The sequence below is a fragment of the Perca fluviatilis genome, chromosome 17, assembly GCF_010015445.1.
Source record: "Perca fluviatilis chromosome 17, GENO_Pfluv_1.0, whole genome shotgun sequence".
Lineage (NCBI taxonomy): Eukaryota > Metazoa > Chordata > Actinopteri > Perciformes > Percidae > Perca > Perca fluviatilis.
In genome coordinates, this window is record NC_053128.1 from 13324646 (window position 1) to 13468824 (window position 144179).

The window sequence follows — 144179 nt, forward strand, 5'->3', positions numbered from 1 at the left end:
AGAGCATGTTTTATCCCATCACGGATTGCTGTGTGGACTAGCCAGACCCTCCTCCACAGCAGGAGGTGTGGCAATGCGAGTCTAGTATTACGGTAAAATAAAAAAGGGTAGGGTTCCTACTGCGAACTGACTAACGGCAAAAAGTTTTTCATTCCTTTTTTTGATGGAATGGAACAGGAACTGTGGGGAGAGGAACAGGAATTGTGGGGAGAGAAATATTGATAAGATTGGTTGACGCTTCACCATGTCATGTCAAAAAATTATATAAAAAAAAGAAAAGAATGAAAAAATACAGTATAGTTATGATTTCTTCTTGTTTCACTTCATGGCATCTGTCTTCTTGACTTTAACCAGCCAGCCAAGTGAATCTCTCCTTGTATGATTGCTGAGATGTTTAGTCTATCTACAGAGGTGCAATGACATTCTAACTTTGTTAAGTGCCAACTTTATCAGAGATGTCAGTAGATGGCTGGAGTGTGATTGGATTTTATTGTAAAAGAGAAAATCTGACCCTTGGATGCAGTAAATGATGAGAGAGCTACACCAGTGCTTTGGAGAGGATTTATTTTCCCATCTCATTCTGCTCTTTGTCATGTATCAGTATTACACTGTGAGAGAATATTGCCAACAAGATTGGAGTGTTAGTCCCTGATCTGTGGACATCTTCTGCTGTGGAGCCCTCCCACCTCGTACCTGGCTAATAAATATCAGCATAATGAAACTGAAAGGCTAGAGTACTGTCTGCCCCCAACATGGGAAAAAAAGATATATTGTCAGCAGTGATGCCACGTAACGCGTTACTTGTAACGCGTTACTCTAATCTGACCACTTTTTTCAGTAACGGGTAATCTAACGCGTTACTATTTCCAAACCAGTAATCAGATTAAAGTTACTTATCCAAATCACTGTGCGTTACTATTTTTGTCATTTTCCTTAGTAAAAATATATATTTTTGCTTTCTTCTTGCGTCTCGGGGAGTGAAGTCACGTATGCGACAAGTCACGTTTTCAGCATGAGGACAGGTCACGTTTTCAGCATGTGGACAGTTCACGTGTACCACGCAGCGACACAAACGTAAACAACAATGGAGGGAGGAGAGATGCGGCTTTCTAGCTGGAAATACAGTCACTATTTTGAGTTTGTGTCAGCTAAAGACGGCAAAATTAAGGTTCGTTGTACACTCTGTGCTGGTGGCGACAAAGTGCTATCTAGCTACGAAAACACTACGTCAAATTTGAAGAAACATTTAGAGTCGCAGCACTGCAGTCAAACTTACAGAGCAAGTCCCAGCAGGTGGTGCGAGGCAGAGAAGGAGGTCCCCACCACCCAAACAACAAAAGCTGGACATCGTTTGCAAAACCAGTAAGTAAGGGGGAGAGTTGAAGAAGTTGGTCGGGCAGTAGGCCTATGTTGTAGCGGAAATGCTGCCCTTAAACACGGTTGACTCGCTCTCTTTCGTGCCATAATAAACCAGATCCCTACTACTGGTAACGCCGAGCTGCCTCACAGTAAACCGGTTGTCATTTTTATGTTGAGGCTGTAGGGGTGTTGTCGGCAGTTGCTGAATGTAACTAATAAAGTAACTTGTAATCTAACTTCGTTACTTTTAAAATCAAGTAATCTGTAAAGTAACTATGTTACTTTTTCAAAGTAAATGTGGCAACACTGATTGTCACTAGGGCTTTGACTCCGAACTTCGTTATTCGAATATCATTCGAATATTAAAAAAAATAATGATATTCGAACGAATATTAGCCAGCCCTTAATATTCGAACCTGTTATGGGCATTATTTTTATGCGTTTGCTTGTAAACGTTGTTTTCAGTTCAGATTCTGAGGCTTTTTCACGCATTTCAATGTAACTATACGTCGCGGCGACGCACGTCTCTCGGCCGTGGGTCGGTAGCGGTGCATTCCCCCTAATTCTCAAAGAAGGCAGGCTTGCCCAGGGCCAGGCCAGATCAGCGGCGTCTTTCTCCCGTCGCGTTCCGCTGTCTCTCCTACCTACACCGGGCGCACCCTGTCCCTTCTCCCCTTCCTACCTGCCTGCTTATGGCGTTATATATGTGTCACATTCCTGAGCGAGTAATTGTATGTTTTGAGTGCAGAGAACTATATTTTGCAAGCACATTACATTACATTTTGAACAGAAATTAACACTCGCAAAAAATAATTTAGTTTGAGTAAACAAAAACTATTTCGGGCACAATAAATGTATTTGCATGTCTTTCTCTGCTCGCGGGTAAAAGCTGCTGCGCTCCGGTCCTGTCTCCCTCGCTCTCAACCTCTTCTCTCTGCGCGCTCAACTCTAGACACGCTCGCTCAGATTTTCACAGCGTTACAAGTGTGCCACAAAACCAACCAATCGCAGAATCAAAAGGTCAATTCTGATTGGCTGTTCGTCTCCAATTAGATTGCAATATCAGGAAACAAAAATCTAGGAGGAACCGTCTTTTTCAGTCAACACTTGTTGGTACGGCAAATACCGTCTACAGTGGAGCTGTTCGACTAATGTTACAGGATTAAAACACATTTCGGTCAGTATTTTGTATTATTGACATAGCTATATCACAGAAATGTCTTAATATTTGTGTGTACTTTAATGCCGTTGTTTTGTTTGACTCATATCTCCTTATGTTTGACTCATCCTTCACAAGCAATCTAGCTAGCTAGCTCACACACAGCAGCCGACATGTCATCTGAACAGGCCTCGCAGCACTGTAACTAGCTAAGTTAGGTCTCGCAATGCGAGACTGAACAGCAGTAGGCCTGTCACACTATAGCCACATGTAAGTAGTTTTTAATACTTTGGTTACATTACCGTATTTTATTAACCTGAATTGTGTTGCTATATTAGCTTGCGAATGAGCTATCCGTTGCTAACGCTAATTTATCTCAAAAAGCAGAAACGTTAGCTCCTACTGCCAAGATATGATTTCACGAGAGACCAGAGAGGTGTTATAAGACTCGTCAAGTGTTGTCATCTGTCTTCAAATGAAATCATATCTTGGCAGTAACGTTCTTTAGCTACTGCTTTTTGATATGAATAAGCTAGCTAGCTAACGTTAGCAACGGATAGCTACTTTGCAAGTCAATTGAACCAACCTTAAAGAATTAAGGTTAATAAAACACCACATCGATGTAACCAGTATTACAAACTTCTTTTAAGTGGCTGTATTGTGACATTTTAGGTTTGTTCAGATGAATATGTTGGATGCATAGACTGTATCCATGCTGGGCTAGCTAATGTTAGATTTCTTGTGAAGGATGATGTTAGTCACACCGGAGATATGTAATTCAAAAACGGCGGTTGTGGTATTAACACAACTATTAAGGCATGTCTGTAATATACTGGTCGGTCAATAATATAAAATACTGTGGATCAGTGCTTTCCAACCCTTCTGGTCTGAGGTTCCCCACATCCCTGTCATATTAACTCACATACCCACCCCGTCAATTCCCAATGCGTTCACACTATCCTATTAAAGTGAATATTCTTACATTTTCATGCAATTGAACTATAGACATTTAGGTTGGTTTGGTCAGAAATTCTACTAGCTTGGCCTTTTACTTGAAGTGTGGTTAATGTTTCAAAAGTCATACATTACTTTTAACTAATCATTTAAACTGTTAGCTACGTCAGTAGGCCACTTTTAGCTTTTTATTTCTACCATTGATTACTTCGCTATATGTTTAAACATATGTGTTGAGCTGTTTCAGCTGATATATTGTTTTAAATCAATCATAATTAAATTATTTTGATTAGTTAAGCTGCTCCACAATCTTTCCAAGTACCCACTAGCTATAGCAGAGATACCCCTTGCTGGGGAATCACTGCAGGTGTTGTGTCAAAGACCGTTTCCCTGTAGATATGTCTTTCCTGCTACTTGCGATCTAATTGGAGGTGAACAGCCAATCAGAATTGACCTTTTGATTCTGCGATTGGTTGGTTTTGTGGCACACTTGTAACGCTGTGAAAATCTGAGCGAGCGTGTCTAGAGTTGAGCGCGCAGAAAGAAGAGGTTGAGAGCGAGGGAGACAGGACCGGAGCGCAGCAGCTTTTACCTGCGAGCAGAGAAAGACATGCAAATACATTTATTGTGCCCGAAATAGTTTTTTGTTTACTCAAACTAAATTATTTTTTGCGAGTGTTAATTTCTGTTCAAAATGTAATGTAATGTGCTTGCAAAATATAGTTCTCTGCGCTCAAAACATACAATTACTCGCTCAGGAGTGTGACACATATATAACGCCATACCTGCTCTGTGCTGCTGCACATGAGGAGAGAGCACAGAGGGGAGGGTGGGGCTGCTCCTCAGTCACACAACAGAAGAGAATGGTGACTGTTTCGGCGGCCACAGGAGAGAAATACATTGCGTGCTCGCTGGACAATACTCTTTTTTATTTTACAGAAAGTCGCTGTCTTTTCTACAGAAAGTCGCCAGATTTCTCGCTAGTCGCTTTTGTGAAAAAAAAGTCGCTAAGTTGGCAACACCGACCACACACACTAGCTCGATAGCTAGCTAATAAATATTCGAATATATTCGAATATTAATATACAAACGAACTTCGAATATGATTTTTGGGCAAAAGTCAAAGCCCTAATTGTCACACAATCAAAACATGCGGTCTGGTTGTATATGGTTCACAATTATGGAGAGTGAATTTATATTTATCTAAGATTTTGATAATTTTTTTAATCCGTCATTTGTTAAAATGTATTATGTACAGAAATCTTGCACACTGAGTCCTTTGCATTATATAATTCTAATCGTTGTGAAAAGTCGCAACATGAGACAAAATAGAGTCGCCAGTGGCAAGGGTTACATTCTATTAAAAGTCAAAGCATGTTAGCAACTACATTAATTAGGCATGCAATTGATAGTGCTAGTTCCAAATGAAGCTAATTAATGATTGACATTAGCAAGAAGCTATCGTTTAGCTGGTTCTGACTGGTCAAACAACTCTAAAGGCTTTTGATGGATGCGAAAAAATGCATAAAATGGAACCTGTTTCAAAAACTATGATGATGGTTGAACATTTCGTGAAATGTGATTGACACAACGTGAGACTGTATTTATTTTTAAACATGCGATGATTTCAGACAAGAATTACGGACTTGGTGTGAAAAGGCCTTAAGAGTCTACAGCCAAGCTACTTTGTGAGCCTGTAATGCTTTGTTTGTCAACACAAATGGACAATCCCCAGAAAACCATAACACAATGATTTAATGATTTAGTACAAAGATAAGACAACAAAACATCACCAACACCAAAGCATATGTCCTGTATATACAGTAGTTAAAAAATGAGATGTCATCCATAAACACAAATTATTAAATATATATTTGTCAGAATGCATGCATACTGTATTCAATGTTTAGACATTTTTATCCATACAATACACATTGAAAACATGTTCTCCTCTACCAAGCTGATGTGTGGTGAGCGTCTGGCGCCATAAGGCTGCCATGCACGTTGGTGGTGGTAGAGAGTTGTCGTCCCCCCTGAAGCGCTTTGAGAGTCCATGATAAAGCGCTATATAAATGTAGTGAATTATTATTATTATTTTTCAAGGTACACAAGTAAATGCCAGATGAATCCATATATCAAAGCTTATTCCATGAAGGGCTTTGAAGCCTAGATAAATTCTATTTGCAAAGTCTACTTGAATGGAGGGATAATTCAGTTACCATGTGTTGTCATTTTTTTGTTCTTTGCAAGATTTTTGTCACTAACTGATAGTCATAATAATCATTTTCTAAAACATAGCCTGTCAATAATGTGAGGTGCCACAGAGACATCAACATCAAAAACACTGTATAACTGTAAAACCAACACGAAGATATGATTAATAGATATTTTGCTACAAAGGATTAAAACTACCAGCTGTTATATGTCTCCATTACAATGATGTCAGCGTGTGTTTATTGTATTATTTGATTATTAAAAATGACCATTTTCACCTCCTCCTTGAAATTTTACATTATCTGTAGTAATAACATGGAACTTCACATCGGTATCACATATCAAAAGTCACATCTTTCCAAACGTGTCTATAAGTAAAACTATCTCTTTAACTGACAACACATTTCTTTATTAGTGCTTGTTATCCTTCAACATATCAGAGGACATGTGCCTAAAGAAGGATCCGGATGAAGATTCTTTCCACTTTCCTCACCTGGACAAACATGCTGCGACTCGCAGCACCTGACTGCTGTAGTGATTCACTTTTCCTCACCTCAGTCTTCGTCAGGTCGTCCTTGTGAACCTTCTGTGTTCCGTCTGGCTCCCTCTTGGCTTCCTGGCTGACAGATTGGTAGATGCCTGATGGTTCCTGGCTGGTTCAGTGTCTGGTCACCAGCTGCTGGCTGGCCAGGTGGCTGCTAACTGGCTGTTGGCTAGCGGTCTCAATAGTTATCAGCTGCTGGCTTTGTGGCCAGTTACCTGCAGCTCCCAGGCTGTGGGACAGAGACTGGCTGCTGGTACACTAATTGGCTTGTTCCCACCTTGAGGGATTAAATGGCTGGGTATAATGAAAGCAGAGCTTACGGCGCTGAAAAACAACCAAAAATGTTTATGGTTGCATGTGTGTTATGACCTGTCATCTAATTAAAAAACATATTTCAAACATGATGCGTATAAATCTGCGGTAACATGCTTTAAATTTACATTTATTATAGTTTAGAATTAAAGGGAAATTACAGAATCAGTTTCAGCAGGGGTCTTATTCTGATAGTGGCCATTCTCACCAATGAGTCACTACTTTGCACCCACCACCTCCGTTTTAGAGATTCATTAAACACAACTCCTCCAAGATTCATCAGATCGGGTCAATCAGGACAGCCATCCTTAAGCTTAAAGTGTAACGTAAGGTTTTGTCTCTTGAGTATGACTGAAAGTAGAAACAGAAATTAGCCACATTGATTAGCAATTGTAGCTGCATAGTGGTGTAGTTCTGGGACAGCATCCTGGCTAACCGTTAGCTAGTATGGTGTACATTTACTGACAGACCCGAAATTGGAATGAAAGAAAGAAAACATTGACCAAACGTATAGTCGCGCTGACTTGCGCACCCTACACGCGCAGGCTCCAGACAGCCAGAGCAAGCGCTGCTCAGAGCTCAGAGATGTTCGAGAATGCCCATATTTTCCAATGCTAAAATTACTGTTTATTTGCATGGAGTCTGGTGGGTTTAGCGAACGCAATTTCGCGGACTTTTTATGTTTATAAAGGATCTTACTCTTTGACAGATAGGTCGACCTCCTTAGAAATCCTTTCCATAATGTTGTCAGACACTTAGACTTACACTTAGAATATATTGTAGCTTGTTTTGCCGTTGCCGACTGCAGCGATCTCGTTTAATACTGGACCAATGTCATAGGAAAATATTTCCTCAATAGTTTTAATTGTATCTGATACTCAATGGGCTGTTGCAGAAACAAGCCCAGTGTGAAGCATTAAAGCAAAATCTGTCAGATAAATGTAGTTCAGTAAACATTACAACATTTCCCTCTGAGGTGTTAGTGGAGTAGGCTACAAGTATGAAGTAGCAGCATGGGCGATGCTAGGATCAGACCTTTAGGGGGCTCAGCCCCTAATGAGAATGTTACACATATATAGTGCATGCAAAAGTGTTAATCTGCACCATGAAATTACCAACTTCTTCACAACCACACTCCTGCTCTCCCTCTGACAGATAGAGACTCAGCCAAAGGCGTGAGTCTGGCACAACCACCTCAACCAGAATCTAAGCTTTCCAATGATATTAGCGCCAGTTGCTGTGACAAATGGTTTGCGAGAAAATTAACATTGAACTTACATGAAATGTTATCATATTTGCATTCTGCATAAATCTCTGCACACCCATTAGTCTCTGTTAAATATCTCACAAACTCTTCACTCAACACATGCATCGGTACAAGTGGTTCCCGGGTAATCCGGTTTTGAAATTGCAATAAAATGTCTACATGGTCTCCAACTTTGGGCCAAAAGTATAATGTATTCTCATGTAAACTATTTATGTCAGCACAGACATTTTTGTAAATTGCTTAGCCAGTGTATCCCACCATAATAGTTATTATATTGCCACATTCCAGACAATCCCACTTACTTATATATATCCCACTTAGAAATATGAATATATATTTCTACTGGTATGCTTCTTAGTGACGTAAATGCAAAAATATGAAGAAAAAACTATTCAACCTGTGTGTACATGGTTAAAATTCTGAAGTGCAAAATAGTTCAGGCTACAGCACAAATATTTCCATCCATAGATAAGAATAATCAAGTCTAACCTCTTTCTATTCAAAGTGCACCACATTGATGCATTTAAACGTTAAAATAGGCAACCTTTTCTTACAGGGGAGCATGCCCATGGACCCCCCCTAAGGGGCTTGTGCCCCAGTGCAGCTCTAGGTCTAGTGACGCCCCTGGGGCAGTGTCCCCATTTTAAGTTTTAGAAAGACCAAAACATTACCTGTTTTGGAGGTATTTACGCTTCTGAGCTGAAAATGTCCCCGGATTTTGTCTCAGAAATCTGGTCACCTTACATTTATCTCAACTTCCAAAACAAGCCAATGTAGCAGTAATGGCTTCAGAGTTTATATGAAACATGACCACTATAAGTACACTGTTATCTTACGTGAAACTGAATGAATGACAATTCAAAAACTGGACGTTTCAGCAGAAATACATAAAATGCATATAATTATCTGGCCATATTTTCAACAATGTCCTTTTCCAACTTTGTTTTTGGAGAAGACAGACATGTTTTTTTTTTTTTTATTCTATTTATGGCCAGTAGTTTTTTAACAATATCCATTCTGTAATTGCCTCTCTATGTGCTGGTTTTCATTGTTACTCTCTGTGTCCTGACAGGACGCATTGTATGCACAAACTGGACTGGATGTGGAAGACAACAACCGCCGGTGTGGGACAACATTGTTGAATTGTTGCTTTATTAAAACAACACAGTGCAATAAGTCCTCTCAGCCCACAGAATGTTTGGCACAGTTTGGTTGCTACACAAATACACAAGTTGCTCTACTTTTTTTTCTGACACAGTAACCTCTTAATGTGTGTTTGCTGCCCCCAGTGTTCAATACACATGCCATTTTGAACAGAACTTTGGGACCTGTAGCCATTATTAAAACACACTTGCCATTACTGCCAGTAACCACAAATCATCCAGAAATGGTAAAGATCGTAACTATAAGGTGTGTGGAGGATTTTTCCATCTGTGGTTTGTAGGTCATCTCTGTCTCTCTGTCAATACTGCCTTGTGTGGTTCTGTCCTTTGATAGCTTACATTGATTCAGTATAGACTGAGTGGCCATTACTCAGTCTATAAACTGACTAAGCACTAACTGACCTATGCCTTTGTGTATGTAAACGACATTATTGGACTTAAAGGAATATAGTAAGACATTTGTGTCTGCATGCAACCAGTATTGGCAGATTAGACAAGCCTACATATATTTAACTAATTAAAAATGAATTATATAGTATGTATTTAAGCTCAGCCTTTTCATTTGAAGTGGATAGATCCATAAGAACATAGGATAGCCATATATAAGTTTTGCTTCAGCCTAAGCCTTTTCAGTCACCAATTACTATTAGAGTTTACAATGTGATATGTGTATAATTACTGTTTTATGATGACTGACTGAATAAACAATCTACTACACTAAACTAAACTGAAATCAGTCTCCAAATAAAAACATGCAGTAGATTATGCCTCAAGACAGAAAAGAACGGCAACTGGTTCTGTTTATAGAGGGATTATTGTTACAACTGAGTTGCAGTAGATCCTGGGACAAAACGATGAAAAAAACAATGACATGGACATTGACGATGACAAAAGAAAACAAAACAAGATAGAGAAATGTGATGAGGCAGAGAGATGGTACTTGAGCCAGTTAAACCAGTGCCAGCATCCGCAGCAGTTAGAGCCGCGGCTGGATGGGTCACTTGAAGATGAGGCTTCAGTCTGCCAGGCTACTAACCTCGTGTTCTGTTAGATGAAATCATTGTGTGACTAAGCATAAACTGCACGCTCAGAGCAGTCTTACACATAAAGATATCCAGCAGTCAGTGATATGAAGCACGCAGGCCAAGAAACACATCTGGGTTCCCAACAGCAGTTTGGCCATGAATTCTTATTATTTAGATACAGATGTCCAATAGATGTATTATGCTTCTTTTAAAACCCAAATGTCAAAGTGCTGATTGTCTTTTCTATTGCTGACAAATTCTGTTTATTGGCATTTACCTGAATATGTCCCACCTACTGTATTTAGCAGTGTTTGAAATCATGATTGAGTTACCTACTCAGGCATTTTGTGTTCACATAAAGATAAGAACAAATTGGGGAGCCAGGTTGAGCATGCGTCCCATGTACAAAGGCTCAGTCCTTACTGCAGCGGCCGTGGGTTCGATTCTGACCTGCAGCCCTCTGCTGCATGTCGTTCCCCCTCTCTCTCCCCTTTCCTGTCTTAAGCTGTCCTGTTGAATAAAGGCCTAAAATGCCCAAAAAAGATATGAAGAAATGAACGTTAACCTTGAGTGAAGAATAAGTATGTAAGATTTAGAAATGGCTAAACAATAAGTTGTCTCTTAATATGACTAAAACAGAATGTATTTTATTGCATCACACCTAGGCTAAGAAAACTGTGTGACAAATATTGTCCTAGATGGTCAGAGTTGTCCTGCAAAGCCCTCTGTTAGTTACCTATTTTGTTTGTTAGACAGTAGTTAAGGTGGAGAGAGTGTAGCATGAGAGACTCTGGGCAAAGTGAACGATTGAACCAGGTGTTCTTTTAGAAAGCTAATCATTCTTTCATCCATTCATTCAACCTTTATTTATACTTGAGAGATCATTGAAGGGGAAACCCTCATTTACAACGACAAACGACAAAGACAAAACAGAACAAACAACACAATAATCAATAAAGAAGGTTTGAGAATTTTGAGCTGCTTTGACTACTTTTGTGGTTTCAAGGTCTAGGAAAAACACTCTAAAAACAAGTTTGTCAGAGTTGTGAGAGAACACAGATTGACAGACAGCAATTCCAACAGCTGGGGAATACATCTTAGTTGGGTTCATAACATCTATAACAACAGATCCTCTGAGTTTCTCAAAGAACACTCTTGCAGGGCTAAAGAGAACGCTAGTGTTCCTTTCCTCTGGTTCCCCTTTCTTATCCTGCTCTCCCTGTCTTTGAAATGACTGGAGCGATTGCTACAAAATGTATATATCCTTGTGTGTCTCATTAAACCTTTAGAACATTGTTGAACTGAACTCTGCTTTGTGTCACTTTGTTCTCTGAGATCTCATAACTGCTTTCAGAGTCAATTCACAGAGGTCAAGCCAATAGATGATAGGATATGAACCACAAAACAACCAGATAGTTTCATAACAGTTATCCTTGATTTGATATTTTGAATCAGGGGCTGGATGAAGGTAGACAGAATGGGGCCGATCTGTATAATTGAAGTTGCTGCAAGAATTTGGGCAAGTTAAATGTTTTTAATACCGCAGTTGTGTTCATAATAGCCAACTAGAATGAATATAGGATCTCTTTTAGCAGCTGTGTGCGAACTTGCTCTCACACGTACAAATATTATACACACTGAGTCTCCTGAGCCTGCAGGTCTCTGCCCTGTACTAATCACGAATGTCCAGTCACTGGTTTTGTTCTCGGTGTTACACCATAGTTCCCTTGCTCTCCGTCTTCTGTCCTTCACTTTGACACTCTGTCTGTCTCTATTGTGTTTTTTTGTTTTGTTTTATCTGGCCAGTCCTTCTTGGTCGACTTCCTTCTGTACTTGTCCTCTCTTTAGTTTTCTCAATTTAGCTTTTATTCCTTTGTTCCTCTGTCTATTTTACTTTCTGAAGCATATCAATAAACAAAGCTTTTATTTTCTAGACATGTAAAGCAGCTGTCCTGCTGTCACTCTCTTCCTATTTTTGCACTCTCTCCTCTTTTAATCTCTATAATGTTAAAAGCATGACATATGGAGTTTGACAGCCAGCATCAGTGTCATTTTTCAAAGGACCTCTTACGACACACTTACTATAGTAGGAACATAATTGTACATGTTTAATTAGCAAACATTTGACTGGTTATATCTGCTTCCTTATACTTGTGCAACACCTTTAGGACATTTTGTAATTGTAAATTGTTAGACACTGCAGTATTAACTATTTCTCAGAATACACATATATATATATATATATATATATATATATATATATATATATATATATATGTTGTTATTCCCTTTAGATTTACATTATTTTCCATTATTCTTTCATGCCCATCAGACATGCTATTAGACATTGCTTGAGGTTAAGATGTAATGACAAAGACATTAAGAAGCTATTTGATGTTCATCTACCATTGAGTCTACATAATAATTAAGATGGTATATGGAGTAAATAGTGATATAATACCATCTCTGTATAACTGTTTGGTAAAATGATTCAGAAAGGTTTAGTTCTGGGTTTAACCTTTGTCACATATCATCCCTCAATATTTCCCGTTTCTCTTGACTGTCACGTATATAAAAAGGCAAAATGCCATAAAATAATCTTTCAGATAACAGTATCTGTGCTTCATCTATGATACATTTCTCCCTGTATTATTGTTGAATGTTGGTGCAAAATAGTCAGTCTTGATAGAGGCAGGTCTTATTCTTAGTCTGGTGCAACCAAAACAACCTAGAGCTCAACGCTCTAAAGACAGTGGAGATGGTTGTGGACTTCAGGAAGAACCCAGCCTCACCTGCCCCCATCACCCTCTGTGGCTCCACAATTGACTCTGTGGAGTCTTTCCGCTTCCTGGGAACTATCATCTCCTATGACCTCAAGTGGGAGCTGAACATCAGCTCCCTCATCAAGAAAGCACAACAGAGGATGTACTTCCTGCGGCAGCTGAAGAAATTCAACATGCCAAAGACAATGATGGTGCACTTCTACACAGCCATCATTGAGTCCATCCTCACATCCTCCATCACCATCTAGTACGCTGCTGCCACTGCCAAGGACAAGGGCAGACTGCAGTGTGTCGTTCGGTCTGCAGAGAAGGCCATTGGCTGCAATCTGCCACCGCTCCAGGACCTGTACGCCACCAGGACTCTGAAGCGTGCTGCAAAGATTGTGGCTGACCCCTCCCACCCCGGGCACAAACTCTTTGAGCCACTCCCCTCTGGAAGGAGGCTGAGGTCCATCAGGACCAAAAGCACACGCCACATGAACAGTTTTTTCCCCTCTGCCACTAGCCTTACCAACAAGGCCCGGAACCCACCCTAACTCTCTCCACACCTCACCTTTGGCTCTACATGCCACTGTACCTACTCTGCTGTAGCGTTCCTTTTTATTACTGTTTACCTTATTTTATTTTACATTCTATTTTTATCTTTATTAATACATACTGTGTGTATATGTTTATACTTATATTGTTTATATTCTTTTTATCCTTCTTATATTTAGAGAATGTGTGACATGCATCAGCAACACCATGACAAATTCCTTGTATGTGTAAAAAACGTACTTGGCAAAAAAAAGCCCTTTCTGATTTCTGATTCTGATTATGATTATTCGATTGTGAGGGACTGACACCAAAACCTGACATTTAAAGCTGCTGTTGTGGTAAGCAGAAAATATGTCCTGCTATCAAAATGAAACGCTGCTTGACTGGAGACATAATGTCACCCTTTTTTTGCAGCAGGGATATGAAAATACCACCAATAGACAACTATGTTTTTAAGGCAAATCTTCCTCCTTGAAGACCTTACTCCTCAGTCCACAGAAGGAAGATATCTAAATCTTCCACATATTGATGAAGAAATGATGTGCACAGCAGAAATTGTAGCAGGATGAAGGTTATCTGATGCACAGGTGTGTTTGTCTCTGCACTATCTCGGACATCTGTGGATGTGTGAAGGATGCAGGAGAGAAAAACTCAAACTATGTTTGGAAGAGAGCATGACACAGACTTCAAGCAGAGAAGGATGAAAGGCTTCCAAAGGCTGGCCTCCTGATTGTAGCTGAATTAAGAATTTTTAATCAGTTTGCCTCCTATTTTACCTCTACAGGTTTATCACTTTGTTAACGACAGTAGAAACATGAGGACCATTATCATTCATTCAACAGGATGTTGACAGACTTATGAATAATTTTTCAACTATTAATTTAATTTCTGTGTGGCACTATTTAGCCGCATTACTGTAACGTGATCAGTTGCAAATTCCTCACACTGCGTAATAAGTCAAATGAAAAAGAGTTGTCAAAAAAGAAGTGTTATGCACATGCAAAGATAGACACAAAATATCAGATGAGGAGAAATGTCTGCTCAGTGTATCCTGACTGTAATTTTATTTATCACACACGATGAAGACCACAATGTTTGCATCATTGATAAATAAATCCGGGAGCAGCTCACAGCAAGTGGACATCCATCATTTATATGAGACAAAAAGCTCAAAGCCTTTCTCAAACATTCCACACCAGAAAGTGAAGATAGATTTACATTTGGGAATTAAAACTGTAATCAGATTGTGCCCAGGGGGTAAAATTGGGTTTCATCCACTCGCTTTGGAGAACAGCTATGATAAAACAAATACCACAAACCAATAAATGGCATGGTAAACAACACAGAGTGGCCAGGGAGATAACATCCACATAACAGCAGTAGACAGCACAGGTTAACAAGTGTTTGTTTAACGACGCTATGAGAAACAGCATAAAAGACTGTTTGTTGTTTTTTCATGTAGCCTTGAGACCTGGAGGCTGAATCCAGAAGTCCTATGGCGTTCAATCTTTCCAATCTTGATTTGACCAGCATTGAGGTTATCACTTGCAGCCTCTTTGTGTGTGTGTGTGTGTGTGTGTGTGTGTGTGTGTGTGTGTGTGTGTGTGTGTGTGTGTGTGTGTGTGTGTGTGTGTGTGTGTGTGTGTGTTTGCGCGTGCATGGGCGTGCATGCGTGACTGTGTGTTAGTTTATCTACTAAAGTAACATTTGTGTAATTTTTTTTCAATATCTGATGGTGGAAGAAGAAGTATTGCCTCCTTTCCAGATGTAACCATTTCTCTCCATATCCAGTAAGAGTCTGGAGATTTTGGGATATAGCTGCATGTTTATCTCGCAGACACTAATAGATATTATAATCCAACAGCCCCCTCTACGGTTTTATGAATTGGAGTTAAGGGAGTCTGGGTCTGTGCTGAGCTACAGCAGCTAACACTCAGCCTCTGAAATCCATCTGCTTGCTAATTCTCTATGAAAGTCCTACGTGGCCCTGTGGGGCTATCGATTGTATCTGTTTCTCTAATCAATGTATGAAAAAACATGATAACACCAACAGCTGCTTAGTCAGCCCTTATACTGATAAATGAACCTGGGGGTGGACTGAAGAATGAGGAGAGGACGAAGGAGAGAATAGAATAGAAGAGGAGATAAAAGACGGAGATGGTAGGAAAAGAAATAGGGGCTGTAGACAAAAGATGGAGATAAAGTGATAAAGATAAGATAAAGTATTAAAGAGGAGGAGGATACAAGAAGGGATGAAGAGGGAGACAAGAATGAAGATGGAGGGGGAAGAAGCACATAGGTGAAAGTGAGCAGGAGGAGACATGGAAACATGTTGTTTGATTGTTGACAACCCCCACAACGAGTTATTGTATGAACTAAAAATAGAAAATTATGCAATGTAATATTCAGAGTGTCCAGTCTAAAAAGTTTAAGCATTTTACCAAAAAGGCAATCCAGTACTTTACTATTCCTCTCCCCTAAAGTTAAGGGACTTGTGAGAAACAGATTGGAAAAATAATGTTTTCATCAATACCCTGACTTTAATCCTTTGTATGGGTCATGCTTTAAAAACTCGGAATCCTACACTTCCCATAATGCCACTCAATGTTGTCCTTCCTTATACTGTAATCATTCAGTATCGGTAAAATGGGAAGAACAGGAAAAACTTGCACTTAGCCTCCACTACTAGCCTTGTAGCCACGCCAGATAAATTCACCATATAAACAGTTTTTAATGTATCACATATTTGTCGAGGTGCCATTCACGGAAGCCAATCTTATACGACCTCATAGGTCCTTTATCCCTACCCTCTAATACGACCCGCAGGACCATTTCTTAAATTGGCGCCCCTAGTGGTGGCACGAGATCAACATGTCCTCATACCTAGACGTAACGGTCATAGTTTTAAACGCAGTATTTCTTTTCCTGGGATAATGAAGCTACGTATGACACGCCCTACTCTGCCTTAGATTGGCATACCTTGATATCTTACCCTAACCCTATCCAATCTCCCTCTTCATGCCTAAACCTAACCAATCCAACCAACGAAGGTAAGAAGCAGAGTGGGGCGAGTCATGCCATCCCCTTCCTAGGAAACCCAAATGTTTGTTTTAAATATGTGGTGAACAGGTAAGCTAATATTTAGGCATCACATCAACTTGGTTAAGTTCAGGAAAAGATTGTGGATTGCGTAAAATCAGACATAATAATACACGTGACATAGAACTTGAAGTAGCTACGCTTGTTGTGTTAAGTTAAAATAACTCAACGTTGACTTTTGTTTTCAACCCAGACACGGACAGCGGTCTCCTGGATCAAAGTCCTTTGCTTGTGTGACCAATCTGCCCTAAATTGACTTTCTTGGTCTTACAGTAATAGCACGTTACATAATTTCCTGCTTTGCTCCAGTCATAACTTATACAGCCTGACAATAAATGTAAATAATAAGCTGCTTGTACAAACAACCTATGGGGTCGGAGGAGGACAGTCTCACATTTTGACTTATCTTAGTAGAAAAGCACAGGGGAAACTAATTTCATTAATGATGGCCTAGTTCGATTAAGCCATGACAGTGAGCCAGCATGCACAATAGCAGCACCCTGAAAAGACCTCCTCTAAATGGAATGCAGTCATTTTTTATTTCATCAATTACACCTGTGCTTTTCCTACTATGACAAGCCAAGATGTCTGCTTTAAAAAAAGTCTATTTGACCCTTCCTGTCTGGTAAATGCCTACTTCTTACAAACAATAAACCCCTATTTGCAGAGACTTTCCTCCCAAATAGACCTCCCTCCAAAATATGACATTACACCCTCAATGAATATTCGTGCAAACATAACTTCTAGCTAATCAATATACATTTAAAGATACCTTTAATACTTCAAAATGTCTGTATTCCATTTTTAACAGAAGTTTACAATACGATACAATGTGTTTTTCTGTTGCACTGCAAAATCCTTCCATCCACTCTATTGCATATCACATAATGAAAAGGAAACAGGTCAATACCATTGCAATAAATATACAACACATTTTAATAAAAAACTCAAGAAGCAACATTGCAAACAAACAACCAAGTGTGGTCTATGAGCTAAATTTTTAATCATGGCTCCCACAGTGCATAGTGGTCAATCAGCAGTGTAATACAAAGGATAATAGGATAACGATGTTCACACTCATTTCCAAAGACGTGGTTCAAATGTTTCTGCATCCTGTTTACCCAAATAAGGTTTATTCAGAATGTCCTGCCTTCTCAATAACACTTTGGAGAATTTTACCAGATGCTCAAGTGCTAATGGAGGAATTCATTTTGCAGATTCCTTGCTATTAATGGTGCCTGTAATCTGTTTATGCATCACGATTGATATTTAAAAGTATCTTACTGCCCTCTGTTGTTCATTTACATATAGCTGCTCCACACCGACAGACACTGATAGGCCCACACCAGTTTTTCTATGGCTTTTGCACATTTTAAACACTACCACTGGGGTGTGTCTTGTTTTCAAAGTGTTTTCATTTTCTTTCTCACACTAGATAGTCTCTCTATGTCATGAAAACCATTGCTCTTTGTTCATTTTCCTAACACCAGCCATGCAAGAATCTGGGACCAAACTGTGAACGTTGTCAGCCTTGTTTGAAGTCTGATGCTGGTTTGATTTTAAATTGAGCTCTGCGGCAGAAAGTTATGGTTGACCTGAAACAATTTGCCAAAAGAGCATTATGCACGCAAGAAAGTTTATTTAAAAAAAGTAAGATAGCTAGTACACTGATTGGGTTTTCCTTGACTTTTCAGAACATTAAGGTGATAGCAGCGGTGCTGTTTTATTAATCATGTTTGGGTTGCATTTTAATCATAATTTTTGCTGACTGGAGAGCCCTTCCCCATGTCAAGAATAAACACTTTTCTGTTTATCTCCATGATACCATTGCTGCATGGTTGCAGGAGCCAACTGTGAAAGTTGTCAGCTTCATTTAAACCCTGCTGCTGATCTAATTTAAAATGGTCCTCCAAGGCAGAGATAACTTGTGGTTGGTCTAAGAATTAAAGAAGATGCACAAGTGGTGCACACAAGGGAAAGTTTGATTTCAAGTTCACGGCTGTTACGGTAAGTTGTCTTCTCAGATCAAAAGATAAATCCCTTGTACCCTCTCTTCAATTTGTCTTAGGCGTGGAGTAAGTTGATCTGTTTGGATGGCCTGATAGTTGAGGAGCTAACCCTTACTTGGCCTTATTTCTCTGAAAAGTTATCTGAAATTTCTCTTCAGAGTCTTAAGTCTCAGGGTTAGATATAGTGGAAGCAGACTACCTAGCTACTACATTGCTCTATTATAAGAGATCACCTTACACAGCAACGCCACTTTTAGACATGTTCCTAACATTGTATTTGGTCCAAAAGAAACTCCATCTCTTTCACTATGGGAAGGCTTCTTCACGAATACTCCCTGCCCTATTTCTGTCTCTTTCTCATTTTGGTTGGTTCTGAATCTTCTTTCTTATCTTCTCTCAAATGCAGAAAATTATACCAAAGCCTGCCGTGTATCTACTCTTACCGTTGTCCTGTTGATTCCAATGTATCAAACAAAAAATGTCCGAAAATGCATTGCTTCCTATGTGACATCTCTGTCATCATCATTTTAGCCTATTTTTCCATACAACTAAACTGCATTCTCAATTACTATTACAATTATCATGTCAAGGGAAATATAATTGTACCAGTGATAGATAGTGTGATACATCAAAAAACAAACGTAACCTGGGACAAAATATGTTCACCCTCAAAACATACTTGAGAATGCAGTTTAGTTGTATGGGAATATAATATTTAGTAGACAGGCCTGGTACAGCAGACAAATACAGTTAGCAACCAGCTGGTAAAGAAATCTACAGGTCCATGCAGTATACAGGAGTTGGTGGAGAGAAACCCAGAACACAGAAACACAACTCCAAATGAATGCTACTAGTGTGTTTGACTGGATGTGTAGGCAAATGTTTGCTAACACAAAAGCTACAGCCACGTTATAGGGTAATGATACTGTATGTCAGAGCTGTGGGTTGAAGTGGTGAGCTAAATTCAAAGGAAGCATGGTGGATCGAGTCATGGTGCATAGATGGAGTGGGAGGGTGCTGTGTCAGAGTCTCATAAAATAAAAAAGGCACTGAGGCTATAAACTGGAACAAATTGCAGGAACATCCTACAATATAAAGAAATCCAAAAACCCTAAGATGAACAACCTTTTATATCATTAAATTGTTTCTGAGATCGTGCCACAGAGGACATGATACGACTATGATAATTTCTGAGGCTGTAGCTTGTGGAAGGTGGATGTTGTAAATTAGTTTCTTTCAAATTCAAATGAAGTCACTCTGTGGTGTCCTGACATCCCGCTGCCACACCCTCCTCTGTCTTCTGTTTCTCCCCAAATCCCATGCTCTGTTGTCTCCCTCTTGCCCTCAAATCACTCTTTATCATTAGGATCCATAGCACCATAGCACCCAGTGAGGTAACAGATGAGCAGGGGAGAGGCTCGCTCACGCCTCCCTCTAATTGGAGTCTACTGAGCTGTTAGCTCTGTCTGCATCTCTCTCACTCTCTCTTCTCAGCCAGGAGAGAGGAGGAGAGAATTAAAGTACCACTTTAAGATTCTACAATAAATCCTTTTTACTCATATCAGCTTGACTGTCACAACCGCAGTTGACCGAAAAGGTCAGCATATCAGTGGTGCTAAATTGGACCAGTATGATTGACAGTAGAATGCCCGTGTGATAGAAAAGTTGGTGTTTTGTTCAACATCTGAAAATGTTTTTTTAACTTTATCCTTTTTTAGGTTGCTTTTTTTAGGTTGGGTTTAGTGAAATGTCTCAACAACTACTGAATGCATTGCCGTGCTCTTAGTTGGTTGTTGTTTTTTGGGTAGTTTGATTCACATCAGCATCATCTATACTTTGCATTGCACAGTGCTAATTAAATCATATACTCATGCTAGCATACTAAACTAAAATGGTGAACATGGTTTAGAAATACAGTTTCCATACAACTAATCTGCATTGTCAATTATGTTTTGAAGGAAACAAGTAATTATTACGTTTGATACATATCTTAAGTTAGATAAGTACGCCTATACTGAATTTTTGGTTTCACAAGGGACACAAACATCGGCCTCCAGGGTGAAAGTCCTATATTTGACCTATCAATACTCTCCAACCTCCTCCCTATGCGGACTTTGAACACAGACTTTGATTAGAAACATATTTGTAATATGTCCAACAAAAATGTAATCCGGGACAAAATACGTTCCCTTGAAACATAATTGAGAAGACAGATTACCTTTAAAATAACATTCCTTTTTACAATTAAGGCACTAAGATTTCATTAAACTTTTTTTTTCTTTTATCAAAATGAACCATAAAACTTCTTTAAATGATAATACAACCCAAGCCATATTCATCCTCTGTATTTGTTTTTCAAACAATAATTAACACTCCACAAGCTGCTGGATCTTTTGTGATGGACAAAGCACCATGAACACCATATACTGTAATATGCACAACCCAATGCAGCATCACCACAAACCACTGCCTCACATTTTGCCATAGCATTCAAAAGATGCCTCTCTGATAGTGTTAACTAAAATGTAACGTAATAAGCTCCATGTTTTGAATTGTACCTAAGGCATTCTTAGAGACTGTCCTCCCCTGTTAAACTCCCAGACGTTGTTTGTTAAAGCAGCATTCATACTATGTGATAATTTCTTGAATGTTAAAATAACTTCCCTTCTGTAACTTGTTTAAATTCCACAACATGTTGTTACAAGAAGGACATGCACATTTTTACTAATCAGATTTCATAAAGCAGATTTGGCATCATTAGCTGTATTGGGAGAACAATTCTCTACCAGAATAGTGCTGGAAAAGACAAGCAACAAGAATTTGGCAAAACTACCCTTCTTCCTCTGCCAGGGATGAGATACACAGGGGTTACACACAAACACAGACACAAACACACACTTCCTTGCTATCTGTGTAAAGACAGAAAATATATATCCTGTATACACACACGCACTTACACTGAGAGTCTCGAAGGAGTGATGAAATAGATGAGAAGAGGATCCACTCTGAGCCTGGAGGACTGGATAAATATTGACATGAATGAATGAGGTCTGTCACAGTACATAAAAAGGGCAATGCACTCACACACATACCCACCCAAACACATTCATACTGTCTCACCAATGTCCATGCCCTCGAAGAACCTCTCAGCCGGTAAACTATAGATGCACATCTTCACTGTTAAACCATATATTTTAACAAAACCTGCAATCAATATTAATATTTATGAAGAAACTGAAATTGCTTCACTGGAAGTAGTATAAATAATAAAAGTAGTGTGTGTGTGTGTGTGTGTGTGTGTGTGTGTGTGTGTGTTGTGTGTGTGTGTGTGTGGTGTGTGTGTGTGTGTGTGTGTGCGTGCGTGGCTAATACGTGTCACTGCACTTCTATCCACCTTTCTTTTCAGAAAAAGAAGTTTTTTAAAACTGCAAAAATCTTTTTATACTTGGCTGAGGGGGGATAGCTGATGTATCATTAAAAAAGATGTGGTAAAGGCTGATGGAAATAGATTTTCTTCTAAAAAAACAGTGACATTTGCCAGATCGGCCTCTGTTTTTTCTTCTGTAAATACAACAGTATAATGCTGCCAAACAACAATTAGTCTGTAGTCCACTAGAAAGCCAAAACATAAAGGATAAAAACAACCGCTGACAAAAACACAACATGTGTGGAAAAGGAGATACATGTGTTAATTAAAGTATTTGCCATTTTGGATGAAGTTTAAAAAAAGACTATTGACTGGTGCTCTTTTCATCATGTATTCATGTAATACCCTTTTCTGAATATTCAAGTAACAGTAGCTACAAAAATATTGCTCACATTTGAGTGATAGCAATACATGGTAGCATAACTACTTGCATAAAATAGTAGATGTAGGTTATATCACTGTTGATGAAAGTTACTGTCACTGCATGCAAAATGTTTAGTCCTTCAACAAGAAATTAAAATCAGTAGAGAAGTCAGATCAGACACGATGTGTGATTAAAGTTAAATCTATCTTTGTTTAATATGCTCTGAAATGGGACAAAAATAAGTCAGAAATAAAAAGGTGAGGTCAGCCTTAATGACGCAACTCAGAGAAACAAGAAGTCAGATAGTTTTATATTCATCTGTCAAGATGGAGCAAACAAAACCCAGTTAATGCAATGGTATTTTCAAAAACAACAAAAACTGTTTGTCCAGCACACACATTTAAACTCCAGTATTTTCTTTTAGTTTTTAAACATGAATTCTAATTTATTATTCCAATTAATCAGTCATGCTGTTTAAACAGCAGAGCACAGCCTTGTTTACGTTGTGTAATTTCATTTGTAAAGGTGTCAGTTGTGGTTGTTCTTTGGTGATGTGGGTGCAGTTCATTTAGTGAATAGTGAAAACAGGTGTGCATCATTAGGTTCACAAAGCAATAAGGGACTGGGCACAGTCAAGTGGGGAACGAAGGGTAAAATAGTTATCTAGTAGATTACATTATACCTAAGTTGGTGTAGTCACATATGTCTGTGTCTGTGTCCATAATTCCTTTTTTATGTAGGCTAAGCAGTTACCTAACTGAAAAATCTTAAATTATTTGTTGTTTTGGTGTTTTAATTGAATGCTTTATAGAGGTTTAGGCTAGCCCACACTGTGCTTACCTGAGTAGATGGTACATTCCAGTTAAAGTAGGCTTGTCATCCTGAAATCCACTTGGTAAATGTTCCTGGTATGGGCTGACCAAAAGCATGAGGGGAATAGTGTGGTTAGGATTTGAAAGCACTGGAGCTAGCATAGCTAGGCGGCTAAGAACAACAGCCCGCAAAGTTATATTAAACAGTGTTTCATTGAACATTTAATGTCCGTAACCTTTTTCGCTGTCCTTACACTCTTTTCTGCTGCTAGTATTATTTCGTATGTAGCTATAAAACAAGAATATAAACACACATTTTGTAAATGAGGTCAGTTCCATCCTCTCTCTCAAACTGACTGGACAATAGACAAACATCCCCTTCAGTTTTCTACTCCCCTTTTTTTTTTTAAGTGTTCTGGCAAAAGCCACCAATAATAATATCAATTTCCAAAACTGACATTTTTGTTCTTTTACTCAGTTCAACACTATCAAAATAAAAAAAAAAATGTATTGGGCCTAAGTAACTACAAGCTCAATTAATTGTATAGCCTACATGTGAATTTCTGTGAAGCAAAAACAATTATTTTACCGGTATTAAATAGGCCTAGGTTTTATTTACTTTTTAATAATTTTTTTTAGGTTAGGAATTTCTGAATTTCTAATCTGTGCTGGCAGGAACAAACAGCCATGAGGGAGTTATAAGCAGAGAGGGAAGTTGTAGCCTAATTGATCAGTCCTTCCAAAAAAATGCAGAGTTTTTTTGTGATTGTTGCAGGCAAAAATCCTTGATTATTCGGCATGTTTTCTTAAAAAATGCTATGGAATATGCGGGATATTTATGCAATTTTATGCAATGAAATTGCGGGAACTTGCAAAAACTGCAGTTTGATGAAAAAGAGAAAAACAAGTGATTCCCCCAACACCCTGCTTTTCGATGATGTTCACGTTGCGTAATTACGTTACTTCATAACGTTCCCATGGCAATAGGGGAAAATGGCTGCTCTTCAGTGGCGGATCTAGAAAATTTTACATGGGGGCAAAGGGGTAGCAAGAGATCTTGGTAGGGTGGCAGGGGAAGACGGTGGAAACCCTCATACATAAACTGATATGCCCTACTACGCCCATAGCGCCCTGCTATGCCCTAAACTGCTACGCCCTAAACTGCTACAACTATTATTTCTATTCATAGTTCCATTATCTTTTTGTTACTATAATTACCATTATTATGAATCATAATTCTCTAGATCTGTATCCATCTGTATGTAACCAGCGACCACCAAGACCCTGGATATGTCTGATGTTTCTGTTGCACCAAATGCTTGCTCTTGGGAGAATTGTTGGGTCATTGTAACTTAAAGAGTGTGGTCTAGACCTACTCTATCTGTAAAGTGTCTTGAGAAGAGTGAACTGTTGTTGTATATGTAAATATTTACATATCTAACCCTATAACATATACAACAGAATGGAAATAGGCCAAAACTGAAAACACATCATGTCACAGGACATGTTATGTTACTGTGCGCAATTTATATGTAAGGAGAATATAAACCAACCATATGGTCCAGGGGTTACTGCAGCCTCCTCTTCCTCTCTGTCATCTTCATCCTCCTGATCACTCTCTGCCTCTGTCCCTCTCTCTGAACCTGCAGCCTCCTCTTCATCCCTCACTGTCAATTCTTCCTTTCCCTCTTCTCTTTCACTCATTTCTGCATCTCCTTCTGTGGTCTTCTCCTGCTCTGACCTGCCTGGTCTCTCCAGTTTACTGTCTTCTCCTTCTTCATTTCCCTCCTCCTCTTCCTCCTGTGCTACTCAGGATTTTCTTGGCTGGCAATATCCCCACTTTTAGGCTTCAGCTAATATCTCCAGCTACTCTGGCCTGCAAAAGTCAAGATGTGAAAAGCTCTTGTTATTATTGTATTACATTACACTGTATGGCCCTGTAGCTAATAAGTAGCCTAAAAAACATAACATCAGACGAGATTTATTACATGCACACATCAGTTATGTTTAGACTAGCCTTCTTAATCCCGTTGTATTTGTTGTTTTCCCAGTTTGACAGTAAAGTATGTTGCCTGGTTTAATTTGTGCAGCCGTATTGCCGTGATATGTGAGAGGAAGTGGATTTTATAGTAGCCTACTCCTTAACTAATCATATACAAATGATCGGTCTCAGCGAGCACTGTGTAGTGTGTTGTAACGTAACGCCACCGAAACGGCGACCCTCTGTAAACGTTATGAATTCAAACATGCCAGTTTGTAATATTCTGTATTATGCTCTTCTTGTCTTTACTGAAATCAAACTAATCAAACAGCAGAATGCGCTTACAACCCACGAGGGAGCGATTTGACTTTTGGCTAACAGACGCGCTGTTGTTGATGCTGACTCGCCTTTAGCAGACATTATAATTATTACAAATTTAACTTTAGATGAAACGTGTGTTTTAACTTCACCTGGGAAACAGACTTCACTTTGAGAGGCTCGGGGGAGGGGGCAGCTCAGTCGCTCCAGTCTTTGCCGGGATGCAGGGCCCCACACCGCAGAGCACACTCGCTGTGTGCGAGCCTGAATGTGCGAACGGCGCTCTGCACGTTTGATGCAGGGACGTAGCTAAGTATTTGAGGGGCAGGGGGCTAAGATTACATCTACAATTATTATTTATTATGAATTAATATAAATTAATTGTTTGTTTCAATGTTTTAAGAAGCCTGTGCACATAGTGGCAGTTTGTTTTACAAGCAAAGTTTTTGAATGCCAAAGTTAGGGGGCAGCTGGGGGGCAAGGCCCTACAGTGGGGGCAGCTGCCCCCTTTGCCCCTATATCGGTCCGCCCTGCTGCTCTTGTGTGAAGTAAACGCAACATTTTTCAATTTTCTGCTAAAATATAGGTGACTTTTTTGCAACGAAAATGTGGAGATTATGAAATCATGCAAGCCCCGCATATTTTGCGCGGAAATCGGCAATTTATGCGGTGAAAGTGCGGCGTATTTGAAAAAATGCGGCCCCCGCATAAATATGCGGATTTTGGCTGATTATGCATTGAATTATGCAAACTCATAATCGCGTTTTTCTGGAGGGACTGATTGTTTTTTTTATGTGCCTGTTGATTTGCTTTAAAACAGTGTAGAATAATTTATCAGCAACATATTTTGATGTGCACATCAGCACAGAAGTTTCTGTGATTATTTTGCGACAGTCTGGTGCTCATTGCATGGAATGGAACCAGCGGATCTGCCATGTGAAATTGTGGCTTGACAGTGACAACATCACTCCAATTAGAGACTTCAGCTGGAACAGATCCCTGGGCTGTAAAGAGAGTCACCAGAGTAAATGAGATAACATCAGCAGGCTATAGGCTTCATACTAACTGTCGTGGATTGAAGAGCTGTACGAATCTTTCTTCTATTTGAACAAAATGTGAAAAAGTGTTTGTGTGTTTTCAGAAAGGTTAATAGGGCTGTGACTTAAAAAAAAATAAAGTGACCAACATATTTTTAAACAAAAGTGTGCTGAGCTGTATATTTGCTCTGAGCAGGGGGGCCGCGGACCACACATTCTTGACACCAAGAGCATCTGCAAGTTGATTTTCATATCATACTGAAATAAACTAAAACCAGTGGCTTCCTGGAAGGAAATAAAACGTAAAGTAGCCTAGTGCGTGCTTAGCAATCCTTACCATCTGACTCATTTGACAAGCAGTTGGGGCTCAAATTAGTATAATAAAAATATGAACACACACATAGGATTGTCCTTGCTTGCTCCTATGCTTGTGAAGACCCTCGTTGATAGTTTTCTATCCCCCAAACCTACCCGCAACTATCATGACTTGATAAAACTACTACTGACCCTAAATCTAAGTCTCAATCGTAATTGGTAAACTGTGTGTGTGTGTGTGTGTGTGTGTGTGTGTGTGTGTGTGTGTGTGTGTGTCAGACATGTATAAAGTACTAGAGACCCAGACTTGAGTAAAAGTACAAGTGCTCTATCAAAAAAGTGATTTGAGTAGAAGTTGAAGTGCTCTTTAAGCACCACACTTAAGTGTAAGTACTAAAGTACTCAAAAATGTTTGTACTTAAGTATTGCAAGTAGTTTATTTTAAAATGTACTACTCAAGTACTGAAAGTAAAAGTACAAGTGTTATGTACTTATTAAAGAAAGCAGTCAAAAGTTTGAATATCATATTGTTTATATTATTTCAAATGTTTAGCCTAAAGGACACTCACAATTCCTTTGGCTGTAGCAGCAGTACAAGGACAGGAATGTACAACACTGCAGCATGTCATGAACCGCAGGTAGCTAATTTAGTTAGCTAGCGCTTAATGATAGCTCAAGCTGGTGTGCCATTTGTGTATTATATGTGTAACTTACCTTGATATGTTTCTTCAAATTCAACGGTGAATTTTTGAAGGCCATTATTTCGCAATCTTTCAGGAGGCAGAGTAGGCACTTCATTCTATATGAATCGTCTTTCACTCCGACAAATGAAAACATGAACTCTAAGTAGGGCCAGGTGGTGGTCTCCTTCCTCACCTTCACCGCCACGATCACTCCAAGTTGAAGGTGTTGAAGGTGGTGCTTCTGGTTCTTCCATCTCGAAACAAACTAACAAAACTCAAGTGTTCTCAATGCAGGCAGGCAGCAGAGCGAAAGTAATATAAGACAGCTTGATCGCTTGATTCGCTCAATGATGAGCCAGCTTCATCAAACCTGGTGACAGAGCCATCTACTGCTCTGGCAGTGATAATGTGGGTTTGGAATGATTCATAACATTTGTATAATTGTGACGAGTAACGATGCAGCACATAAAAAAAATTATCGGAGTAAAAGTATTAAACTCATCGAAAATGTGTACTGAAGTAAAAGTGGAAGTAGGAGAAAAAAATAATACTCCAGTAGAGTACACATACAGCCTTTTAGTACTTAAGTGCATTAGTGAAGTAGTTCTACTTCGTTACTATACATCTCTGGTGTGTGTGTTTGGAATGTCAAAACTACTATCAAACTATTCAATTAAAACACAAAAAAGCTACACTTGAATTGTTGATAAAGTGAATTGATCCCTGGCTGAACTGATCCTTATTCTCTGTCGCTTTTGTAATATCACCCTGTCTCATCAACTGCTCCTGCTTCTAAGTCTACTGCCTGCTTACTTGTTTAGGCACAAACATACTTGCTTACAGCATCAGAATGGGAGACCACCAGCCTGCTCATGAAATTACAGTTTACGAACAGCATTGCATGTATCAATTTGAGTGTTTTAATGTATTAATTATCCATTATGTGGGCTGGCACAGCTGTTACACAGCAATGACCATTATCTCTATAAATAGGCAATGATTTACAGGAAGTAAAGAGGAGCAGGTCATGATTTGACATTATGTGTTTATGGACTGAACATCTACACTGAAAATTATTGGGTGCAGCAGAGTGGTGTTTAAAGATATGAAGCCCAACTGTACGCGCCAGGAAACACTTGCCACATCATGGCAAACAACCCGCTGAAGTGTCCTTGAGCAAAATACGGAGCACCTTTTTGCTCTAAGGGTACTATTCTGTAGCTGACCCTCCCTGCTGAAGGAGAGAAGAGAGATAGCATATTTAAAGGTATTGGTATAATCTAAAGCACAGTCAGATTCTCAGTCTAAATCCAGCTCGCCTGCTTCACTTTTTAAGCAACACTACCATCTGCTGTTGTCATGGTGAGAGCACACCTGATTTAACATGTCAAGAATTAACTTGGCATTTATAATTGCATAGCTTACAATCACCTGATACGTCCCGTTTTTACTTATTCACTTGTAGTGCTTAATGTAATATGGTTGGAGGATGCAAGTATCTCAATCCACATACATCTTCTAGCTCACTGGGTCTTTGCCTACCCCCTCTCCAGGGCTCGTAGTAATCCCTTTAGGGATTTCATTAGTTACAACTGAGTATTTATTTGATTTCCCCGCATAAACTATTCTAATACACAGCTGATATTAAGCTAATACATGTAATAGTAGTTAATTATAATGATGTAATTAGAATAAACCTTGCATGTACACACCCATGGAAGAAGTGTAAATTAAACATTCATACCACTCTGTTTAATACACTCCACAGCATGGTCTTCTGTGTCACACTAAAGTACTCAACGAGGTGTTGGACAGATCCAACACTTATTCTGAGACAGTATGTCTGGACTACTATCATTCTTTAGCCTCTGCTGTATGGTCAGTGTCGCAGCCTCCCACACGTGGAAACTAACTCTGCAGCTGGTTTCCAATCTTGTGACGTTGCCTTTCCGTGCATCCTTAGTTTGAACATTACATCATCGGTAGTGTGAGTCTACACACAGTCTCTGTCCATGGCGGTGAAAGATTCACCTCAGCTCTATCTCTGTTCTGAAACACTGAACTCAGGCTGTGTCTCTCTCCATGGTGCTGAAATATCATTCATGATGAAGCTATTCCCTACCCTTCTAAACACTTTTAATTCAGTTTCATTCCATGTCACCCATTGGAAGGTGTAGGTTGAATAAGTGCAATTAATACAGCTGTCAGTGCAGTAGTGTGAATACCACCTAAGTATACCAAACATTCTGTATATAATTCTAGACATGTTCCAACTTTATTAGCTATAGGTTTTACGTGTTTCAAACTCTGAATATGGTGTTGTTGATGTTCAAAAACACAATTGGAGCTGCCTAATAGGGATGCCATGAAGTAAACTTAATGTTAAAGGTGCAGTAGGTAAGACTTATAAAACTAAATTTATGTCATATTTGCTGAAACTGACCCTATGTTCCAGTAGAACTACATGAAGCAGGTAATTAAAAAAAAAAGAATCCGGCTCCTCTGGCACCACCTACAGCCTGTAGTGCGATTTGCAAAAATCCACAGCTTCCTGTTCAGATGCACCAATCACGGCCGGGGGGGGGGGGGTTCTAACTGCGTGTCAATCACTGCTCATGCACACTCATTCATTCTCCCTTGTGGGGGGAGGGGCTTAGGAGACCATTTTGGGCTTTAGCAGAAAGGGGGGGGGGACTGAGATGTTGTCAATGTTAAAAAATGTTGGCTAAGTCGCAATCCTACCTACGGCACCTTTAATTCAGGATAATACTGACTCTGTTAACGTAAGCAGGTAATATTAAATCTGTTAAATCATTTGTTTTATCTATACAATTAAGCATTAATTAGCAATTAAGCACATAAACTGTCACACCCTTTAAGGCTGAACGCTGTCACACCGTTAACTACTTAAATAATTATTTTCCATGTAAAAACATTCTCAAGAAACAAAGGTATTAATTTGAATCACAAATAACTCAGTGTTGGAAAAGAATAAGCTTGTTGTTGAAAGGCTTTCAACATAACAAAACAACAAACTGTTTAATTTCAACAGAAGGGACAGCGAGAAAAAAAAGAAAAATGTTCTCTCATTATCTCACTTAAACATGGATGAGGAGTTTCATAGCACATTTATTTTGAAGTCTATTTCGTAATTACAGTAAGAAGCCCAGTACCAGCATCTGTGGGAAGAAAAATTTATTGAAAATATATACATATACTGTGTATTGTGCAAGTAAGAATATCTTCAAGCCCTGTGTTCGCAAAGGCACTTTTAACATGTTGCACCACTTCAGAGAAGTTACATATAACAAATGTTTTTTTTTATAATAATTCCAAAACAAAAGCCATACATTATCATGGATATATATCCAAAATGTACAGTATATGGGGTTTAAATGAAGCTGGATTTGTCCCCTCTCTTCTAACCACACACACAGGTCATTTCACTTTTCTCCTTCTTTCTCTTTTCCTCCTCCTTTTTCCAGGTTCTCCCTGGTTTTATAGTGTTCCTCTGGTAGATTCTGTAGGTTCTCAGCAGCCTAAAAATACAAGGACACAGCAGTGCCAATCTTTTATACAGTTTTAAAGACAAATATATCAATAGTGAGCAAATCCACTGCAATTGTGATTTAGCATTATATTTAGTATGTTGGGAAAGATTCCGCTTTTGATGATGGGCCTGTGATGGCCTAGGGTAAAAACAAAGCCCCTGACATCACATCTCAAAATGTACTACTTTGAATCAGTGGAATTAACATATGAGAAACCTTGTATAAATTCACCTGTTCAGGGGTGAGGTCCCTTTGCTCCTGGGCAAGCATCTCATACCCCACCATAAACTTCTTAACTGTAGCTGAACGCAGCAGAGGAGGGTAGTAGTGAGCATGCAGCTGCCAATGAGAGTTGTCTTTGTTCAAATGGGGGCCAGTCGGGGCACCTGAATGAAGAGAGGGAGAAGTTAGACTGGAGACACAGAGCCAGCTTTACTCAGTCAATCAGAGTCTGTGTTCACACTGATGTCTGGTCGGCTATGATGATCCAGATGGGTTGAGGGTTTTACAGTCTTAAAAATTAAACCATATTTGTGACTGTCTAGTAAAATTGCACAACAGGACACCAGGCATATTTCCCGTCAGCTTAAACCTGTTAAGAAACGGCTGACATTCCACGCTTTTTGGTCTAAACAACAAACCCAAATTAAAAGGGGTACAGCTCCCACATACTTTGACACTCATGTGTGTGCTTGGTTTCATTGGAAAGGAAACACTCTTGAGTTCCTTTTACAAGGGTGATTCTAGGCCTTACTGAAATAGAGTTACAGAGGCTGGAATGGAGGTTTTTATTTCCGTCCAAGTCCTTCATCTGTAAAATCTGACTAAAATACACTGCTGTAAACACATCTGGTGAGATACAGACAACACAAGGCCATAGCCACATGTGTCAGCTTACTACTGAAAAGGATTTGAAGTCAAAAGACTCTGAAATCTGAAAAAAATTGATTTTATATGAATTTGTTTCTACAGATATGTCTGTGCGTTTTTGTTTCGTGCCATTTGGAGACTCCAAAAGGGACTTTGGTTACCAAGACTGCATACTGCGTTTCAAAGGCTTATAACTTGAGAACCCCTTTGCCTATAAACATAATCTTGGTATCTCATGAAAGCTAACACTCTGCGGTATCTTGCCATGCATTTGGATTTGATGTCAGTCTTTTAGGCACAGCATTACATAAGCACAACCACACATAACCTATATTTTCTTCTATTCCGCCTAAGAGATTTTGATAAAAAAGGGCAAACAAGGTTTTTATATAGAAATATTAGAAAATAGAAAAACTAAACTGTGCAAAATACAAAAACACACACACATGAATGATAAAATAAACTATTTACATAGTGGACCACAGATGCAAATTAGCTGTATAGGTAACACTGGTACGGGGTACAGTGTCACACAAACATCTTGAAATTAGAAACTGTTCAGGCTGTGCTCGGTTTATTGTGAAGCAGGGTCCCTTCCATCGAGAAAATCCTCCTCAGCTACAGAGTCCACAGAGACTTCGCTTTCGGAAGAGGACGCAATATCTTCATCTGGTCGTTCGACCAATATAGCAGCTGCCTCCTCCGCCGTAAACCACTTCTTTCCCCCGAACATGTTTACAAAACTTAGCAAAGGTTTGTAAAAGTCATCACATAACTCACCAAAGTCGCTCTCTGTAACTAACGTGTGCGTAATCCAACTCGAAAGATGTTTTCTGCAAGGGCGTACGTGTTACGCACAGGCTATAAAGGTTCTACGCACGGCTATACCAGGGCACAACCTAACTTGGCACATTATCATATATCGTTGGAATCGTCTCCTTATCGGCTAAAGAGGTAGGAGGGTCTCAAACCATGAAATTGTTACTGGTAGAGACAACTGTCGATCGAAACGAGGGTGGTCCAAATTGAATGCAGAGATATCTTTTGCTTCTCAGATGTCTGTCTCTGTCCTCCGGGAACATGTTGACTCATGAGAGGTGTTGTTTGATTCATAAGACTTTGCAGAAAAAATGTAACACCCAAATGTAGCATTCCAAGTCTCGCATGAGAAGTGAGAGTCGAAAAGATGTCCGGTAGTGAGCTATTGTTTACCGTTTTTATGTTGTAATTCGGTCAGAAACTTCAAGATTGTGAGTTGAACAGCTAGATTGGGATAAACTGGCTTGGATATTACATTTGCTTGGACTCTTGGGGATTTATGAAAAAAAAGAATTTTGAGAAAAGAATGTGCAGGTATGTAAGCACACTTGAATCAGTGCTGTCCTTTTCAGTGTTATTCCAACTAGATTACCGTTTTCTAACTGCTATAAATTATCTTATGCTTTGTGTGTGGGCTTAATGGAATCCTGAGAGTCTAAGCTTTCAACAGATATGCTGCATGGCCGTATATTTTGAAGATTTAATGCTTCAAAGTTGTAATGAAGTTTATGCAGCGTCCATTTTGAGCAGAAGTGTGCTGTCCACGGTACAGTGATCCCTGAGAGGCACTGTTTTATATCATTGTGCAAGGTATATTTAAGTATGGTTGACCATAGCAACAATGATTCTTCTTAATGCAATGTTACAAGTTAAGTCTCACTGGTGAAATGGACTAAACCACAAGTTAAACCGACTGAAAAACAAACTTCGAAAAAAAAGATGATTGTGGTAAATGGCAATGGTATAAGCTCAGGAAAACACTCTGAGTTGTGCAGGTATCGAAAATAAAGGACTTGGTAGAGAACTCGCTAATGCCTTGTTCAGAACATCTTGTGTATTATCTGCTACTGTACATAGGGTTCAACACTAACACTTTCAAAGTGCCAAATGGCTGTGAGATTTACACAAATATGTACACAATATACTGTACACATTTACTCAATGTTTCTGCAAAAGTGGAGGACATGTAAACACACACACACACACACTGACAGCACAATGACAGCACGATCAAACACTTGGCTAATTAAGGGTATGCATAGCCAGGACATAACAAGCTAATTTATCTATCTGCCATCCACACCACATGAACAAGGCCCTCTGCTTATTAACGCCTTTAAACTGTAGACCAGACAGCTCCCTATCAGGGAGCTCACAAGGTAAATTAAAGAAGCAGCCAGAGTTGACTATGTGGGCAATAGAGCAATAATCTTAAAATTAAAGAATTAAAATAAATTAAAATTAAAATCAAGTGTAATAAAAAAAAAAAAAGATCCATTCTTTCAGAGATTGTATGTTTTATATCACGGCCACTGAAACATATCCACTCTGATTAGCTGGCAGGGGTCTACTAAAAATGTTTAACTAGACAGTATAACCAGACACACACACATTCTAAATAAATACAGTATTAAACTGTAGGCAATCAGCAACAAGTGTAGGCTTCAGTGGTTTGGCTAAAGAACTTTCAGTTTGTGTTGTGTAGGTTGTGCAACCAATACAAAAGTAGATAAACAGCCAAATGAGAAATGTACAAATTCAATTTTAAACCTATTTTATATGTATTTAACATTTAAATATAGTCTTTGTTGCCTGTGCTGCTTTCTGAACTAAGTGGGAGGTAATGAGGTGATCAGAAATTAGACTTATCTCTCTATAAAAAACACAAAAGAAATCCAAGACCTATTCACAAGAAGAGCTTTTCCGTTGGTTTCCTGACAATGGGGGGCTGATCAGACACAGAGACAACGGGAAGTCGACATAAAGGAAACTAATGGACGTTAAAAGAAAAGGGAAGAACAAAGAAAAGACTGAAGAGACCAGATAAGAAATGAATAGAGACAGATGCTCCTATTAGTAGACAAGTACCTACTTTTAAACTGTTTTGGGGTGTGTTTGTTTTGCTGCAACTGTGTGAGCATATAAGAGAGCTAACTTACAAAATATCTTTGGATAGGGTACCAGCAATCGTAATATTTACTGGGGTACCTGTGTCACTGTCTCTCTGTCTCTCCTGTGTCCTTGTCCTCCATCCAGCCAGTTAATACGGTCTTTAATGTGTTGTGTGTTTTCTTACTGAAGGAATAAGCAGGTAGCTTGATCTAATCCTTGATTTCCCAGGTGACTCAAACTTCATCCAACTACTAATGAGCTTAGCCCAAAATAAAAGCTGGCTGCTTCGAAATGAGCAAAAAAAATAAAGCACAAACACAGATGGGGAGATAAGGCTACTCATTATGTGAGCCAGGTTTGTGTGTGCGCTTATGTGGATGAGAGTGTGCGTTACCAAATAAGGTGGTTAGTGTGTGCAGCATGTCTATGAGTGCATGTGTGACGGACAAACTGTGTGCTAACGCACTACAGCACATCAGTTAATACCTCAGCAGATTCCCTTAATCCACCTTTTATTAAGTTAAAATAACACCATTGTTTTGGGAGTTAAAAGAATTGTTCTGCCAATTAAAAGGATCATGGATGTATTATAAGAACTGATACAGCGTTAAAGGTGGGGCCCTATTCATTACTATGAAAGTTGCTCAGTGGCGCATGAAGCATGAATGTTGGTGGCATGAAGCCATTGTAAAGCCAAAAAATCTGTATATAATTACCAAAATGATTGGCAGTGCTTCCACACTGTGCGGCCTGTAGAGCAGGCGCATTAAAGACTTCTGCTGGCTCGAGCCAGCTACATCCGGTTTAGCGCTCTGCTAACTTGAATGGTGATTAAATGATTTAATTGTGCAGCTCTTCTAGACTTTCCAAATGTTATGGGACCGAATGGATAAAATTCTGATAGTGAAACTAGTCATTTCTTAGGGGCTCTGACAAAAAATTGTCTACTGTTACAAATGTCTCTTTCCCCATGTAAGTCAATGGGGAAAAAAGTCTTTTTGGGCCAGAGGGCATCACATGAATGACTCTGGAGTTGTAATTCCACTGTATAGCCACTATTTCTAATTTGCTTCAAGGCCCGGCCAGCACACTTCCTGGGGGCCTGATTTAGGATGGGTAACATGTTACATTTTCCATTGTCAGAGGATCATGAAACTGCTTCTGCCATCTTAAATTCCCCTCAAGGACACATTTGCGGTGTCTCATTCAGTTAACTTTATTGTCCACACTGTGGAAAGCTGTCTTTGGCTTTACCACGTTGAGCTAAAAACAATTGACGATTCAATTAGCACAAACAGCCGGGACACAGTATTAACAAGCAACATGCTTTACATTTTACCGAGGCCTGTCAAACATCTATGCCAAATACTGCTTTATCAATTACTTTATACATTGGATAGGTGACATTATCCTGATGGCGATACTATAAAGATCTAATTTTAACTGTATTGTTATTCATTTCAAAATGGTATTTAACACTTGTATTTACCCATTTGTTGGCAGATCTTTCTCCTCATTTCTCCCCTAGCCATGTCAAAGAAATCACTCTGTTTGCCACAGAAAATAAGGTGAACCAACTACCTGTGTATAACCTTTAACACATTGCTGTGTCATGGAGTTTATTCTCAAAAAATCTATCTAAAAAAACCGCACACAAGATTAAAACCAAAACCTAACACAAGATCTGTAGGCGGCTACAGCACAGGCAACTTTAGACTGAGATATGGCTTCAAAGATTGGATGTCTGATAAAATAAAAAGAAGAGTGAGTCAAAGGCTGTGTCCTCAAATGCCCTGTGTCCTTTAATCCACACTACAGTTTGAGTGTATCATCTCTCTTTTTATAATCTTTCATGTGGGCTGCCTTGCAAGAAATAAAAAAACGAGGTAGCAGCATCTCGGTGACCCAATGTTCACAAAGCTCTAGCGCTCCATTCTCTGAAATAATATATGTAACAATATAATCAATACAAATTGTCTTTCTTCAACCATCTTAAATTTGGATTAGTGTCTTTCTGACTTTGGAGCTGTAGACTAAATGAAACTAGTCAGACTGTGCACACCTTATTGGCCTAAGTCTGTTAATGAAAGAGATCACAAAAAGCCCATCATTTGGAATTGGAGGAGTAAAAAAACAAAAACAAAGGCAAAACAACACTTGTTGACAAGCACAACTGCAAAGATCTTAAAGTGATCAGCGCTTGGTGAGAAAGAGATATACAGCCTGATAAATTGATTCTATCAAAACTATTGAGTAGGTTGCCCCTGATCGTTTGTCTATGTTAAGTAGGTTGCCCCTGATCCTTTGTCTGTGTTGAAATGGTGCAGACGGACACCATTCATCTTAAAAGGTATTATTTATGATTTATGAAAGTTCTTTTAATTCAATATAGGCAATCTCTGATGCTATTACATTGTCTGAACTAAACTACAAGTCTACAGCTGCGCTTTGAGCTAACTTTAGCGTGCAAACATGCACCAAATGACAATGCTAACATGATGTTTAAAGAGTATAATGTTTACTATGTGCACCATCTTAATGTTTAGCTAATTAGCACTTGAGTATAGATATAGGCCTTATGTTTGACAGAGAAAACTGCCCTATATGTGTACAAGTTGTCTTGGTAGTGCATCTAAAACCAAGCTGCAGTGTTTATGTTCCCAGCCTGCACATCATTCTGAATAAGAATGCACTCAGTGAACAGTGAAGTTTCCTTTCTGTTAACAACTCACTGAGACACAACTGTTGCAGGGATTGAACCTGCAACCTTTAGCTTCTTACAAGGACTACTCTGACCACTCAGCCGTGATGACACTGCTCTCCTTTCTGTCACACATCACTCATTGCATCACTGCACTCTTCTAACCTTTTGTTCCAGTGTAAACCCGACGCACAGCTCACAATAGGTATTTTCCATCACTGTCTCAGTACAGGTAAATATCAGCCAGGGCCTGCGCTTAGTTTTAGATTCACGAGAGGAACGGCTTGTCTTGATGGCAAACACCTTTCCGTATAAAGCTTACAGTCTTTGTGTGTTTGTGCAAGCTGCTTCTTCACATCAGGCCAATTAAACACTTGCCTGGCCATGCGTGGTTAAAAGAAGATGACTACCCGCATCTTCACTGTTGTGAGGTGAGGTATTTCAAAATGGATTCACTTTGGATTTTATCATCTGAGATCTATGTAAATGTGTTTTTCACTCTGCATGTCCTGTCAAAATAAAAAGGTGATTTGGCCCTTATTGCAAAGGTGACATCTCCCAGCATTTTTTGTATGTTTGCTTGCTTATTCACTTGCTCTTTGTCTTGTTACTGGTTCTTTCATTTCCTCTGACTGTGGTGTTGTGCTGTGATGCAAAAGTAATGGGAACTACAGGAAAATGGGTGCAGGATCCAAAGACACAATGGTAAAAAGCAACCTAAACTCCTCTATAATGTAGTGTAGTGTAGTAGTTTAGTATTCTTACGTACAATGCTTAATGCACTATAATCTAAAGTTAAAAGGTCTGGTGAACAGACAAACATTGTCATAAATCCAAATTTTAAGTATTGAGATTAATATGAAGCTAGAGTTATTTCTCAAGCTTACATAACAGGGTTAGAAGTTTTCTCAGAACCAGAGGCTGAGCAAAGCAGCAGGCAAAAGCAAAACATTCTCGCATTCGGTCTAAAATTATTATGAATTTTTTTCTCTGAGGATATAAACCTGTAAGTCATCTCCAGAAAAAAATACAAACAAAACCTGGAAGGACAGGCAGGGAAAGACAAATTGATCTAACTCACATAACTCACATAAAAGTGGAAAACTTTTCCTTTGAGTGTTAAATATCCAGTAAAATTAAGAAAAAAAAAACACTGGGTTGGGTAAATTAACATTAAACTGCTCTTTCAATATTTTTACATCAGGAACGGTTCAAATGACTGTGTAATGTGAAAGGTGTCACTCATGGTGGCGAACCCACAGATAATTATCAACGTGCTCTGCAATTTCTCTCAGGTCTACAAAGCATTTTACAGTCTTTCAGCTCATTGTTTTGGTTTTACGGTACAAACTTTACTGTTTTCAATCGCAACGCTCTAATCAGCATATTTATTACAGCAGCAGCTAGGAGCAGTTTTCAGCCAAAGGAAGCTTTAAAAACCCAGTGTACAATGCCTTCCTAGCATCGAATGGTACACAGACAATGTTAGCAATTGGCTATTGAACATTTGGTAGAGACCAAAATAAAGCTAAAAGGAAAGTGAATACTCGATTGATATTCACCAGGTGGAAAGACACAGAACGCCAAATGAATGCTAATGTTCTATGTATCTGCTTAATGTGTAAATAAGCCATTAACTGCTAATAACAACTTGTTAACCCTGTCGTCATGCTGTTCAACAAAAAAGACCTTACAGTTTTCCTGTCTCCTCATATTACTTTAAGTGATAGTAGTAAATGCCTAGAATTACACCGTAAGTGCTCTTAACCTGTGAGAACTCCTTCTTTTCTTTGTGGTGATGTATGAGACAATACAAATATGCTGATGTGTCCCAGTGTGCACTGAAATGGTAATTAGTGGGTTACGCTGAAGCTGAAAGTTTCTCGTTTGTCAATTTATTACAGCGAAGATGATTGAAACGCAACAAGAGTTATTTAATGTGTAGGGAACGCACACTGCACCTTAATTTACATACATCTTTCCAGTGACATTGAACGGGCTAATAGATATTCAAACGTGATGTCAATGCCATGTTGGTGCAGGATGTGAGCTAATGTAAAATTATACTTGAAAAGAAAAACACCTGGTACAACACTGGAAGTCTTTTAAAATCCTGTCCGTGACTCAACTTCACTTATTCCACTGGGAGTGGAGCTCATTCACATATCAAACTGACTAAGTGAATTCAATTATAGCTGGCCCGATATGTGAACAGCCTCCACTTTGTAGCAGTGTTTGTGTTCCAATCCACCAACAGATTATTCATGTATTTAGATTCAAATTATCTTTAATCTCTCCCACCATCTGTCTCTCTCTGCTGCTCTCACTCTACAAAAGACTTTAAACAGGTTATCAAAACGTTTTGTTTTTAAAGGGCAACTATTATATAGCATTTTCAGGATTATATAGCATTTTGTGTTTGTACTAGAACATGTTTACATGCTTTAATGTTTAAAAAACACTTTATTGTTCTCATACTGCCCATATCTGCTGCACCTGTATTCACCCTCTGTATGAGACGCTCTGTAGGACCTTTAACACTCCCACTCTCCCACTCTTTTGTCTTACCGTGCCAGCCCATGGAGTAGGGGAAAGAGATTTCAAACAGATTGTCATACTTGGTCAGCAGTCGCTTCATAATGTCAGCCAGACCTGATAAAGACGGACAAAAAAGAGAAAGATGATGTGAGAAAACAGGAAGATGCTGGGTAGGAAGGAGAAAGAAGATATTTGCTAATGAGTATTGTTAATAATGAATGACATGAGGAAGGGGAGCTGAAGTGAAGGCATGTAAGAGTAAAGACTAAGAAAAACAAACTGAAAATTGAGAGAGGACTGCACGTAACTAGAACTAGAAAAGCTGTAAATTGAAAAGAAAAGCTTTTAATATATTCTTGTGGGAACATGACATATAAAACACAATGCCTGAATACATGATGCAATCAGACAGACCAGAGACAGAAAAATATAGTGCATAGTTACATAAACACCAAAATCTGAGTCAGACAAAAACATTCAAAGTTTCTGTCTGACTCAGATTTTCAAACCAACAGATAAAAAGCATTAGATTAGGGATTCAAATTTGAAGCAAGTTCCTTAATCCATTATCTGCAACAATAAATAATAGACTAGTAATTAAATGGTTATACATTATAAAATGTATTTTTGAAAGCATGAAAAGCATGAAATCTTTATTCAACAACTGCTATTTACATCTCAACCCAAATAAATTGGGTATTATGAATTGGGTAACACATTGGGTATTTGTATCATTATTTTAATAAAACACACTGTTTGTAAATTATTTCAGCCATGAATTAAAAATAATGAAATGATATAAAGCGACGAAAACAAAATCAAAATAATAGCTTTGTCATTTTCCAACAAATGGCCAAACACAATTTAAATTATACTAGAATAAACACAATTATTTGCATTTCCAGGCTTTATTGTAGAACAAGCAGCACACACAGCCCATCATTATCCAACAGTAACCCTGATCTGGATTTTATTCAACAATATAAGAATATCCATATACAAAAGGTATACATAAAGGCTTCTTTTGTGTTTGTTTTTTTATTGGTAGATTCCTTTTCCAGGGACCAATGGTAAAAGAAACAATACCAGTAGCGTGGTTGGATGCATTCAAACATCCAACAAGACACCTTTCACTTTATTAAAAAACTGTTAAAAATACTCCAGAGAACTTATGTCATAGTAGTACATAATAACTGTTGAGCCAACTTTGCCTATATTCAGTTAATACACTCTTTATTGAGCTATTTGTTAATGATGATTCATTGATTACTGCATTATTATTAATATTCCCACTTCAGAATCCAGCCTCAACAAATCCACCTGTCATTTCAAATGACTGCAGCCTGCTATTCTGTGTTGATCTCCTCCCATGTTTATTGTGAAACAGTGGTAATGGGCCGTGTCTACAGAAGACACTTATCCCACCGATCCGTCTTATCTATGTGCCTTGGGCTTCACGCCTTCACAACACATTGGCTCAATCAGCTAAACAGACTGTCAGCTGTCGACAGACATCTTTTAAACAAGTTGATTCACAGAAGCAATGGTGTTTGTCCTTGAGAGGTAATGGTAGATAATCTTACCAGATCTCTTCGATTTTAAGAGAAATTCATTATCTGCTACATCTGCTAAAGTCATTTAAACGCCATAATGTTAGGGAGAAAGGGAAGTGAACTGCAGTAAATAGCCAATTTGTTAATATTGGGAGGGTTGACAGGAAACAAATACATGGAACTGCCATAAACTTCAATGTACCACCTTTAATTAGCATGATGTTAAAGGATGGAGACCGGCTGGAAACTAGACATCATCCATTCGTAATTAGCATCCAATAATTTATTGAGACGTAATTCATTTTTAATTTCCATAGTTTTATCGAGCTGAATCGAAACCACCGTAAACACCACTCCATTAACTGCAAGTAAAAAGATGTTTCCTCCCCTTGCGATGCTTGAATGTGCTATGAATGACACACACACACACACACACACACAAACACAAACACACACACACACACACACACACACACACACACACACACACACACACACACACACACACACGCACCCTTGGCCTGGAACCAAATCTGCAGGTTCCCCACTGAGCCGCTGGGTCACCTTAAACTAGTCTTAATTGCCTTAGCGCTTTCTCAGTCACTCGCTCTGTCGGTATCTTCACACTCACCCTCCCTCTCCTCTGTTGTCAGGTCACTGATCCTGAGGACATGTCGTCGTGGCAACAACAGCGTCTGGTAGGGCCACGTTGCCCAATATGGAACCACTGCCAGCCAATCAGAAGTCTCCACCACCACACGCTCCTAGAGACAAGACAAAATGTAATTGTTTTTGAATGTGCAGGGAAGCAATAATATGTATGTGGTGTTTTATAGGTTTTATGCTTAACTGTGAGTTCTACTGGCAAAGTCACAAAAAAACAGGTTCTGTTCCAGAAGAACATAACTAAAAATCAAAAAGACATTTGTGATAATGCAAAATACTACTAAGTCCAACCTACAACCTGAAGCAACTGTACACTGTGCAGTTCACTCATTAAACAATAATGTAATATTGTTTTAACAAAGTAATGTTCAGTAAGAACAAAGCCAATGCTGGTTAAATATCAACAGCTTTGACAAACTGGAGCCAGTCGAGTGGCAAGCTTTTAGAATCGACAGGGAAGACAGTTTAGTTTCAGAGCCATCTTAGCAGTCAATGCATCAACTAAAAACCTAATACTCCACATTAGAGAGGACTGCTGGTCTTAAAACCATCTGTTTCTACTTTACTTGTTCTCTTATCTTTTCTTATCTCATGATTTTGCTTCTCCTGTTTTTTCTTGCATCCTTTTCTTTTATGCCGGCTCTTTTTCTAATAATCTTTTCAGGTAATTACTGTAAACTGTTTCAAAGCTGAATGTTGATGAAATAACCATAACCACATATGTTATAATGAATACACACATACAAATCAAGAAAGACAGTAATAACCACATGGACTGCTTTGGCCTATTAGGTCATTTTACAGCATCTATTCAGACCCATTACAGTCTATGTTTAGACCAGAAGACAAACAAAAACAGGGAATACTAAAAAAACTGAGTGAAGGTTGACTGAGCACGTTCTTACTTTACAACACACTGAGTTCCAAATTGTTACAAAAAGGTCAGTCAGGATTGGCTGTTTGCAGCAAGAAGCCCTATTATCATAAACTGTTTAAATGCAGAATGTGTCAGAAGCTGAGATTTAACAAGCTGATGAGTGGGCACAAACACGACCTGACCTTGGTATTATAATTTAATCAGAAATAGATTAACTGTGTGTGTGTGTGTGTGTGTGTGTGTGTGTGTGTGTGTGTGTGTGTGTGTGTGCTAAACAGCAGCATGAATATGAAGGAAGTCAGCTTCATACTAATTCTAAATACACCACAGACATCTTTCTCTTGTTGTTTTTTTCTTTGCATTGGATTTCCGGTAATGTTAACATGCATGTTAACGTATATTTTCAAACAAAACTCCCTGTTTGCCTCAGTCTCATTACGAACTGAAAGGGAAATGCTGATGTGTCAAGGCCTCGGAGAAAAAACAACAATTTCCGGGAGGGTTGATCGACCGTAGGGTGTAGTTCTCAAATCTGTAATGATTGACTGATTCTTTTTCGCCACCTGGGGCCAGAAGAACCGCATTGCAAGCTGAAAAACACAGCCCTGAGAGATAATCACCATATCATGTTGTTATGGCCAAGGTGTTAGCAAAAAACAGACTGCTTACACAGACAGCAGACGGAAAGCAACATTGGCATTCATATGCTTTTGGCCACCTGATGAATGCAAGCCAAATATGCATTTCCTTCAACCTCTGGTTTGGTCTTTACAAACTCCTGAGCCAAATGTCTGGCTCTTTAGCTGCTATGGTACACTATGTTCACTGGCTAGTCACTAACTTTGTCTGTCTGCTGTTTGATGCTGGGCAGGTAGCATACAGTAGATTCATCAGAGCTAGTTTGCTGAAAAGAGCTGCCGTCCTGCTGTTGGAAAAATAACAGCAATGAGACTGAACTATACAATAAATGTGCCATGGAACCAAAGCAATAGGCTAAACGAAGCTAGGTTATTGTCCGGTAGCTGGGTCTAAACCAACTGTATAGCCGCATATATGCATATAAACTACGCACAAAAAGTAAGGAAATTTGTGTTTGGTAGATTATTTCTTTGTTGTAACAATGTTTCTTGGCAATAAATCTTATACCAATGGTGCCACATTTGTAAGGAAGATGCATTTGTGGGATAAACAGCAGAGATGAGTATGTGGGTTGCGCCCATTAAAAAGAAATTGCCAAATCTTCTCTGACAATGCCAAACAGCTTTTCTTTGTTGATTCTTCAATAGTATCAAATTATAACAAGAGTTATCTCGAGACACTTTACAGATAGAGTAGGTCTAGATCACACTCTATAATTTACAAAGCCCCAAAAATTCTAATAATTCCCCCAAGAGCAAGCAGTGAGACAGTGGCGAGGAAAAACTTGGTAAGAAACTCTTGGTAGGCGGTGTCTGACGGTGCTGGTTGGGGATGTGATGAACAGTGGCAATAATAGTCACATTAAAGATAATGGAACAGTGACTTCAAATGGTAGTGTGGCACAGCATAGCATGGATGGACCTAGGAGGAAGTAGCACGGTTCAGCAGGACGCAGCATGACATGGCAGGGCACCGCAAAGCTTAGCAGGGAGTGCAGCGGGACAATGGTGACAGCTGCAACCAGGATCTTGGTGCCAACATACTCCAAGGAAATATGCTGGGTGAAAAAAGTCTAGAACTATAACAGCGTAACTAAGAGAGACAGGCTAAGGAGAGGAGCCTGATCTTGTTTGGTGGATTGGGTAATTGAAGTCTGAAGTAACAAGACATATTGGCAATTTCACAATTTATTCCTTTAACAAACAGGAGCGTCAGTAGCGTGTGGAAGAACCATACACAGCTACAACAGCCTGGCCCCTCCTCCTCATGCTGGTCACCAGCCTGGTCACACACTGCTGTGGGATGGCATCCCATTCTTCAACCAGCATTTGTCACAAGTTAACCAACGTGGTTGTGTTGGTCACTCTGGTACGAACAGCACGCCCAAGCTGATCCCGCAAGACTTCAATGGGGTTGAGGTCAGGACTGCTGGCAGGCCATTCCATCCGTTCCACTCCCAAATTCTGGAGGTAGTCTCTGCTAAACCCTTCTCTGTGGGGGCGAGCGTTGTCATCTTGGAGGATAGAGTTCGGTCCCAGACTGTGGAGATATAAGATTGCCACTGGTTGCAGAAGTAGGCACCTGACTGTCAGCACCTGGGGGTACCAGAAGCTCAAAACAAGAGTCAATAGCAACAGCAAGAAAAGCTGTTTGGCATTGTCGGAGACAATTTGGCAAATGTTTCATGGGCGCAACCCGAATACTCAGCTCTGCTGCTCATCCCACAAATGCATGTTCCTTACAAATGTGGCACCATCTAAAAGGGAAATACTCAGGCTTTCCAATGGTATAAGATGTATTGGCAAGAATCATTGTAACAACAAATAAATAATCTACCAAACACAAATGGTTCCTATCTAGGTATCCATTTTCATATTACTTCACTGTTTATATCATTTTTACTGTGTAATGTTGCCGAGACTCAAGACAAATCAGACCTTTATCATTCTTACTAGAACATGGAGTCCAGTTACCTCACGTAATTTCAGCATAACTCTGCCCAACTCAACCTGAGCAGAGGCACAATCAGCCAGAATAACTGAAAACAACTGCTGGGCCAGAGGTTTATAGACCGAACATGTTTTGGGCAATGTGGCGACTCAGTATTTACCACTGCCATCTCACAGGAGTTCAGTCCTGGGATCACAACTCAACCTTGTGGCAAACAAAGGGTTCTGTGTGGATTTTGAATGTGTAATCTAGGTTTCCTCCAGGCATTCCAGTCTTCCACCAACAGAAAGTATGAATTTGTCTCTAGCCTCTAACCTATTGTTATTGTTTAACTTGCACATAGTTTGGATATTAAAACAGTGTCTGTCTTCTTTACATAACCTTTTAGTTTCAGAAATATCGATTATGTCTAGGACTGTGGGTGGATGAATTGTATGTTTTCTATTTTTACTCATTGTTTCTTTTGCGTTTCCTGGTTTTATTACATTTTGTCTTATGTCTTATTGTGCATTTAAACAATATGACAGTCAATTGTTTTATGATATGCATATGGTGTTCTATGTGAACAGTATGGAAACTAATTAAAATTAAAATTAAAATTTTAGCAGTAACCAGACACCAAAGCAAAGAGAGTGTTAGGGCATCCTGGGCCATGAATCTCCCAGAGGTTTGAACAAACTTGTCCAGGCATTAGTGCATAATTAAGGCAACTACAGGGAATGCTGTGGTGTTTAATAACAGTGGAGGAAAACACAGAGTAATCTAACTAAATCCCAAAGTGTTCTCTTAATGAACTGCAGTATAAGATTCTACTTAGTGCCTGGTGCATTAACACTTTGGCTATAGCTTCAACAGATATTTTGAAATGGTCTAGATTTCAGCTTTCTCCTCCTCTTCAATGTCAATCTTCCTCACTCTTTTTTTTACAACCATATATACGTCCTCCACTGCCTTTAACAGGATTATAAAAGGATCAGAATGAAAAATAGAAAAATAAGACAGAACCAGGATGGAGAGGGATGATTGAAGAGGGGGGAGAGAGAGAGAGAGAGAGAGAGAGAGAGAGAGAGAGAGAGAGAGAGAGAGAGAGGAGGAAGTGGAGGATGTCCTAAAAGCAAAGCACCTCACAGACTTCAAATCCCAACGAGTTTTATTCAATTAGCTTAGAAAGTTTTTGTTTCAAAGTTAAGAGTGTCTCCAAGGAGCCGAACCCCAATTCAAACTCATCCAAATACTGCAGTGGGCCAATTTACTGTCCTAACCTTGGGTCAGAGAGACAGGAGCAAAAAGAGAGACACACACACACAAGCGGACAAGAACAAGTAGTTTAAGGCATTCTAAGGCAAACACACACACACACACTTGTGCTTCCACTCTGATTTTATAAAGATCAGTCCCCATGAGCAGATGTCTAGGAGATTCAAGTGTCTCCTCTGCTCTTCTCGAAACCTTAATTCTCTCCCCCTTCTCTCACTCTCTCACACACACACACACACACACACACACACACACACACACACACACACACACACACACACACACACACACACACACACACACACACACACACACACACACACAGTAGACCAGGTATATCAGCTCATTCCCTGAATGAATCAGTGGCTGTCTGACTTTTCCTTCTTACCTACATCTATCTGTGTGACTTTGTGTCTCTGTTCCTGTACTTACTCGTCTCCTTCCACTCCTTTGTGTCATTCTTTTGTTCCCTCTTATTCTCTGTTCATCGCCTTGCTTCCCGGCCTCCATCTTACTTTGTGCTCAACTCCATTGGCTCATTCTCAAGCCCATTCTCCCTCTCCAACTATTCTTGGAGAGGAATGAGATACTTTTCTTTGAGTCAATCAAAAGAATCAGCTTTAATTTGAGCGTAGAAAAAGAGTAGAAAGTCCCTCCTCTTGACATAGTCAAGTCCCAAGTGGACTTGTGCTTTGTGTGTGTGGCTAATCAACAAATAGTATTGGCTATTAAAGGAGTTGCAGGTCTAACTTTGTTGAGACGTTCTTTTGGTGTTAAAGGTCCCATGACATGGTGCTCTTTGGATGCTTTTATATAGACCTTAGCGGTCCCCTAATACTGTATCTGAAGTCTCTTTCCCGAAATTCAGCCTTGGTGCAGAATTAAAGCCACTAGAGCCAGTCCCACAATGAGCTTTCCTCAGAACATGCCATTTCTGTGTCTGTAGCTATTAAAAGGTCCCATGACAGGGTGCTCTTTGGATGCTTTTATATAGACCTTAGTGGTCCCCTAATACTGTATCTGAAGTCTCTTTCCCGAAATTCAGCTTTGGTGCAGAACTACAGCCACTAGAGCCAGTCCCACAATGAGCTGTCCTCAGGATGTGCCATTTCTGTGTCTGTAGCTATTGAGGAGGAGAGTGGGAGGGGCAAGGTGGAGGGTGGGGGTGTGGCCTTGACCAACTGCCACTTTTCTCGTTTGAAAGCCATGATGTCTCTCTCTCATGGGTGGGCCAAATTCTCTGGACGGGCAAAGCAGAGAAAGGGGAGGTAACCTTGCTTATTATGACCTCATAACAAGCAAGATTCCAGAACAGCTCATCTGAGCTTTCATTTTCTCAAAGGCAGAGCAGGATACCCAGGGCTCGGTTTACACCTATCACCATTTCAAGCCAATTGGGGACCATAGGCAGGCTGGGGGAACTCATATTAATGTGAAAAAACCTCAAAGTGAAATTTTCATGCCATGGGACCTTTTAAAATAATCATTCTGTCTTGGTTATATTGTCTAGCGTGAATGCTAAACTCGATAGTTGCATATACAGTATACTTGCGTATAATGAAGTTCAAGAGGTGTTTTTGTTTTTGTACAAAGAAGATATCATAAGTTGCTAAGTTTAGTTGGCGGCTGCTGGCTACGCACTGATGGTACAGACGTAAGAGTGGTATTGATCTTCTCATCAAACTCTCGGCAGATAGGCTAAGAACCATATTACCAAAAACATATATCCATTCCTTTAAGAAAAACATTTCAAATGAAAAATAAAAAAAGATAAAGTTTGTATTTTCTGGTCTCTTTAAAAGCTTAAAAAGTAATGTGGTAAAATTAAGATTTTTTTAAATGTATTCTGTTGAGACTTTATATTTCCTAGTAGGCGATATGAACAAAGACTAATAATCTGGATGAAATAAACAATGAGAAAATGGAGGTAAACTTCTGCTAGTTTGTGTGCTAGGCTTTAAAAGCATACAATTTGTTTATTACTAATTGAACTCAAAGGACAATTTAGAGGTGGTAGCCTCAAAGGTCAAGTAAAAAAGTGCTGCAAGTTAATCTCATTAGGACAAGATAAACTGGCAGTGCATTTGATTGGCATATCACTTGATAGACACAAGTGAACCCAGTTTCAAGAAAGGTTTTTAGCTGTGAATAAAACATGATATTAGGTGTATTAAATAATAAAGTAGCATAAGTAAGCCATCTTTTTCTAAAGCACCAGGTAGTGAAGCAAAAAAAGTCATAATTCTGTCAAGTTTAATTCTCTTGTAGAGATAATTACGGAATCCACCAAATGTCTGCTGACTAATTAGACATTTGCCAACCTGTTTAATGCCCTCAGGGCTCTGTTAGAACACGCGCACGCACACGCGCGCGCACACACACACACACACACACACACACACACACACACACACACACACACACACACACACACACACACACACACACACACACACACACACACACACAGTCTGTTTTCCTATTCTCCATGCAGGTTAAAGATGGCAGCATTATGCTAATGAGCATATCTGCTGTCCAATGACACGCTTCACTTACTGAACGACAGGCAGTATGGGGGGAAAAAGTGAAAGATGACGAGAAAGAGAGAGAGAGAGAACGATGATAGGAAAAGGTGGAAGTAGATGGATGAAGGGAGAGGCAATGAGGGTAGTCATGGTGAAAACAATATGATGTCACTGTTTTGCAGAAATTTAGAAAGCCTTTTTTAAAGCATCCCTCTGATGTTAATTATAAAGCATTATCACACAGTCAGCTAAAATGACTCTGTGCTCCCCATCACCATTTACAATGCTTATTGCTCATGGTCATCAAATCTAAATTTTAGTGAGCTAATCAATTGGGAAATTCACAATAAGCACTTCATTTAATCAAACATGCCTTTTAAGCAATGTATTATTGGTTGATTCACTGTGTCTGGCCTCTATAACCTGGGATGCCAGATTTGCAGCATATCTAAGCTCAAGTGGAACTAGTATAGACCAGAAAGCCAGTACATTACAAGTTTCCGACAGTAAAATTTAGCTTTTATTTCTTTTGTGTACAGCTGTACCTTTTTCTCAGCCTCTTGTTTGGCGTATTGCAGCAGCAGCGGTTCTCCATGTTTCTGATAGTAGGCTCTCTGACAGCGGTCAGACAGAGCAGGCTCATTAGGCAGGAAGTTGCTGGCCCACACCTACAGTGTTACAGGAAGCGGGACGAAGATGGAGGATGATGAGACATAACAGAAATATAGAAAACCTTAGAGTTATGTATGTATGTATGTGGGTGTACTATTTTTTTTGTTTAAAAAATGAAAGTGGTAACAAGCAATCTGCCCAATCCTTCTACCCCTGATTCCAAATGACCTCATTAGATCCGTGATTTAATAGGGCTATTCATCAATACTATTCACTCAGTGAATGGTTCACAGGTGCAGAGATTTCTGTTTTAAAACTCACTTTCATTTTTTCCATTCAGGCTTTTTAGATTGATAAATGGGTTTCCCTCTGCAGCCACTGCCTTTCATTTATTTCAATACAGTGTAAAAATCAACTTGCAGACGCTAAAACGTAATTGAGATAGGTACTTCATCACAGTGAACAGCATGGTTCCATGCACAGGAACAGGAAAACCTTTTTTCTCAATCAGCTTCTTACTGAAAGCATTAGGGTCCTGTGTTATTTCACATGAGATTTTATTTTTTATTTTGGTCCGTGCTTGTGTCACTGGTCTAAGATAGTAGGTTGGGCTCAGTTAGAAAAAAGCTAATGTCAAAATATGTTATGCTACAAACACTATAAATACTTCCATGCTTAATGTTAAAGTCAAACTGAATGACAGCTGCAGCAATTGGTATGAAACATTTATAAATATATATATTTATTCATTCATTCATTCATTCATAACATGCATGAATGAAAAAAAAAAAGAACAGGAAGAAGAAAAAATCTTATGGTACCTGTCACTTATTTGTTGCACATCCAAAAAAAAAAAAAAAAAAAAAAACAGCTGCTTCAAGAGTGGATCAACCCCAATCCTCACCCCAAACACCAAAAATTATCATTTGACTCTACCAACACAACAACTGTTAACATACTCTAAATTTCAGGAAGCTAATTTGGTCAGTGAGTCTGTTACTGTGTCTTTGGGCAAACATTGCTCTGATTGTGTTACATTACATCTCTAAAAAAATAAAATAAAAGAGATTTACAAGTTTAAAGTAGCTGTTTTGATATCAAACTGAGACAAACACTTTTTCTCTCATCAGCCACCAACTGGCATTCTGTGGCCTATAGTATTCACTCGAAATGAGAGGCTATAGTATTAATTGTGATTTTAAAAAGGAAACAATCGAGAATAGTTTCATGCTCTAAAACAGATGAGATGCTTGTCTGTCACTTCATTTGTGGAAAACATTCTTTCAGCGTTACAGCACTACAGTTCATTTTCAATCATGCTTTGGAGAAAATGCCTTCATAAGCTTTGCAATGTACTTCTACTGCATTCCAGAAGGCTCTTTATGGATCACAGTGAACATGACAACAGACATTTGGTTTATTGGTTTGCACTTTATGGCATTTTAATGGCTGTAAAAGCAGGGAAGGAGAGCCACATGACTCTAACATGTAACTACTGACTCATTGCTGCAAAATAAATGAATACCTGAGATAACAGTTGCTAGGGTTTTGAATAGGAGGTAATTACATAAGGGTTATAATTAGCATCCAAACTAATGTACACAAGTTTATGTAGGTATGCATAACTAAATTGTAATACAGTTTGCATAACATATTCATGCTCTGATGTGTGAGACCTTCACCAGAATATTGATTAGTTATTGCTGCACTGAGGAGCAAAGCAGTTTGTGTGTGTTTATAATGGACAGTGGTCTTTCGTTTGGCTTCTAGTTTGGTTTCTTTTCATTATTTGTGCATACTTTGCAGGCTATGCATTAATATAAACTGCTTTCAGGGTTTTTTGAGAGCTTTAAGGCCTATTAAAGTAGAGTTTTACTGAAAGTAACATTTGTGTCACCAGGAGTGTGGTTTTCCAATTATAATATTCCATCGCATGAACAGAGTAATAATCAGAGGCATTCTCTGCTGCTTTAAAGAGCACTGCTTCAGGCTGCATGGCAAATTCTTTCCTGATTAAATACTCCTCTACTTTTTCACCCAGAATGCAATGCAGGAACCCCACTGTCATTGACTCCTACTGTGTTTTTTTTCTCCTTTACAACAGGGGGGGAAAGCTGCATTAACTTCATGAGGGGAAATGTAAAAAGGGATCAAAGAGCTCCATCATATTTATAATTTGTGTCCTGCTGGCCTTGCCTTTAGAGGACATGTCAAATAGCTGTATCATTCTGGGTTTAGATTGATAAATAATACTTACATTATAATAAAGCAAATGCAATAAATAAATAAATAATATATTATAAAACCTGGGAATTATTAATATCTGTTGGCATTTTTGCCCTTGGTAAGATTCTGTACACAATTACTGCAGTGGGAGCAGAAACCAGCTTAGTGTGATGTTAATGGTAATGAATAGTGGCTAAAGGCTGCATCATGTTTATGAACATAATCCTAGAAATACAGAAAGAGAAGGCATGGTAAATGTATGAACTATATGTGTAAACTGTTCATCGGCATGCCTCCAGGCATGTAAAATAGTTTAGGTGCATAATATATTTGCACGCCTTCCAGCATCTGTAGCTGTGGCTCTATTTGTACACCTGTGATTTTGTATTCACAGATCTATCGTCTATCCAGCAGCAGACTGTTGATTTTCTCAGCGAACAGTAGAGAAAAGTAAAGTAAATACAGAAGAGAAAAGTAAAGTGCATACTTCCACAAGACAGAAATTAGAAAGAACATAGCAGGAATAACTCTTAAGAGCTATTATGACACCACTGGCTCTTTTAACTTTGGCTTGCAAGTGTTGCTCTTCAAGAGTGATATAAATTCTTAGGGAGTAAATATGAACTCAATAACTGTCTGCTCCTGAGAGTTAAATGTTTTCAAACACAACCTGAGTACTCCACAGAAGGAATACTGTGTATGTGAAAAAATAATGTTATTATTCCAAGGGCATCTGTTTTTCCTTACTCCACTTACATGAAAATACATACAGCTCTGTCCCGGTGAGACCAAAGTAGTCAGAAGCATCGCTGCCTGCAGAACATGATTAACATTTTCTGTTCATTATTAATTAAGTTTTAGATCTACAGTATGCTTCTTGTGTTCTGGCCTGGAGGGGTTGTCTGGCTGTAGTGTACACTATACTATTTTCTTGGACTTTGAAAGGGAAATCTGGACTGCAGGAAGAAACTAAATTTCTAGAACTTTTTAAAAAGCTGCATCAAAGCCAACAATCCAAGTTTGAGTTTGTTTCTGAAATTCTTTAATAGTGGACCACATAAAAAACAAACATAATTTACTGTAATAGTCAAATGAACACACATATTAAAGGGGATTTAAACCATCTTAATCAGAAAGCTTCTCTCTTTACAGTAAGTGTATTACTTTTTTTTATCAAAGCAACTTTCTGAAGTACCTAATGATACAGTGTGTTAAAACATGTTATTCTGAGGTCACATACTGCCCTCTGCTGTTACTTGTAGATAACAGCCTCAAAAAACATCACCGCACAGATTTAAGTACATAGGCCTTTGTTTCTGTACGGAGTCAAATAATTATTTAACTCCAAAAGCCGGAGGATTTGAAATGTCATTGATCAACCAGAGACCATGAATGCATCAATACAATCAGGACTGGTAACTTGTTTTTCTGTTGAAAATAGCTTTGTCTACTTATATATATATATATATATATATATATATATATATATATATATATATATATATATATATATATATATATATATATATATATATATATATATATATATATATATAATATAATATACACACACACACACACACACACACAGCAGTGAATAATTAACAAACTTCTTAAAGCAATAGTGTAACATTTTGGGGATTGGGGTATAACCTGTTAATTAGTGAGCTTTAGAGGTGTTGGTAGACGGTTTTCTATCTTTTTTTTATTCTGTCTTACTTTTCCAAAAATGTCAACCTATTTGTTTTTTTTTTTGTTTTTTTTTTATGTTTTGGAAATAAATACTAAATGAAAACTATCCTCAGAATTTGTCTGTGTGAATGTAATTCTCACTACACCTGACAGCTGATTTTCCTCTACTTACCATATTTTTCTGTCTTTATCTACATTTAAATGTGTGTAATATTCTCATCGTAGTTTATCATTTCCACCAATTCAGTTGAACTTAATGGTTCCACAAAGAGCAGCTTCTCCCGACCAATCAGCAAGCCATCTCACATTAGGCAGGGTGAAGACAAGTTCCTTATTGTGAGAGTGAATGAAGCCATAAAACAGACTTTCTCAGCACTACAGCCAAATACACGGACTTCCAGCAACTTGTATATTACTCTCAGGCTGAAAATCAATCAGGCTGGCATATTATTTGATCACATTGACAAGAACATTGCTGTTTGAAATTCAACACTATCTACACTAACCACTCTTCTGTTTCTGTCACTCTGTCCTTCTCCCTCCTAATTGTGCTCGTTCTCAACATCACTCTATGAAGTGACAGGAAATCTCTCTCTCTCTCTCTCTCTCTCTCTCTCTCTCCCTCTCTCTCTCCCTCTCTCTCTCCCTCTCTCTCTCTCTCTCTCTCTCCCTCCCTCTCTCTCTCTCTCCCTCTCTCTCTCCCTCTCCCTCTCCCTCCCCCCCTCATGGAATAGGCAACCATGAAAAGACAAAAAAAATGCCCAAACAGTAATATAGAAAAGAAATCAGAAAAGAAAGAAATTACAGACACACACTTACAAAAATGTGACAACGGCACACAGTCATTGGTGATTTCTGAATGAAGAGTCAATTAACAGCTTCTATGTTGAGACTTGTCTGGTTTAAAACTTTTAAGTGGGACTCACTTTTTAACACATTCAACTTCATTGTCAAATTGAATCTGAAAAGCCAGTGAGGTGCAAATTGAACCAATGACACACATCACATTGTGCCAATGTGATAAAAGCATTTGTTATTTCTAGTTAATGCTGCACCTTCAAAGAAAGATGTGGCGGGTGTATGTGTGTTAATGTATGCATGTATTCCTGAACTTCATATTCTCACTTCGAGGACATTTTATCTATTCAATCAATGTTTTCACATGTTTGCATATGTGCAAGTCAAATGAATGAATACCTTGTGTGTTTACGCATGTGTGCATTTCCTACCTGACAGTGAGGATGTGGATTTGAACAGCCCATCATAGCTCCTTTATTCTCAAAGATCTAAAAACAGAAAACAAGAGGAAGAGTTAATCCAGAGTTTAACCTTTTTTCAACCTTTTTGCTCGTACTGAGTAGTGTAGTGCGACAAAACTAAGGCAAAATTCATCAAAAATATAGAAGAAGAGAAGAGCCCTATATTGGATGTCAGCTATGGGATAAAGGGAATTCTGGTTTCCTCCATGAGTCAAAGGTCAAAGTGGACAATTCTCTCTCCAGACTCTTGAAAAAAGCAAATCCTCGCTGATTCAGACGACTGAAACAGGAGAGACTGGGAGAATGGTGCTGTCCTTGGTGCTGATATTTGGTAGTTAATACTGTTTCAATTCACCTGCAGCTATGAACTTTTAGGGATCCCAAGGTTCTTTCTTTCCATTTTGGATTGGTCTGTAAATATAATCTGAGAATGTCTATACTGTACAATGCACTAGTTGTATTTTTGTGCAGACTAGAGAAATGAAATATATTGGGAGGTCAGGTTTCAGGGTGAAAAAATCTAATTAATTGATCATCCTATACATGACTGGCCATTAGAGAAAATTGAAATGGACACAAAAACATCCAGTCTAATTATCCTACAAAAAGGTTTCAATGAAATAAAAACTAGAATGGCACTAGGAGAGTGCAGACCTCCACTAAGACCAATGGATGCATATATTGTATGTTAGTGCTCACTGCGTTTATCAACACGTTGATATCCGTTTCCAGTATTTGCGTATACTGTTCAGGTGAGGTTATTCCGATTATTCCAACACCACATGAATGCAGCACAAAATGCCTTATCTCGCAAAGTTAAAATTGAAAAAAAGAATTTGTGTATCAGACCCGTGATACGGAGCCGGTCCAAAATGAAATGGTTTCTTCCTTGGCCCATGCAACACCCTTCCACAAATCCTGCTAACAAACAAATAAACCAACAAACTAATGATATAATCTCCCTGGTGTAGGTAATTAAGACTGTGTAAACAAAAAAACATTGGAGAGAAGTCCTAAAGAGCATTTTAGCTGAAATCACCAATCACTTGCTGTGCTACGGAAGTTAGAAGCTGAGCTATGGAGGAACCAGATGGATATTTAGAGTAAAATGAATCAATTCAGCTTTCAATTCAACTATAATGCAGTGATTTGTTCATGATTATATGACTCTAGCTTGTGTCTTTTCCACAGTAATGGCTTATGGGAGTCATGCTGTAGTATGTGGTGTTATTCAACACACTGAACAAAAAAAGAAAAAAAAAGCTGTGATTTTTCCGGATTCAGTTAGACTATGAATCCATCTGTATACCTAATCATTTATCATAACCAGTAAAGATCAGCTTCTGATGACCTCTTATCTATCAACAAAAACACAGCATCTTTATTTCTTGTCATATTCTCAGCATTTGATATAGGAAGAATTACTTTTTAGTTGTTTTTCTCCCATCCTGGAATGCTGTGTGGACAAGCCAGACCCTCCTCCGCAGTGCTGTGGAGGAAGGTCTGGCGATGCGAGAATAACAGTGTGTGAATGTTAATGGGCGTGTGTGCGCGTGTATCCCATACTTGAACCCAGAGGTACGTGGTGCCTAGTTCTTCGACAAGCTCTGCCCACTTGTCAATCACCTTGACAACCTCTTGTTTTTTCATGAGCGAAAGGGTGACGTCAGACCAGGGATGGAAACACATGACCTTACTGAAAAAGAGATGAAGAAAGAGACAGAGAGGACAGCAGGATGGATGTTAGATAGTGGGGAGGTAATAACCGCCTGTCTGGCTATTTCTTCTTTGTGTGTTTATTATTTATTATGATGTGTGTTGTTGTTGTTCTATTTGTGGTTAATAAGTGATATATGTGCTGCTGCTGTCTTGCCTTGGTCTTCTATGAAATACATTTTAAAAAAGAGTGCTTGATCTACTCTATTTTGGTCTGGCCTGATTAAAAAAAGTAAAAGTGATATTCTGTAAAATTGATTTTCTATCTGGCGCGCAGTCCTGAATACTGTGAAACTACTGCTCTGCACTTCCCAGAGGCCACTTGTGAAAAACAGCTACACATCTTTGACATCTTTTTTACTTGGATATTCTGTTGAAGCTGTTGTTGCTGGTGCTGTTCCGATCAATTGAATAATGGTTGCACTTAGAAAATAGCAAGTCTGCAATATGCAGTTTATTTTGCTCTGAAATACAATTACAACCAAATGTGACCAAACTTCAGTATTAACACAGATTACATTTATGGGCTAAAAGTCATTGTGCTCCTTTGAAATGCATTTTCCAATTTGCCAGCCACAAAATGCCAGCCACAACTAAAGATAAATAATTCAATGATGTCATTGCCTTTCCTTATGTTATGAGAGGTACTTATCATGAGATAGTACTTTAGAATCACAAAGGGAGATGTAGTGGGCAGAAAAATTATATCTGATGCTTTTCACATTATTAATTGGAAAGCTGATGAGAGACAGGCATGACTGGGATTGACTGGTTGATTTGAGAACACGGAACAGGGGTCAGATTCAAAGCTAAAGCATCTGGTTTTTCTGGTCAGAGCTTTACACGAGATATCTAAACATATTGTGCTGAATGGTGTTCAAAACCAAACGTGAGCATGAGTATCATAGGAGCTAGGTGTGTGTGTGTGTGTGTGTGTGTGTGTGTGTGTGTGTGTGTGTGTGTGTGTGTGTGTGTGTGTGTGTGTGTGTGTGTGTGTGTGTGTGTGTGTGTGTGTGTGTGTGTGTGTGTGTGTGAGACACTGGAATTGGATTTATTTGATTTTAATTTATCGGTACAAACAGCATTCTTCAAAATTGCCTTTTTCTATGGTTTTGTGAGCCTGTTTAATTCATTTTAACAGTGTGGGTTGAATAAGGTCATTGTCTAATTTTGAAAATAAGTTTGTAGAAACTAAAAACTTTGTAATTTGGTATCACAATAACAACAATTGTGACAGTGTTTTAACTGTTCTGAGCAGTACACACAGTTGTTGATTTCCAGAAACATTTCCTTGAAAGAGATCTCTAGGGTAAAGATACAAAAAATGTAATCTGCAGACTGATGAGCACATATCTTTGATATGATATTAAATGTTAATGGCTTGTATATGTGCAATAAGCTTTACTTCGGGATCTACGGCACAGACAGAGCCATGTGAGGCCAAGCGTCAAGAGAAGGAACATTTTATTAGAAAAGGTATGTACAACATAGCTTTCTGTGGATGTCGTAATTGTGAGCACTAACAAAGGATTAGCTTTGACAGGGAATAAATCCAACAGATAGATCAAAAAGCTAACTGAATAAAACATATTCCCAGGAATAAGCCCTTATCCCCAGAGTGCCAACACACAGGGCCTGAGGTAAATATCACTGGACTGAAATCCATGCCATCATAACATTCAGTGGTGAGAAAACATGCCCATCTGGTGGTGCCAGAGAGGATTGCACACATGTTAATATACTGTATGGACGTGTGGATGTGGGGTTTTGCATAGTTCAAAATGTCCTGGAAACAAGTGGCATGCAGCATGTTGATTAAGTACCTTCTCCTAATAGCTGATTATGTTGATGCTGATCACAACAGCGAATGGAAGTTGCCTCAGCATGACTGCTTTGATTGCACTCATCAGTTCAGATTTAATTAGTCATACATTTGAATGTATCATCATTTTTTAAAAAGGAACACTGATTAAGATGCATCGTTGACTAAATTCTAACTACATTTGAATTAAGATTATGAATATGTTTAATCTTCATCTCATTGCAACATTGTATTTTTTTGTTGTTTATCGTTAAACGTCCGGGTACAATATAAAACATAAATGTTGCTATTTGATATACTGTTGCAGGTTTAGTTTAGAGTTACATTCCATATTCAGTTCTTTGGCATGTTTCATTAAATAACACATAGGGTATCATTCCAAAGTAGAATAACAGCATTTATACATACTTTACACAAATGCTAAAAGCTTCACACAGTATGATGGCAGACAATGATTATTTCTACAATGTGTGACATGAGGCTTTTTTCTTACCAGACGCCCCTGGCTGCTTTACACTGAAACAATGGATGTTGATCTGAATCTGAGGAACACAACAGCAAATGTAAGTTGTTTCAACAATTCATTTGAAATGTAATCTTAGACAGTGTATTGTATTGATCCACCTGTACCTATTAGCCCTGATAGAACAGTTAATTGTGGCATGAAGTTATCTCAAAAATTGATTTGTGTCTAAGATGTCCCATAGCAAACATTATATATGTCTATACTTTGCAATTTATTAAACAGCAAAATAATTATGTGAAAGTAAAACATGTTAAAACATTTAAAAATTGCAAGCAGCTGAACAAATCTGTGCTGTTATTGCAACCAGTTGCTTAAATATTTTCTATCATGCAAAACAATGACTTGTTACAGAATTTTCTCACCAGGATCAGGAGCATCAGGCTGAAGAGCAGGGAAATCATTTTCAAAAAGAAAAGTGCTGTCATAGTCTGAATTTACCTGGAGAGTAACACAGAGATATCAAAATACACAAAATATATTGTGCTGCCCAAAGCGAATACCATTTATAATGGGCATAGGTTGTTTGGTAGCTGCAGGTGTCCAGATATGTTATGGATAAATTATGCCTTTAATGTAATGGTTTATTACACATTCAATAATGATGATTAACTGCAGAGTACCCCCCTTGACTGCAGAGAAGAAACATCTGTGGCATCATCTATACAGGTTTCTCAAGAACAGTTTGAAGCCTGGAGATAGTGTTTACTGTTTGTAGGAGCCAAACATGTTGTTTCAAGTGTTCAGATTTGGGGTGTTTTACATTGGGTATCGCTGTGGTATTACCTGGGGCAAGGTTATAAAGGTAAGCTCCAAATTGTTGCCGGCAGGTGTTTGGCCTGGAAAGGGCAAATGGTTTTTGACCGCTAACGCTGTGACACCGAATGCTGTGATGCTGGAGTGCATTGGTATCAAAGCCTTTGTTCTAAAGTTGTCTAATTGTTTATGGATTTATCGCTTAAAATGTGAAATAATGGACAATTCATGCTGCACGGTTAACCAAATAAACATACTGTTATTCTGCAATGCAACATAGTCAGACGATTCTTGAACGCTACACAGCATGTTAACATCAGCGCGTCAGCCAGGTCACTCCGGGATAAAACCACCTCAGTAGTTATGGTATCAGACCGAACAACTTTACACTGTTTTTCGCCATCTTCTCAGATGAAAGGCTGAGAAACATGTTACCCAAACCATGAGCAAATAAGCTGTAATTTGCTGTGGGCCTATATATTGAAGGAATGTATCTACCTGTTCTTACCTCTCCATTTGCACGCGTGTTTCCGGGACAGAGTGGGTTGCGGGGGTCATATCTGGGTGTGTGTTCCTCAGGAGGTTTTTCTACCTGACCTGCCCAGGGTCTCTTCATGCGATGGGCCGACACCAGGACCCAGGTGTCCCGCAAAGGGTTATAACGCAGATGCTGGTGCTCTGAGGGGTTTGGGAGTCATAATGCAAAGCAATATAATTACAAACACATATTTACAGATAACGCTGGTTCTCTCGAAAGCCAAAAAGTGACAGTGGAATGTAGCCTAATCATGTGCATGTGCACAGAAGTCAACCTGATCAACTAGTCACTGGAAGTCCATTTTATTTGCTTAATCTGTAGAGGAAATTGCTGATACATGGCTGAAACTAATAACTTTTGTATCATCAATTATGTCTTCCTGTTTCGTAAGAATAATTAATTTAGTCAGTAAAATGTCAAAACAAATTTCATGTTCTAATTTAGTTACTAGGCTACACATAACCAACACGTCAAATAATGAAACACATCCAAAAGCATTAAGGCACAGATGATTAAGGTACAGTATAGCTGTGGTAGGGCTGGGCGATATGGAGAAAATCAGATATCGCGATATTCTTGTCCTAATACCTTGATGTCGATATTGTGGCGATATTATAGGGTTGACAATTGGTGCTTTAACAAAATATCTTCACAATGACATTTAAGATATGTAATCTTCAGTAATGTCTGGGTAAAAAAATAACAGAACAGCTAGATCAGTCTGGTAACACAGAAAATGACTTCACTTTATATGCAGCCTTTAAAACCAGGAAAAGACAACACTTAGGCCATTTACGATATTACGATATCCAAAATCTAAGACGATATCTAGTCTCATATCACAATATTGATATAATATCGATATATTGCCCAGCTCTAAGCTGTGGTTTGTAGGGATGATTGTCAGCTGGCAGGAGGAACTCAAGTCACGAGACTACACACAGCTGGCTGTGTGTACAGCAGTAAGCACTCTGTCAATGCAGGAAGACAGGCCTGACTAGACCAAGTGGTTTAACACCAACATGTATTGATTTCAGCAAACCTATACGTTCTCCTGTATGTGGTAATTCAATATGACCGGAGTCCAATGATAAATATGTTAATTGAATGGTTCTGTGTAGTATCGGGGATAGTGTTTCTAGGTAGAATATAACCTAAGACATTTTATGATTTAGTTGGACCTACCAGTACATTCACTTTCATACTATTAACTTTGGTTAGATAAATCAGTTGTAATAATAAGTGGTTCACATTGTTTGATTGAAGCAGTGATGTGTTAAAGAGAACGAGAAACGCTGACAATATCGATACAAGTGGTCTGTAGTGCAATGAAGCTATGCAAATTGAATAGTGTGTCCTACTTGTAAAAAAAACAAAGTCTGTTTGTGAGGATTTGGCGTTTAGCAAGGGAAGGTAAAACTAGCGGATTTTAAATGGAGCTTGGAATAACACGTCTGCACGGACGTAAAGTCTTGTTTTATGTCTATGCGTAAAGTAAACAAGACAGTTTATCTACCGATATCCTGGATGAATGGAACTGGCATTTACCTATCGTGGGTTCACAAAGCTCCCTACCTTTTGGATCAAAACGGACTTCTTTTTTGCCACTCATGTCGGGTGGTGCTGTTTCAGAACTGTCACCTCTCCGGTGCTAAATCCTTGAACCGTTAGCTAACTCCTCCTGAACTTTAGTTGACAGCTAGCTGCCTTATATATATGTCAATGCTAGCTACCAGTCCATAAAATTCCTCTGCCTACTTCCTGTTTTTTGACATGCAAAGAAACGTGCTCTTTGGGACAAATCAACGTGTGATGACAAACCTCTAAAATGCCAAAGAATAAGGGCGAAAATTACCAAATAATAACAACGTAGAAATGAAAAGTCTGCCTTTAATACAATGTCTAAAAATGTATCTTTGTGTATAACTCCTTTTTGTATAAGTATGTAAAATATTAAACAATTATCTAAAGGGGGTTTGACAGTATGCTGGCAACCCTAAAGTTGCCGTCGCCTAAGCGACAGACTCGTCCTCTGATTGGCTGAGAAGTCACTGCCCGCCCCCCACCTGACCAGGAAGAAGCTGTCAGTTGGACTCTTCCATAGGACTCTTCCCTCGATGGCGTGTTTGTATCAACCTGTCGGCCTCTGTGTACACGTGTAGTCGAACCTGCTGCTCTGTCTCTGTCTGTGTCGTTTTGTTTTAACCATGTCTGTAGTCAGAACGATTTTAAAACTCTTCCTGTTCGCCATAGTCACCGTCTTGGCCGTGCTGCTGCTGCGGTACTGGATGGCCACCAAGCAGTACGTTTTCAACAAAGAAGACGTCGCCAAATTGGCCAAACAGTACGCAGGTGAGTTTGGTAATGAGTTTTTTAGCTGCATCGAGTCAAGCCATGCTTTCAGTTTATTCAATACATGAATGTAAGTAGTTCTCTCCCCTGCCTTACATCTGTGTGTACTGTAAATGTATCTATTCTCAGGACAGGACCATGAACAGGCCTTCTCCAAAGTGGTGGTGGAGCTCAGAAAGAAGTAAACAATTGTTTTGCATCATTAATATATTCAGAAACTACATGTTGCAACTATACAAAAGTCATCACCTTCAATTTCTTGAAGCAGATACCAACATCGTGGTTGACCCATATTCAGTCAATGGACGTAAATTATTTCAACATTAGACTCTGTTATGTTGAATGTGTTTTAAAGCCATTGTGGGTTGCAGAGCTGAGCCTGTATTAATTCAGCAAAGTTAAGTTACCTACTTTGGCTACATTCTGATGTGAATACATGCTATTGAAGTCACAAGATGATAGTTTTAAATTGTGTTGAATTGTAAATGAACTAGGTATCCTGGCCACATCCTGCCAGACGAGGACCTGCAGTGGGTGTTTGTGAACGCCGGAGGTTGGATGGGCTCCATGTGTCTCCTCCACGCCTCGCTCACAGAGTACGTGCTGCTGTTTGGTACTGCAGTGGACACAGGAGGACACTCGGGTAAGGAATGAAGAGTATTGAAAGTCTGACTGTTTGTCGGGCAATGGGAAAGGAGCAGTTTCATCCGAGCAACAGTGATACTATATTTTTTTTATTTTTTAATGTTTAATGGAATTGCTGAATTAAAGTGTTTTTGAAAGAAAATAATCATTAATTCTATGAAAACTTTTTAATTATATTGAGAAGGACAAGAAGTGATGTTTTGTTTAAAAAAAAAAAAAAAAACTTAAAATGCAGTACTCTTTCAAAAAAAATAAATGCTTTGGTACTTGTGGTGTACACTGAATTGTTGCTCTTTTCTTAGGACTGTGTGATCAGTTAGTATGAGAAACGTTGGAAGTTTGACTCCATGTATGCTCTCTTCTTCCGTCAGGTCGTTACTGGGCTGAGATTTCTGACACCATCATATCCGGCACCTTCAGACAGTGGAAGGAGGGGACAACCAAGAGTGAAATGTACTACCCTGGTAATACCATAACACATTTTTATCTGCAATAATATGTTTTGATATGAATGGTTTTCTCTTTATACTAAATTATACCAATGTCTTCCTGAACTTCAAACTGTTTCACAGGTGACACCATCGTACACAGTGTAGGCGAGGCCACTTCAGTCCAGTGGAGCACCGGGACGTGGATGGTGGAGTATGGCCGAGGTTTCATCCCCTCCACGCTGGGATTTGCTATGGCAGACACCCTGTTCAGCACCCAGGACTTCCTCACAATGTTCTACACCGCCCGTGTCTATGTCAAGGGTCTGCTGCTTGAGGCTGGTACACTACTTACAGAGGCCGGAGTTTTCTGAGGCACTGTCGAAGCTTGGACACCCGCACAGGGACGGTAACATCAAAGGTTCGCCTTGTCATTACACCACTTTACCCCTCACCACGAACATCTAGCATGAGGAAAAATCTGTTGCTTGATTATTCAAGTATAAATATGTTTACCGGGAATTGAAGACAATCTAAATTTGCATCAGTACAGTACTACATTCAAGTTCTTGCCCCCTCGTTAAGGCTATCCAAAATAAAGTGGTTGAGTCCCTTTCCCCTGTGACATTTAACTTGCATCAACGATGACAACAGTGCAACATTTACCACTGCCTTGCATAAAGGCTGTTCCACTCAACGAGTCCCACAGTGATACTCAGCATCTTACTTTACACAATAAGCATTACTGAGAGCTCAAACTGCCTACATAGTCAGTGAGGTTGTCATTTTTTTTTTTTTTTTTTTTCTGGCTTAAAGACACCACTGATTGGGACTTAGCTTAGCTATTCATAGTAACCCCAGAGGGTTAGACGATACATACTCCTTCTCCTCTCTTCCGTTTGTATTGTAAGCCTGATTCGCCTCCCAGCTAGCTAAGCCTAGCGCAGATCCTGTAGGTAACCGGTTCCAACTAGCCTACTGCTCCGAATAAGTGACGAAATAACGGCAACATCTTCCTGTTTACATCCTGTTTTTTTATAGTCACAGGGTGTACAAATAACAAGATCACATGAGACACAGCTGTCTTCTAACCATATACAAACTAGGAACTATATTCTCAGAAAGACAAAGCACTGCTACTTGGATGGAGTGATTTGCTCGCAGCACCTGAAGCTCTGTGGTGAGGAGCAGAGAGTTTGCCTGGAGTTCGCTCAGAGTTGGAGTAATAGAGTCAACAATTACTAGATAGTAAAAGCATAGTGACCTTGTTATTTGTACACCTACATGTTGGCGTTATTTTGTCACTTATTCGGAGCAGTAGGCTAGTTGGAACCGGTTACCTCCAGGATCTGTGCTATAGGATTAGCTAGCGCTGGGGGTGTCAGACAGAGTTACAACACACAAGGAGATGAGAAGGGTATGTATTGACTTGTCTAACTCTGGGGGTTACTGTGAATAAGCTAAAGTCCCAATAAGTCGGCTTGTTCCTTTTTAAAGAATGGAGCCCCTTAAACCTTTTTATTCTGGGAATAATAAGATATTTGTAACCAGACGTTTGAGTAATAAGTCTTTTGCAACCAATCACTTTTAAAAATGATAAATGCTGATTTAGAAAATGCTAAAGCTGTGATTTAAAAAAAATAAAAATAAAATTGTTGACAGCAAATTTGGGGACCAAGGAATCACTTTTAAAACGATATGCAATGCTTAATTTGGTTTGTAAAACAAAAAAATATATAATGCCAAGCCAAAGTAAACTATTTTCTTAGTAAATACCCATTTCATATTTATATGCATGCAGATTCTCAGTAAATGAGGGTCTTTATGAAGCTCTAAATTCTTAAACCAATCACAGAAACCAACATCAAGAAGTCAAGAAGCATGTTTGCTCCAAAGATCAAGCCTCCCTTGAAATTTGGCTCCGTTTCCTCATTCACAATTGATCTGTTTATACTATACTATATTTTTTTGGAAAATGTTGAAAACCTGAGGTGGAATGGTGGAGAAAACTTCCTGTATGATTAGTGTGCAACGTTAAATTTTTTTGGCTCAGTAAGTCAGGTTCATACCAGCTCCGAGACAGCAGTGTTTTAATGATTATAGATACTCTGTCATGGTGTGTGCTGACTACTTTAGAGCTACTTTTCAGCAACAGATTGCAATGTTCACATTTTTCCCCAACCTTTTTACCCTTATTGAGTAAGGGTTCAATCCTTTCTTCTCTCAGAACTTTGGTATGGTTATCCGTTAAATCCAAACACAGTTGTAGCCGTATGTTTTATTTTTTTGTTTTCAAACTGTAAAGAAGAAAATGTACACAACATATTCTGCACAGTGTTTGTTGCTGTTAAACACCAATATATACTTATTTGGAGAAATTTGCCCTTTTAAAATGTTTGTGCTATTTCTGTTTGGCTTAGATTAGGGGGAAAACACTGCTGTTAAGACTTCTGCAGTGTTAAACTGAACCTCTACACATTTGAATTCATTAATTTTATGGGATGGATTGAACACATAACTTAATTCAAAAACGGTACCTGAAATGTTATAGAGTTCTACAAGCTTAATAGACATGGCACAATCATTTTGAAAATGTAATTGTTGAGATAAACTTGAATAATATTGTGCGCCGAGTCTGACCGAGTGAGACTACTTGTCTACATTGTACTCAGCCTCCGTTCATTGTCGAGAACTTTGCACTAGCCCAACAGGGCAAAAACAAAACGGTATCCACAGGCCTCGTCCTTTACAATCCCACGTTGCAATGTAATGCTGAGAAGAAATGGCAGAAATATTTGTTTATTTCACGGGGAATTGTACTGTACGGGCAAATCACTGCTGCTGAATCCACCACCTCCAAGTCCGTTCCCTTTTTTTTTTTTTTTTTTTTTAGATGAAACAGCCTTATTTTCAGACCGATGCCTATGGCCATCAAGGCACATATGGTGTTTCTGTGGGAGTGAAATTATACTGTATAACTACCCAAACTGAAGTTATTTGGTTTGTATAAAGCAGCATCAGTACTAGTGTGATCTCATGGCTGTATGGCAAAACAAAAAAAAAACACTATGCCTGTACCTTAAATGTTGATGAGCGGATGTGCAATTTACCGTAAGGTAAAAATTAAAACTGACAGTGCCAGAAGAAATAAATGTTTTTGAATTAAAAATGATACAAGCCTGGTTTATTACTTATTAATACATACACGTCAAAGATCAATCTCAAGAAAAAGTTCACCTTTCCGGAGTAATCTATCACAGGTGCTGTTATCCTGCAAAACAACAAAAATAAACATTTGGGTTTGGGTGGTAAACAAAAGCTGAGTAAAATCACAAAACTGACCTTATATACGGCCAGAGTTAATAAAAATAGAGATGAGGTTAGGGATTGTGGGTAGGTGGAGGAATGCTGCGTGATCACACGGTGTCATTCAATAAAACGGGCCAGCAGAACAGAGGATAGACACATCAGTCCTCATCTCCGTCTGTAAATGTCAAGACGATGCAGACAACCTGATTTGTTGTCATCATATCCATGAGAGAGGTCCAGGTGATAATGATAGAAGCGTGTGTATTTCATGTGTGTGGGTGTTGGCTTGTGTGTGTGCACAGAGGTGAGAGTGAGTGAATGTGCATGCTTGTGTACATGTTCTACCTGCCATAGCACATATGCAGTGTGTGTGTGTGTGTGTGTGTGTGTGTGTGTGTTTATGCTATATACTATATATCCACCCTTCCTCTCTATCCATCTGTGTGTGTGTTACCATATTATCCCAGATATAGATTTAATGTCAGCATAACAGACTAGCCTGACCCCGCTGCCCTCCTTCTCTTTAAGCCCTATAAATGAGATGTATTCAGAATCGAACTGGGCGGCCAGTGCTGAAATACCATGCTGCGGCCGAACCCTATGGGATAGATGAAGGCCTCTTTGACTAATCACTCGATGTCTTCCAGGCTAATGATATCCTCCCATCCTACGTTGTGGCTTTGCAAATAAATGTCCTTTAGGGGTGCACACACACACACACACAATGAATCGTCAGATAAAGGGAGATGACTCCTGGGCCTTCATTATTACATAGCTTTAATTTGCTCACAGCAAAGCTCTTCCCTGCTCTCTAGTGGACATATTCAGTATCACATCACTTGATATTTTTTTGAAATATTTTTTTGATTCATTCCCCCATTTCAAATTGCAACTCAAAACAAATCTGTTTAAAACTGCCTATTCCACTTGATGTCAATTGCTCTGCCTCTTTCTGTTGTTTCTTTTGTTTTATTTTTTATATTTATATTTTTTTGCTGCTTTTAAATGTCTTATGTATCCCTGTCCCTTTAAATAAAATGTGTTTTTTTTTTTGATAGAAATATTTTTATTATAGACTATACAGTCTATAAGTAGGAACAACATCTGACAATCAGGCTGAAGTTGAAATATCGCAACAACAAAGCAAAGTATCCCTTAATGTTAGCGTTCTGTAACATCATGCATGTGATTTGCTGGAAAAGTAGAATACAGTCAGTGAGTTATTATAATATAATTATATATATAGTAATTATATTATAAAGTTATTATTTAACTATAATTTATAAAGACTTACCAGTTTAAACTACTGGTCACAGAATGTGTTTTTCTTAGACACAAATAAAACAATCTTTAGATTGTTTTTTTTTCCACAATTCCTTTTCCAGAGCTTTTTGCTTTTTTATCCACATATCTTGATATATAATCATAGACTGTATATTAATATTAACAGTCTATGTATATAATACAAGACTACTATTAATTTGGGCAGTTCTGTTGCATTGTCATTGTTTAACAGTGTTTTGCTCCAGTGTTGTTTGTATTTACACGCACACACAGGGAGAGAGCATAGAGTATATGGAAGAGACAGACAACAACCTGTGTGTACGGTATCCCCGAGGGACAAAACATAGGATCTCACACAGAAACACGTTGAACGGACTTTCAAAACTAGCTACTGATGGACATTAGGAAACTGACTTAGCTAGCATAACCACTGTCTCAATAACCTTTAGGGATCATGATGGAGCTCTCGTATCAATCTATGAAAGTCGCCCACCAAGCCCGGGAAGCGGTGAGTGAACAAGGGGTTTTGTTTTTGCTGCAAGCTAACAACTTTTAGTTAACGTTAACTAGCAATGATACTTGGGAGAAGGGGGGGCATGTAAAGTAACGTTAGCTACCTCTGCTTATGGCCTAATTAGCTGTCTCAGATGACAAGCAACGTTATACTGATAATAACATGTATTCTGGGCCAGGTCGTTGCATTCTAGCTACACATATGTTATGCAGCAAACAACTGCTAGCTAAACTGTCACAATTAACTTGGCTAGCTAAACAATAAGCATTTTGCCGTTGAGCTAATCCGGCTAGCTAGTTTAGCACGCATCCTGTGACACAGCTAATCAGCGTCTACAGGTTGCCTAGATACCCAATCAGGTGGTTGTCATTTGTGGCAATGTGTCGCCCTCTACTGGGATTTTGTCTCTCCCCATCCTAGCCACTAAGCAACTCATAGGAATGAACAGGGCTCCGCTTCGAACGCTGTATCAAGTTTTTATTACACGTCCATGATCCCAATGCACTAGCTACCCTCTATGATGCTCCCACATGTGTCAACCATAGACTTATTTTAACAGTCTATGGTGTCCATCACAGGGGAGTACAGGGGTACAATAATATAATTCTCAAGTACTATTACTGGACTTTAGACCTTTTTAAAAGTAGACATTTTGACTTGACCTATCTTGTTATTAATTAATATCAATAATGACAACTGTGTTCTGTGTTGCTGTCCAACAGGATGAGCTGAGGACTGAGATGAGGAGGAAGAGCCTCCTCATCCTCATTTACCACCACCTGCTGGGGCAAGGGTCAGTATGAAGTTGTGTAAATAAATGTAAATGGACTGTATTTATATAGCACTTTTCTAGTCTTAACGACTACTCAAAGCGCTTTTACATAGTACAGGAACCATTCACCATTCAAACACAGTGGCCGAGGTTGCCGTACAAGGTGCCGCCTGCTCATCAAATAAACATTCACACCGATGTCACAGCATTGGGAGTGTGCATGCATGCGTGCGTGCCTACGTTTACAGAAAGTGTCTGACTTTATAGGCTACGTGCAACTCATCAACAAAACACATTAAAACTAAATCATGTTGGACTCCTCAGGCTCACCGCACAAGACAGCGGACATATTTGACCTTGTTTGTGTTACTTTTTTTCTTTCCAAGGATCATGTGTGCCTGTGTGTGAGATCTTGTGTGTGTCCATTCACCAGCTACGTGTCTGCAGCAGTGGCCTTGGACCAGGAGACTAATGGAGGTGTGAGGAGGTTCGAGGTCTGTGATAACATCGATCTGGAGATGGTGCTGATGGAATACGAGAGTTATCACTACGTCAAGTTCCAGAAATATCCCAAACTTATCAGAAGAACAGCAGAACCAGGTATATGACGTCCACTAAGACATGAAGCAACTTTGAAATCATACCTCATGCCCAATGCAATCAATTTGCTGCTAATTTCTGAATTATTGGGATGTAGTCATTGAATCTCAAATATACTCTATGAATATTTTCTGTTTTTTTTTTTTATGTCAATTATGTCAAGGTGAGAACAGGAAAGCAAGAAGTGGTAGTATAAAAAGGTGAGTCTCTCCATCTCTCGTACCTTTCTTTTCATTTCATGTTCAGGGTTTACACTGTCCATACATGCTAATCATATAAACAAAATGAGTAAAATACACAACAAAAACAACATTGTAATTCTTGATTTAAAGAAGCATTACACTGATTTGACAGCGATGTTGAATAAGTGCAGGTGTGCTTGGAAGTGCAAGTATGATAGATTAATTTGAGACAGAAAAATCTACCAATGATAGTTTGCTTCCTCCATTGATGGATATATTATCTGTCTTTGTCCATCAGGAGTCCCTGTTCAGCTGCAAAGCCTCTTCCCAAAATCAACCCGTCCCAGACCCCAAAGTCCGGAAACGGAGCCAAGAGGACCACTGCCAGTTCACATACAAATGTATAGCATTAACCACAGAAAAACCAAGATCAGAATATTAAAATAAAAGGTGGTTATTCTGACATCCAGACGACTGTGTTTCCAGGAGAATGGTTCTGCTGTTCCTCCAGAGTTGTCAGAGTTTGGTCTTAACGTGTCCTCCATCAGAAATGGACCAGCTGGGGAGGCAGCCAATAACCGAAAGGTACTGGGGAATAGATTTTATTTACGGATGAAGGTGATCACATTTACATTTCAGGCATTACTAACCCTCACTACTAGTGAGACTAGACTACAAATTAACTGCAAATCCTAATGAGAATTCCCTGTCATCTGTGATGATTTTACAGAAATGATCTTTAATATTTTCGAATGTTTTTTCTTTTTACTCAAGCATACACAAACTGATAAATATGTACACCGATATGTACACCCTTTCATAATAAAAATTTAACTGAATCACTGCTTTTGTTTTTTTTATGCCTTTGTTCACCTAAATGAGTTAAAATCTTGTGTTGGCCGTCTTAGGGCCAGATGACTGACGGCAAAGTTTCAATCCAAGGAGCTGGCAGTGACTCAGACTACATGGTAGTTATAGTGTGTAAAACGTGCAAAAATATATATTTAACATGCCATTTTTATTATATTAGAATGGCACAAATCAAACAATAGTAAAGCTACTATTAGTACTTCACTATCACCAATAATAGTGATTTTTATGCTGTGTTGCAGGAACGGCTGCTGAAGCCCCTCAGTGGCTTTTCTGGAATGAGCGGCGAGATGAGAGATCTTGCTGCAATCATCAGCAGGGTACTACACACACACACACACACACACAAATACTATATTGAAAACACTGACAAACAAGAAAACACATGCTCAAAACATACATGTAGAGAGGCTGATTTGATCTCAACTTGTGGGTTCCTACTTGTCAAAATATGCTTTAAGTGATACCAAATAAGTCCACTAGAGAGCATTAAAGAGCTTTGTTGGAAATGGATTGATCTGATGTATTAATGAAGGTTCATGTTCTATCTATTCCCCTTATGTGACGTTACACTCTAAAGGACACCTATTTACACAAGCCTAATCACACCTGTGTGTGTGTGTGTGTGTGTGTGTGTGTGTGTGTGTGTGTGTGTGTGTGTGTGTGTGTGTGTGTGTGTGTGTGTGTGTGTGTGTGTGTGTGTGTGTGTGTGTGTGTGTGTGTGTGTCAAGCTGATGTCTTCCACATGCATCCCTCACTCTGTGTGTTTGTGTTCACCCCTAAAGGACATCTATTTGCACAGCCCCAACGTGCGGTGGGAGGACATCATTGGCCTCGAGGATGCAAAGCGATTAGTCAAAGAGGCCGTCGTCTATCCCATTAAGGTGCGGCCGCTGCCTGGGCACGCTGGTATTTCAGCACCGGTCGTCTGTCTTCGATTCTGAATACATCTCCTTTAAAGGGCTTAAAGAGAAGGAGGGCGGCCGGGTCAGACTAGTCTGTTAGGCTGACATTAAATCTATATCTGGGATAATATGGTAACACACACATACACATATTGATAGATAGGCAAGGAGGCAGGAACACACACACACCTGCAAAGCCATGTAGACTTTATATACCCAGCCACATTCACACAATTTTGCAGCTGCATACAGATGTTGCACATACAAATAAAACATGGCACACACACACACACACACACACACACACAGACACACAGACACAAGCCAACATGCTTCTATCATCATCACCAAGACCTCTCTCATGGATATGATGACAACAAATCAGGTTGTCTGCATCCTCTTGGCATTTACAGACGGAGATGAGGACTGATGTGTCTATTCTCTATTCTGGCCTGTTTTATTGAATAACACCATACCTCCACCTTCCCACAATCCCCAACTTCTGTCTCCATTATTATTCATTCTCTAGGGTATAAGGTCAGTTTGGTGATTTGACTTAGCCTCTGTTTGCCACCTAAAATTTGATTAATATGTGGTATTTGCGGTACTGACTCAGCTGTACCTCAAGCAAATCAGTTGTCCTTGCACACCGTTCAGCTTCTGATTGGTCTGCAGGAGATATGTATGTAAATGTATGTTTTGTTGCTGGAAGATTATGTTTGCAGGTATAAAATATTTTATTTTATTTTAAATTATGTGATTTACTAAAGGTTTGTCTATGCTTTTTTCAAATTTTACTCCTCTCTCTTTTTTTATTTTTTGCAGTACCCCCAGCTATTTACAGGCATTCTGTCTCCATGGAAGGGCTTGCTGCTCTATGGCCCCCCAGGTACCATAGACCTTCGTCAGGATTGCTAATTAAAATCTAAACGTGTTTGTTTGCTCATTTCCAGTCCAAAAAGTCCAACAATTTATAATTCTTCCTGACATGTACTCTTGAAACAATTTGACTCACATACACACAGGTACGGGTAAGACGCTGCTGGCCAAGGCCGTGGCTACAGAGTGTAAGACGACCTTCTTCAACATTTCAGCCTCCAGCATCGTCAGCAAGTGGAGAGGAGACTCTGAGAAACTGGTCAGGGTAGGTTATTCTTCAACACACACAACAGGTCAAATGCATCGGTTAAAAAAAACATACATTGTCTCCTATACTTTGCATGTTTTACTGTGGATTTGTGTAAATGTACGTGTCTTGTCTGCAGGTTCTGTTTGAACTGGCCAGGTACCACGCCCCATCCACCATCTTCCTGGACGAGCTGGAGTCAGTGATGAGCCAGAGAGGAACAAGCATGGGGTAAGCTGAGCCAAGAAATGTGCTACATGATTTTTTTTTTCTTTCCAGTTCTGAAGTTTAGGGGAATAGAAAATGACCAATGATGTTTGTGAGCCCATGTCTCCTGTAAAATTGTCCTTGAGTAAAACATTTAACTCACTGTGAGACATCTGTAATTTGTGAACTATAATTGAGAAATGTCATGACCGAAAGAACGAGATCCAGGGTACAAGCGGCCGAAATGGGTTTCCTCAGGAGGGTGGCTGGCGTCTCCCTTAGAGATAGGGTGAGAAGCTCAGGCATCCGTGAGGAGCTCGGAGTAGAGCCACTGCTCCTTTGCGTCGAAAGGAGCCAGTTGAGGTGGTTCGGGCATCTGGTAAGGATGCCCCCTGGGCGCCTCCCTAGGGAGGTGTTCCAGGCACGTCCAGCTGGGAGGAGGCCTCGGGGAAGACCCAGGACTAGGTGGAGGGATTATATCTCCAACTTGGCCTGGGAACGCCTCGGGATCCCCCAGCCAGAGCTGGTTAATGTGGCTCGGGAAAGGGAAGTTTGGGGTCCCCTGCTGGAGCTGCTCCCCCCGCGACCCGACACCGGATAAGCAGAAGAAGATGGATGGATGGATAATTGAGAAATGGTTTTCTTACAGCCATATTACATCAGACATTTTATTTTATAAATAAATATATATATATATATATATATATATATATATATATATATATATATATATATATATATGATACATAATATTATAGTGAATTTATATTAAATATATATACCATTTAGCCATAATAAAGGTCTGAATGCAGATGCAGAGTATTCATGAATGTAAACCAAAAATATAGTCAAAACTGCACTAAAATAGTTCTAAATGATCATGTATAATAAACAGAATTAATAAAATATTACCCCCAAAAGATAATTAAAACCACTTTAGCTATAATTATGAAGTTCTTTATTAATGTAAGGAAACAATGGGCAGAACACTGTACAAAGACTGACAAGACTGATTCTATAGTTACTATATATTAATGTCACTATAAAGAGCATTAAAAGACTTGTGGTGGTGAATATAAATTTGATACATTTGACAGACTGATGTGTGTTTTCAGAGGAGAGCATGAGGGGAGTCGCAGGATGAAGACTGAGCTGCTGGTTCAAATGGACGGACTTGCCAAATCAGAGGACCTGGTGTTTGTACTAGCTGCCTCCAACCTGCCTTGGTAATACCTTAACATAGACAAACACCACACTATGTACAAACCTCAATGGCCATCAGTATTTTCTCCTGCGTAAAGATAATGACAACAAATCAGTGCATTTGTATTGCCAGAGCATCTACAAATAGAGATGACAGTTTTGAGAATGACAGATTCACACATGCATCATTTTCTTCTCTTTTCCTCCATGCTTTATTTCTTTTTATTTATCTTGCTCAACTTAATGCTTGTTTTTTTACCAAGTTATACCAAAACAAGGTGCATTTTCTTATGTAGATAATGAAATTGAATAATAAAAAATATTGTATTAATTATTCAGGATGTTTGGAGTAAAAGTTAACGAGAAATAAAATGCTGTCTATAGTTTGTCTGACTGTTCCTGCTCTTTGCTCAGGGAACTGGACCATGCCATGCTGAGGAGGTTAGAAAAGAGGATCATAGTTAGTCTTCCCTCCTCGCCAGCTCGCCAAGCCATGATCTCTCATTGGCTGCCTCCTCTCAGCTCCACAGGAGGGGTGGAGCTACGAACTGAGCTGGACTATGAAACTCTGGCGAAGGTGTGTTACAGTAAGACTTGTTAAAGCTATAGTGCGCAACTATTTTATATTAATGAACGTATGTTCATTAATTCACATTTCTTCCACTTTCAAGCCATTACCATAAGAGTTGATACAAAGATAATTAAGCCTATCATCTCCACAAAACTGTATGTATTTCTCAGTATGGCTATGTTTACAAAATGACATCGTCCGACGACTTTGCGCGTAGAAGCTCAAGTGATGTGTTTTACGTCACCGTTGAGAAAAAACAACAGCAGTGTTCAGCTTTGGAGACGAAGAGGACATAAAAACTACAAGATAATTACCTCTTCTGAAGAGTCCATCATATTTAGTTTTTTTAATCCGTGTCCTCCTTGATTTGACGGAATAAACGCTACTAGCAACTGCGTGGAGGAGGGGAAGGGTTGTTGCGGGATCACAGAAGGATTGCGTCATGTGGCTGCTCTGACAGTGTTGTTGTCATTACCTATAATTCCCCATGGGGGCGACAGAAACTACGCACTATAGCTTTGAGACAATTTAACACGTTTATCTATTTTGTTTTTTTTTCTGGAAAAAAATGTGTTCTCACTCATGTGTTGCCTTTCATTAATGTTCATCTTCATCTGACTGTGTGTCTGTGTGTGTCTGTTTCAGGGGATGGAGGGTTACTCTGGCTCTGATATACGACTGGTGTGTAAGGAGGCTGCCATGAGACCAGTCCGCAAGATCTTTGATGCTCTGGAGTCCCATCAGGATGGTAGGACAACACACACACACAAAATGTGTGCTGCTTTTAAATGTCTTATGTATCCCTGTACGGTGTCATTGAGTGCCGAGAAAGGCGCCTTTAAATAACATTATTTATTTATTATTCTTATTATTATTATTATTATTACCACATGAGAAGATCGACCCCAATAACAGCCATTTTTTCTGTCAAGTGCCCCTGAATAAAACGCTGTACAGGGTTAATACGTTTTGAAAAAACCTGGAAAAGTTATGGAATTTGAAAAATGGAAATTCCAGGCCTGGAAAGGTTTTGGAAACATAAAAAGACCCAGAAAGTTTTGGAAAAGTCATGGATTTATTTTTATTTTTTTTAACACAGCATCATAATATGTCATTAATAATAATAATAGTAGTAATAATAGCCTCACTGGGATTCTCCTTCACAGTAGACACTGACGTGCCTGCCATCCAGCTGGAAACTGTGACAACAGCTGACTTCCTGGAAGTCATCACGCACACAAAACCCTCGGCTCGAAACCTGATGGACAAATACACAGCCTGGGAGAGAGAGTACGAGTCTGTCTGACACACAGGCACATTTTAACATGAGAAAAAAAATTTTTTTTTTTAAAGAACGCTACTGCATATGTGACGGAGAAGGTTTTGTATAAAAACTGACCTAATGCTGTTACGCTTGGTGGAAGTCATGACAAGATTTCTCTTTATCAGGGCTTTCCTAAATAACTTATTTTAAGCTCACATACATTACACACCCTGATGTGTAAATTGTCATTACTTTAGTAAGTTTAACATAATTTAATTAACTCAATATGTCCCCATGATATAACGTCTGGTGAAATATTTGACGATTAAAGATCTTCTCACACCTCAACTTTCTTCAGCATTGTTTTTGTCTCTCAAATGAATTTTTCAGTATCAATCTTTTGACATGGGTGTGAAAACAAACCCTTGAACAAGAACCCGAAAAGTATATTCTGAGCCATTGGTACTATATTTTATGGAGTCTTTCTTAATTTAGTTTATCTGTACAATGAGCATGAGCACAATGAAATAATAACCAATACCAGGTAATTTAAACTTATATTTATACATTATGATATCATGACAAAACATGTTATTGTGACAACAAATGGCAGGTACTTCTGAAATGCATGATTTGCTTTTACTTTTTAACATTCTGGACTGGAGATTGTAGTCCAACATTTATATGTAAATGTATCTTTTTGATTTTGGCATGATCAATAAAGATTACAGGATGGATATTTTCCCTTAATCAATTCAATTCAATTTTATTTATAGTATCAAATCATAACATAAGTTATCTCGAGACACTTTACAGATAGAGTAGGTCTAGACCACACTCTATAATTTACAAAGCCCCAACAATTCAAACAATTCCAGTAATTCCCTCAAGAGCAAGCAGTGCGACAGTGGCGAGGAAAAACTCCCTCTTGGGAAGAAACCTCGGACAGACCCAGGCTCTTGGTAGCGGTGTCTGACGAAGCGGTTGGGGGTGTGATGAACAGTGGCGATAGTAGTCACATTAATAATGGAACAGTGACTGGATGTAGCGGGAAGCTGCAGGGTTCAGCAGGACGCAGCATGACATTGCAGGGCATCGCTGAGCTCAGCAGGGAGTGCAGCAGGACCACGGCGACAGCTGCAACCCGAGGTCTTGGTGCCAACGTTCTCCCAAGGAAATACGCTGGGGAAAAAAGCGTAAGGACTCCGGGAGGTAAACTCCCCAGAAGCTAGGATTAGTAACAAGCATTTCTGGGACGGGCTGCACACAAATAGTAATAGTAATAGTAACAGTAATAGAAACAGTAATAGAAAGGGAGAGAGAGAGCCGCTCAGTGTGTCAAAGGAAGGAAGTCCCCCGGCAGTCTAGGACTATAACAGCGTAACTATAACAGGTAACTAAGAGAGACAGGTCATAAGGAGAGGTAGCTTTTTCGGGCTTAGAACTCTCCCCTGCGGATCTGGCTTGGCGGCCTGCCTCCCTCTACTTTGTTATGTATTATTAATCTAACAATTATGAAGAGAAGCAGTTGGGCCAGTTAGGTGAACACTGCAACTCCTCACCTCCTAACTATAAGCTTTATCAAATAGGAGAGTTTTAAGTTCATTCTTGAATGAGGTGACAGTTTCTGCCCCCGAACCCAGATCGGAGCTGGTTCCATAGGAGAGGAGCCTGATAACTGAAGGCTCTAGCTCCCATTCTACTTTTAGAGACTCTAGGTACCACCAGTAACTCTGCATTCTGGGAGCGCAGTGTTCTAGTGGGACAATAGGGTATTAGGAGCTCTTCTAGATATGATGGTGCTAGACCATTTAGAGCTTTGTAAGTCAAGAGAAGGACTTTAAACTCAATCCTGGATTCAACAGGAAGCCAATGCAGAGAAGCTAATACAGGAGAAATATGATCTCTTTTCTTAGTTCTTGTGAGAACGCCGCTGCAGCATTCTGGATCAGCTGGAGAGTCTTAAGAGACTTATTTGAGCAACCTGACGAGAGGGGAATTACAATAGTCCAGCCTGGAAGTAACAAATGCATGGACTATTTTTTCAGCGTCGTTTTGAGACAGGATATTCCTAATTTTGGCAATGTTACGAAGATGAAAAAAGGCTGTTCTTGAGGTTTGTTTTAGATTGGCATTAAAGGATATATCCTGATCAAAGATAACTCCTAAATTTCTAACAGTGGTGCTGGAGGCCAGGGCAACACCATCCAGAGTAGCTATATCTCTAGATAATGAAGTTGGAGGTGTTTAGGGCCCAGCACAATAACTTCAGTTTTGTTAGGGTTTAACATCAGAAAATTATAGGTCATCCAGGATTTTATATCCTTAATGCACTCTTGAAATTTTTGCTAGCTGACTGGTTTCGTCTGGTTTGATTGACAAGTATAATTGGGTGTCATCCGCATAACAGTGAAAGTTAATTGAGTGTTTTCTAATAATATTGCCTAGAGGAAGCATATATAAGGAGAATAGAATTGGTCCAAGCACTGAGCCTTGAGGAACCCCATGGCTAACTTTAGCGTACTTGGAGGATTTATCATTAACATTCACAAATTGAGATCGATCAGAGAAATAGGACCTAAACCAACTCAGAGCAATTCCTTTAATGCCAACCAAGTGTTCCAATCTCTGTAACAGGATTGAATGGTCAATTGTGTCAAATGCAGCACTAAGATCTAGTAAAACAAGAATGGAGACAAGACCTTTGTCTGCAGCAGTTAAAAGGTCGTTAGTAATTTTCACCAGTGCCGTCTCTGTGCTATGATTCTTTCTAAATCCTGATTGAAAGTCATCAAATAAACTGTTGCTATGTAGAAAATCGCATAACTGATTAGCAACCACCTTCTCAAGCATCTTGGATAGAAAAGGAAGGTTAGATATAGGTCTATAGTTTGCTAAGACCTCAGGATCCAGGGTGGGTTTCGTGCTGCAGTAATCGTGCTGAGGGGATCATTTTAGGATGTCTAGGATGATGGAAATAATTCAATAACTTCCTTCCCTCCATTGTTAAAACACCAATTGGTTATAATATTGATAACTGGCGATTCTATTAGAAAATGAAACTGTAGACTTGTGTTGTCTTAAAGCAGGTTCTTTAGGATGTGTTTGAAAGCTTCTGGGAAACTGTCACATGTCAGGTGGGGAGGAGGGTTGATTTTATTATCATCTCCTTCTCTGTATTTACCTGACAGGAGAGAAAGTGAAATCCCATGTCCCATCCCAAGCATTAAAATGTAATGAATCATAACAACTGTTTTTTGGGGCCCTTAAAATTTAATTAAAAAGTCTTAAAAGTCATTTTCCAAGGTATAAAATGATGTACTTTTTCAATACGTGTATTTGTTGTATAGTAAAGTGTGCATGGTCACTATCACTATCATGATACTATTCAATCACTAAGTAGACTGTAAGAAATGCAATAGCATGCCATAACTCTCCGCTGCGTGACTTCATTCGGAGACTTGAAAGCGGAGGAAGTACACGGGCCTCTGTAAAAGGGGACTGTGTTATACCATTTAGACGCACCACTTTTGGACAAAATGTATTGTCAATAATAGGAGGTAAACTCTGGAATAGTTTGCCCCTCATAATAAGAGAGTGTCCCACATTCAACACTTTTAAAACTCGTTTAAAACAGTGGCTTCTAGAAAACCAGAGATGCACTCATTTTTAGCAATCACACATTTCTTTGATCATGTGCTTTCACTGGCGGATCGAATGCAGTGTAGAGGTGGAAGAATAATGTCTTTGTCATGTATCGTGCATCAAGCATTTTTGTTTTGTTTTGTTTGTTTGTTTTGTTTATGTCACTACAATGTTTACCTTTTAATGTAATGTAGTTAATGAGCGCTGTATGACTGCTGGTTGTCTTTGTTAGTCTTATGTTACCTGCCTAGGGACTGCAGATGGAAAGTAGTTACTTTAACTAATTCTGGCATATTTACATGGAGTTTTTTTACAACTATGTTCATAAATATGCATGGTCCCTGTCAAATAAATCAATAAATAAATAAATAAACTGTCATAGTATTGTTCATCATAAAAAAGTCATGGTATATGGTACAATGCCATTAAGTCATAGTATAGACAAGGCCAATGCATCACACTGCACGCCTGTGAGAGCCAGTGAATAAAGCAATTCCTAGGTCCGGTTGTTTCTCCTTGCTACAAATTTTAGGGAATATTTCAAAAATGGCCGACAAGATTATCAAACCACTTGACACACCACTTGGTACAGCGTGTCTTCATCTTTATGGCAGCGGGGACAGGTTTTTATGAAAAATCCAGGAAACATCTTTGCAACTCTACTTTTACTCAAGTGTAATCTATGTATCAACTTGAACTGTAATAAACAATGTTTAATGCAAATGGGTGTAGAATGAATTCTTGAAACTGTGGTCATTTCTTCAACAGGGAAAGAATTATTATTTGTCAAGAAAAATCATGAGTCATAGTATGTATAAAATATATCATAAAAAAGTCAGTATAGTATGTAGAGAAAAAGGTCATAGTATATCGAAATAAAATCATATAAAAGACTTTTTATAAAATAATTTTTTTTGGAAAAAAGTCAGTATCGGAAAAAAGTATACAATTTTTAAATTAAAGTAATGAAAAAGACATAGTATAGTATGTCCAAAAAAGACATAATAAATTAGAAAAAAAAAAAAAAAAAGTCATAGCATGTCGAAAAAAAAGTAATAAATAGTCATAGTCACGGGAGTGGCACAAAATTCTGGAACCTGTAGAAAGGCATTTTCTATGGGCCCCTTCCCGCATCCACAGCTATTCATTCTAGCATCTTTTTGGGCCCTCCTCACACGCATGTTGACAAAAGTCAGTATAGTATGTCAGAAAAAAGTCATAGTATAGCATGTCAAAAGTGATAAAAAAAAGTCATAGTATAGCATGTTGAAAAAAAGGCATGAAAAAGTTATAGTATAGTATGTTTAAAACGTCATAGTATAGCACATTGAAAAAAATCATGAAAAGTCATAGTAAGCCATTTTAAAATAAAAGTCATAAAAAAAGTAAATTATGTCGAGAAAGTCATTGTACAGCGTGTCAAAAAAAGTCATAGTATAGTATGTCAAAAATAAACATAAAAAGTCGTTGGAAAAAGTTATGAAAGAGTCATAGTATAGTACTATAGTATAGCATGTCGAAAAAAGTGATAAGAGTCATAGTATAGTATGTCGAAAAAAGTGATAGTATAGCATGTCAAACAGTCATATTATAGCATGTCCAAAAAAGTGATAAAAAAGTCATAGTATAGCATGTCAAAAAAAGTGATAAAAGAGTCATAGTATGTCGAAAAAAGTCATAGTACAGTGTGTCGAAAAAAGTCATAGTACAGTATGTCGAAAAAAGTGATGAAAAAAATTATAGTATAGCATGTTGAAAAAAATGATAAAAGAGTCATAGTTTAGCTTGTTGAAAAAGTTAATGGTGGCCTGGAGGTTAGAGAAGTGAGCTTGTGACTGGGAGGTTGTTGGTTCAATCACCAGACTGACAGGATAAAATTTTGGGTGGGGAAAGTGAAAGCGCAGCGCTTGTCCCTCCCTCATTACCACCACTGAGGTTCCCTTGAGCAAGGCCCTTAACCCCCAACCGCTCCAGTGGAGCTGCTCAGTGGCCAGCAGATCAGACTGTGGTTGTACTGGACATCTTCCAGGTATGAATGTGGAACTGTGGAATGAGATCAGGGCGTTCCTGCAAAAGGGAGGCTTCCTCTCAGTGAACCTTCCCTGAATAAAAGAAGTTTAAATAAAATAAAAATAATGTCGATAAAAGAGTCATAGTATAGTATGTCGAAAAAAGTCATAGTATAGCATGTCGAAAGAAGTGATAAAAAAGTCATAGTATAGCATGTCGAAAGAAGTTATAAAAAACTCATAGTATAGTATTTCGTTGAGCAAGGCCCTTAACCCCCAACCGCTCCAGTGGAGCTGCTCAGTGGCCAGCAGATCAGACTGTGGTTGTACTGGGCAGCTTCCAGGTATGAATGTGGAACTGTGCGAATGAGATCAGGGCGTTCCTGCAAAAGAGAGTCTTCCTCTCAGTGAACCTTCCCTGAATAGATGAAGTTTAAATGAAATAAAAAAAGTGATAAAAGAGTCATAGTATAGTATGTTGAAAAAAGACATAGTATAGCATGTCAAACAGTCATATTATAGCATGTCCAAAAAAGGGATAAAACAGTCATAGTATAGTATGTTGAAAACAGTCATAGTCATGTCGAAAAAATTTATAAAAAGTCATAGTATTGTATGACAAAACATTAATAGTATAGTCTGTCAAACAGTCATAGTATAGCATGTCGAAACAAGTGATAAAAGAGTCATAGTGTAACATATCTAAAACAGTCATAGTATAGTATGTCGAAAAAAGTCATAGTACAGTATGTCGAAGAAAGTGATAAAAGAGACATAGTATAGTATGTCGAAAAAGTGATAAGAGAGTCATAGTATTTAGTATAGCAAGTCGAAAAAAGTCATAGTATAGCATGTCGAAAAAAGTGATAAAAGAGTAATAGTATAGCGTGTCAAAAAAAGTGATAAAAGAGTCATAGTATAGTATGTCGAAAAATGTCATTGTATAGCATGTAGAAAAAAGTGAAAAAAGAGCCATAGTATAGCATGTCCAAAAAAGTGATAAAAAGTCATAGTATAGCATGTCGAAAAAAATGATAAAAGAGTCAGGATAGCGTGTAGAAAAAAGTCATAGTATAGTGTGTCGGAAAAAAGTGATAAAAGAGTCAGGTATAGCATGTTGAAAAAAGTGTAAAAGAGTCATAGTATAGTATGTCGAAAAAAAGTCATAGTATAGCATGTCGAAAAAAGTGATAAAAAGAGTCATAGTATAGCATGTTGAAAAAAGGTGATAAAAGAGTAATAATTATGGGTGTCAAAAAAGTGATAAAAGAGTCATAGTATAGTATGTCGAAAAATGTCATTGTATAGCATGTAGAAAAAAATGAAAAAAGAGCCATAGTATAGCATGTCCCAAAAAGTGATAAAAAAGTCATAGTATAGCATGTCAAAAAAATGATAAAAGAGGTCAGAGTATAGCATGTCGAAAAAAGTGATAAAAGAGTCATAGTATAGTATGTCGAAAAAAAAGTGATAAAAGAGTCAAGGTATAGCATGTCGAAAAAAAGTGTAAAAGAGTCATATTGTGTGTATGTAGGAAAACAGTCATTGTATAGCATGTCGAAAAAAGTCATAGTATAGCATGTCGAAAAAAAGTGATAAAAGAGTAATAGTATAGCGTGTCGAAAAAGTGATAAAAGAGACATAGTATAGTATGTCCAGACAAAGTCATAGTATAGCATGTCAAAAAGAGTGATACAAATTTATAGTATAGTATGTCAATAACAGTCATAGTATAGTATGTCGAAAAAAGTCATATTACAGTATGTCAAAAAAGTGATTAAAGAGTCATAGGTATATTTGCGAAATAAAGTGATAAAAAGAGTCATAGTATAGCATGTCAAAAAAGTGATTAAAGAGTCATAGTATAGTATGTCAAAAACAGTCATAGTATAGCATGTCGAAAAGAGTGATAAAATTTATAGTATAGTATGTCAATAACAGTCATAGTATAGTATGTGGAAAAAAGTCATAGTACAGTGTGCGAAGAAAGTGATAAAAGAGACATAGTATAGTATGTCGAAAAAAAGTGATAAAAGAGTCATAGTATAGTATGTCGAAAAAAGTCATATTACAGTATGTCAAAAAAAGTGATTAAAGAGTCATAGTATAGTATGTCGAAATAAGTGATAAAAGAGTCATAGTATAGCATGTCAAAAAAAGTGATTAAAGAGTCATAGTATAGTATGTCAAAAACAGTCATAGTATAGCATGTCGAAAAGAGTGATAAAAATTTATAGTATAGTATGTCAATAACAGTCATAGTATAGTATGTCGAAAAAAAAAGTCATTAAGTACAAGTATGCGAAGAAAGTGATAAAAGAGACATAGTATAGTATGTCGAAAAAAAAGTGATAAAAGAGTCATATTGTAGTATGTGGGAAAACAGTCATTGTATAGCATGTCGAAAAAAGTCATAGTATAGCATGTCGAAAAAAGTGATAAAAGAGTAATAATTATAAGCGTGTCGAAAAGAGTAATAAAGAGACATAGTATAATTGTCGAACAAAGTCATAGTATAGCATGTCAAAAAGAGTGATACAAATTTATAGTATAGTATGTCAATAACAGTCATAGTATAGTATGTCGAAAAAGTCATATTACAGTATGTCAAAAAAGTGATTAAAGAGTCATAGTATAGTATGTCGAAATAATTATAAAGAGTCATAGTATAGCATGTCAAAAAAAGTGATTAAAGAGTCATGGTATAGTATGTCAAAAACAGTCATATGTAGCGTGTAGCCGAAGAGTGATAAAATTTATAGTATAGTATGTCAATAACAGTCATAGTATAGTATGTCGAAAAAAGTCATAGTACAGTATGTCGAAGAAAGTGATAAAAGAGACATAGTATAGTATGTCGAAAAAAGTGATAAAAGAGTCATAGTATAGTATGTCGAAAAAAATGATTAAGGAGTCATAGTATAGTATGTCGAAAAAAGTGATTAAAGAGTCATAGTATAGTATGTCGAAATAAGTGATAAAAGAGTCATAGTATAGTATGTTGAAAAAAGTCATAGTATAGCATGTCAAACAGTCATATTATAGCATGTCCAAAAAAGTGATAAAAAAGTCATAGTATAGCATGTCGAAAGAAGTTATAAAAAACTCATAGTATAGTATTTCGTTGAGCAAGGCCCTTAACCCCCAACCGCTCCAGTGGAGCTGCTCAGTGGCCAGCAGATCAGACTGTGGTTGTACTGGGCAGCTTCCAGGTATGAATGTGGAACTGTCGCGATGAGATCAGAGGCGTTCCTGCAAAGAGAGAGTCTTCCTCTCAGTGAACCTTCCCTGAATAGATGAAGTTTAAAATGAAATAAAAAAAGTGATAAAAGAGTCATAGTATAGTATGTTGAAAAAAGACATAGTATAGCATGTCAAACAGTCATATTATAGCATGTCCAAAAAAGGGATAAAACAGTCATAGTATAGTATGTTGAAAACAGTCATAGTCATGTCGAAAAAATTTATAAAAAGTCATAGTATTGTATGACAAAACATTAATAGTATAGTCTGTCAAACAGTCATAGTATAGCATGTCGAAACAAGTGATAAAAGAGTCATAGTGTAACATATCTAAAACAGTCATAGTATAGTATGTCGAAAAAAGTCATAGTACAGTATGTCGAAGAAAGTGATAAAAGAGACATAGTATAGTATGTCGAAAAAGTGATAAGAGAGTCATAGTATTTAGTATAGCAAGTCGAAAAAAGTCATAGTATAGCATGTCGAAAAAAGTGATAAAAGAGTAATAGTATAGCGTGTCAAAAAAGTGATAAAAGAGTCATAGTATAGTATGTCGAAAAATGTCATTGTATAGCATGTAAAAAAAAGTGAAAAAACCGCGAGTATAGCATGTCCAAAAAAGTGATAAAAAGTCATAGTATAGCATGTCGAAAAAAATGATAAAAGAGTCAGAGTATAGCATGTCGAAAAAAGTGATAAGAGTCATAGTATAGTATGTCGAAAAAAGTGATAAAAGAGTCAGAGTATAGCATGTTGAAAAAAGTGATAAAAGAGTCATAGTATAGTATGTCGAAAAAAGTCATAGTATAGCATGTCGAAAAAAGTGATAAAAGAGTCATAGTATAGCATGTTGAAAAAAGTGATAAAAGAGTAATAGTATAGCGTGTCAAAAAAAGTGATAAAAGAGTCATAGTATAGTATGTCGAAAAATGTCATTGTATAGCATGTAGAAAAAAGTGAAAAAAGAGCCATAGTATAGCATGTCCAAAAAAGTGATAAAAAGTCATAGTATAGCATGTCGAAAAAAATGATAAAAGAGTCAGAGTATAGCATGTCGAAAAAAGTGATAAAAGAGTCATAGTATAGTATGTCGAAAAAAGTGATAAAAGAGTCAGAGTATAGCATGTCGAAAAAAGTGATAAAAGAGTCATATTGTAGTATGTAGGAAAACAGTCATTGTATAGCATGTCGAAAAAAGTCATAGTATAGCATGTCGAAAAAAGTGATAAAAGAGTAATAGTATAGCGTGTCGAAAAAAGTGATAAAAGAGACATAGTATAGTATGTCGAACAAAGTCATAGTATAGCATGTCAAAAAGAGTGATACAAATTTATAGTATAGTATGTCAATAACAGTCATAGTATAGTATGTCGAAAAAAGTCATATTACAGTATGTCAAAAAAAGTGATTAAAGAGTCATAGTATAGTATGTCGAAATAAGTGATAAAAGAGTCATAGTATAGCATGTCAAAAAAAGTGATTAAAGAGTCATAGTATAGTATGTCAAAAACAGTCATAGTATAGCATGTCGAAAAGAGTGATAAAAATTTATAGTATAGTATGTCAATAACAGTCATAGTATAGTATGTCGAAAAAAGTCATAGTACAGTATGTCGAAGAAAGTGATAAAAGAGACATAGTATAGTATGTCGAAAAAAGTGATAAAAGAGTCATAGTATAGTATGTCGAAAAAAGTCATATTACAGTATGTCAAAAAAAGTGATTAAAGAGTCATAGTATAGTATGTCGAAATAAGTGATAAAAGAGTCATAGTATAGCATGTCAAAAAAAGTGATTAAAGAGTCATAGTATAGTATGTCAAAAACAGTCATAGTATAGCATGTCGAAAAGAGTGATAAAAATTTATAGTATAGTATGTCAATAACAGTCATAGTATAGTATGTCGAAAAAAGTCATAGTACAGTATGTCGAAGAAAGTGATAAAAGAGACATAGTATAGTATGTCGAAAAAAGTGATAAAAGAGTCATATTGTAGTATGTAGGAAAACAGTCATTGTATAGCATGTCGAAAAAAGTCATAGTATAGCATGTCGAAAAAAGTGATAAAAGAGTAATAGTATAGCGTGTCGAAAAAAGTGATAAAAGAGACATAGTATAGTATGTCGAACAAAGTCATAGTATAGCATGTCAAAAAGAGTGATACAAATTTATAGTATAGTATGTCAATAACAGTCATAGTATAGTATGTCGAAAAAAGTCATATTACAGTATGTCAAAAAAAGTGATTAAAGAGTCATAGTATAGTATGTCGAAATAAGTGATAAAAGAGTCATAGTATAGCATGTCAAAAAAAGTGATTAAAGAGTCATAGTATAGTATGTCAAAAACAGTCATAGTATAGCATGTCGAAAAGAGTGATAAAAATTTATAGTATAGTATGTCAATAACAGTCATAGTATAGTATGTCGAAAAAAGTCATAGTACAGTATGTCGAAGAAAGTGATAAAAGAGACATAGTATAGTATGTCGAAAAAAGTGATAAAAGAGTCATAGTATAGTATGTCGAAAAAAATGATTAAGGAGTCATAGTATAGTATGTCGAAAAAAGTGATTAAAGAGTCATAGTATAGTATGTCGAAATAAGTGATAAAAGAGTCATAGTATAGTATGTTGAAAAAAGTCATAGTATAGCATGTCAAACAGTCATATTATAGCATGTCCAAAAAAGTGATAAAAAAGTCATAGTATAGCATGTCGAAAAAAGTGATAAAAGAGTCATAGTATGTCGAAAAAAGTCATAGTACAGTGTGTCGAAAAAAGTCATAGTACAGTATGTCGAAAAAAGTGATGAAAAAAGTTATAGTATAGCATGTTGAAAAAAATGATAAAACAGTCATAGTTTAGCTTGTTGAAAAGGTTAATGGTGGCCTAGAGGTTAGAGAAGTGAGCTTGTGACAGGGAGGTTGTTGGTTCAATCACCAGACTGACAGGATAAAATTTTGGGTGGGGAAAGTGAAAGCGCAGCGCTTGTCCCTCCCTCATTACCACCACTGAGGTTCCCTTGAGCAAGGCCCTTGACCCCCAACCGCTCCAGTGGAGCTGCTCAGTGGCCAGCAGATCAGACTGTGGTTGTACTGGGCAGCTTCCAGGTATGAATGTGGAACTGTGCGAATGAGATCAGGGCGTTCCTGCAAAAGAGAGTCTTCCTCTCAGTGAACCTTCCCTGAATAGATGAAGTTTAAATGAAATAAAAATAATGTTGAAAAAAGTGATAAAAGAGTCATAGTATAGTATGTTGAAAAAAGTCATAGTATAGCATGTCAAACAGTCATATTATAGCATGTCCAAAAAAGTGATAAAACAGTCATAGTATAGTATGTTGAAAACAGTCATAGTATAGCATGTCGAAAAAATTTATAAAAAGTCATAGTATTGTATGGCAAAACAGTAATAGTATAGTCTGTCAAACAGTCATAGTATAGCATGTCGAAATAAGTGATAAAAGAGTCATAGTATAACATGTCTAAAACAGTCATAGTATAGTATGTCGAAAAAAGTCATAGTACAGTATGTCGAAGAAAGTGATAAAAGAGACATAGTATAGTATGTCAAAAAAGTGATAAGAGAGTCATAGTATTTAGTATAGCATGTCGAAAAAAGTCATAGTATAGCATGTCGAAAAAAGTGATAAAAGAGTCATAGTATAGTATGTTAAAAAAAAGTGATAAAAGAGTCATACTATAGCATGTCGAAAAAAGTGATAAAACAGTCATAGTATAGCATGTTGAAAAAAGTGATAAAAGAGTAATAGTATAGCGTGTCAAAAAAAGTGATAAAAGAGTCATAGTATAGTATGTCAATAACAGTCATAGTATAGTATGTCAAAATAAGTGATAACAAGTCATAGTATAAGTATGTCAATAACAGTCATAGTATAGTATGTCGAAAAAAAGTCATAGTATAGCATGTCAAACAGTCATATTATAGCATGTCCGAAAAAGTGATAAACAGTCATAGTATAGTATGTTGAAAACAGTCATAGTATAGCATGTCGAAAAAATTGATAAAAAGTCATAGTATTGTATGGCAAAACAGTAATAGTATAGTCTGTCAAACAGTCATAGTATAGCATGTCGAAATAAGTGATAAAAGAGTCATAGTATAACATGTCTAAAACAGTCATAGTAGTATGTCGAAAAAAGTCATAGTACAGTATGTCGAAGAAAGTGATAAAAGAGACATAGTATAGTATGTCGAAAAAGTGATAAGAGAGTCATAGTATTTAGAATAGCATGTCGAAAAAAGTCATAGTATAGCATGTCGAAAAACGTGATAAAAGAGTAATAGCATAGCGTGTCGAAAAAAGTGATAAAAGAGTCATAGTATAGTATGTCAATAACAGTCATAGTATAGTATGTCGAAATAAGTGATAACAAGTCATAGTATAAGTATGTCAACAACAGTCATAGTATAGTATGTCGAAAAAAGTCATATTAAAGTATGTTGAATAAAGTGATAAAAGAGTCATAGTATAGTATGTCGAAAAGAGTGATAAAAAGTCATAATATAAGTATGTCAATAACAGTCAAGGCCCTTAACCCCCAACCGCTCCAGTGGAGCTGCTCAGTGGCCAGCAGATCAGACTGTGGTTGTACTGGGCAGCTTCCAGGTATGAATGTGGAACTGTGCGAATGAGATCAGGGCGTTCCTGCAAAAGAGAGTCTTCCTCTCAGTGAACCTTCCCTGAATAGATGAAGTTTAAATGAAATAAAAATAATGTTGAAAAAAGTGATAAAAGAGTCATAGTATAGTATGTTGAAAAAAGTCATAGTATAGCATGTCAAACAGTCATATTATAGCATGTCCAAAAAAGTGATAAAAAAGTCATAGTATAGTATGTCGAAAAAAGTCATTGTATAGCATGTCGAAAAAAGTGATTAAAGAGTCATAGTATAGCATGTCAAAAAAGTGATTAAAGAGTCATAGTATAGTATGTCAAAAACGGTCATAGTATAGTATATCGAAAAAAGTCATAGTACAGTATGTCGAAGAAAGTGACAAAAGAGACATAGTATAGTATGTCAAAAAAAGTGATAAAAGAGTCATAGTATAGTATGTCGAAAAAAGTGATTAAAGAGTCATAGTATAGTATGTCGAAATAAGTGATAAAAGAGTCATAGTATAACATGTCTAAAACAGTCATAGTATAGTATGTCGAAAAAAGTCATAGTACAGTATGTCGAAGAAAGTGATAAAAGAGACATATTATGGCATGTCCAAAAAAGTGATAAAACAGTCATAGTATAGTATGTCGAAAACAGTGATAAAAGAGTCATAGTATAGCATGTTGAAAAAAGTCATAGTATAGAATGTCGAAAAAAGTGATAAAAGAGTCATAGTATAGTATGTCGAAAAAAGTCATAGTATAGCATGTCGAAAAAAGTGATAAAAGAGTCATAGTATAGAGTGTAGAAAAAAGTGATAAAAGAGTCATAGTAAAGTATGTCAAAAACAGTAATAGTATAGTATGTCGAAAAAAGTCATATTACAGTATGTCAAAAAAAGTGATTAAAGAGTCATAGTATAGTATATCAAAAACAGTCATAGTATAGCATGTCGAAAAGAGTGATAAAAATTTATAGTATAGTATGTCAATAACAGTCATAGTATAGCATGTCGAAAAAAGTGATAAAACAGTCATAGTATAGTATGTCGAAAAAAGTCTTAGTATAGCATGTCGAAAAAAGTGATAAAAGAGTCATAGTATACTATGTCGAATAACGTGATAAAACAGTCATAGTATAGTATGTCGAAAAGATTGATAAGAAAGTCATAGTATAGTATGGCAAAAACATTCATAGTATAGTATGTCGAAAAAAGTGATAAAGAAGTCATAGTATAGTATGTCGAAAACAGTAATAGTATAGTATGTCAAACAGTCATATTATAGCATGTCCAAAAAAGTGATAAAACCGTCATAGTATAGTATGTTGAAAACAGTCATAGTATAGCATGTCCAAATAAGTGATAAAAGAGTCATAGTATAGTATGTCGAAAAAAGTCATAGTACAGTATGTCGAAGAAAGTGATAAAAGAGACATAGTATAGTATGTCGAAAAAGTGATAAGAGAGTCATAGTATTTAGTATAGCATGTCAAAAACAGTCATAGTATAGCATGTCGAAAAAAGTGATAATATAGTCATAGTATAGCATGTCGAAAAAAGTCATAGTATAGCATGTCGAAAAAAGTGATAAAAGAGTCGTAGTATAGTATGTTAAAAAAAGTGATAAAAGAGTCATACTATAGCATGTTGAAAAAAGTGATAAAAGAGTAATAGTATAGCGTGTCGAAAAAAGTGATAAAAGAGTCATAGTATAGTATGTCAATAACAGTCATAGTATAGTATGTCGAAATAAGTAATAAAAAGTCATAGTATAAGTATGTCAATAACAGTCATAGTATAGTATGTCAATAACAGTCATAGTATAGTATGTCGAAAAAAGTCATATTACAGTATGTTGAATAAAGTGATTAAAGAGTCATAGTATAGTATGTCGAAAAGAGTGATAAAAAGTCATAATATAAGTATGTCAATAACAGTCAAGGCCCTTAACCCCCAACCGCTCCAGTGGAGTTGCTCAGTGGCCCGCAGATCAGACTGTGGTTGTACTGGGCAGCTTCCAGGTATGAATGTGGAACTGTGCGAATGAGATCAGGGCGTTCCTGCAAAAGAGATTCTTCCTCTCAGTGAACCTTCCCTGAATAGATGAAGTTTAAATGAAATAAAAATAATGTCGAAAAAAGTGATAAAAGAGTCATAGTATAGTATGTTTAAAAAAGTCATAGTATAGAATGTCAAACAGTCATATTATAGCATGTCCAAAAAAGTGATAAAAAGTCATAGTATAGCATGTCGAAAAAAGTGATAAAAGAGTCAGAGTATAGCATGTCGATAAAAGTGATAAAAGAGTCATAGTATAGTATGTCGAAAAAAGTCATAGTATAGCATGTCGAAAAAAGTGATAAAAGAGTCATAGTATAGAGTGTAGAAAAAAGTGATAAAAGAGTCATAGTAAAGTGTGTCAAAAACAGTCATAGTATAATATGTCGAAAAAAGTCATATTACAGTATGTTCGAAAAAAGTGATAAAAGAGTCATAGTATAGTATGTTGAAAAACGTGATAAAACAGTCATAGTATAGTATGTTGAAAAAAGTGATAAAAAAGTCATAGTATAGTATGTCGAAAACAGTAATAGTATAGTATGTCGAAGAAGGTGATTACATAGTCATAGTATAGCATGTCGAAAAAAGTCATAGTATAGCATGTCAAAAAAAGTGATAAAAGAGTCATAGTATAGTATGTCGAAAAAAGTCATAGTATAGCATGTCAGAAAAAGTGATAAAAGAGTCATAGTATAGCATGTCGAAAAAAGTGATAAAAGAGTCATAGTATATTATGTTGAAAAAAGTCATAGTATAGCATGTCAAACAGTCATATTATAGCATGTCGAAAAAGTGATAAAAGAGTCATAGTATAGTATGTCGAAAAAAGTGATAAAAGAGTCATAGTATAGTATGTTGAAAACAGTCATAGTATAGCATGTCGAAATAAGTGATAAAAGAGTCATAGTATAGTATGTCGAAAAAAGTCATAGTACAGTATGTCGAAAAAAGTGATAAAAGAGTCATAGTATAGTATGTCGAAAACAGTCATAGTATAGCATGTCGAAAAAAGTGATAAAAGAGTCATAGTATAGTATGTTGAAAACAGTCATAGTATAGCATGTCGAAATAAGTGATAAAAGAGTCATAGTATAGTATGTCGAAAAAAGTCATAGTACAGTATGTCGAAAAAAGATAAAAGAGTCATAGTATAGTATGTCGAAAAAGTGATAAAGAGTCATAGTATTTAGTATAGCATGTCAAAAAACAGTCATAGTATAGCATGTCGAAAAAAGTGATAAAATAGTCATAGTATAGCATGTCGAAAAAAGTCATAGTATAGCATGTCAAAAAAAGTGATAAAAGAGTCATAGTATAGCATGTTGAAAAAAGTGATAAAAGAGTCATAGTATAGCATGTCGAAAAAAGTGATAAAAGAGTCATAGTATAGCATGTTGAAAAAAGTGATAAAAGAGTAATAGTATAGCGTGTCGAAAAAAGTGATAAAAGAGTCATAGTATAGTATGTCATAACAGTCATAGTATAGTATGTCGAAATAAGTGATAAAAAGTCATAGTATAAGTATGTCAATAACAGTCATAGTATAGTATGTCGAAAAAAGTCATATTACAGTATGTTGAAAAAAGTGATAAAAGAGTCATAGTATAGTATGTCGAAAAGAGTGATAAAAGTCATAATATAAGTATGTCGAATAAAGTCAAGCAATCTTAACAATCGGCCAGTGGAGCTGTTATGGCCAGCAGATCAGACTGTGGTTGTACTGGGCAGCTTCCAGGTATGAATGTGGAACTGTGCGAATGAGATCAGGGCGTTCCTGCAAAAGAGAGTCTTCCTCTCAGTGAACCTTCCCTGAATAGATGAAGTTTAAATGAAATAAAAATAATGTTGAAAAAAGTGATAAAAGAGTCATAGTATACTATTTTGAATAACGTGATAAAACAGTCATAGTATAGTATGTTGAAAACAGTCATAGTATAGCATGTCCAAATAAGTTATAAGAGAGTCATAGTATAGTATGTCGAAAAAAGTCATAGTACAGTATGTCGAAGAAAGTGATAAAAGAGTCATAGTATAGTATGTCGAAAACAGTCATAGTATAGCATGTCCAAAAAAGTGATAAAACAGTCATAGTATAGTATGTTGAAAACAGTCATAGTATAGCATGTCCAAATAAGTGATAAAAGAGTCATAGTATAGTATGTCGAAAAAAGTCATAGTACAGTATGTCGAAGAAAGTGATAAAAGAGACATAGTATAGTATGTCGAAAAAGTGATAAGAGAGTCATAGTATTTAGTATAGCATGTCAAAAACAGTCATAGTATAGCATGTCGAAAAAAGTGATAACATAGTCATAGTATAGCATGTCGAAAAAAGTCATAGTATAGCATGTTGAAAAAAGTGATAAAAGAGTCATAGTATAGTATGTTAAAAAAAGTGATAAAAGAGTCATACTATAGCATGTTGAAAAAAGTGATAAAAGAGTCATACTATAGCATGTCGAAAAAAGTGATAAAAGAGTCATAGTATAGCATGTTGAAAAAAGTGATAAAAGAGTAATAGTATAGCGTGTCGAAAAAAGTGATAAAAGAGTCATAGTATAGCATGTTGAATAAAGTGATAAAAGAGTCATAGTATAGTATGTCGAAAAGAGTGATAAAAAGTCATAATATAAGTATGTCAATAACAGTCAAGGCTTAACCCCCAACCGCTCCAGTGGAGCTGCTCAGTGGCCAGCAGATCAGACTGTGGTTGTACTGGCAGCTTCCAGGTATGAATGTGGAACTGTGCACGAGATAAGGGCTGTTCCTGCAAAAGAGAGTCTTCCTCTGCGTGAACCTTCCCTGAATAGGATGTGAAGTTTAAAAATGAAATAAAAAATAATGTCAAAAAAAGTGATAAAAGAGTCATAGTATAGTATGTTGAAAAAAGTCATAGTATAGAATGTCAAACAGTCATATTATAGCATGTCGAAAAAAGTGATAAAAAAGTCATAGTATAGCATGTCGAAAAAAGTGATAAAAGAGTCATAGTATAGCATGTCGAAAAAGTGATAAAAGAGTCATAGTATAGTATGTCGAAAAAAGTGATAAAAGAGTCACAGTATAGCATGTCGAAAAAAGTGATAAAAGAGTCATAGTATAGTATGTCGAAAAAGGTCATAGTATAGCATGTCGAAAAAAGTGATAAAAGAGTCATAGTATAGCATGTCGAAAAAGTGATAAAAGAGTCATAGTATAGCATGTCGAAAAAAGTGATATAAGAGTCATAGTATAGTATGTCGAAAAAAGTCATAGTACAGTATGTCGAAGAAAGTGATAAAAGAGTCATAGTATAGTATGTCGAAAAAACAGTCATAGTATAGCATGTCAAAAAGTGATAAAAGAGTCATAGTATAGTATGTTGAAAACAGTCATAGTATAGCATGTCGAAATAAGTGATAAAAGAGTCATAGTATAGTATGTCGAAAAAAGTCATAGTATAGTATGTCGAAAAAAGTGATAAAAGAGTCATAGTATAGTATGTCGAAAAAAGTGATAAAAAGTCATAATATAAGTATGTCAATAACAGTCAAGGCCCTTAACCCCCAACCGCTCCAGTGGAGCTGCTCAGTGGCCAGCAGATCAGACTGTGGTTGTACTGGGCAGCTTCCAGGTATGAATGTGGAACTGTGCGAATGAGATCAGGGCGTTCCTGCAAAAGAGAGTCTTCCTCTCAGTGAACCTTCCCTGAATAGATGAAGTTTAAATGAAATAAAAATAATGTCAAAAAAAGTGATAAAAGAGTCATAGTATAGTATGTTGAAAAAAGTCATAGTATAGAATGTCAAACAGTCATATTATAGCATGTCCAAAAAAGTGATAAAAAGTCATAGTATAGCATGTCGAAAAAAATGATAAAAGAGTCATAGTATAGCATGTCGAAAAAAGTGATAAAAGAGTCATAGTATAGTATGTCGAAAAAAGTGATAAAAGAGTCATAGTATAGCATGTCGAAAAAAGTGATAAAAGAGTCATAGTATAGTATGTCGAAAAATGTCATTGTATAGCATGTAGAAAAAAGTGAAAAAAGAGCCATAGTATAGCATGTCCAAAAAAGTGATAAAAAGTCATAGTATAGCATGTCCAAATAAGTTATAAGAGAGTCATAGTATAGTATGTCGAAAAAAGTCATAGTACAGTATGTCGAAAAAAGTGATAAAAGAGTCATAGTATAGTATGTCGAAAACAGTCATAGTATAGCATGTCAAAAAAGTGATAAAAGAGTCATAGTATAGCATGTCGAAAAAAATGATAAAAGAGTCATAGTATAGCATGTCGAAAAAAGTGATAAAAGAGTCATAGTATAGTATGTCGAAAAAAGTGATAAAAGAGTCAGAGTATAGCATGTCGAAAAAAGTGATAAAAGAGTCATAGTATAGTATGTCGAAAAACAGTCATTGTATAGCATGTCGAAAAAAGTCATAGTATAGCATGTCAAAAAGAGTGATACAAATTTATAGTATAGTATGTCAATAACAGTCATAGTATAGTATGTCGAAAAAAGTCATATTACAGTATGTCAAAAAAAGTGATTAAAGAGTCATAGTATAGTATGTCGAAAAAGTGATAAAAGAGTCATAGTATAGCATGTCAAAAAAGTGACAAAAGAGTCATAGTATAGTATGTCGAGACAAGTCATAGTATAGCATGTCGAAAAAAGTGATAAAGATTTATAGTATAGTATGTCAATAAGAGTCATAGTATTAGTATGGTCGAAAAAGTCATAGTACAGTATGTCGAAGAAAGTGATAAAAGAGTCATAGTATAGTATGTCGAAAAAAGTGATTAAAGAGTCATAGTATAGTATGTCGAAAAAAGTGATAAAGGAGTCATAGTATAGTATGTCGAAATAAGTGATAAAAGAGTCATAGTATAGTATGTTGAAAAAGGCATAGTATAGCATGTCAAACAGTCATATTATAGCATGTCCAAAAAAGTGATAAAAAAGTCATAGTATAGCATGTCGAAAAAAGTGATAAAAGAGTCAGAGTATAGCATGTCGAAAAAAGTGATAAAAGAGTCATAGTATAGTATGTCGAAAAAAGTCATTGTATAGCATGTCGATAAAAGTGAAAAAAGAGCCATAGTATAGTATGTCAAAAAAAAGTCATAGTGTAGTATGTAGAAAAACAGTCATTGTATAGCATGTCGAAAAAAGTGATAAAAGAGTAATAGTATAGCGTGTCGAAAAAAAGTGAGTAGTAAAAGAGTCATAGTATTAGTACGTCAAAAAACATGTCATAGCATGTCGAAAAAGTGAAAAAAAGAGCCATAGTATAGTATGTCGAAAAAAAAGTGGATAAAAAAGAGTCATAGTAAAAGTATGTCGAAAAAAGTATAAGAGTCATAGTATAGTATAACAAAGTCATAGTATAGTATGTCGAAAAAAGTGATAAAGAGATCATAGTATAGTATGTCGAAAAACAGTCATAGTATAGTGTCGAAAAAAAGGATAAAAAGGTCATAGTATAGTATGTCGAAAAACGATAAAAGAGTAGTATAGCATGTCGAAAAAGTGATAAAAGAGTCATAGTATAGTATGTCAAAAAGTGATAAAAAGAGTCATTAGTATAGCATGTGTCTAAAAAGTGATAAAAGAGTCATAGTATAGTATGTCGAGAAAAAGAGTCATGTATGTACGTCTAAAAAAGTCATAGTATAGTATGTCAAAAGAGCGCATATACAAAGTCATAGTATAGTATGTCAAAAAGAGTCATAGTATAGTATGTCTTAAAACAGTCATATTGCATAGTCAAAAAGTGATAAAAGAGTCATAGTATAGTATGTCGAAAAAAGTGATAAAAAGAGTCATAGTATAGCATGTCAAAAAAGTGAAAAAGAGTCATAGTATAGTATGTCAAAAACAGTCATAGTATAGCATGTCGAAAAAAGTGATAAAAGAGGTATAGTAACAAAAGAGTCATAGTATAGTATGTCGAAAAAAAAAAGTCATAGTATAGTATGTCGAAAAAAGTGATAAAAGAGTCATAGTATAGTATAACGAAAAAGTGAAAAATATCGGGTATAGAATATCAAAGTTAAAGAGTCATAGTATAGTATCTAAAAAAGTGATAAAAGAGTCATAGTATTAGTATGTCGAAAAAAGTCATAGTATAAGTAGTCAAAAGTCATATTATAGTATGTCGAAAAAAGTGATAAAAAGAGTCATAGTATAGCGTCTAAAAAAAGTGATAAAAGAGTCATAGTATAGTATGTCGAAAAAAGTGATAAAAAGAGTCATAGTATAGTATGTCGAAAAAAGTCATAGTATTACAGCATATCGAAAAAGTGGTAAAAGAGTCAGTGTATAGTATGTCGAAAAAGTCAAGTAGTATAGTATGTAGAAAAAGAGTCATAGTATAGTATGTCGAAAAAAGTGATAAAAGAGTTCATAGTATAGTATGGTCGTAAAAAGTGATAAAAGAGTCATAGTATAGTATTGCGAAAAAAGTCATTGTATAGCATGTGATAAAAGTGAAAAAGAGTCATAGTATAGTATGTCGAAAAAAAGATCATATATGTATGAAAAAGAGTCATAGTATAGTATGTCGAAAAAAGTCATAGTATAGCATGTCGAAAAAAGTGATAAAAGAGTCATAGTATAGTATGTCGAAAAAAGTCATAGTATAGCATGTTGAAAAAAGTGATAAAAGAGTCATAGTATAGTATGTCGAAAAAAGTCATAGTATAGTATGTCGAAAAAGTCATAGTATAGCATGTCAAAAGTGATAAAAAGTGCATAGTATGTCAAAAAGTGATAAAGAGTCATAGTATAGTATGTCGAAAAAAGTCATAGTGATAAAAGTGATAAAAGAGTCATAGTATAGTATGTCGAAAAAGTGATAAAAGAGTCATAGTAGTGATAAAAAGATAATTAGAAAAGTCATAGTATAGTATGTCAAAAGAGTGATAAGATCAGATATTATAGCATGTCGAAAAAAGTGATACAAGACTCATAGTATAGCATGTCGAAAAGAGTGATAAAAAGTCATTGTATAGTATGTCAATAACAGTCATAGTATAGTATGTCGAAAAAAGTCATATTACAGCATGTCAAAAAAAGTGATTCAAGAGTCATAGTATAGTATGTTGAAAAAAGTGATAAAAAGTCATAGTATAGTATGTCGAAAAAAGTCATATTACAGTATGTCGAAAAAAGTGATTAAAGAGTCATAGGATAGTATGTCGAAAAACAGTCATAGTATAGTATGTCGAAAAAAGTCATAGTACAGTATGTCGAAAAAAGTGATGAGTCATAATATAGCATTTCGAAAAAAGTGATAAAAGAGTCATAGTATAGCATGTCGAAAAGAGTGATAAAAAGTCATAGAATAGTATGTCAAAAACAGTCATAGTATAGTATGTCGAAAAAAGTGATTAAAGAGTCAAAGTATAGCATGTCGAAAAGAGTGATAAAAAGTCATAGAATAGTATGTCGAAAAAAGTAATTGTATAGCATGTCGAAAAAAGTCATATTACAGTATGTCGAAAAAGGTGATAAAAAGTCATAGTACAGCATATGTCGAAAAAAGTGATGAAACAGTCATAGCATAGCATGTCGAAAAAAGTCATAGTATAGCATGTCAAAAAAAGTGATAAAAGAGTCATAGTATAGTATGTCGAAAAAAGTCATAGTATAGTATGTCGAAAAAAGTGATAAAAGAGTAATAGTATAGCATGTCGAAAAAAGTGATAAAAGAGTCATAGTATAGCGTGTCGAAAAAGTGACAAAAGAGTCATAGTATAGCATGTCGAAAAAAGTGACAAAAGAGTCATGGTATAGCATATTGAAAAAAGTGATTAAAGACTCATAGTACAGTATGTCGAAAAAGGTGATAAAAAGTCATAGTACAGCATATGTCGAAAAAAGTGATGAAACAGTCATAGCATAGCATGTCGAAAAAAGTCATAGTATAGCATGTCAAAAAAAGTGATAAAAGAGTCATAGTATAGTATGTCGGAAAAAGTCACATTATAGCATGTCGAAAAAAGTGATAAAAGAGTCATAGTATAGCATGTCAAAGAAAGTCATAGTATAGTATGTCGGAAAAAGTCACATTATAGCATGTCGAAAAAATTGATAAAAGAGTCTTAGTATATTATGTCGAAACAAGTCATTGTATAAATTGTCGAAATTTTTTTTTTGACATACTATGACTATGAATTTTGTATCACTTTTTTGACATACTTTGCTATGACTTTTTTCATCATTCTGTACTATGACTTTTTCATAACTTTTCACGACATACTATACTATGATCTTTCTGCAAATTGACTTTTTTATCCCTTTTTTCGACATACTATACCATGACTTTTGTATCACTTTTTTCGACATATACTATACTATAACTTTTTTTTATCACTTTTTTCGACATAAAATACTATGCCTATACTATTAATTTTATCAACATACTTTCCTATGACTTTTTCATCATACTATACTATGACTTTTCTGCCATACTATGCTATCACTTTTTTAACACTTTTTTCAACATGATATTCTTTTTTTATCACTTTTTTCGACACTATTTTTGACTTACTATACTATCACTTTTTTCGACATGCTATTTAATGATTTTTTTATCACTTTTTTTGACATACCATACTATGACTTTTTTCAACATACTATACTATGACTTTTTTCGACATACTATACTATGACATTTTTATAATTTTATCAACATACTATACCATGACTTATTCATCACTTTTTCAACATACTATGACTTTTTTAACATACAATACTATGAGTATTTGACTTACAATTAGAGAAACACCGATTTCAACTTTCTAGGCCGATTCCGATTTCCAATTTAACATTGAGTTTGAACTGCCGATACCGATTTTAGCCGATTCCGATTTCTAACCACTTTCCAGCACACACAAATATTTATTTGACTGGCTGAGGGACCACAGCGTTCGCTAACATTAGCTTCTTGTCTCATCTGGGGTCTGATAAACAGTAAATTCATCAAAGTCAGTGTGCCCTACACTATTTTCCGATAAACTGTAGCTGTCAAATTTCACGGGACCCTATGTGAGTGCGGTTTTCATGTTCCAGTTTTTCAGCCTCAGAGGGGAGAGAGAGCGCGGCTGACCGATCGCCTGAGATCAGTAGAGCAGACGGCTCTGCAGAGCCGTAATTACGACTTTATGACATTTCATAAACAGCTGATTGAGCGGTGGTGCGCGATGTTAATCATGCTTCGCCTGAGTGCATTTGACCGGCATAAAATCGGCATAAGTCAGACTGACCTGCCGGTCGCCGCTCATGGCCGGTCAAGTGAAAATCGGCCAATTCCGGTCACCGGCCGGTCAATCGGTGCATCTCTACTTACAATACTAGGACTTTTTTAATCACTTTTTTCGACATACTATGACTTTTCAACATACAATACTAGGACTTTTTCATCATTTTCTTCGACATACTATTATGCATTTTTTATCACTTTTTGTCAAAAGTCAAAATATAGTATGTTGGAAAAAAATAACAGTATAGCATGACAAAAAAATGCTATAATTTATCGAAAAGAAAATTAAAATCATACAAAAGTCAGTATACAGTAGTCAAATTTTATTCATTTTTTAAAAATGTTTTTATTGAATCCTCCAACATATTATTCATTTATCACAACACAAATCAGTTATTAGCATCACAGTTAAAATATACAAGATACACAGCCTATGTAACGTGGAAAATCTCTTTGGTGTTCGGTGATGAAGCTGGAAAATAAGTTTGTCTGACACGCTGGAGTTCTCTAAGTTATTTTCTTTATTCTTTTGCAAAAGAAGGAGACAGTTTAACAGACTGGCAAGCAATCTGAGAAAGTGTGTAAGTGAACAAAGAAACTTCAGGGTTCTTATAGCTGAGCATGAGAAGGGAGGGACCGTTTTCCTGCTGACACTGCTTCTTTTACTGCTGAGTCTTGAGCTTTTTTGGAAGGCTTCCTCAAGTTGCGGAAAACCTACTCGTATAGAGCTGAGCTTTGAGGCTTTCTGTGGAAGGCTTCCTCGGGTTGCGGAAAACATACTCAGCCCTCTGCTTCATGTAGAGTGTGCATGAGGGAGACAGAGGGGGCCCCATAGGCATTTAAAGTAGCTGTTATAAAACCTCTTCTAAAAAAAAACACCCTCGATCCTGAGGTCTTAGCAAACTATAGACCTATATCTAACCTTCCCTTTTTATCCAAGATCCTTGAGAAGGTAGTTGCTAATCAGTTATGTGATTTTTTACACAGCAATAGTTTATTTGATGACTTTCAATCAGGATTTAGAAAGCATCATAGCACAGAGATGGCACTGGTGAAAATTACTAATGACCTTCTAACTGCTGCAGACAAAGGACTTCTCCATTCTTGTTCTACTAGATCTTAGTGCTGCATTTGACACTATTGACCATACAATCCTGTTACAGAGTTTGGAACACTTAGTTGGCATTAAAGGAATCGCTCTAAGCTGGTTTAAGTCCTATTTCTCTGATCGATCTCAATTTGTTAATGTTAACGATAAATCCTCCAAGTACGCTAAAGTTAGCCATGGCGTTCCACAAGGCTCAGTGCTTGGACCAATTTTATTCTCCTTATATATGCTTCCTCTTGGTAATATTATTAGGAAACACTCACTTAACTTTCACTGTTATGCGGATGACACCCAATTATACTTGTCAATCAAATCCAACGAACCCAATCAGCTAGCTAAACTTCAAGTGTGCATTAAAGATATAAAATCCTGGATGACCTATAATTTTCTGATGTTAAACTCTAACAAAACTGAAGTTATTGTGCTGGGCCCTAAACACCTCCGAACCTCATTATCTAAAGACTTAGCTACTCTGGATGGTATTGCCCTGGCATCCAGCACTACTGTCAGAAATCTAGGGGTTATTTTTGATCAGGATATATCCTTTAACGCCCATCTAAAACAAACCTCAAGAACAGCCTTTTTCCATCTTCGTAACATTGCTAAAATTAGGAATATCCTGTCTCAAAACGATGCTGAAAAACTAGTCCATGCATTCGTTACTTCCAGGCTGGACTATTGTAATTCCCTACTGTCAGGTTGCTCAAATAAGTCCCTTAAGACTCTCCAGCTGATCCAGAATGCTGCAGCACGTGTTCTCACAAGAATTAAGAAAAGAGATCATATTTCTCCTGTATTAGCTTCTCTGCATTGGCTTCCTGTAAAATCCAGGATTGAATTTAAAATCCTTCTCCTGACCTACAAAGCTCTAAATGGTCAAGCACCATCATATATAGAAGAGCTCCTAATACCTTATTGTCCCACTAGAGCACTGCGCTCCCAGAATGCAGAGTAACTTGTGGTACCTAGAGTCTCTAAAAGTAGAATGGGAGCCAGAGCCTTCAGTTATCAGGCTCCTCTCCTATGGAACCAGCTCCCAATCTGGGTTCGGGGGGCAGAAACTGTCACCACATTCAAGAATGAACTTAAAACTCTCCTATTTGATAAAGCTTATAGTTAGGGAGTGAGGAGTTGCAGTGTCCACCTAACTGGCCCACCTGCTTCTCTTCATAATTGTTAGATTAATAATATATAGCAAAAGTAGAGGGAGGCAGGCCAGCACAGCCCAATCTGGCAGGGGAGAGTTTCAAGCCCGAACAGGCCACCTCTCTTAGTTACGCTGTTATAGTTCTAGACTGCTGGGGGACTTCCTTCCTTTGACACACTGAGCTGCTCTCTCCTCTCCCTTTCTATTACCATTTGTGTGCATCCCATTCCAAAAATGCTTGTTATTAATCCTAGCTTCTGGGGAGTTTACTCCCCGGAGTCCTTATGTTTTTTCCCCCAGCGTATTTCCTTGGAGAACGTTGGCACCAAGATCCTGGTTGCAGCTGTCGCCATGGTCCTGCTGCACTCCCTGCTGAGCTAAGCGGTACCCTGCAATGTCATCCTGCGTCCTGCTGAACCCTGCTGCTTCCTTCTACGTCCATCCATGCTCTGCTGGGCCACGCTACATCCTGTAACGCCCTGCAGCGCCCTGATATGACATGAACTACTACGACTACCATTTGAAGTCACTGTTCCATTATTAATGTGACTAATATCGCCACTGTTCATCGCATCCCCAACCGGCACCGTCAGACACCGCCTACCAAGAGCCTGGGTCTGTCCGAGGTTTCTTCCCAAGAGGGAGTTTTTCCTCGCCACTGTCGCGCTGGTCGCACTGCTTGCTCTTGAGGGAATTACTGCAATTGTTGGGGCTTTGTAAATTATAGAGTGTGGTCTCAACCTACTCTATCTGTAAAGTGTCTCGAGATAACTCGTGTTATGATTTGATACTATAAATACAATTGAATTGAATAGGCTTGCATGACAGATACAGGAGAAGCTATGATCACTTTTTTAGAATAATAGAGTACTATACTAAATCCTTATAACTGATATATTGTATAGAAAACAGAGTAAATATTGTATAGTATAAAGTTAATATATATAAAATGATGAGAATATAAAAAAACATGGAGTAATGGATAAAATATGAAATATCACACATCAGTATGACTGATAAAAACTTTCCACTACAGCAACTATGTACAAACGATTTATATACCTTTAAAACCACATAATGAAATAAGACAACACAAATCACAGAAAATCAATAAGAGGAGAAAAAAATTTGATTGCTCCGTTTCTGACGGAAATTCCACCGGATTTCACTAATTTAGACCGGATATCCGTTGCCTTGGGCTTCCTTTGTGTTGGCCTTTTAACTCCGGTCAATTTATGTGGACTACGGTTAAACTTTTCTCAGATCTCTGCCATGTAAATCCAGACAGCTAGCTAGACTATCTGTCCAATCTGAGTTTTCTGTTGCACGACTAAAACAACTTTTGAATGTAAACATCTCTAAAATTCGATGGTGAAAAACTAGTCCATGCATTCGTTACTTCTAGACTAGACTACTGCAATTCCTTACTATCAGGTTGCTCAAATAAGTCCCTTAAGACTCTCCAGCTGATCCAGAATGCTGCAGCACGTGTTCTGACGAGAACTAAGAGAAGAGATCATATTTCTCCTGTATTGGCTTCTCTGCACTGGCTTCCTGTAAAATCTAGGATCGAATTTAAAATCCTCCTCCTGACCTACAAAGCTCTAAATGGTCAAGCACCATCATACCTAGAAGAGCTCTTAGTACCTTATTGTCCTAGTAGAGTACTACGCTCCCAGAATGCAGAGCTACTTGTGGTTCCTAGAGTCTCTAAAAGTAGACTGGGGGCCAGAGCCTTCAGCTATCAGGCTCCTTTCCTGTGGAACCAGCTCCCAGTCTGGGTTCGAGGGGCAGACACTGTCACCACATTTAAGAGTAAACTGAAAACCCTCCTCTTTGATAAAGCTTATAGTTAAGGAGTGAGGAGTTGCAGCGTCCGCCTAACCGGCCCACCTGCTTCTCTTCGTAGTCATCAGTTTTATTTATCATATAATCAATAATATAGCGAGAGAAGAGGGAGGCAGGCCAGTACAGCCCGATCCGGTTGGGGAGAGTTCTAGCCCGACCAGGCACCTCTCTTTAACCTGCCTCTCTTAGTTATGCTATTATAATTCTAGACTGCCGGGGAAGTTCCTTCCTTCCTGTCACACACTGAGCTGCTCTCTCATCTCTACTTGTTTCCTTTTGTATGCATCCTGTCCCAGAAATGCTTGTTACTAACTTAGCTCTGGGGAGTTTACTCCCCCGAGTCCTTATGTTTCTTCTTCGCAGAGCTATGCTCTGCGATTCTCTGCAATTCCCGGCTGCATCCTGCTGCGTTCTGCTGCGTCCGCCGCATCCGACATGACATGAACTTCCACGATGACCTTCGAAGTCACTGTTCCATTATCTTTAATGGGACTATTATGTGCCACTGTTCATCACACCCCCAACCGGCCCGTCAGACACCGCCTACCAAGAGTCTGGGTCTGCCGAGGTTTCTTCCTAAAAGGGAGTTTTTCCTTGCCACTGTCGCAATAGCCACTGCTAATGCTTGCTCTTGAGGGAATTACTGTAATTCTTGGGGTTTTGGAATTTATAGTGTGGTCTAGACCTACTCTATCTGTAAAGTGTCTCGAGATAACTCTGTTATGATTTGATACTATAAATAAAATTGAATTGAATTGAATTAAAAAGTTATAGTATAACATGTCAGAAAAAAGTCGTATGTCTAAATAAATTCATAGTAGTGTGGAAAAAAAGTACAGCATGTTGAAAAAGTCATTATATAATGTGTTGAAAAAAAGTCATATTATAGCATGTCATAATAATGTCATAAAAAGTCATATTATAGTATGTCATAAAAAAATTCATAAAATTGTCAGCAAGTCATAGTTTTGTATGTCACTATAATATGTCAAAAAATTATCAAAAAAGCATTGTATAGTATGTCAGAAAATCAGAATAAAGAATAATTATAGGGCTTTCCTAAATAACTTATTTTTTGCTCACACATTACACACCCTCATATATCAATATTATATTTATATATATTTATTTATTCAAACTTATATTCATACATGTGACAACAGATGGTGGGAACTTTTGAAATGCATGCTTTTTCCTTTCACATAACATAATGGACCTGAGACATAACGGACATTATGGACTTTTTATGTAAATGTATCTTTTCGATTTCAGAAGATTACAGGATGATTACAGGGGATAATTTTAGGATGTGTAGGATGAGGGGAATAATTCAATAACTTCCTTCCTTCCATTGTTAACACACCAATAGGCTATAACATTGATAACTGGTGATTCTATAAGAAAATGAAACTGTAGACTTCTGTTGTTCCTTCTATCTTATAGCAGGTTCTTCAGGATGTGTTCGACAGCTTTTGGGAAACTGTCACATGTTAGGTGGGGAGGAGGGTTGATTTTATTCTCATCTCCTTCTCTGTATTTACCTGACAGGAGAGAAAGTGAAATCCCATCAACAACAAAAACAAAAACAATAATAATTATAATAGAGGATGTCCACAGAGTCTTTAAAAGTTGCTAAATTTAATTTAGTGACAATTTGGGCCCTTAGAAAGTATTGAAAAGTCTTAAACACTATTTCAGGAGGTAGAACATTTTGTAGTTTTCTTTTCAATATTTGCCAAGGAGGTTGTATTGTTGTTTGTGAATTTAATCATTGCATAGAATGTAAAATATACAAAGGCATAATAAAAAGTCATAGTATAGCGTGCTATAAATATATTTCATAATATACTATGCCAGTGAGTGCGCAATGTATGTCCTTTTCAAATGACGTCAAATCTAGAAGGACTAAGGTAAATATTTTACACAGAATACACACACCCACTACACACCTACACAATGATTAAATCCACGTAAAGTTTAGCACATTAATTATATAGCATATATATTAAACTACTTTTGACAAATAAACATATTGAAAACAAGGAACACAATTGAATACCTCGAATAATGGCATTTAGGACTTTTTAATTTTTCAACTTTTAATACTTTTTAAGACTCTGCGAACACACTGCTTTACATAAAAATATTGGCATAAATAATTTAAAATTAAGTTCATAAGTGCACCTTTGATTGCAATTTAATAGAAGGCTCTGTAGATGCAAAAATAATCGATCATTGAAATTGATTAACAACCTAAAAAAAACAGATTGTGTTTCTAGCGGTCGTGTATTACTGATATTACTTGCTACTAAAACCTGCATTGGGTTACTCACATCTTGCATCTGAATTATGTTGTATTGATACAGTGCTCCAAGGAATTATCATAAATTAAGACTGTTGTTGTTGTGCTAGCTTACAATGTATAGTAAATGCAAGTAAATGTGTGTCGCTTATGTAACCGGTTATAACTCTAAGAAGTCTTAAAATACAGTAAATGTAAAGGCTCTAATTAAAAATAATTGTAGGATTCCTGCATATACCCTGTACTAATTGGATCAGTATTTACTGAGATCCAAGGGAAAATACCATGATATGTATAACATAATGAAGACATTACAGTGGAAAAAAAGAACCACAATTTCTGGTCAATGTGCTGCTGTCAGCGAAGTTAAGGTTGAGACAGGAAAAGGAAGAAGTTGAAGGATAAGAGAAACAACTGAAACTGCTGAGAGATGAGAATAAACTGGAGGAGGACGTTTTTCTTACCGGTTCTGACCAGAATTCCCATCATTCCTGCGTTCTGAGCCCCGCCCACATCATCTCTGGCATCCTATAACATCAACGGGACACAAACCACAGCAAAACAACTTTTAATAAATGTGTACATGTTACTACACTCATGTTCCCAGGCTGCTGTGCAAATGGTCATAAGTTGGTTGTAGATTTACTACCTAATAAAGTTTTATTTTATTTAGGGTGGAAGTTCCACAGAGAACAGAACAGAGGGATTTTTCTACAAGCTTATTAAAAGGTGCTGTAGGTAGGATTGGGAAGATCCAGGACTTAGCCAAAAAATTTGAACATCGACAGTCCCTCCCTCCTTTCTGCTAAAGCCCAAAATATTCTCTAAGCCCTTCCCCCCACAAGGGAGAATAAATGTGTGAGCATGAACAGTGATTGACACACAGTTAGCCCCCCACCCCTGATTGGTGCATCTGAACAGGGAGCTGTGGATTTTTGCAAATCGCACTACAGGCTGTAGGTGGTGCCAGAGGAGCCGGAATCTTTTTTAAATTACCAGCTTCATATAGTTCTACTGGAACATAAGAGTTCTACTGGACAAATAGTTAGTTTTATAAGTCTTACCTACTGCACCTTTAATATTGTTATCAAGTATTGAAAATTAAGTCTCTCCACTAAATGTTTAAATGAACTTAGTTGCTCTTAATTAATCACAATTGACAATATACTTACATCGCCTATCATGACAGCTTCATTGGGGCTACATCCTAAATCAGACAGAGCCTATTTGAAGGAAGCAACCAAAAGAAAATGAGAAGAGAGGTCTTGTTTAGAGGTTATTCAAGTTTTATAACCATGAAATCAGTTCAGACAATACCAAAAACAAAAAAAAACTCACACAAGAAATACAGAAATCTGACTTGCTAAAAATGAACTCTACAGTCTTATCTAGAGTTGGATTTCAAGTAGCAATGTGTTTTAAAATGTTTGTTATGAATACAAAAGCCTCTTCTCTTTTCTTCCTTGAGGAAAAAGGTGGAAACACGTACAAGTATACATTTCTAACCTGTGTGAAAAAAGTCTGTTCTGGCTTTCCCACCACAGTAGCTTTGCAGTCTGTGGCGTACTCAAGTCCCGTTACAAAGGGCCCGGGGCCGAGGGCCAAACCATCCTTACGTTTGTAGTACCGGGCCTTATGGATGGCGATGAGAGGAGCCCCATCCAGAATCATTCTTAGGGAGGAATACACTTGATTAACAGGCTTCACTGTCTTTATCAAAAATAATAAAAAGCATAAAGAAGGGAAGTACTACAAAGTTTAGATGGCATTTTTTTTACAGAGTTACAGACTTTGGTTCTGTTCTATCACAGACTCTGCATTTTAAACTGGTAAAAAAAGCAAGTCGTACATGATTTTGAAACACCCTTTAAGGAAATAGCACAGTATGAAAAAATGAAAGGCAAATTAGAAACTTGATTTTGGTTTCTCATACCAGTGAGAAAAACTAGACTGTAACATAATCTGACCTGTTACGTAACCTGTCAGGAAAACCTCACAATAATTAGAACTCAAATGTTCTGTGGTTGACTGAAGAATGTTAACCACCTGAAAGCCTTGTTGAGCGTTGGGTAGTTGAAGTGATTAGGAGCGAGTCCGATGACAACAGCGTTTGGCTCTGACGTGTCAATACCTGGAAATGGAAAGACGTACAGACATTTGGATTAGTCAATCACTTTTAACTTTGCTATGTTTTTTTCATTTAGCTAGTCATTTACTAAGTAATAATAACTACAGATTCACATATCCAACATTGTTTAAGAGGTAGGTTTTTGTTGACACTGAAGAATAGACAGATTGGAATGGAAATACCATGAATATCAGCTGACAGCACTGGTTAGCAGAGTAATAAACAATAATTCAACAACAATTTTGACAAACAATAATAACAATATCTCGAGGTAACAAAATCTAAAAAGTGATTTTTTTATTTTATTTTAAGGTTGTTTGCTATGGTTGCTGAAACAAATGAGTTTCAAAAGAAATATAAGTAGAATAAAGAAAAAACACACACACACACACACACACACACACACACACACACACACACACACACACACACACACACACACACACACACACACACACACACACACACACACACATACACACACCTCATGGCCTAATCAAATTCTATTAGCAGAGAAAATAGGTTTGCCATCATATTGGTTTATATACAGGCAGTGTTGGGCAGGAGTATTATTTAGTAAGCCGTTACAGTAATGTGAATACTTTTTTTGGCCACAAGTACCCCTACATTCAGGAGCCTAATAGCTTTGTTTAGAGTTGGAGGGTGTGTGAACCGCGCAGCCGAGGTCAACACATCCGCCAACCAACACACTCTCACACACAGCCAAGAAAACACACGCACACACACATACATGTCAGATGACATATGGCTAAAACATATGGACATCGTCAACATTAAATGTCAGAGTTACATAAAGACAGCTTATTTGTGACTAAGAAAAGTGTGCAACATTAGCCACAACCTGCTTAACACTTAAAAGGTCATGTGTTTTTAAAGTCTATATAATGTCTATATGTGATGATGTATGAAAAATGTTAATGTTGAAGTTACAAGGTTTTCAGCGAAAGAAGAGGTAAATGGAGACACATGGCACGTTGCAATAATACCGTTCATATAGGTCAAATAGGCATCAAGACACTTAGCTGCTGTACTTCGTGAGCTGTGATTGCTGCATATTTACTGCAGATATCAAATCACTCTCTTTATCTCTCTGTACATTAAGACTTTCTGGTATTTACAGCAGCTTTAACATACAGCGTGACATCTGCATATTGACGTAAAATAGGATCAGGGGTTTTGCTTGCGACGGATTTCGATGCAAAGGGTTGAGGTTAAAGTTTCCTTGACTTTGTAAGATGAAAAAATTATCTCAGTGTAAGATATTTTCCGTTCTGGCGGACACCTTATTTAGCAGTTTGAGTCTTGGTTGAATTAATTATTTCATAAATGTATTCTAGTAGCAAGTAGTACTAGAAACAAATTAAAACAAATACGTTTTGGCAGTATATGGTATGGTTGTCCCTCCTCTAGGTGAATCAGAAAGAAATATACCTTACTCTTCTATAGAGACCTTACTCTTGCTTGTGATGGAATGCCATTTGCAAATCAGTTTAATTCATTATTTTACAATAAATGGTTTAGCAACTCTGTTCCGTGGTGTTTGATTTTCCATGTTAAAGTAACACAAGTATGGATAATTCGGACAGCACACACAACTCCGTACCAGTGAAATCTTCCAGTGCGCTGTCCTCCACCAACAGCAGCGGTCTGTGCTGTTTCTGCTCTAACAAACTCCTCGCTGCACTCAGTGAAGTGAAGATCTCTTTTTCCTGGATTCAGAAAAAAAGGTAGCCCTCCACAGGTCAAGACAGCAAAATAATCACTTTTGTGTTTTTTTTACGAAATCCCCTCATGGGATATTAAAACTTAAACATTACAGTAAGGCATGCACTGAATTACATATGGCTTTGGATGTTTTTACCTGGAGGTCAAAGTTGAGACGTTGCAGTCGTTCCAGTAAGCTCCTCTTACTCTCCTTAGTTGTGTTGGTCACAAACTTGACAGCTACAGACGCCTGCCGTAACCTGACAGCACCAGAACACAAAAGCAAACAAACCTGCAATTAAAAGCACATTCAGGATTCATATCAATCTATAATACAAAATGAATGACGCAATGATCCGAGAAGACAAGTTTGCTTCAGAAGACGTGCAGCAACATAGTTCATTTCAATGTCATTCATGCAGTGACTCTAGACCCTCCATTCTGGATTCGGGGCTGTTTCCTACCTGTTCAGGGCGTCCTGCGCCCCGGGCACTGCTGCGTCTTCTATATGCAAAGTTCCACTCAGGTCGATGAGCACGGCCTTCAGAGTCCGTCTGCCCGCCATGCTGGAGACCTGCAGAGGAGGAAACGGTGAACGTGACCCAAGGCTCGGCAAATGTTTTGCAGCTTGTAGAGATGCAGCGGCATGTGGGCATGATGACACAGGTGTCCTGCTTTGGACCCTAATTTCCTCTGACACTCTTAAAAACAGCGATGGACACTTAAAATACACAACTTAATAGATTTTGCTACACCGTTTACAGAAATTCACTCATATGAAAAGAGTAATAATAATCCTCCCTTCCATTCGGTTGGTGTCATTTTACTTTCACTTACATTGAATGAACATTAAACAGCCCAAAACCTGCAGCCACCAGGCACGCTGTTAGAATAGAGCTGCTTGGAGTGCAGCCTCCGATTAGGATTTTCTAAACTGCTAAATATGACCAAGGTCCGCTGTAAATGGAGCTTTAGTCAGTTTAAAAAAAGCTTGTTCTTTCATAATAATGTATTATTTTAGAGATTAGAGATTCATAATCATAATTCACATAGGTAATGGCAGAATTGATCAGATTACTGTGTTGTTCAAACCTACACCAAGACAAAATTAGAGAGGATTATTGACCGGTTTGTCCCCAGAACTGATGGCTTCCTGCCTACACCACAGATTTTGGGATTGCATTTTACTGGTATTTGACTGTGTGATCCCCTATTATTTAGACATGCTTGGGTTTCTGTCATGTAGTTATCAATGTGATGGTACAATTAATGCTCTTAATGCCCCCCAAAAATACACACACACACACACACAATCTATTATTTGTGTTTAGTTCAACTAATAACAGGAAACCGCGCTGATGAAAGTGCCGAGCTGAGAATAAGCTTATTTTTCTGCATGTGTGTGTGTGTGTGTGTGTGTGTGTAGTTGTTAAAGGGAAATCAGGGCTGTACAAGCTTCACAATTCTTAAACACTGACCTCTGTTGTGTCTGTAGTATTTAGTTTTTTACGTGACTTTATTGTACTTTACATGATTTTTGCATTTATTAATAACCATAGTTAAGGGTTTATTCAGGTTGTTTCGTTAAATTGTGACCTGAGGAGGCAAACAGCAAGAACAATTGGAAAAGGGAACAGAAAAGATAAGGATATTATTAACATGAAGCCTAATTCGTATGAGAGCGTCCCTGTAACATTCCAATAAAACTCCTGTAGAAAGAGAAAGGGTATACTATGTTCTCAATACTATAGTTTACAGTGACCCCATGTTGTGTAAATGAACGTTCAAATACACAGAACCTGATATTAAGCTGGAGATCACAAAATCCTCAAAGATTTCCAATGGTGGATTTTAAGGGAAACATAGGGGTGGGCGATAGGGAGAAAATCAAATATTTTGACCAAATACCTCGATATTGATACAGCAACAATATTGTAGTGTTGACTATTGGTGCTTTCACAAAATATTTACACAATGAGATTTTTGATAAATAATCATCAGTAATGTGGACATAATGACGTGGGTATATAAGTGGGTAAAGGCAAATAATAGAACAGTTACAACAGTCTGGTAAGTTCAGAAAATTACATAATCTTTACTGTAATGCAGCCTGTAAAACCAGGAAAAGACAACACTTATGTCATATCACGATATAACGATATCCAAAATCTAAGACGATATCTAGTCTCATATCACGATATCGATATAATATCGATATATTGCGCAGCTCTAGGGAAACGTGTATAAAAAGATACATTTATTTCTGTTTGATGTACTGGTGAAGCCATAAAAGTATGAAATCTTATGTTATAGGCCTTTTCACAACAAACACAACTGTCACAGCAGCATGAGCACAGGTGTAACCAAAACAATAAGTAACCCAGTAAGCCATGCTGGTTACCCAGCATGCCTGGGATGCAGCCATTGCCACTGTCATTAACGACACCTGTGCTGTTCCTAGTATCACAAGTAGAAACGTCTGCTGTGAAAAATGAACATTTAGCCCAGTGTAAGCAATGTCGAGCTTCAGTGAAAAGTTGGAACACGCAGATATAGAAAACGTTTAAATGCTGTAAAGATAAAGGGTTGTTGTTGGTGGTTTTAAGGATTTTAAGATTAAAATGAAGGGTGCAAAGTATAAAGCCTCCGATAGCATCACTAACCCTACAACATCATAATCACTTGTACAGTCCTTATTCATTGGTTCTTGTTGTTTTTTTGTCACCTGAACCGTTAATTGATATTTACTGGCCAAACACATCTCAAACTAATTACAGTGAGATGACTAATACTTGACAAACGCTACTACGTGTATAAATCAAACAACTGCAGGGCAGTGACGTTAGTCTGTAAACCTGTAGTTATCACTGTTGGAGCTGCATGAATGGTAAAAGCTAAAGTGGCGTCCATTTAGCTGGGAACTAAAACCTTTCATTTCCGCACACTGAGCGACTGTATTGCTGCTACAACATGTTGCGGTTTTAATTGCACAAACGGCACAATAAACTGAATCAAGTTTACACGTTTAGAAAGTTAGCACACTGCACAGCTAACCTTCCGTAGCAGCAGCAGCAGATGCTTCTCTTGCTTCCTGTTGACGTTTTCTTCTTCGCTGGTGTAAAGGTAGGTTTTAGTCTTCAGGAGCTCAGTCCTCCCACCTGCAGCTAGAAAAAGATAAAAATAAAACAAAACAAAATAGTTAAAGGTACACCGGAATTGACAGATAGTAAAAGCCGAATTATTTTTTCTTTTATGGAAACACTTTTTTTAATAACACACTTTGATACATTTATCTTCTCTTCTCTCTATTATTATTATTATTATTATTATTATTATTATTATTATTATTATTATTATTATTATAATCAGATAAGAGGGTTAACCTTAACCACTTAATCACTCATTAGAATAATAAAAAAAAACATATGTGTCCCATCCCACTAACAACCAACAGATGTATCGCATTAGTGGGTCTTTCAGGGCATTCAGATAGATTTAATATGAGAGGAGGTATTATCAAAATGATAAAAACCTTCTCTCTGCAGGATGCCAGACAACACTGATCAAATCCTCTTTCAACATAGGCTACCTCAAGTGAATAACACTGTTTCCCAATGTTGTTTTTTAGTTTTCAGTTTGGGTTTTGGCACAAATATTTTGCAGCTCATAGACTGTAAAAAACAAAACAAAAAACATGACGTTGGAAAATTAATCTCACACTATAAATGTCTTTGTTCAGACAACTATCTAAATAAGTAAAAAAAATTGAATTCCCTTCTGATTAAAACACTATTGCTTTAATGTGATGCTTTGGATTTCATTTGTTTTATTTTCCTTTTACCAACCTCTTATTTGTTTGGTTTCTCTCTTTTGGTGCTTTCCTTGGTCCTTGCTGTTGTTGTGAACAAACCTGCAACTTTGCTGGTTACGGAAACTAAAACGGCCGTCATAACAGGCACTTATCTTTGTCTCTTTTCACAATTGTGTGTTAGTAAATAACATTAAAATGCATTGAAAATTTTCATTAATTTTTAATTTCAATATCTATTTGGAATTTGAAGCAGCTATCTCTATTGTTCTGATGGACATACTTTTAGGGTGTAAAGTCTCAAACCATTAGTTTATTTTTTTTTTTTCCTTTAAATTGAAGATTTATTCCATCACAGCTATGTTAAAAAATAGAATGGATATCTAGTTTTCAAATGTTGAACTTGTCTTTTTGGAATTAAAACTCATTAAACTTAAACAAATAAAAAATTGTACATCTTTAAGTCCCTTAAAAAGTAACCAGTCAAAACACATTCTAATGATTTATCAATCAGATACATACATACACCCTGACCTGTGAAATGCACATATGTGTGATCGCTTACGGAGTTTACTGTGAACCCACAGCTAAACTCGGACTAATCACAGATCAAAATGGCTTTACAGTGCAAATCCCCCTGATAAACATATGCTTCTAATTCCAGCAGATCCCCTTTCCCCACTCACATATTTAGAAGCAAAACTACAGTAATGGTAATAAAAATGTTTGTGGAGCTTAGCGGGGGGAGAAAATGGTGATAATTCACAACATATGGGGATTATTAATGTAGTGGAGCAGGGAAAGATGGACGAACATGGAGTCAAGAGAAATATGTTAATATTTACACAAAGCAAAAATGGGAGCCATATTGCAGTATCGTATAAAAGTTAAATATATATAAAAATCGACATTTGTAAAAGAGAGACAATGCAAAGAATATTATTGACTAATACATTTATTTCAAGACAACAAACCATCCCAATACCATTACAGTGATGTTTGTGGCATTGAGAGGGTATTGATGTGTAAACGGTAAAAAGGTGCATTGTTTTGAGCCGTTTAGCAATATTGCTTAAAGTCTAGATTACACACATCTGACCCAATCCCAGGTGTGTATGGCTTACTGACCAGTTTAAAGTGAAGAATTTTAGCAATTTAGCTGTTTTGGTACAGAAGACATTGTTCATTATATTAAACTGCAGTTATGGAACTGGTTGATTACATTTTCCGTAAATGTCATTTCCCTACCCAATGGTCGCAATGTTGTTTTAGAGTATATCCTTGTACATTTCAGGACAAAATAATACACAATCACACTGAAGTCTAAAATACAAATTAACAGCCTTAAAAAAATAAAAAATAAACATTGTGTATTTTTTTACCTGGTTTAGGAAACTCCCAAATGTATATATAAAAAAGGTAGCTATACCCCTGGACAGAAGTGTAATAGCATGTAATAAATACTTCCATATTGTCCAGCCCTACTGCTGACAACACTTCTTTAACAAGTTTCTCATTTGTAACGCGATAATACTGACACATATCATCAAATCCTTGTGTCTCAATGTGTGAAAATGAGGACAAAAACGCAAGCACAGCACAACGCTTTTGGATGATAACAGAATCACCATCAAGTGTAGTGTTACGCAGGTTAGGTTAGTGTTAGTCCTGGTGTTAAGTCCACACCAGCCATACTTTCAACCGAGTGACGGGTCAACTCTCCTTCTCTTTGGATGCGAGCAGCTGCATGGTGATTTTTAAGTTTCTCTCTTTCCATGCCAGACATCTCCCCCCTGCGGATGACTGGCAAAGGCAGAAGTCTCTGAATGACGGATATTACTGGGTGTGTTTGTGGTTTTTCCTTGGCACATGTCTAGTCCTCTGGCTTCATTTCACAGTGGCACTCGGGTGTCCCCGCTGTCAACCAAACAGTAACAACAGGACGATGCAGGCCGAATTCACTATTATCAAAGGCACTGTGAAAACAAAACCAACAAAAAGTTAGCAAACTACTCTACCTCTTAAGTATTAGGGCTGGCTATCAAACGTTTGCAGCACTTTTTGAGTACTGGGTGAAATGTATCAAAAACTGTCAAGTACCGAAAGTTTGGTTAAGTTTACAAATTCTATGATTAGATACTTCCTGATTTTAAACAATAATTTAGCTGATTTTATACCGTTTCTATTTATGAAAGTTCTTAAAAACAAAATCAAAACACTGATTCATGTGAGAAGTGTGGTTTATTTTGTTAAATAGAAAAAGGTTTTAAAAGGTCCCATGGCATGAAAATTGCACTTTGAGGTTTTTTAACATTAATATGCGTTCCCCCAGCCTGCCTATGACCCCCCAGTGGCTAGAAATGGTGACAGGTGTAAACCGAGCCCTGGGTATCCTGCTCTGCCTTTGAGAAAATGAAAGCTCAGATGGGCCGATCTGGAATCTTCTCCTTATGAGGTCATAAGGAGCAAGGTTACCTCCCCTTTCTCTGCTTTGCCCGCCCAGAGAATTTGGCCCACCTATGAGAGAGAGACATGATGGCTTTCAAACGAGCAAAAGTGGCAGTTGGTCAAGGCCACACCACCACCCTCCACCTTGCCCCCCCCTCTCTCCTCCTCAATAGCTACAGACACAGAAATGGCACATCCTAAGGAAAGCTCATTGTGGGACTGGCTCTAGTGGCTGTAATTCTGAACCAAATTAGGGGACCACTAAGGTCTATATAAAAGAGACTTCCGATACAGTATTAGGGGACCACTAAGGTCTATATAAAAGAGACTTCCGATACAGTATTAGGGGACCACTGAAGGTCTATATAAAAGCATCCAAAGAGCACCATGTCATGGGACCTTTAAAGAAAACCTTGTTTACCCACTGTGAGGAATCAAAAAAGTATACCGTTATGGTATATGTACAAGGAAATCAGGCATTGATTGAAATCAGGACACCCAGTCCTACCAAATATGACATTCACTCAACATTTACTTGAATCGGTTTTATTTAGTTTTCTTCTAAGGGAAATGGGGAAACTTGTTTTCCAACCTCTCATGACAGTCCGGACCGAGCGAATGAGGGTGAGAATCTGGGCTTTGATTCCTGGATCATCCCCAAAACCTCCAACTCCGTGGTCAACACCCCAGCCGACTGGAGAAAGATGAAGGAGGTGCAAGTAGAAAGGAGGAAAGGGGGCAAAATATAGTAAGGACAAAGCAAACAGGAGGAGGCAGCAATTGGTTAGAGGAGAAAAGAAAGCATGACAGCAAATGTACAGTATGTTATTTTAACAGCCAGTTTTCCCCTTCACATTTTTTACATAAATCATCTTACTCCACACATGGACATTTCTCTTTAATGAACAAACCTTAATGTTCTCCCTGGAAATCTCAACGTGTGTCAGTATAACGTTAGTAAGTTACACAGGCAGCTAATAGTGTACTTTAGTAACGTTACACACCTAACGTTAGCTAGCTTCTTTTAGCATGGTACACACGGTTTATTTCAATTAAATGTATGCTGTACGTTGTCTAAAACATGGCAGAGTACTTACACTTGCTTAGAAACCTTTCTTCATGCAACACAGCGATTGCATTAGTGCATAGAATGGCAGTCTGGATGAGAGAGTACAACGTAAACGCCATGCTGGCAACTTCTTCTTCTTCTTCTTCTTCTTCTTCTTCTTCTTCTTCTTCTTCTTCTTCTTCGTCTTCGTCTTCGTCTTCTTCTTCTTCCAGCAGCACCACTCCCACAAAATGTAGATGCCGTAATCAGGCAGCGGAGGTCGTGCAACAGAAGTAAATTACGTCATTACGTTCATTTCAAAGTGGAGTCGTGGAAGCCACACATCCACGGTGAAAGCGCATGAACTAAACAAGGGAGCTTTTATTTTGATGTATTTATTTAAAGAGTGTATTTTTGCGAGAATCAGGTCATATTTGGACATTATATGTCACATTTTCCATTCTAATTATCTTCCCTAAAAAAGTAAAAACAGGCTATTTTGAAAAATAAGATTATAAAAAAGGAAATAATGAATACATTTTAAATTAAATTAAATTTAAATTCATTAAATGTTTTTTTGTTGTTTTGAACATCAACTAACAAAGCACTAAAAAAAAGATGATCTAAAGTTTTCACAATATTTTCACATTATCTTACACTGTATACTGTCTCTCCTGTCCTGTTCCTTTATTTCGTTTGTATGTACTGTACATGTATGATTTTACCAATCTATGTATCTTATATCATATGCATTTCTTTTCTGAAGTTGGTAAGGGTTCACCTTCTAATCCGACTTATTAGCATGAAGCTAAAAGGATTTCAACTCCATAAACAGCAAATAGGCCTAAACATAAAACCACATTCTGGTTATTGTATAGACTTTTAATTTACACATAAGTAGTAGAGAAACTACAAGAACATATGTAAATACATCTGCATTAACAGTTTATGATGATAACATTGCTCTCAGTAAATGACAACTTTATCCATTCATTCATTTCATTTTATAAACAAGATGAGTGAGTTCTCATTTTTATTCTCTCTGACATACTCTGACTGCACCATCATCATCATCATCATGTTGCTTTCTTTTTCTTTAACATTATAATAAATAATATTTTCACAATCAGGGTCTTAGGCCCTGATACTCAAATAAATAAACAAACAAACACATATAGATAGACTGACTGTGAGGTTCAGTATTCTCACTATGACAGTTTATACAGTCAGGCAAAAATAATTTACAGGTAGATATACAACACTGACAAACTTCAGTCTTTTGCTCCTCGTTGCCTGGACACTCATTTGGTTGGCAAACAAGTAAAAAGAATTGGCCTTTAAATGTCGATTCCCCATCTGATCACACCCCACACATTTAGCCCATGATGGCAATATTACCTTCCCCTCTGACTGGAGGTAAAGCCTGTGGGTTGATGGTTAGAAAATTTGGGCGAAGGGTTAACAATACTTTCAGGGTGCCTTTGAGCGAAGGATTCTCCAGATGTTCGATATAATTAACAGAAGAACACTGCTTCTTAACTATGTGACACAGGATGTTGTTGAGGTAACTCTTCCTGTATGAATAAAAGGTGAACAACGTATAATCAGTGCAGCAACATCTGCATTGAACATAATACTTAATTATTTTTTTATTCACTCAGAAATCACTCCCAAATACTAAAACTATGAGTACAAACTGTTTGCTTAAAGCGTGAACCTTTTTGCGATACCACCCTCTATTAATAATGGTCTCATTGCATCCAAAACACCAATACTACATTCATTTCCCCCCTTTATTTTGTTCTTCATCTGGCATATTCAAGTTCGGGTCATCTAACAGACTAGACATGATGCATCTGACCTCATCAGTGATGATTGACCATGTTGATAATCAGTGGAAATAATGATTTCTTTTGGTCATTAAACACAACTGGACACGATGAGGAGAATCCCTTTAGGATCAAATGTTGCCAATACATAAAGCTTGGAATGTTTGTTTCTCGTTAGGGTCCCCATTTGGTGATACCACGGCAACATCAATAATAACAACAACAGCAACAATCTTAGTGTGAAGTCCATCCTCATCCACAGTCTGGTGTATGTACAGTTGGGCCAGCAGCAGTCAGAGTCGTGGACAATAACAGCCATTCTTACTGTATCTATGACTCTTTCTTCTTGCTCTTCATCTTTAAAGAGCTCATAACATTTCAGAGTTTTTTTGTTTTTTTGTGACAAAGTCTCCAACTGCCTTCCTGGTGGTCTTTAACAGCCCTAAAATTCACGAAAGACGAGAAAGGTTGTGGTTGCTTTGGTCCTGGTTGGGTAAAGCTTTGAGTCTGACTGCCAGTGCAGCAATGAGGAAAGAGCAGGAGTCATTCTGTTTCCCCTGATGTCGTCAGTTTGTGCCCATTTCAGTTCAGACCGTTTGGGAAATAAAGTGAACCCAGGGAAAAGGAGACAGGGATGAAACTTTTATCAGTGTGCCACCCCACAGACAAACTGGTCCAAATGTGTTTTTGTAAGACAGAGTTTAAGTGCAGGGCTATTAACAGAGGTTGTAGTACAGAATCAGAAATAAAACACTGTCCAAGGAAAACATATTTATATACTATAGTGTCATATTTCTTTCTGTTTGTGTCTCTCTCCTCTCTCCTATATTTCTCTGTCGGTTTTCATGTTTGTTTTTTTTCCTTCTTGGTAAATTTACAGAAATCCAGGCAGCTTCTTCCTCTCACGTGGGATTTTCTTGACTCAGCCTGTGAAGACAATAATGAAATAAAATCCCAACATTAGCGTCATGTTTTTCAAAGACACTTATAGTCTGTTAAAATGGGGCCAGAGGCAGGTGTTAAAGGCTCTGACACACCAACCCGACGGCCGACTTTCAGCAGAAAAGTCGGACTGACTGCCTCCCTGAGTTGGTCAAAAAAATGCCTCGGAACACAGCGACGCGACGCCAACTTGATCGTATGTTCTGCGTGTGCGCGAGCCGTAATACGTCTCCATAACAGCAGGCGGCGCTAATCTGTATTGTCGCCCCAAAAAAAGAAAACCGTCAGTTGATTGAACGAACACGTCACATGGGTCTGGCTTCTTCCGAATTTCAAAGCCAGACCTTAATGGCCGCTCGTTCGGAATACGATCTCATATTGTACTAAAATAGTTCACCGAAACGTGTTTCTGAAAACATTTTAAGCGAGAAATAGGCCGTGCAGTTGCTGAATCTGTCTTCATTTCAGATCGACAAAGGTCAGTTTAAAAGATTAGTCCCGCTCGTCCCGCTCGTCATTTCCGGGTTAGCACTCCACCAATCAGATTGGTCATTGAGTCCGACTGCCCACTTTCCGATTCAACAAGTCAAATTAGCCCAAATGAAGGCCGATGGCTCCGGCACGGAACATACCGAACCGACTCGAGTCACTGACCTCGCCAGACTGTCCGACGGACGATAATCGGGTTGGTGTGTCAGCGCCTTAAGGGTTAGTTAGTGTGCCACTGTGAAGTGAAATTGAACATTCTTTACACTGTAGCTATCAGATGGCTGAAGTTTACTGGACCAGGATGGCCTATTGTCAAGCAACTTAAACACTGAAAAGTAATTGAATTTCACTATTTGCCATTAATTTTATTTTATTTATTTTCATTTGCATGATTACAGCCTGGTCTGGCTGCAAACTCTCAAATCCAGGCTAAATGTGGTTTAGCTTCCAATAAACTATTAGAACCATTTCAAAGGCAATTCAACTTTGCTGAACCTAATCGTGCTGCTTTGTGTTGTAAATAATTAAATGGTTATATCCTCATCTGACATCTACCATGTTGATATTGTTCTATTAATATGCTGCATTATCAAATAATTGAAAAAAAAAAAAGTCACCTTATGTTTACTTGTTGAGATGGGAGCTGATCTTTTCTTTTCTGAGGATGTTTGCGTAGGGAATCTGAAAGAAACAACAGACAAATGAGATTCCATGAGAAATGGCTTTTCAGTTTTAAAATAAGGCATTATGTGAGGGCTAATAACAATATTTTGTTAAAAAAACACACACACACATTTGCCTATTTGTGAAAAGAAACAAGTTACTGTAAATCATATTAATATTCCATTACACTTAAAAGGGTAAATCCTAAATTCTGGGCAAGAGGTGTACAATTTGGGTGTGATATTCAAATTCAGTCAAAATTCTAAAATATAATGCAGCGACATAAATCTAAAATTTAGTTGACATATGAATGTCTGGGTGAAATTAATGTGTCATTATTCTCAGACAGATCCATCTGCTGGTTCTAGACACATTAGTCAATTTTGAATGTTTTTTTTTTGTTGTTGCATTTTTACGCTTCTAAATGAGCTTGTGTGCCTGTTTAGACGTCTGCTTACGTGGTTACATGAATGCAGCGTGCTCTTTTGTGTGTTTCGGTGGACGTGTGGGGTTTGCGATCATGTGCACACGAGCGTGTACGGTTGTTGCATGTGTCAGAAAGCAAAGACAAACACGTCTGTCAGCCTGTCTGCCAGCTGCTCCGGTGATTGATGTGGACGGAAACACTCAGACGGCTGCAGAGGAACTTCTCACCCATGAAAGACAAACTAGATGATTGCCTCTGTCGTTTGATGGACAAATAAGCAATAGGAGAAGTGTCTGGTTGAGTCCTGGTGGCTTTATTTATTCTTTGATTCATTTCTGTTTTAGTTTAAGACATGGGTTAGGATTTCATATGTATATCTACAGTCTACCGTAGTTGAAGTGTTAATTGGGCTGTTATCGTCACATCTCCTAATGCTTTTTTGATTTTGTCTTTTCCTGCTCAAACTGTGTAACTATATTTTCCTGTGCTTCATAATTAGTCTTAATTATATTCCTTCTGAAAATCATTATGAAGATTGGTTTTCAAAGCGAACAGTGAGGCCTTTTTTTAAATTCACGTATCTATAAAAGGGTGTTTTATTTGCCGTAGCAATGATATTTATTTTCCATCAGTGTTCAGCACTGATTGTATCATTGGTAATCTTACCATCTGTAATTGCTGGACCATCTCTTCTCTGTAGGCGAGCTCTCGTTTCATCTGGTCTTGGAAATTATCTGAAATTAGCGCAAGAATCTATGATTAGACTGAGCAGTACTATCATTTGAGTAACTGATCAAGAACAGTTTTAATAATACAGCTGATGAAGGAGTCAAACAGGGGGAAGAGAAAAGTAAGAGGGCGGAGACAAAATGGTAAAGAACTTCAGAAAGACAAGAGAAGGAGAAGTTGCCCTTCAGAGTATGAAAAAGAAAAGTGAGTTGAGTGAAAAGAAATGACTTACGGAAGACAGGAAATGGTGAGGTGCCCTTCAGAGCGTGAAACTCTTGCTCCAGTCTCCTCCTGAAGTCAATCTGCTCCAGCAGAACCTTCTGGAGCTCCTCTGCAGGAGCAGAAATCGTTTAGAAGAAATAATTTCAGTAAAATAGATCCTCTCTATATATATTTATATGGTCAATCCAGCGACCAGAAGAGTGGGGATGTTTACCTACATATCAATTCAATTTAATTCAATTCAATTCAATTTATAGAGTCAAATCATAACAGGAGTTATCACAGGACACTTTAGAGATAGAGTAGGTCTAGATCACACTGTATAATTTACAAAGACCCAACAATTTCCCCCAAGAGCAACAAGCTGTGTTCCTCAAATTAACAATCTTTACCTTTCTCCATGTTCTCAACGTCCTTCTTTAGCGGCACCGGAGAGGCAGCACCTTGGCTTCGATCACCTGAAAACACAAGAAGACTTAATTTCTTTTCCACATATGCCATATTCATTTTCAGACACAGTTACAGTATATAAGTTGCATTTGGCCCAGAGAGTTCCACTCCTATTCTACCACAACATCAGATCATATCTGAGTCACATATTCATAATCGTCTTTCTTTTTGCAGTGTAAACCATTCTGCATTGCCTCATCCTCTCCCCACCAGTCTTCAGTGTAGCACTGTAATTCACTCGCTGGCCTCTAGATGTCAGTGTAAGATAGTGGTAACAATTTGGACGGCACTGTAGATGGAGACCTTTCCTGCACTCCCTCTCCCTGATGTGTTCAATCTCTTCTTGCTGTCAGATCATATTGCTTTCTCTTAAGACAACAAAAGAACACTGCTTGCGTTCAGAAATGAAATCGATTTTGTAGCTCTTAAAACTGAAGTGTAGGTGCTGTGCTTCCAAACTGTTATTTTTTGGCAGGGGAATTGTTTTGACCAATACCAGTGGTTATGAAAACTACATGAGGATAGAGTAACCGTAAAATAATGTAAAACAGTATATTTATAGTTATGCAGCATTTTGTTATGATGTATATTTTGTACTCTTTGTTACTGCTGGAAGCAACCTACTTGTTGCTTTAAAACATCTCCATCCTCCATTTGCCTTTTTTTTAAACAAACATCTTCATCACATGCTGTTTTCCAATGTACCAGTTTGAAAGTTTCTATATTGTTCTGCGTGTATGTTTGCATCTGAATAGTGACAATGAGGCATTGTGCACCTTAAATGAAGCGATCCAGCAAACTCGATATGTATATTCCCCTCCAGTCATTTCATATCCTGGCTCCTTAAGACTCCACATGCTTCTCTCTCTCATTTAGAGCAGAGAGAGCTCTCCTCTTCTCTCTCTCCTCTCTCTCCTTTCCTCTCCTCTCTCTGTCTCATTTGACAAGCAAATTTGCAGACAGAGCCCGAGGATAACAACCTCGTTTGACAGTCAATTAACCGTGAATAGTCAAAGCCAAGGCGGTTTGCATTACATAAATGGAAAATTAGATTATTTTTTCTCCCTAGAAACAGAGGGAGAGTTTAAAGACAGTGGAGGGGGGGGGGGACGACTCGAAGGAATCAGGCCTTCTAATCACGTAGAGCTTCCCACCGCCCAGGGAGACATTTGGCAATCAGGGGAAAGGTGGTCTCATTTAATTTGTTTCGTGTAATTTTTCGAAATACATTATACATTATGTGCAGAGATCATTACGGTGTATGTGTGTGTGTGTAGGGTTCGAGGGAGTGGGGGGGGTTGGGTGTGGGGGGGGGGCGGGGGAGGTAGATATAAATGTTGGCACAGATGTCATAAAGCACTTTTAATGTCTTCCTGACAGATATAAAAAGGCAATAAGCTGTGATCTTTTTCAAACGGGAAAGGTTTTTTTTGCGCTGAAAAGGGAAAAAAGGGAAAAAAGGCAATTATGTCGGCGGCAATATGGGTCTAGGATGGAGATTGCCAGCGCGGCTGCTTATCTCTGAGCTTATGTTTTCTTGTTGAACTATAACGGCCCCCCTAAGAGCAACAGCCCTGGCGACAATGCCGCTAAAGAGAGCAGCCGTGGCAGAGCGGCGGCAGAAGCAGTTTTCCACTGCTGTTTCATCTCTGTGTATTTATATGAATCCCTAGCTCATGTCTGAGAGGAGGAGGAGATTGAGGTGGATGAAACTGAAGACCGAATAGCTTTCTCTCACTGCTTTACTATTCAGTATTCTGAGACTCATTTGTGTAATAAGTAGAAATTTGAACTTATGTACATGAAGTCATATGTTTTCAGCATTGTTTGATGTATGGACATTTTTACACGGTGCATACTCATCCACATGGTGTGTGCTGAATTAAAACAGGACTTTAGCTTTTGATGCCGTTATATAATACAAATCGATCTATCTAAAACAATCAAATTTTTTTTTTCTGCTTTGTAGATAAGTTATTCGAGATTGTAATTCTAATTTGCTAACTGTACAGTCTCAAGCTGCCCTTGCAAATATTCATTTATTTTTTATTTTCTGAGGTAAATGTTTGATCATGATTCAATCTGAGGCTTCATAAAGACCTCAGAGTTGCTCTGCAATGTGAGATTCAAATTACACTAGAGTAAAGCCAAATGCAGAATTTAAATTAACCTTGCCATCCTAATAATTAGACTTTTAGGAGTACCTAACATGTCAATACTTCTGTATTTTCTTCTTTGATTGAAGTTTTTTTTTACCATATCCAACTGCTCTGCAAAAACAAAAAACACACAAGTATTCCTACCTGAGCTTTCCCTCCAGTAGTCGGGTGCTGACGTTTCACTGTCTGGTACGAAGAAACTATTCTGCTCTTTGTTTTCATCTGAGAGAAAATGAGACAGGAAGAGAGTTTCAGTAAGGCCCATTGGTTGAGCTGGTTATCCGGACACATGGAGATAACTAAGTGTGCGCATGGTGTGTGTCCTTTGTGTGTATGTGGGCCATGAGAGCACACCACCACAAAACACACACAAGACATTTTCTTCAGCGAAAGGGTCAGAGTGGGAGATGAGAGGAGCAAATGAAACGTCACAGGAATATGAGCCTCGCAGGGACACAGAGGCACTATAAAACCACTCACTCAGACACTAAATGAAACAAAGATGCTATAATACAACTGACTCAGACGTCTGATGAAACAGATAGTGTGTAACAGTTTGCTGAAATAGATTGTGTAATGCTATTTGATGAAACAGTGTAAAAACCTGTTCAAACGTTTGATGAAACCAACGCATTGTAAAACAACTTAAGGGTGAAAGATGTAGTGTCAAGCAACCCATGCGAACAGCCGCGCGAGCAAAGTGTTTTTTGTAGATTATATATGAAAGAGAAACTGCATTTTGGTTTTGCAAATGCTTAATAGTGTATGATGTCTTTGAACTTTTAAGACAGCAGTATTTTACAGTAAAAAAATAAAAAAGAATGGCACACAACTGATATTTTCATTATACTTGTGAGCAGCATTATCATGTAAAACTATGCTTCCAAGAAAAATTTTTGATCTTGTGTTTATTGTGTATTCTACCATTATATACTTTTTTTACCCGTGTATCAGAACATATGAACAGAAAAGGTTTAAAAACAGATTGAAGAAAAACAAGATTTAAATATCTGTGCTCACCAGAAATGCTGGAGTTGTCTTTGGTTGCGTACACAGGTAGTCCTTCATCTCTATTTTTGTGAACCTGAAAAAAATATATGCACTGTTAGAATTTCATATACTTGTTATGCATTGTATAGTTAAATTACAACAGAGCAGAACATAAGTCTTATAAAGGCAGAGTAAAAGCTTTCTAATTTTGATTCTTTGATGTGATGTTATTGTTTATATAAATCAATATTGATTTTGTTTGTGTAAAATCTAAGTCATTACTGGGCAAATCTCCCTGGTTGGCGCTCTGCTTTTTATCAGCCAATGGTAACATTCATCTGTAATGATCCAATTTAGTGTACATGGTTAAAGACTTTCTTTCCTCTCCATCTCTAATATCAGTCAGATGTATTTGCAGCATGTTACTCAATGGATGATTCAACTCTGCTCTGGTTTAAAATGCTCCTCCTCCTCCTCCTCTCTTTCTCTCAGAGGCCTGGTTAATGTGGGAGTCGACAGGTTAAAGATTAGAGTTGCCCTAACAGGCTGGGGTGACAGAGGGAGAACAAACACACCGTGGCCATTAAACAATCCACACCTGGGCCTATTAGCCAGGATCAGAGTGGGGTGACTGTTTCAATTTCTACAGGGAGAAACCAGCCTATCAATCTGCTTATGCAGATCGTATCACTGCCTGACTGCAGCACCATTTAAATAATAATTAGCTAAAGTGGCCTGGGGGGATATTTACGTTTTTGTAAGCTGGGTCATCTCGGTGAGGCGGGGTGGAGCTGGAGAGAGGCAGGCTGGCAGTAGGGGAGGCAGGCAGGCTGGGGGACTCCCGCTGGATGGGGTCCGAGGAGGAGGGAGGGGAGGTGCTGGTATACACAGCGCCACTCCCTCTCTCCTTCCCCCTCTCCTCTCCATGACCGTCGCTCAACGCAGGGAGAAACAGGTTGCTTTGAGTCTGTGGCGGCCTGTTTGTGAAGCTCCCCTCCTCCTCCTCCTCCTCCTGCTTCGACGACTCCACATCCACCTCCCCCTCCTCCTCACTCTCCACTCCCTCCACCTCTCCATCGCCTCCACTTTCACTCCCGTAACTACAGCTGCTGCTGGGCGACAGCCGCTGTTGGCGGTCTGACCGGGCGACCACGACCCCAAAGTCCTCGTCTGTTGCCCCAGCGACTGCTCCGCCGTTGCTGTGGAGCTTGGCCATGCTCTCGGCATCCTTGATCACAGGTCGGAAGGCTGAGCCGTAGCTCGGCTTCCTGGCTTGGAAGGTTGGGGTGTCCAGGAGTTTGAGCCAGCCCTCTGATGTCACAGGGCGAAGGTCAGGTGTTACTGTGGTGCATTCTGGGTCAAACAGCCCAGATGATCTGGGTGTGGTTGTCGTGCTGCCGGGGGCCATGGTCGCGCTGACGCTACTTTCGTTGCCGGTTACAGCTACAGGCTCGCTGGGTTCTGAGAGATCCAAAAAGGCCTGCCTGAGAGAAGGGTTGTCTGCCAAAGAGGAGAGGGCGCTGGGCTGAGGCTGGAGGTAGGTGGGGACAGGGATTCCTCCTGCCGCTCTTGGTGGCCAAAACATGCAGAAAGGAGGATAAAAAGTGTCTTTGCGGCCAGGCCATAAAAGACCTGACAACCCTGCTCCTTTCTGCCCACCGGAAACATCACTGTCATCTTTTTTCTGCTGGCAGAGGCCGAATGCTGGGAAGGGGTAAGGCGAGGGAAAGAGCGACGTGGGAGGGAACTTCTGCAGCATGCCAAAGCCTTTGCTTGGGACAGGGATGACAGGGTAGCTACGTGGTGTCTTACGGGGAGACAGACTGCCTCCATCCAGATCATCCTCATCTTCAAAGCGGGCTCTTTTCTGAGCACCCAAGTCACCCATCATGTGAGACACCGAACCTGGGAGAGTCTTCATAGAACCGATGGAGGAACAATGGGCTGAGGAGGGCAGCGCTCTCTTCCGGCTACCTCCATTGAACATAGCTTTGACGTCTTCCCATGCGAAGACCATCTCATCAGCTGGGTGTTTGTCAGAGAGTTTGAGGTGCCGTCGCCAGGAGTTAAAGTTGGCGGCGTCGGGCTGGGTGTACTTGGCGTCTGGTGTGCGGTGGGAATGGAAAATGAACTTATTTGGGGAGAAGTACATGTTGCACAAGGAGCACTTGATGCATTTGGCCCTGGAGCTGTTGTAGCGTGCCGGGATGAAGTTACCACGGCAACCCCAGGCGCACTCGTGTGTCACATCAAAGGCAAAGTTATCTGGCAGTTTCGGCGGTGCGTTCTCTCCCAGGAAGGACTTGCAGAGGCGCTCAGCTTCGCGCTTGGTGATCATGCCACAACGGCGTGACGAGATGGGCATGGCACCGGCCCGGCGAAGAATCTCCAACTGAACCGGAGTGCACTGGACACAGGTGATGCCCAGCGCCACGCGGCGATTATGAATCTCATTATAACTGTAGTTCTTGAGGAGCGTGTTAGAAATCTGTGCCAGGCAAAGTCTCTCATTGTGATCAATGACCAGCGATACAATGGGAACGCCGTATAGGATGACCTGGCCGACCTGGTTTGGCTTCATGGGTGAAGAGGAAGAGGACGGAGAGGGGGAGGATAAGGAAGAGGATGAGGAGTGGAGATGGGCGGGTCTGGGTGGTGTCAGGGGTTCCTGCTGGTAGGGGCCTGTTGAGCTCGTCATTATGATATCATTAGGGCTCGAAAGATGGGTCTTGTCCATACTTGGAGGAAAACTGTTGGTAGAAAGACCTGCATGAAAATAAAGGAAGAAATAAAGATCCATGAGTTGATTTATTTTACCATAAAAAAATTCCTCTTGTTTACACACGTCCTGTCTTCCTGTAATACACAAAATATGAAATAGCTAGTTAATTACTTATGATATACATGTAGGTGTGCCCAGAAATACTTTGATGTGTGGAATTTGTAAAAAAAAAAAGAAAAAAAAAAGGTTCATATTGACAAATTTAATAGTTTTTTAAATGTAATGCATTTAAATTAAATGTATATCTGTTACACAATTTTATAGACAAAAAACAAACTGTTTTTATCTTTTCTTTCTTTAGGAACAGGCTAATTTCTTTAAATATCCTACTTCAACATCACTTCAAAAATAATAAAGAAAATTGATTTGTCATCTACAACTATTCTTATAAAATTATTGAGTGCATAGATAAATTATAAGTGAATTGGGATACTGAATTAACATTTCTCTGTGATACTAAGTGAAGTTTTTCGTTGACAGCAAATACAAATGCAACAGTTATTTTTCATGTAGTACCTCTGCATTTATAAAAAAAAAAAAAACTTTATTTATTAAATGTTTTTGTCCACAAAGTATAGCCTCTGTAGCATTTTACAGCTCTCCATTTATAGTTTTAAAGTGAGTGTGTCTGCCTGCGTCTGTTTTCAACAGAAGTTGGCCAGTGAACAAACTATGAAAGAGGATAACACACTCTTCTAACGTTTACAATGAAAGTACAATATTATCCATGTTCCCACACAAACACATTGGCACAAATTAATGTTTAAATGTTGGGTTTTGACATGAATATCAAACATACATATCCTTTATATACAGACAATGGTGTAACCTAAATAGTTCATCTCAGTGTTAGATAAAAAGAAACACACATGCACACACAACATAGAGACGGAATTTTAAGGCATGTTTACGTGGAATTTTTTTCAGACTACAATCCGACTACAGTATTGTTAAACTATTATGTCGACCTCATTTTCCTATATCAAAGTTGGCTGTGGCCCTTTGATCTGGTGTCACATTCAGCTGCACACTGTTTAATCCAAATATTCCTTCACCTTTAAAAGTCTTCCTGTTTATTTAGATATATTTGAAATAGCAGGGAATTTACTGTGAAGAGAAGGCTGGAAATCCTCATGTGCTGGGTGACATAAACATTTATCATGCTATTATTTGAACAAATTAGAGCCTACTGTAATGTTTGAAATGTAGGAATACAAAGCACAATTTTTAACTTCATATAAAAAAATCTGCTTAGCATTGGAAATAGGCTTTAGTATTCAATGTCAGTTGACAACTTCTTGAATAAAATTTTTTTTAAATTCTTATCTTACAGCACACAATTTATTTTGTGTATCACATTTATGATATGATTTAAGAACAAAAAACACAAACAACTACAGAAAAAAAACTGAAATTGCTTTTTTTCAATAATTTCAGAAAATTCTTGTTTTAACAAATACATTGCTAATACATTTATGACCAATTATTTGCACATTGCATTCAAGAAAAAATTCTATAATAGCATTTCTATAATAGCAAAATATAATACAGAATAAACACTTTTCTTTCTGTACAGAATACAGAAAAAAAGTGTTTGGGCTATATTAAACAGGTGTCGTTTTGAATGGGAACAATTTATTACAGCGCAATATGAACTAATATGGTGGAATTATGTGGGCCGAACAACAAACTGTTGTCGCACGAACCAATAAAGCAATTAAACAATTAACACGAACTCAAGAGTTCAGAGTTTGGGCGTCAAATTACACAATATAGGCTATGGAAATATTTAAATTTGCATAATGTCAGTTATGCCCAAATTTGATTTCTAGTAATGTAGGCTACCGTTAGGCCTTTATTATAGTAGAACGCTAGTTAGTCATCATGTCTATCCGTGGAACAATATTAAAGGCAGAGGTTTGTTTATTTAGTGACAGAAATGCGATGATAAAAATAAAAAAACATTATTAATAATAATAATAATAGAATAAGGTCACTGGCCCACAGTCATTTTAAACTATGGTTAATGCAACGGAATGTGAAAAATCCACACACACGTCTACTCAAACATTTTCTTCTTTTAATCATTTTTGAAGCTCTTTTTTTTCACACAGTTTCGGTACATTTCTTACCAACATTTTAGCCAACTTTACAGGAGAAGCAGAGCAGTCCTTACCTCTGACTCCCAAGAATACTCCCAAAACGGTCACTGAGTCCAAAAATATCCCCGTCACGAGACAAATCGATGTATCCTACACAGCTTTAAAAAACTCATTTTTAGCAAGGAAACGGACAGATTTTACTGAGTTATGTCCGGGAAACACACGGAATCGGTACCCGCCTTCGTCTCAACTGTCGAGTGAGCTGCTCGTGAGATGTGAGTAAACTGCGACGCTCGCGCCGGCTTTATTCGCTTTTCACCACGCGCAGTCCTAATCCCTCTTTTTTTTTTTTTTTTTTTTTTTTTTTTTTTTTTTTTTTTTCTCTCTCTCTCTCTCTCTCTCTCTCTCTCTCGCTCTCTCTCTCTCTCTCTGGACAACGCACCTGCCTCTGTTTGATTGGCGTGTAGCGCGAGCTCAGCCCACCATCCAGGACACACACACACACACACACACACAAACACTTTCACACACACCCACACACTTTATTCCTCCTCTCCTTCACGCGCTGTGCTGCAGCCAAAACGACGTCTTGCTAACTGCCACTCAAACGCTGGAAAAGTCAAACTAACAGAACGTACGGCGAGACGCACGAGCCTGAACTATACGCATACACTTTCGCGCGTGTGGGAAATGAGCCCCCGTGAAGTCTCAGAGGATGAAAGAAATAGCCTAGTCCGCTTCACTATAACGACAACACAGCAGACCAACACAACATTTAAGATTAGCATAAGTGTAGCCACTGTACTCACTGTATTAGTGACTTAATGAATATTAATTTTAAATTCACTGCGCACAGCTCTACAACCAGTCATAACTACAGTACAAGCTGTCGCCATCAGATGGGTGTCTGCTGGTCCACTGCACATGCTTGGAGGGGGTTCGTTGACATTCAATAGTTTGGGAAAACCCTAGAATAAACAAGCAAGGAGTGTGACTTTTGATACACAACCCCTGGGATGCAAATTAATTACCAACAAACTGCTGGCAAGCAGACCCAACCAGCAGAAGAGCTTGGCATCGGAGATGTGGCTTTTAAACACAGACACAGTGTGGAGTACAACATTAGCCTGATCATGGGGCCGAAGAAAGAGAAAATAAAGGCTGAGGCAGCAGACAGAGAGGCAGCCAGTCAGAGGATCCGAATATTGTCTGTCAGTGTACAGCGGATTCTCACATTCAACGCTGAGAAGGCTTTTTGAAATAAGACTCTGTATTCCTGGGCAGGTTGATCCCACAGGAGATGGAAGGCAGCAGGAAGCATGTAGCCTATATTATCTGTTGTAATTTAGGGTCAGAGGAGCTCCCAGTTAGCGATTAGTGCTATAAAAGGCAGTGACAATTCACCTGAAGAGGGCCCTCACAAATTGCAGTGTAAGATTATTTGATTTAACAAAATGGGGGGTCCGGCTCTATACTCCCTCAGAGGGCCCGAGGAATTACCTAACTACACCCCTGCTCCAAGCTCTTAAACCAGGCATGTTGCTCCTGCTGCTCAATTACTTCTTCCACTAAAAATATGCAGGCAAATTACAGATATGAAGGCGTAGACCTAAATATGAAGTCTATAACCCAGATATGAGCTGCAAATGTCTGAAGGATGCGAGACAGGACCTCATTTAACTCTGCATGGGGATGCAGGGAAGTGTTGTCCCAAATACTGATTGTCCTCGTTAATTAAAACAGCTTAATGAAGTTGTTTTTAGGACAAATTCTTCTGTGGCCCATGTTTAATGTCTGGGATGTAAAAAAGACTGAAACAAAAACGCTTGACGCCTCCAATTGCTGATCAAAATAGAACACCAGTTTCATAAACGCATGCATGTCACACATTACACAGGTGTGGGCTATTTGTGCTCTTGTGTTTGCATGATGCATTTGTTGTTATTGAGGAATATATAGGCTTTGTCTGTATGCATTCAGATTAAAGGTGAAACAGACAATTGCCATGGGGCAGAAAACAAGCAGGGATGCAACATAGCAGCTGGTACGGCTAATGTTAAGTGTATTTCAGATATCACTTCATAAAAATGTAAGGATTTCTTCACAGAGCTGCAGTCAAAGCTGCATCGTTACCATACTTTGCCAAGTTTTCATTTTCTTTCACACTTTTGCGGGTAATTTGCTTACACTTTCATTTAAGATTGTCAGAACCACATTTTCTAAATGTTTTCTAAATTATTTATAAAAAAAGCTAGCCTAAAGTCACAAAAACAGTGAGACCTAAGAAAAAAGAAGGCTATTTGATCCAACTTGTTTTGTCTAATGGTTTTAAAAATTCTAAAAAGTCTAATTAATTCTCAATCTGGTTAAAAGGCTGTTGGATGTTGAGACTGGCTGTAATGTATGCTCGCCCAATCTTTTCTCAATAGCATCTTGATAAACATGACAGGGTCACTCTTTAGGCTCAGTCTTAAATCCGTGCGTGTGTGCGTGTGTGTGTGTGCGCGCGCGCGTATAAGCGGCACAGCAGAGCGCATGAGCCCCATCTGCTCCTTTTCAAACCAATTTAGGTTGTCACCGCGCGTGCTTTTGTCTCGCGGACGGACGCCACGGGACCAAGCTGCGACGGGACAAGAAGGGGGCCGCGAGCCAAGCACGGGCCGCAGCGATTGGATCGGGTGACGTCACAATAGAGAGATGAGAGGGCATCATAGGGTATAAAAGGCAGGTAGAGTATTTTAAAAGCTAATCATTTTCTGAACGAAAAATCCCTGTCGGCAAATATTTATATAATGTTGGCCTAATATCTTATACAAACTTTAGTGTTGAGTTTATAGCCTATATGAATTTCTTAGTGTTTATATTTTCAATGTTGTCAGTAAAGGTTAACTTAAGGGTTAGTCAAGTTCGACCTTTAGCCGATTTAAAAAAAAAAGAAGTATTTAAGCATATTTGGAAATTTGCTGCAGAGCTATGCTGTAGGCTATATGTGTAAAATATTGTTGGTGTATCTTTTTTATTTATTTGTTTGCAGGGAAACGTTGATAGGCTACTCTGTATCAGCAATGTTCCATTGTAATAATAAAAAGCTAATGAACTAGGTGCATGGCTACACTGACACCTCTTATGAAATGTAATTCCCCGTGTCTTTAAACGACAATAATGAAACATTCTTTTGGAAAGAGCGTAATGATGCACAACGTTCTCTCTGCCTGAGAACGATGTCTCTGACATGTTATCAAAAGCGGAGCATGTCTAAACCATGTGAAGCAGGAGGAAAAGGCTTATTGGAATACAATAGCGCTATTAGCCCCTTTGGAATACATTTCACTATATTTTTCTTTTCATAATGCATTAGCCCGTCGCCCTACTGAGAAATTAATCATGCGTTTAAAAAAAGAATTGCTTGTGTGACCTCGAAGGGTCAAAGCAGGGAGAAAGAGAGAGAGAGAGAGAGAGAGAGAGAGAGAGAGAGAGAGAGAGAGAGAGAGAGAGAGAGAGAGAGAGAGAGAGAGCTCCAAACATAATAAATTAAGAGCTACAACACTAAGTGAGCTTGAGACATTTAACATCAAATCTGTCAATAAATGAAACCTGCCCCGGGTGAGTGATTACCATATTGAAATGCATCACCACCTTTTCTCAAAACGCACTGGAGCCAGCCTGAATCACCAAAAGCACCGGTTTCATTTCTTATCAAAAATTTCCAAAATATAATTTGATTTAACTGTTTAATCATGTGATTGCTTTGTTAAAACAAAAAGTATATTTTACTAGGCTACTACTACTACTGTCTTTACGGCCTCACTCCAAATTGTTCAGATTGTTTTTTTACATTTAAAAGTGAGACAATAATAATAATAAAAAAAAAAAATCACAAATCGGTATTTAACCATGTGCCAACATATTCCAGCCAATCCTGTTACAAGCCCACAAGTGCTTGTATTAATTTATTGTGGATTTAAAGGCAGATGTAGGCTACAATATGGTGCACAGTCGCCCTGCATGCCCCACTTTTAATCCTTACTTAATGCCGCACATCTTTTACTGAATGGGAGTCTTTTCTGTTTTCTGTCTGTTCATCTGCAGCGAAGATTTACTGTGCATTACAATTAACACGCATCATATATTAATTGGGCAAAAATAATACTGACGATTATTGACGTTGTTTTTTTTTTAAGTCCGCCCATTCCCCTTGAGGTAAAAAAAAAGGATTGTGGATTTGAACAGGGAAGTGGTTTGTGGGCGCGTGCGTGTGCGCGTTCCGCTGTGCCATCATGCAAGCATCACTCTCCCCCGTTATGTTACATGTGTTTTATTGCAGTAGGTTATACACAAATTATACACAAATTATACACAAATAGACGTCTCGTTTTTGTTCTATTCACACTATTACTCTTTATTAAATGTACACATGTAGGAATATAACAGATTATTATGAGGCTACATTGACAAACTATAGCCTATTTAAGCCAATGGGCCGCTCTATAAAATCAAGACGTCTACAACCGTTTCCCCCACCCTGCATTATAACATTTTGCTAAATTTTCGTTGTATTTCTAATATATATATTTTTTTAATGTCACTAGCATATATCCATACCACAAGTAACATGTAAGCCTTCCGGTCTAATTAAGCTTTTATTTGTCATGTTTCTATTTTTACAGTGTTCCCATGCCAAGAGAGAGGCAGCCCTGTGAACGATGCTTAGTTTGTTAGATGTGAGCTCGCCTGAGGCGGTTGTACCAATTAGCACGGCAGACCAACCACTAAAGATTCCCATATTTCATAGAAGATCTGGAACATTAGCCAGAGTGAATTATTGAAAAAAAAAAAAAAAAATATATATATATATATATATATATATATATATATATATATATATATATATATATATATATATATATATGTTTTTACAAAAACAAACACGCGATGCAATGCTTAGAGAGCTTACAGTGTCTTTGTCAACCATGAATGGATTAAAGGCCTTAACTTGTTGTAATTGAATGCATAGGCCCCATAGGAGTTCATTCATTTGTTTTTATTGCTTTTTTTATTCAAGAGAAAATAATATTTCCCCCCCCCCTCAAGTTGATGCATAATAATTAATTTGACCATAATGTGATGAATGTAACTGGGAGGCCAAATATTTAAGCACCTTTTGTTTTTTTAATCCCTCTAATGACTTCAGAATCAAGACAGTAGATCAGATTTCTGTTTGGTGTGAGCTGTTAATGCAGGGGTGTGAGTGTTGCTGTTTCCTATCCAACTATAAAAAAAATAATGGTGAATAGGTGTTGCATAATGACGCCATACAAGACAAAATAAGTAAAAACTTGCTGTGAGAACCAGAGAAACAAAACCTAAAATTGTAAAACTGAAGATGTTTATCAGCTTAGAAAGACACAAAATCACCACAGTAACATCAAAGAAATATAATCGATAACAGAGAAGTTAACTGTAAGTCCCTATAGGAATATTACAGAAATCCTCTCATTGGCCAGACGTGTACAGACTGATTGCAAGTTATTGTGAGAGTATGTTAACAATTCAACAACCAAATCTGTAACTCCAGAGATGCCTGTCTGCAACAAAATATCCTTTTGAAAAAAACATCTTCCTCAATTTAATTAAACTAACTCCACTTTAATACAGACAAATCTTCCTCTGAGACAGCAACTGGTAATCTATGTCTCTGCACACAGTGTAAGCAGAGCAGACCAGTAAAATACAGTACATTGTGTTGAAACATACTCCAAATAAACCATATTATCTTTGTTCATATGCAGACATGTAAATCCTCATGTTGATTCATATTTTGGTCATAATATTTGAGTATTCAGCATTTCACCCTAAGACACGCAGATGCAATCAGAGGGGTCAAAGGTCAAAAACAACCAGTATAACCATATAATACAGTACAGCTTTAGGAAGTTATAGTGCGAATATCGTACATTTAGTGAGTTTATGGGGACCTTGTTGCACTCTGTGGTAGTTTTATCTCCTACGATTCCTTTGATATTCCTATAATACACAATCAATATTGTGTTTTTACACTATTGTTTTAATATCCCATGGTATCACTTTATGTTTCCCATAATCACTTTTGATTTTGCTGTGACATTTGGACCCTTTACCCGTTCACCATGGGATCACTGTGGTTGCATTTCATGGGTGATTTTGTACAGGACTGAGTACATTCAGAGCTGCTGGGAGATGCAACTTTACTTACTGAACGATCCGCTTTCGTAATTAAAGGCTTGCTTGACTTTTAATGACCCCTGAACACAAGCAAACTTGTGGAAGTTATTCTAAGTGGAATGAGGAATGAGACGTTAACAGTGAACACTGAGCTGAAGCCAATTAGCTCCAGTGCAGACAGACTGCTGGGCGCTACAGTGCACTTTTAAGGCAAGCAGAGTGCCTACAAGGTCAGAGGGGGCTGGGTTACAGGCTGTGTGTGTGTGTGTGTGTGTGTGTGTGCGTGTGCGTGTGTGTGTGTGTGTGTGAGGATAGCACACGACATGCATAAAGTTATTTGGAGTATGCAAACATTCAACATAATTGCTTTAATTCTTAAAGCATGTCCTACAAAAGTGAGTAGAAGTGAAGAATGTGTTTTTTTATTTGTTTTTCTTTTATAGCTACTGCATTTATTTGCTTCATTTTAGTGTGTGTGTGTATATTGGCATGATGTGATGTTTATCCAATTTTGCTAAATGTGTTAAAGATATTTGTCTTATATACCGGGACCAGCAAGCTGATCCACACACGAGTTTCCCAATTTCCACCACAGATAAACAATTTAACTACAAAAGCATTACCGATACCAGCTTTTAAAAGTTGATTGACATGGCAACCCCGTTCCAGTGAGTAATTGTTTGGCTTTATTTCGTGGTCAAAGATTCATTACCATCTCTAATGGATTGGAGAGGCAAGAGCATTCTCGACACTTTCTTGTTTCTATGTTCAAGTGCTTGTGGGAAAGCTCTGCCTTCAATCCTAGCCGGGAAATCTATTAAAACCCTTAAAAACGTTTCCACTACATCGACTGCTCTATGAGTGTGTATGTGACACACACTTGGAAAAAGTTACTGTACACCCGTCTCATTCATACAATACTGTTTCTCGTGTCAACCCTTGTACGCCTAATTATGCTTAACAGAATTATAAAACACTATTTCTTTTATCAGGTTTGGTAAAGGGAGGAAAAGAGACAGAGATCATAGGCAAGCAACAACACTGTATAAGACTATTATCTCTCGTCCAAGAAAATCATTCCGTTCTCCGCGGGGTGTCAAAGCGACACATCTCGGCGGGGAGAAGACTAACGGAGATGATCTCACAGTATCGCGGCTTAATTTTCTTTACTGGGGAATATTCGGCAGTAATGTAACTTAAATAGGCCATTGTGGAGCAAACTGCATCGTTTTATATGGGACATAAAATCATGGAAACTCACCAAAAAGGAAGATTGGCACTTAGGCCTGCACAATGCGTTAAAATGGATTCTGAATGAATTACCACAAATGTCGTCCCATAAGGCCTGTACTCAGTATTTTCTCACTTTGTGTGTGTGTGTGTGTGCGTGTGTTTGTGTGGAAGCTTGTTTTGCAACAAAAACTTCAGTTACTCAGTGTTATTAACTTTGTACACATATGTAAGGAGATTCCTAAATGATATTAGCACATTTAAAAAGAAAAGGCATGATTAATGGCATGAAAGCAATTATGTGTTTCCTTGTGTTTGCACATTTACATTTTATTGGAGTTCATGTGCAGCAACCGAAAGATAGGGGGTTGAGTGTGGTGCTCAAGGGTACATCAGCAGCACACGTTCTGGCTGCTGCTGGGATTGAACTCACAACCTGTTGGTAACAGAATGGCTTCAGTTTCAGCCTTAGCAAATCAAGAGAGGCAGCATGAATCTGACCAATGTGCAATTCATGGCCAGAAGTATGTACACACCTCGTGTTCACATAAATGTGCTTTGGGTCTGGAGGTGCTTTTCATTATTCATTATTCCCATTCTTTCAATTAAGAAATATATTACTGCTGCAGTATCTAATGTTATTTTAGTGCACTCTCAGCTTTGGGGGAAGGTCCTTTACTGTTTCAACATGACAGTGACCCGGTGCACAAAGCAAGGTCCATAAATCAGATGGTTTACAGAGTTTGGTGTGGAAGAATTTCCAGAAGAACAATCAGCAAATGTCCTCCAAACAAAACAACGATATAGGTTGTTTATTCCTACCCTCTAAAATTAGCGACTCTATGGTCGCAGGAAATACGACCCACAGGAGCATTTTCCATCCTCATATCTTAACCACAGAATGGAACGCTCAAGGTTTTAAACAAGTCATTAATGTCAAAGTTTGGTTAGGTTTAGGCACAAAAACGACATACATGTAGTTAGGCATAGTTTGGTATGGGTTAAAATCATGGACATTTCTTCTGTATCTTTACTTCCGCTTACAAATATGAAGCACAACATGACGTAGTTCCATTTAGTAAAAAAAGAAAAAACTCACTGTCTAAGTTTATTTTCAAACAGGACTTGAACCTGGGTGAAAGTCCTGTGTTTGTTTGCCCCAAACATCCATCCGGTATTTGCCGCTATTATACTTCATTACGTTACTTCCTGCTTTGCTCCTGTCATAATTACTATGGCCACTACTGTAAATATGAGTCACAATGGCTATTGGAACATACAACTTATGGGGCCATTTTTCAAGGTTCACGTGCCCACATACTTTTGGCCATGTAGTTCATGCTGTACGCAAGTTAGTCCATACGCATTACACTACACATGTGATGCATTTATGTGTCTGGGCTTTCCGCTTTCCCATGTTTCTGACTTGTCAGTCCATCTGCCCGAGTAAACAAGAGCTATGTTAATGTGAACGTTAAGGGCTCTATTAGTGCTGCAGACAGGAAGCGGAACAACCAGGGCTTTTTCTATTCGTCTATTATTAATGAGGACAGCAGGTTAATCTACCGCTTAATCACCAGGCAGCATAGAGAGTAATGCAGAGACACAAGGATAGAGGTTGTGAATAAAAGGGAGTGAGTTGATTTTCCACAGAAAATCAAACAACGGAAGTGAAAGAGAGAGGAGGAAGAGAGGCATCGACCTCATCAACTATGATATCAATTAGCATGTGTTTGTCTGCAAATGTGGACGTGTAAAAACCTCTGTAATCGTCCCTGTGACGATTAGTTAAAACATGAGATCATCCCATTAGTGCACTGCTGCTGTCCAATCCTGTGGTTATAGATGCCCGGGTTCATACAGTAACTGAAAACTGGAAACTCTTCCCTGAAAATATATATTATATTATTTCACATCTGTGTCTTTTTTCAGCTGTCCTGCTAAGAGGTAAATTTCTTCCCCCTACAAAAACATATGTTTGCAAATGACTTTTCAGTCCCATTATGATGGTTGTTTTTTGTGGTTCCTTTATACATTGGTCATTCAAAATGGGATAGTTAAAGTATAGGTTTCTTCAGTTTTTAAAGTTATGGAGTGGAGAGAACATTTTTCCTTTCCCACAGGGGTAGGGCTAGATAGGGGTAGATTTCGGGAGGTTGTGACTGGAGGTCTGTGCACACTGTGAGACATTGAAGCCCATTGTGGGGTCCTTTTATGTGCTTGCAACCCCCCGATACTACCAGACACAAGCACATATAGTATACTATCTACTGCCTTTGAGTTTGCAGAGGTAAACATTGATCATTTTAAAATAATAGGTGAAAGACGAGAAAGAGTAGTGGCAGTGTATCTGTCTGTGTCAATGTATTACTGCATCAGCATGTTTTTTTTCACTATGTCAAGAAAAACATGCTTGAGTCCTAGCATTTATGTGTGTGTGTATTTTTGTGTGTGCGTACCTGGTGTTTGTGTCATCACAGTGTCACATCAGTGCCCCCCCCCCACCACCACACCAGACAAGCTTTAATTGTGTAATCCTGTGATCCGGCTTGTAATCCCTACAAACATACAGTACAATATCTTAGATATCTGACAGATTATACAGTTGATCTCTATGTATTGTTTATGTGGTGTTGAAAAAGTAAAGTAGACAGAGAAAAATCTAATTCATTGGTCAACAACAGCTCACTGACATGACTTAACATCTACAAATACAAGTAGGATGCCAGCCATATATTACTATGCATTAGGATTTTGAAATTTGGTACATTTAGTTTGGTAATATATTTTTGCAAATAATCATCAATGTTAATGTGAATGAAACATAAACATGCTTCTGCTCATTAGAGAAAATAACTCACTCCATGCTCACTCCATGACATTGCAAAACACAAATTAAAAAACCAAATATGGAAACTGACACCAAACCGGTTGAATAGCAGTCTACTGAGAAGGCCCATCTCACACGTTTCACTGGCAATTAATGTTCAAACACAAAAAAAGCAACACTTTTATTTTTCAATTATTTGATTTTTAATTATTTTATATTTGTGTTAAATGCAGTTCTGCTCAAGGGCTCGCCATTATAGATAGAGGCTGGCTTTCAAAGAGGGGCCACCGGGCAAAATGGTAAACAACAGAATTAAATGGTAATAATTATTGTTCCAGAAAATAATTATTGTTCAGCTGCCTATCTGCGCTGGTGTTTAAATAACAACACATATTGGCTGTCTTTTTTTTTTTTCTTCTTTTCTGTGAGACAACTGTGCGTGTGTGTGTGTGTGTGTGTGTGTGTGTGTGTGTGTGTGTGTGTGTGGGCCTGCGAGTGGATTAAGTTGAATCACATATGCAGGACACAGGCGCTCACAAGAGGCAAACACAATGAAACACACACACATGCAGCAGGAGATTAAAACGCAGAAGGTTTTTGCAGATAACAAATACAGCATATTATTTTATATATATAAAAATGTTCAACTTTTTATTGACCAAATGAATGCTCAAACTAAGTAATTACAAATTTTGATTACTTTAAGTTACTTTCTAATTAGTTTGCTATATTTGTATGGCATTAAAGTATTTGAAACATGACAGATTTAAGAAATTTAAATGTGTGATAATGGACAGTTTTAAAAGACTTCAAAAGATAAAGAAAAATGTCCTTTTACATTTCCTACTGTCATTTTTTCCTCTGAACTAATCAAATCAAAACATACCTTTTTTCTTTGACACAACAACTTTTGCTCTTTCAAACAGGATCATACGCACCAC

The 144179-nt window shown here is 37.9% G+C and overlaps 6 protein-coding genes across 7 annotated transcripts; 2 read left to right on the forward strand and 4 right to left on the reverse strand.

The window, feature by feature from the left end:
* Nucleotides 1-30542: 30542 nt before the first annotated feature.
* On the reverse strand, nt 30543-62329 carry galt (galactose-1-phosphate uridylyltransferase). Its single transcript, XM_039780518.1, has 11 exons — nt 62140-62329; nt 60535-60704; nt 59636-59711; nt 59241-59289; nt 56776-56905; nt 55180-55236; nt 49966-50088; nt 42138-42270; nt 39984-40067; nt 31145-31299; nt 30543-30901 (listed from the first exon to the last, which is right to left on the reverse strand). Exons 1-11 carry the CDS (start codon nt 62174-62176, stop codon nt 30806-30808), a joined length of 1110 nt encoding a protein of 369 aa, XP_039636452.1. The 5' UTR covers nt 62177-62329; the 3' UTR covers nt 30543-30805.
* A 307-nt stretch (nt 62330-62636) lies between these two features.
* Nucleotides 62637-64804, forward strand: sigmar1 (sigma non-opioid intracellular receptor 1). The gene is made up of 5 exons (XM_039778805.1): nt 62637-62916; nt 63046-63097; nt 63411-63559; nt 63933-64025; nt 64134-64804. The coding sequence occupies exons 1-5, from the start codon at nt 62772-62774 to the stop codon at nt 64361-64363; spliced, it is 669 nt and encodes a 222-aa protein (XP_039634739.1). The 5' UTR covers nt 62637-62771; the 3' UTR covers nt 64364-64804.
* Nucleotides 64805-68836: 4032 nt separating this feature from the next.
* katnal2 (katanin p60 subunit A-like 2) lies at nt 68837-77144 on the forward strand. 2 transcript variants are annotated; one of them, XM_039778798.1, is made up of 16 exons: nt 68837-69090; nt 69819-69889; nt 70302-70468; nt 70632-70668; nt 70949-71051; nt 71137-71235; nt 71559-71618; nt 71763-71840; nt 72306-72404; nt 73251-73314; nt 73451-73569; nt 73691-73782; nt 74874-74984; nt 75376-75538; nt 76178-76280; nt 76702-77144. In XM_039778798.1, the coding sequence occupies exons 1-16, from the start codon at nt 69037-69039 to the stop codon at nt 76836-76838; spliced, it is 1557 nt and encodes a 518-aa protein (XP_039634732.1). In that variant the 5' UTR covers nt 68837-69036; the 3' UTR covers nt 76839-77144. The 2 variants fall into 2 exon arrangements, with proteins under 2 accessions (XP_039634732.1, XP_039634731.1); XM_039778797.1 differs by having other exon boundaries at nt 68841-69090; nt 76699-77144.
* Nucleotides 77145-106963: 29819 nt separating this feature from the next.
* On the reverse strand, nt 106964-115063 carry hdhd2 (haloacid dehalogenase-like hydrolase domain containing 2). Its single transcript, XM_039780692.1, has 9 exons — nt 114944-115063; nt 112354-112463; nt 112047-112149; nt 111789-111894; nt 110083-110167; nt 109543-109708; nt 109209-109259; nt 108501-108564; nt 106964-107275 (listed from the first exon to the last, which is right to left on the reverse strand). Exons 2-9 carry the CDS (start codon nt 112452-112454, stop codon nt 107172-107174), a joined length of 780 nt encoding a protein of 259 aa, XP_039636626.1. The 5' UTR covers nt 112455-112463; nt 114944-115063; the 3' UTR covers nt 106964-107171.
* A 1571-nt stretch (nt 115064-116634) lies between these two features.
* ier3ip1 (immediate early response 3 interacting protein 1) lies at nt 116635-119434 on the reverse strand. The gene is made up of 3 exons (XM_039780693.1): nt 119243-119434; nt 118738-118839; nt 116635-117673 (listed from the first exon to the last, which is right to left on the reverse strand). The coding sequence occupies exons 1-3, from the start codon at nt 119331-119333 to the stop codon at nt 117618-117620; spliced, it is 249 nt and encodes an 82-aa protein (XP_039636627.1). The 5' UTR covers nt 119334-119434; the 3' UTR covers nt 116635-117617.
* A 626-nt stretch (nt 119435-120060) lies between these two features.
* On the reverse strand, nt 120061-133250 carry skor2 (SKI family transcriptional corepressor 2). Its single transcript, XM_039780835.1, has 9 exons — nt 133052-133250; nt 128845-130859; nt 128124-128187; nt 127248-127325; nt 124887-124952; nt 124505-124603; nt 124210-124277; nt 123071-123134; nt 120061-121949 (listed from the first exon to the last, which is right to left on the reverse strand). The coding sequence occupies exons 2-8, from the start codon at nt 130828-130830 to the stop codon at nt 123078-123080; spliced, it is 2418 nt and encodes an 805-aa protein (XP_039636769.1). The 5' UTR covers nt 130831-130859; nt 133052-133250; the 3' UTR covers nt 120061-121949; nt 123071-123077.
* Nucleotides 133251-144179: the final 10929 nt, after the last annotated feature.

Coding starts and splice junctions, on each gene's coding strand:
- galt (XM_039780518.1), bottom strand. CDS start 62,176: ATGAGTGGCAAAAAAGAAGTCCGTTTTGATCCAAAAG. Junction 56,906..59,240: donor AAAGCAGCCAGGGGCGTCTG/GTAAGAAAAAAG, acceptor TCTCTTTTTCAG/TAAGGTCATGTGTTTCCATC. Junction 50,089..55,179: donor ATCCACATCCTCACTGTCAG/GTAGGAAATGCA, acceptor GTAACACTGTAG/GTGTGGGCCAGCAACTTCCT.
- sigmar1 (XM_039778805.1), top strand. CDS start 62,772: ATGTCTGTAGTCAGAACGATTTTAAAACTCTTCCTGTTCGCCATAGTC. Junction 62,917..63,045: donor ATTGGCCAAACAGTACGCAG/GTGAGTTTGGTA, acceptor ATCTATTCTCAG/GACAGGACCATGAACAGGCC. Junction 63,098..63,410: donor GTGGTGGAGCTCAGAAAGAA/GTAAACAATTGT, acceptor TAAATGAACTAG/GTATCCTGGCCACATCCTGC.
- katnal2 (XM_039778797.1), top strand. CDS start 69,037: ATGATGGAGCTCTCGTATCAATCTATGAAAGTCGCCCACCAAGCCCGG. Junction 72,405..73,250: donor CCGTCGTCTATCCCATTAAG/GTGCGGCCGCTG, acceptor TATTTTTTGCAG/TACCCCCAGCTATTTACAGG. Junction 75,539..76,177: donor ACTATGAAACTCTGGCGAAG/GTGTGTTACAGT, acceptor TGTCTGTTTCAG/GGGATGGAGGGTTACTCTGG.
- hdhd2 (XM_039780692.1), bottom strand. CDS start 112,454: ATGGCGGGCAGACGGACTCTGAAGGCCGTGCTCATCGACCTGAGTGGA. Junction 111,895..112,046: donor GTCTCAACTTTGACCTCCAG/GTAAAAACATCC, acceptor TTCTGAATCCAG/GAAAAAGAGATCTTCACTTC. Junction 107,276..108,500: donor GGGAATTCTGGTCAGAACCG/GTAAGAAAAACG, acceptor CTCTCCTGTCAG/GTAAATACAGAGAAGGAGAT.
- ier3ip1 (XM_039780693.1), bottom strand. CDS start 119,333: ATGGCGTTTACGTTGTACTCTCTCATCCAGACTGCCATTCTATGCACT. Junction 118,840..119,242: donor AGAAAGGTTTCTAAGCAAGT/GTAAGTACTCTG, acceptor ATCTTTCTCCAG/TCGGCTGGGGTGTTGACCAC. Junction 117,674..118,737: donor GGTCCGGACTGTCATGAGAG/GTTGGAAAACAA, acceptor TTGTTTTCACAG/TGCCTTTGATAATAGTGAAT.
- skor2 (XM_039780835.1), bottom strand. CDS start 130,830: ATGGACAAGACCCATCTTTCGAGCCCTAATGATATCATAATGACGAGC. Junction 128,188..128,844: donor ATGACCCAGCTTACAAAAAC/GTAAATATCCCC, acceptor TATTTTTTTCAG/GTTCACAAAAATAGAGATGA. Junction 127,326..128,123: donor AGACAACTCCAGCATTTCTG/GTGAGCACAGAT, acceptor ATTTTCTCTCAG/ATGAAAACAAAGAGCAGAAT.